The sequence below is a fragment of the Chenopodium album genome, chromosome 11 (genome assembly GCF_948465745.1).
Source record: "Chenopodium album chromosome 11, dcCheAlbu1.1, whole genome shotgun sequence".
Lineage (NCBI taxonomy): Eukaryota > Viridiplantae > Streptophyta > Magnoliopsida > Caryophyllales > Amaranthaceae > Chenopodium > Chenopodium album.
In genome coordinates, this window is record NC_137844.1 from 58,137,042 (window position 1) to 58,280,186 (window position 143,145).

General features: G+C 33.6%; 14 protein-coding genes and 1 pseudogene across 20 annotated transcripts; 6 read left to right on the forward strand and 9 right to left on the reverse strand.

Moving 5' to 3' along the window:
* Positions 1-22,725: 22,725 nt before the first annotated feature.
* Positions 22,726-26,940, reverse strand: LOC145567931 (phosphoethanolamine N-methyltransferase-like). Its single transcript, XM_081627355.1, has 11 exons — positions 26,599-26,940; positions 25,482-25,619; positions 25,253-25,390; positions 24,932-25,072; positions 24,456-24,539; positions 24,096-24,237; positions 23,643-23,923; positions 23,390-23,551; positions 23,242-23,295; positions 23,064-23,138; positions 22,726-22,975 (listed from the first exon to the last, which is right to left on the reverse strand). Exons 1-11 carry the CDS (start codon positions 26,623-26,625, stop codon positions 22,868-22,870), a joined length of 1,350 nt encoding a protein of 449 aa, XP_081483481.1. The 5' UTR covers positions 26,626-26,940; the 3' UTR covers positions 22,726-22,867.
* Positions 26,941-28,707: 1,767 nt separating this feature from the next.
* LOC145567932 (phosphoethanolamine N-methyltransferase-like) lies at positions 28,708-32,995 on the reverse strand (annotated as a pseudogene). The gene is made up of 11 exons (XR_014095753.1): positions 32,367-32,995; positions 31,271-31,408; positions 31,044-31,179; positions 30,721-30,861; positions 30,392-30,475; positions 30,048-30,189; positions 29,643-29,923; positions 29,408-29,569; positions 29,262-29,312; positions 29,082-29,155; positions 28,708-28,938 (listed from the first exon to the last, which is right to left on the reverse strand). The product of XR_014095753.1 is annotated as a phosphoethanolamine N-methyltransferase-like (transcript).
* A 917-nt stretch (positions 32,996-33,912) lies between these two features.
* LOC145567933 (syntaxin-22-like) lies at positions 33,913-40,830 on the reverse strand. Its single transcript, XM_081627356.1, has 7 exons — positions 40,387-40,830; positions 38,230-38,323; positions 37,973-38,112; positions 37,234-37,308; positions 36,332-36,489; positions 36,145-36,245; positions 33,913-34,661 (listed from the first exon to the last, which is right to left on the reverse strand). The coding sequence occupies exons 1-7, from the start codon at positions 40,575-40,577 to the stop codon at positions 34,596-34,598; spliced, it is 825 nt and encodes a 274-aa protein (XP_081483482.1). The 5' UTR covers positions 40,578-40,830; the 3' UTR covers positions 33,913-34,595.
* Positions 40,831-45,189: 4,359 nt separating this feature from the next.
* On the forward strand, positions 45,190-49,882 carry LOC145569413 (binding partner of ACD11 1-like). Its single transcript, XM_081628756.1, has 5 exons — positions 45,190-45,330; positions 46,984-47,087; positions 47,162-47,237; positions 48,862-48,945; positions 49,041-49,882. The coding sequence occupies exons 1-5, from the start codon at positions 45,325-45,327 to the stop codon at positions 49,644-49,646; spliced, it is 876 nt and encodes a 291-aa protein (XP_081484882.1). The 5' UTR covers positions 45,190-45,324; the 3' UTR covers positions 49,647-49,882.
* Positions 49,883-50,727: 845 nt separating this feature from the next.
* Positions 50,728-51,396, forward strand: LOC145566989 (uncharacterized). Its single transcript, XM_081626232.1, has one exon. It carries the CDS (start codon positions 50,728-50,730, stop codon positions 51,394-51,396), a length of 669 nt encoding a protein of 222 aa, XP_081482358.1.
* Positions 51,397-64,169: 12,773 nt separating this feature from the next.
* LOC145569414 (uncharacterized) lies at positions 64,170-67,538 on the forward strand. The gene is made up of 5 exons (XM_081628757.1): positions 64,170-64,586; positions 65,798-66,059; positions 66,378-66,574; positions 66,654-66,841; positions 67,057-67,538. Exons 1-5 carry the CDS (start codon positions 64,489-64,491, stop codon positions 67,341-67,343), a joined length of 1,032 nt encoding a protein of 343 aa, XP_081484883.1. The 5' UTR covers positions 64,170-64,488; the 3' UTR covers positions 67,344-67,538.
* A 120-nt stretch (positions 67,539-67,658) lies between these two features.
* Positions 67,659-68,520, reverse strand: LOC145569415 (rhodanese-like domain-containing protein 10). Its single transcript, XM_081628758.1, has 2 exons — positions 68,019-68,520; positions 67,659-67,882 (listed from the first exon to the last, which is right to left on the reverse strand). The coding sequence occupies exons 1-2, from the start codon at positions 68,459-68,461 to the stop codon at positions 67,684-67,686; spliced, it is 642 nt and encodes a 213-aa protein (XP_081484884.1). The 5' UTR covers positions 68,462-68,520; the 3' UTR covers positions 67,659-67,683.
* A 5,858-nt stretch (positions 68,521-74,378) lies between these two features.
* On the reverse strand, positions 74,379-75,638 carry LOC145569416 (uncharacterized). Its single transcript, XM_081628760.1, has 3 exons — positions 75,264-75,638; positions 75,127-75,171; positions 74,379-75,041 (listed from the first exon to the last, which is right to left on the reverse strand). The coding sequence occupies exons 1-3, from the start codon at positions 75,517-75,519 to the stop codon at positions 74,890-74,892; spliced, it is 453 nt and encodes a 150-aa protein (XP_081484886.1). The 5' UTR covers positions 75,520-75,638; the 3' UTR covers positions 74,379-74,889.
* A 2,798-nt stretch (positions 75,639-78,436) lies between these two features.
* LOC145569417 (uncharacterized) lies at positions 78,437-81,015 on the forward strand. The gene is made up of 2 exons (XM_081628761.1): positions 78,437-78,718; positions 80,407-81,015. Exons 1-2 carry the CDS (start codon positions 78,588-78,590, stop codon positions 80,876-80,878), a joined length of 603 nt encoding a protein of 200 aa, XP_081484887.1. The 5' UTR covers positions 78,437-78,587; the 3' UTR covers positions 80,879-81,015.
* A 1,212-nt stretch (positions 81,016-82,227) lies between these two features.
* On the forward strand, positions 82,228-83,822 carry LOC145567935 (dolichol-phosphate mannose synthase subunit 2-like). 6 transcript variants are annotated; one of them, XM_081627362.1, is made up of 4 exons: positions 82,228-82,330; positions 82,508-82,595; positions 83,119-83,241; positions 83,325-83,822. In XM_081627362.1, the coding sequence occupies exons 3-4, from the start codon at positions 83,152-83,154 to the stop codon at positions 83,475-83,477; spliced, it is 243 nt and encodes an 80-aa protein (XP_081483488.1). In that variant the 5' UTR covers positions 82,228-82,330; positions 82,508-82,595; positions 83,119-83,151; the 3' UTR covers positions 83,478-83,822. The 6 variants fall into 6 exon arrangements, with proteins under 6 accessions (XP_081483488.1, XP_081483490.1, XP_081483489.1 ...); XM_081627364.1 differs by having other exon boundaries at positions 82,261-82,366; positions 83,112-83,241; XM_081627363.1 differs by having other exon boundaries at positions 82,262-82,366.
* On the reverse strand, positions 83,657-88,216 carry LOC145567934 (plastid lipid-associated protein 3, chloroplastic-like). Its single transcript, XM_081627357.1, has 3 exons — positions 87,490-88,216; positions 86,171-86,366; positions 83,657-84,236 (listed from the first exon to the last, which is right to left on the reverse strand). Exons 1-3 carry the CDS (start codon positions 88,110-88,112, stop codon positions 83,928-83,930), a joined length of 1,128 nt encoding a protein of 375 aa, XP_081483483.1. The 5' UTR covers positions 88,113-88,216; the 3' UTR covers positions 83,657-83,927.
* Positions 88,217-94,721: 6,505 nt separating this feature from the next.
* Positions 94,722-101,537, forward strand: LOC145569418 (homeobox-leucine zipper protein HDG5-like). Its single transcript, XM_081628762.1, has 12 exons — positions 94,722-95,125; positions 95,629-95,914; positions 96,038-96,237; positions 96,438-96,555; positions 97,522-97,710; positions 98,186-98,734; positions 98,857-98,958; positions 99,136-99,357; positions 99,445-99,616; positions 99,710-99,978; positions 100,094-100,189; positions 100,502-101,537. The coding sequence occupies exons 2-12, from the start codon at positions 95,696-95,698 to the stop codon at positions 100,994-100,996; spliced, it is 2,631 nt and encodes an 876-aa protein (XP_081484888.1). The 5' UTR covers positions 94,722-95,125; positions 95,629-95,695; the 3' UTR covers positions 100,997-101,537.
* Positions 101,538-112,289: 10,752 nt separating this feature from the next.
* Positions 112,290-113,762, reverse strand: LOC145566990 (uncharacterized). Its single transcript, XM_081626233.1, has 3 exons — positions 113,450-113,762; positions 112,679-112,984; positions 112,290-112,579 (listed from the first exon to the last, which is right to left on the reverse strand). The coding sequence occupies exons 1-3, from the start codon at positions 113,760-113,762 to the stop codon at positions 112,290-112,292; spliced, it is 909 nt and encodes a 302-aa protein (XP_081482359.1).
* Positions 113,763-127,403: 13,641 nt separating this feature from the next.
* Positions 127,404-131,211, reverse strand: LOC145569419 (uncharacterized). The gene is made up of 4 exons (XM_081628763.1): positions 131,120-131,211; positions 130,304-130,664; positions 128,240-128,497; positions 127,404-127,876 (listed from the first exon to the last, which is right to left on the reverse strand). Exons 2-4 carry the CDS (start codon positions 130,653-130,655, stop codon positions 127,614-127,616), a joined length of 873 nt encoding a protein of 290 aa, XP_081484889.1. The 5' UTR covers positions 130,656-130,664; positions 131,120-131,211; the 3' UTR covers positions 127,404-127,613.
* Positions 131,212-139,874: 8,663 nt separating this feature from the next.
* Positions 139,875-141,521, reverse strand: LOC145566991 (uncharacterized). Its single transcript, XM_081626234.1, has 3 exons — positions 141,170-141,521; positions 140,572-140,829; positions 139,875-140,131 (listed from the first exon to the last, which is right to left on the reverse strand). The coding sequence occupies exons 1-3, from the start codon at positions 141,519-141,521 to the stop codon at positions 139,875-139,877; spliced, it is 867 nt and encodes a 288-aa protein (XP_081482360.1).
* Between the last annotated feature and the right edge of the window lie 1,624 nt (positions 141,522-143,145).

Sequence of the window (143,145 nt, forward strand, 5' to 3'; positions counted from 1 at the left end):
AATGAGAAGATGTTCTTTGCAAGGAATAAGCAGCAGTTCCTGAGGGGGAACAAGAAAAGAGAAGTTCCTTGACAGGGACAGAAGCATCGGAAGAAACATGAAGACAGAAAAATAGGAGTATATTTTTCTAGGAATCATGTAAGTATGTTGGACAAGATAAATTGTTTGGAACATGCCTATGGAACTAAATTGGAACTTTAATCTCGAAGGAACTGACACTCTGGAAGGAACTGGGTGTTGCTGACCAGCCAGTTCCTCACGGGTTAGTCTAAAATTCGTGTATAGGAGAAACACGAGTTTGCACAGCTCTAAAAGTCAGTTTTCAACGTTAATGGTCATTGCATTATCTTTGCCTACTTTTTAGGTAGTTAGTTTTGACTAAGTATTATTTATTTTAAATAGATTTTATTTTATAAAAGATAAGTTTTTAAAATAAAATCTGATTTTCTTGTTAGTCAAAAATATATTTTATTCTCCTTATCTTCTCCTATATTTTAGGGATTTACTATAGGTTGCTTCCTATCTAATCTCTAATTGGTTTAATATTTCAAATTAAATGGGTTAGTTGTTTTAGGATAAAATAGTTTTTTATAAATTTTTAATGAATAAAATCCAAATCAGTTTTTAATTGATAAAAATCTGATTCGGTTAGGATTTAAGTGTTTTATATTTTCTATTTTTATTTATTAAGTTTTTGGAAAAATAAAAATTCCTTTTCACGTTTAATTTGAAACAGCTTTTTACTGGAGAAAATAAGGAGATCATGGAGAACATGTTTTTAACTCCAATCCATGTCTTCCATTACTTCTTATGTTCATGGAGTTAATGGAGATAATGCCTAAAATTTAGGAAGCACTACTATTATGGTTGAAGATCATAGGGTGAATGGGTTTGTCTTTGAAGCACTATAAAAAGAGAAGTTTTCATTCATTCCAAACTGTCTGACTTCAGTGAGTCATTCCAAAATAGCGTATGTCTCAAGTGGAAGAGCAGTAGAAAAGAATTATATTTTCTCTCCACGTTTTTGAGTCAGTTCCTTCAGGTTCCAAGTTCCTTACATATCTCAAAGTGTCCAACATATTAGCTTTATACACTATATCTTTTATATGTATTTGAGAGTTGTTTAAGGGTTTGAGTGAACTCTTGTAATGGGGAATTTATAAGGGTTTGAGTGAACTCTTGTATTGGGGTGAGAACTTGAGTGAGTTCGTTGTATGTAGAGAAAGCTTTGAGTGAAGCTTGAGAGAAAGAGAAAGAGTAAGGCTTTGAGTGAAGTCTTGAGTGAGAAGAGAGGTCTTTGAGGGAAGATTTCGAGCAGCAACTATTAGAGGGAATAGTTGATATGAGTTCGTTGAGGAACTCGGTAGAGGCTCTAGTTCCTCATAGGTTGTAACAGAGTCGTTGGCCTATTTTAGTGGAATGTTTTGAGTCAAAATCCCTTGGGGTCGAGGTTTTTCACTTCCTATTTGGCCTAGGAAGTTTTCCTCGTAAAATCTCTCTTGCACTATTTCTCTATTGCGTTAAGTTTCTTTTAATTCCGCGAAAAGTGACTAGCAAGCTCTATACTACAATTCACCCCCCCTCTTGTAGTATTTCATCTAAATAACAGAAAGCTTTCTATGTCGGTCTTCATTTTTGACATCAATATCAACTTTTTCCAACGTATGGCAATTTTTGGCCATATACAAATTGATGGGAATTCTTCCTTCAAATTTGAAATAGACAAGCAGGGGTGATGAAACAACAACTCGATCTAAGACCGAATTCTGTCTCTCCAATTTCTTAAGCAGGGGAGACAAAATTGTCAGCGTTGAGTCACGTAAAATGCAGTCCCAAAAGCTCAGGAGCTCTAAAACAGGACAATTTGAAAAAAAATCAGGACAAAATATTGTTCGTCTGGCAGGATAACGCCGATTACCCAAACTACCATCATCCAGATTAAGAACCTCAGTTCTTTGAGTGCACGAAAACCCGTAGTGTTGGACAAAGTTAGCCAAGAAATATTTAGTTGGAGTTTCTCAAGTGTGTGGTTATCATAAAAGCACTGTGGCAGTTCCATAGGTTTAGAGGTGTCACAAAAATCTAATACAACTTCTTGTGCTTTTACACTCGTTACATAAGACCATATAGACTCCATAGCGCGAGGTTCGATTAGTGCATAAAGGAAACTTAGCTCGAACTTGATTAATTTAGTAGGTTCACGGCTATTTAAGACTTGTTGGATAAAACACAGGTAATTCGAAAGTGGCTAATTTGGGTCCATAGGTGTTTCCGTCTGGTAGATAGTATGGAGGTTCGAACTACTAGTTTGGTGTCCAAATTCGAGAGAATTCGATGTAGAAGACAGTCTATAAGATTGAACTTAGGACTCGTAATAATTGACTGTTGTAGTCCTCCAAAAATAAAAAATAAAAAAAACGACTGTTGTAAAGAATGAAGAAGGAAAAAAATTACAAAAACCCAATGGGGTGTTGTCTTATATTAACTACACCACAATAGTTGACATTCATAATTTTTCCATGTGGGAATTTATCTTGTCCTTTTCGATTAGAGTTTGCTCCCTGGTTTTAGCAAAGTATGAACATTCGCTTTACTTTAAATACTACCTCCGGATCGTATTATATGCAACTTTGGTGTATTATTTGTGAGATATAAAAAATTCTAAAGTTGCATATAATACGATCCGGAGGTAGTATGTTGAAGACAATTACTCCATTTAGTCAACACTGCCGTAATTTTTTCTAAAATAACTTTCCCAAACTATATAAAACACACCATAAAAAATACACCAGCTATTGAAGACTACTCTAACAGTCTAATATGCCATGATCAATGTGCTGTCAGCGAGGAGCAGCTGACTTATGACGGCACTCTAGAAACGCAACCATGGCAAAAACTATCCAACTAGTGAATCCAAATCCAATCATTATAATATAGAAATGGTCAAGACGACTATCATTAATTCGATCTCCAAACCAACCTCGGTGACCATATAGCTTGGTGGTGGAGTTCACACCAGCAAACAATGCAATGCTAAGTAGCTTTCCGACACCAGTTATACCATCGGCCAATATAGTCCCGTATGATATGCTTACTGAATCAGGCATTTCATGGTCAAAAAAATCCTCTATGCCACTAGTAGCCAGAGCATTCATGGCCCCCATCAAAATGAGCTGCGGAAGAAGCCAAAATGCTGTCAAATTTTTGTTATCTTTCAAGGCTTGCAGCCTCTTGGCCTCGACTGAACATGCTGCAATAAAGCAAAAACACGAAGCGAACATTCCTAGGCCTATCCGTACTGCACCGTGAAATCTTTGGTGTGGCTTTGTGCGCTTGCTGCGGCAGAATTGGTTTACTGTATATTCCCCCAAATTGGAGAAGCCTTTGAAGATCTGTACTGGCAAATTAAGTGACAGGAAGTGCCTATCCATATTATTTGCTTGCTCGACGAAGAATGTATTGCTAACTGCTTGTATTAGACCATATGTCAAGAATGTGAGCGACAACAACGATGCCCTCACGAAACACTTAGCATCCTCCACTTCCTTGACTGTACAAAGTCTACCATTCTCTACTTCGGCTTCAGGATTTTCACTGGATGGGTTATACAGTGCAGCCTTGTTGAAGAACCTGTAATTCTTAAACCTTGTTACCTATTGGATCATAATTAGGCATATTTTTAATTCATAACGCATTTTTAATAAAATCATACTATTGTCTAGACATAATTAGAGTGCACTCAGGTGGGTGTACAATGTAATACACCCACCAGAGTGCACTCTTGTTTATGATGACTATAATCAAGACTCCCACTCAAGATCAAAAAATGACACCATGGTTTGAATTGGATCTCTATCAGGAGAGGGAGAACATTAATCAAGCATACATTAGACATGTAAAAAGGTGAACAGAGGAAAATTTACCCAAATCTAGCAGTAAGATCGTCTGTTATATCAGATTTCTTTGGGTTGCCATGTACATCAGTACCACTGATCCCATTACTCCTGCTTTCAGAGTTAAGGGGACTGGAACACTCATGAGCAACTTCATTACTGACAGCCTGCATTGGCTCGTAATAAGCACCAATATTGTCCTGTGGCTCAGAGTCAGCATTGTTATTGCTGTTGTGATCATCGCCACTAATATCATTTCCAAAGTACTTAAGACTCCCACAAATGTCATAACGCCGTTTCTTGAATGCAACCATTATTACACGGAAAACCTCTAAGATCGGGCTTCCTCTGGGTCCTTCAAAAGGGTATAAAGACAACTTCCCTACAATAAATATGCAAGAACTGAACCCCAACATACACATTCGTATCAGAAGTTGGGTGTGCTTGCTTGCTCCGACATAAGGGAGCACAATTACTGCTATCAAAAACCCAGTTAGTTCATACCAATTTTTCTTCAGCTGGAACTGAATATTTTTAACTGAATTAGACCAATGAATGCGATTTAAAATTTTTCTATTAAATGCATCTGTCCTTTTTATTTTCCGTTGATGCTTCTCCCTCTCCAATTTCTCTAACTTCTCCTCCCATTTTAAAGATTTCTTGTAGTTTTTGTGACCACATTGCCCAATAATAGTTACTAGTAGTAGAGCTAAGTAGAACAAGATTCCAATGGGTTTTTCCTCACATATATCCCTTTCGCGGCATGCTTTTATCTCTTTGTCTGTTATAGATGGGTATGTGTTATACAGCATCATGAGGCCCTGAAAGACAGAACTATCCCATGATCACATACTCACAATTAACAAAAAAAAAAAAAATGCTCTATAACTTTATGCTTCATAACTTAACTATGGGTGCTTAATTATACATTTTAGAAGACATTTTATCGGAATTATTAAAAAGTTAACTTACTCCGCAGTATATAATAGCTGAGAACAACAATGTCTTGGAGTCTCCCAAGTAAGCATCAGCCAAAGAGGCAACAAATATCAGAAGAATTCCTTTGGCTCCATCTTGGACATTTGTAATTACAACTGCTTGAAACAATTTCAGCTGCCATTCGTCGGTTAAGAATGTAATTAGCACCATGAATATAAAATTTGCTACTACATAGCTGATGCGCAAGCCTGCAGGACAATATGGAGTTCAGTTGCACGGTTAAGCAAGAATGCATTACTCATATAGTCATATATATGCAACTAACTGTTCAAATTTCATAGTATACAAATTTCTATTTTGTTAAGTTTGATGTATATTCAAGTAAATCAACCACTCATAAAAACTGGACAAATAAACAAGCAAATATAGGGCTGTTATCAGAGGTGCCTGGATAATTAAGGACCTTGATGACTGAAGTTCGAGGCCTATTAGACCGAATATGGTTGTCGAAGTACTAACCTGCAATAAAGAGCACCTCTGATCCAGGAAAAGAGAAGAATCTTCTAATCTTGTTTATTAAGTAAACAAAACAAGATTGTGTTGTTCTCTGCTCCTCCTGTAAATGTGTCCCCTGTTCCATGACCTCCATTCGATTTCTCAATATTCTCCCTGTTTAAAGTTTATTTGTTCAAAGTCAGAAATTTTTGCATTGACAATGTAATTTGTGTATGTATTAGGAAAAATAAAGTAAGTGGGATCTTGTAAGATTCTTCTTAATCATCTTAAAATTCTTAACATCACCTTTTTATAACTTTGTATTAACAAACATGATGCTTAGAATTGTGAAAGATCAAATCTGTGACTTTAGCATTGAGATTACTTTACATGAAGAATGATGGAAAAATAGGAACTTTACTAGTTCCCACAAATTCTAGCATAATTCTAAGTCCTCAAAACCTCAACTAAAGCATCTAAAAAAAGCAAAATCAAGTGAATTACTTACAGAAAATGGCGGCTGATTCGAAATGACTGCTCTAATTACAGCTGCAGTGATGGATAATGGACTGTACTCGTGCCTTGTTAGCCACTTTTCAATCTAGGAAAGCCTGGAAATGTGAGGACTTAGATGGAGAGTGTGTTGCGTTAATGAGTTGACTTAGTAAGATGTAATTGTGCATTTGTATTGCTCCTTTCATCTCAATTTAAGTACAACTAACGTTTTCAATTTAAGTGTCACATTCCCTTATTTAAAGTATGAATCCATATATATGAACTTTTACTAGCTTATGCATCTCTAACACACCAAACTAACCTTAATTACTCCCTTCAATTCTTTTTTGTCTAAAACCGATTGGTCAACCGACCGGACAAGGTACTCTATAATAGTTAAATTTTGGGTGATCTGTTGTCCAATTGGCCTTGCATGCCATAAATTTATTTCTTGGCTATAACTTGCCTTAAACTTTACACACTATGTCGTTTATCTCCCATATTATAAATGTTTTGGATCAACAAAGTATAACTCTCATGTCAAATGCTCAATTTTAAGTTAAAAAATGATTCGGAATGTGTTTTATTTACTTGAATTGATTTTGCATATTTGAACTTATCAAATTTTATTAGGCCTCATCAATTTTAACTTTTTTTTTTTTTAACTTTATCGCATTAAATTTTTTTTCTAATATAATGGTCTCAAATGATATTGCAAGTCAACCATTGCATCAACTTGTATCTGCCACATCTCCCCCTGTGATATTTTTATTACAAGTAAACTCAGAGGACATTAATTAGGCGCGGTAAGTCTACCAGAGGCATGATATACCGGATCAAGTATGTATGTAGATCCATTTTTTTTGCGTATTAAAATAATTAAATAAAAAACTACATAATGAAATATAAAAAAAAAAAAAAGTTGACTATGCCTGACTTCCTAAACTGCAAGAGGAGATACAGGGGAAAAAGTCAAATCAAAATCATATGGAATACTCCTTTTTCTTTTTTTTTTTTTTTGGAAGAAAAGTACTAAGTCTCCTTGTATCTCCAATGCGAGTAATTCCCTTCATGTCATTGTTTTTCCTTTTATATATATACAGTGTTATTTTGAAGAATACATAATGTGTTTGATTTAATCTTAATGAAATTTAAATGTAATTGATACTTTGAAAAACAAACATTAAATGAATCCAACAAGATCAAGACATGAACTCTTGAAAACAAACTGCTAATACTAATAGGCTAATAGCTGTAGTAACTTTAAGGTCTCGATGAACTTCCAAAAGTTTATTATTAAAACCATCAATATATCTAGTCTTGAACTATACTAATCTAATTGCAGGATTCCAGATTTCAGAGTGTGTCCAAAGGCAAGGCAGCTGTTTAATAAAATGTCCTCAAGTTCTTCATTGTTAATCTGCATACATATGTATTGAAAACAGTGTTAAGGTAGTTTTTTGATAAATTTGACAGGATTATAAGAAGGTGTAGGAAATGAACAGGATGAGTTATTTACCTTGCAAATGCTGAAGGTACTTTAATAGATGTCTCAACATCTGATGGCGAATTTTTCAGCAGAAAGTTCCATCCGCCTTCAGACATTGTCCAATCGGTTTTTAGTTTTAATGACTTTAAACTAAGGAAGGGTGATGGCTCACTTTTAAGTCTACCATCCAATGAATCGAGCACCTTTGAGGTCACCATATAGAGTACATAACAAAAATAAATTAAAGCAGTTTAGTAATCAAGTGTATAATCCCTTGGTCCCTTAAGACTGGTTCACGTATACGATTATAGATTTGACATATGTGAAAGAATGTGTATTAAGATTGTGGAATCAATTACCTTGAGAGTGTCTAAGGACACGATAACAGATTTCCCGTTTGCTAGCTTCCTAAGCATCTTGAGAAGTTTACTTGCCTTGTCATTCTCTTCAGTTTCAGAGTAGTAGTTGTGTGTGACATTTATATCTACCTCCTCCAACAAACAACATTTATCACTCATAGACAGGTTTACCGGGTTACTGCCTTCAAATTTAAAATAAGATAGCAGGGGTGAGGAAAGGACAACCCGAGAAAAGGACGAGTTCAGTATCTCCTGTGTCTTAAGCATGGGAGCTGACACTCTCAAGACCAAAGAATGTAATCTGCAGTCCCGAAAACACAATTTTTCCAAAGCAGGACAAGATGAGAGAAATTCAGGACTAATAATGTCTGGATTTTCGGATGCTGTTAGACCGTTAAGCCTTAACTCTTTCAATGCAAGAAAACCATTATACAAAGTTACACAAGGAAAATCGAGTTGGAGTTTCTCAATCGATTTGCTTAGACATAAACATTCTGGCAATGTCACGGTACAGTTGTGATTTTCAGCATGGAATACAATCTCCTGTACGTTTGCTCGAACCAAATAACTCAAGATATAATTTATGCAGAATGAGGACAAACTAGCATTTGTCCAGAACGTAAACTTGTCAATTTTAGAAGATCCACGTCGTATTAAAACCTTAACAATAAACGTGATAAAGTTGTTAAGACTAGGATTGAAAAAAAATTGTGGAATGTAATCTATTGATTCATTGTAAAGAGAGCAAGAGGGAGAAAACAACCTCGAGGCCATGAGTGAATCCAGACCACCAGGTGAAGACGGAGAATAACCAGGTGAAAGAGGCTTTACAGGATAATTCTCTGCAGACCAGGCGAAGCCTGATAAATGTAATGTTGTGGAGATGTCGGATTATTACTAGGTGATGCAGGAGAATAATCAGGTGATACTGAATGATAACCAGGTGATATAGGAGAATAACCAGGTGATACCGGATCACCTGGATGATAATTAGGTGATGTAGGAGAATAACCAGGTAATGTAGGATTATAATCAGGGGATGGATAATAATCAAATGTAGGAGAATAAGGAGGAGAATTATGAGGAATATAAGCAGGTGAAGTAGGAGAATAATAACGAGGTGAAGCAGAGAAGCTTAAGTTAAGAAAAGGGATATCGGTCCAAATATGCTTCCATCTTGTAGAAAGTATGGAGGTTTGAATTACAAACTTAGTATCTAAGGTAGAAAGAATTTTATGAAGAAGACAGTCTGGCAAATCACTTAATCTACCACTATTTTTTCTTTCATTTCGCAAATTGGTATACTCTCTCATTAGATCCATATCAAGATTTAGGTTTGGAAAGGACCAGGTTCAGTTATCACTTATCAGAGATATTATAAGGTCTTTGATTTGATAATAAAAGTGAGAAGATATTACTAGCTTTTTATAGAACTTATTAACGGATCCTTCTTTTCAAACTTTCGATGTGGGATACTGTTCTTTTATTTTTAAATTATTGATTCGTTCACTTAATTCTAATACAGTAATACGGTTATATGCTTTAGTGCTTTACTGTCAATTGTTAATGAAATCAAAAGCATTAATCAAATGGTTTAAGCTCATCAAGAAATGATCAGGGACATAGAATCTCGAATATAATGACTGATTGATCAAAATTGGTATTGTACTCACAAAGTTCAACCCTTTCACAAAAATTAGAAGCCTTTATTTTGACTTTTTTGAGTTTATTTATGTTGGGAATGGAGCAATAGATAAACACAATATCAGGAAGAATAATAAAATACGGAACAACAAGAAAACAACACAAAGTCAAGGAATGCATTAACAAACACACCATTACATCAATAGTAGTACCAATTCGATCTGCTAGAGGTAATTAAACTATTCAGTCCCAACAGAAGTCGTTTTTGCAGAAGGGCGATGTCGCAATGATTCACTAGCCTGTAACGTTCTTTGCTTTTGAGAGGGCAAGTGGCGTATGATTTTCAGATCAGAAGGCTTCTCTTGTGATGGTTGTGGTTGAGTGAGGAAGTGCACAGATGCAACCAAGACATACAAAATGAAACTGAATAACGCAAATATGGCCATAACTGCATAGTATTTATGAAGATGACTTCCCTTTATATCTTTAGCAAACCATTTTGTAGCAAAGTACCACAAGCAAAACCACACTATACCGAGTAGCTTCCCCAAGCCAACAATACCTTCAGCGAGTATGCTACCGTGTGATTCACCAATCGATTTAGGCATTTCATGCTTAAAAAAGTCATCTATGCCATCAACAACAAGCCCATCCATGATTGCAACCAAAATCAGCTGGGGAGTGAGCCACAAAACCGAGGTTTTTCTATCCTCGACTACAGCTGCAATGACAAAACAAGGGATTGAAAGTAGCATCCCAAAGCCTACTCGTAGTGCACCGTGAAATCTTTTTTGTGGCGGTGCCTCTTCTTTTTTATTCAATATCCACTTACAAATACTGCTCACTATCTTTTTAATAGCCTCTGAAGTATATACGAATAGCTGGATGGGCACTTCAAAATCGCCAATTTGAGTATCCATCTTATCTGCTTGCTCAATGAAGAATGTATCCGCTACAGCAGTCATGACACCATATGTCAAGAACACCAATGACAAGCAAATACATCCTATGAATATTTTTGTGTCTTTCACTTGCTGGACCGTGCATAGTCTCTTCTTCTCAAATTCTACTTTAGGATTCTCTACAGATGTTGGATCATACATTGCTGCTCTGTTGAGGCACCTGCATTTAATTTATATGAATAAATCAAGTTACTCCGTACTTTATTCCAGATTAATTTTGCCAATTTCTACATAAACTCCTTCCATATTACACTCAATTGTATGCAGCAGGTCCGTCTTAAGCTTTTTGTAGACATGTTCTAATGTTACTTTAGGCCGTAATACTTTTTTTATTAAAAAAATGTTCAATCTTTGAGATTGAGTTGCTCAAGTTTTTTCACTCTTATTATTTTCATAAATTTAATTCAAAATTTTAAAACATGAATGGAAGGATTAGTTCTATACTTCTATATTAAAAAAAAAAAAAAAAAAAAAAAAAAAAAAAAAAAAAAGAAGTATAAAAAATATTCTAGCCAATGACATCCCAATGACAAAAGAAATACTTTACATTACCAATTAACATACATTAAATTTCAAATTAAAACCAATTGTTTTGCATAAAATCCAACATGACAAACATGTGATAGACGGATTATAAGAAATACATGAGATAGTAGTTCTTAAACAATGAAATGTAAAGAAAAGAGAGTAGAAAAATACCCAAATCGTTTTGTAGAAATCTGGTTGTCTTCATGGCCATTGGCACTAATCTCTTGATCATTTCCCTTGTATATTTCTGTCCCACTGTCATCCTGCCTTTTCTTGAATGCAACCCATAAGACCACAATAATTGCAGAAATTGGGCTTCCCGTTGGCTTCTTCCAAGGATATAAAAACAGCTTTCCCAGAAAAAATAAGATAGAAGTCACAAACATCATACTGATTAAGGTGATCATTTCTCCAATCTTTTTTGGAAATACAAACATTGCAATACCGAATCCTAATATTTGGATCCAATGGTTTTCGAGTAATATGACAAGTTTCTTCAATGCTTGTTTAGCTCTTTTGTAGATTGAGTTAAGTTGACCTTTTCCATCTTGGCTCGTAAATTGTTGTTCTTCGCCGTCTTCATCATGGTTGCTTTTTGCAACTTCCTCTACGTTATTGCCATTATCTTCTTCATTATTCGCCACCTCCAATTCAATCTTCTCAACAGCAATTTTTCCTTTGGTGTAATTGTCATAACCACATTGCCCTACTATTATCAAAAATAGTCCCACAATTAAGAAGCCCCAAAAGTATACACCGTGCTTGGGCATAATGAAAAACAGGGCAGAGTACCACATCGCCATCCCCTGTACATTTGAGTACTATTAAGGATTACTTTACAATCTGAAAAAATCTTAAGTTACACCTAGGACTACGAGTATAGATATCCTCTATTCCAATTACAAATATAATCTCTTGTTTCTTTTTATTTGTAATTTATAATTTATAATTATAGGGTACTATAAGGACCAAGGAGCAGCAACACACATAAAGTTTTATACACAGTACTGATAGATGTACTTACTTTTGCACAAACATTCCAAATAAATATTCCCTTTGTTCGGTAATAATAATTGCAGCTCCCTTTGTTTCAGAATAATTGCAGCACCTTGACGACACACATGTTAATGCACAATTTTAACCATGGAAATATACCTGAAGACTAATCCAAAGATCTTTTACATGGCAATATATGGGTATTTTATACATTGATAAAAAGTGTAGTTAAAGTATGTCTATGAATTGTGGAAAAGTCAAAGTGTTGCGATTATTACAAAACGAAGGGAGTACCAAATTTTTGTTACAATCATCATAAGGTGTTACTTGAATGTATACTAGCTGTTAAGTTTTAGGATAACTTAGACTCTGTTATTCCGTTTTTATTTTCCCTTTTGAGAAAAAATAAATTCAAATAAAGTCATATATAGAATAGTATGTTCAATAAATTAAGATAACCCGTTAAAAAAAGTGTTTCGACAAGGGTTAATAAAAAACTATCCATATTCAAATTACAACTAAATTTAGGTCATATTTTATTCATCACCTTATCTCCACTTATAAATAAGAAGACTATCACTATACTCTCAATTTTTTTTTTATTTGATAGTAAAATGAAAGTGATGATTCAAATCTTATACAGCACCAAATCACCAATGAATGAGTGCCACATAAGATTTTGACCAGTTGAGAGTTATCTTATTTTCAATTAATTTTTTTTAAATATAAAGATTAAATAAGTTGTAATAAAGTGTAAAAGCTATGTGAATAAAACATATCCAAAATTTTATTAAGTAAAAAAAATTAGCCGAATAAAATGCACCTGAGTTCTCATAAAGCGAAATAAGGAAATATAGGTGAACATGCACTTTAATGTACCTTAAATAAAACTTACAATAATGTACGTTATAGATGAAATTATCAGAGTCAAGCAGTCGCCAAGATAAGCGTCTGCAAGCCAAACAACAAGAATCACCAACGGTGGTTTTGCTCCTTCTTGGACATTTGTTATTAGGACCGCGTGAAACAAACTCATCTTCACATCACTAGTTAACGTCGAGATCAACCCCTTAAACTGGAAATCTGCTATATAATCGCTCAGATGTACACCTGCTTTAAGGGAAATAATAAAGGATAAAGCTAATTAATTAGTTCTTTTAAAAAAAACAAAAAAAAAATAAAATAAAAATAAAAATTGATAATTACCACATACTATTGTTGTAGTAATAACTAGGCCACCGACAGTTTTTTTTTTTTTTTTTAAAAAAAAAAAATAATAAAATTATTTCACCACCAACGTAACAATTCTGAAAACATCAAATTTCACCACATTTTTGCCCATTTCCCTCTATTGTCACGTGATGGTGGGCCCTACTAACTACCCCTTTCCCTCCTTTTCCCAATCTTCACTCGATTCTTACTCCTGTGTTTCTCTTTTCTTCAAAAGATGTCTAATTTTGGGAAAAAATTTCAATCAGTTAGAGCAACTCTAATGACAAGCTAATTATCAAATTAGCTTGCTATGCCACATAAGCTTTTAAGCTAATTGTCATTTTAGCTACTTTGAGTTCCAATGGTTAGCTATTAGCTTACTATTTAAATAAACCCCACCTCCTTAATTTACGTTTTTATATTACAAAATATTTATTCTAATTTGCTATATTTTGGCAAGTTCTTTTCCAAGCAAATTAGCTTGGCAAAGCTAATTTTCTTGGCCAAGCAAATTGCATTTTTTTGCTCCAATGGTGAAGCTAGTAGCTAGGGATTATTTAATATTGCAAGCAAGTCCCTAACTACAACCATTGGAGTTGCTCTTAGGCGTTAGTCAAATTAGGGTTTCCATTTGCCATTGTTCTTCCATCGAACCAACAATAATGCAACTCAGGAGAAAGATATGTGAAAATAGGGTTTATGAAATCAATTTGGGGGTTTTTGAATTGGAATCAATTTGGGAGTTTTTAAATTGGAATTAGGGCTTTTAAAATCAATTTGTGGGTTTGTGTTGAAATTAGGATATCCAACGCTTGTTTCCCCATCCAATGTTGTAGATGTGCTTCGCTGTTGGTCGCCCTCCCTTTCTGAGCTCTTTTTCAAACAACAATGATGAATTGAAATCAATTTTCCCATCCAATGTTGTAGTTGTGCTTTGCTATTGGGTCCCCCCCCCCCAAAGCTCTTTTTCACACTTAATGTTGAGAAGGAAAGAGGAGAGAGAGAACAATGAAGATCATCTGTCAATTCGGGGAATAAATTTGGTGGGTGGGCTTATTAACGAGGGTTAAAGAAGAGAGAAAGAAAAATAGAGACTTGAAGAATAGAAAAGTGAGAATCGAGAGAAGAGAGGGGAAAAAAGAGGGAAATTAAAGGGGGTGAAGTCACAATTGAGGGGCTGTGCAAATAGGTGATGAAATTTGATATTTTAAAGAATTGTTGGTGGTAAAATAAATTTTTTTAAAAAAATTTGATGGTTATTACTAATTAATTAGCTAGATGTGCGTAGAGTATACAAAGATTACAAGTCAACGAGTTATATTTTCAACTTTTAACCACAAAAAATCAAATATATGTGAAACATTCCGTTCTTAAAAAAAATAAACCAAAAAAAAAAAATCCAAAGAAAATCTATATAAATCTATACTCAAAGCGAAACCTTAAATGACACGTGTCATTCTAATTTTTTGTTTTCTAATTTTATTCTTTTATTTTAACTGTTACTAAATTTAAATGTATCTTAAATTACCATTTTTGTCGATGAACCTAATAATATCTTTTATTTTAGTAAATAAAAGATAACATGACACGTGTCTAATAAGGAACTCAATTATATATACTAAAACAAATCTAAAGTTATGGTAAAATAATTTCCAACAAATAAACATTTATAAAAAGTCTTAATCATTGAAACACCAGAGGTTTTTTAGTGCGGCAGGCCACATGGTGCAGCAGGGGTTACTTGTAGGGTGTTATTGGTTTTGTCAGGGTTTACTTGTATTTTGGGTTACTTGTATGAGTTACTTGTAGATGTTACTTGTATTTTGGGGTTACTTGTATGAGATACATGTATGTGTTACTTGTATTCTGAGTAACCCCTACAAGTAACCCCGGACCAAACCCCCATACCAAACAAGTAACACCCTACAAGTAAACCTTGATCAAAACCAATAACACCCTACAAGTAACCCCAGAATACAAGTAACACCTTGACCAAAACCAGTAACACCCTACAAGTAACCCCAGAATACAAGTAACACCCTATAAGTAACCTCTGCCGCACCATGTGGCCAGCCACATACAAAAATTTGTATTGAAGCACAAATATGTATAACCTAATCAAGTATCATTTTGGTAACTAAAATTTCTTATGTGTATAAAATTACTTATTCAATTAATCTTATTTTTTTCATGCACAAAATGTAAACATAATCATATGTCAATTGTTTTAGTGAGTAACATTTCTTGAATTAATTGTAAAAATAGATCTTAGTAATATCAATGCATGCACGGAATTTAAACTAGTAAAGGATAAATTCCAAGTTAATATCCTTGATAACTTAAAATACATTTATCAATTGGCAGTTTTGTACTGTAATAAAATACAAATCTTAACATGCGAAGTAATTTTACTTGATTAATGTTAGAGGACCACCTCAACCAAAAGCTTAATCTGATGGTTGAACCCCAAAAATATGTTCTATACTCTATCACACCTCCTCACACAAGAGCTTAATATCCCACTTGAAAGTGGGGGGGGTAGATGAGATTCGAACCCGTGATCTTTGTGTCACGCTAGCTCTAATACCATGTTAGAGGACCAACTCAACCGAAAGTTTAAGTTGATGGTTGAGGCCTAGAAATATGTTTTATACTCTATCAATTAACCCTTATCTTAACTTATTTTTCCTAAACTTATTAACCCTTATCTGAAATTATTAACCCTGAAATAAGTGGAAATAAGGTGAACACAGCAGGGCCTAAATATAGAGAGAGATTGAGGGGGGAGGCAATTTTTTTGTCTAGTTCGGTTCTTGTCCTAGTATAATGGGTCTAATATACATTTTCCAATCTAGTCCGGTCCCTTAATGAACTACTAAGGGTGCATTCTATTTACCTGATTTTTACTTATTTGAATCTATCTGATCTTATCTGAACTTATCTGATCTGATTTGAACTTATGAGCCCTTATTAGAACTTATTTTAGTTATAAATTAAACTTGGGTAGCCTTGATTTATCCTTATCACAACTTATCCGAACTTATCTGAACTTATTTTTCCTGAACTTATCTTATCTGAATTTATCTGAACTTATTAACCCTTATCTGAACTTATTAACCCTGAAACAAGTGGAAATAAGGTGAACAGAACAGGGCCTAAGTACTTGTATATTTCTTCTGTTTTTTTTTAATGCATTATGCAATGTTTTCAGAAGTGTTAATTTGCTTTAATGTGTTATATTCTGTATTATGCAAGAGAGAAAGTGAATGATTAATTTATTTGAATAAAAGTACAATGGTGACTATCAAAGAGATAGTTATATCTTATATGATAAAGAATAGTTTTTTAAATTATTTAAGTGGAACATGAAAATATCTTGAGTGGGGCTTTAAAAAAGAGAGAAAATAATAAAATATGATGTAAAGTTATCAAATACAGAGTATAGAGGTAAATAAAGGCGGGTAGGGGTCTAGCCCCTTTAGAATATGACCTAATAATTTTTTGTCTATCACATTGAAAGGAAGGCCCAATTTAAAATGTAGCCCATTACTGTCAAAATCTATCCAAACTCCAAACTAGGGTTGTCAAACGGGTCGTATCGTGTCAGATTTGTGTTCGTGTCGATATTAAACGGGTTGAAAAATCCTTGACCCAAACCTAACCCGTTTATTAAACGGGTTGAGAACCCTTGACCCAAACCTAACTTGCTTGTTAAACGGGTTATCCGTGTAACCTTTTACCCACATAGTATGTAATAAACTAATTAATATTCAATTAAAAAAAAATGATATCATTAGTTCATTAAAGAAACTACAACAGTTTTAAGTTAGTAATTTTAACAATATATACCACAAGGGTTTAAAGTTAGTAGTTTAAACTATATAACCATATATAAGAATTGTTTCAAATTAATCGCAAAATTAGATTTAATTTACAAAAGATGAAAATTATAATTTTTTCGCCAAATTAACCGCCAAAAAATTACCAAAATGTATAAATGGTTTCAAGGTAATTTACAAAATTACAAGTTTTGAATAAAAAATTTCAGTTTTTTTTACTGCTCAATTAATAGATTAAGCGTGTCGGGTTCGGGTTGACGAGTTGTCGTTCAACCCATTTATATAACCGGGTTATGCGTGTCGGTTTCGGGTTGAAAATTTCAACCCAAACCTAACCCGTTTACTTTCGTGTCGTGTCCGTGTCGACCTAATTATGTAAATGGGTTGAGAATTCTTGACCCAAACCCGCTTATTTCGTGTCGGGTTATCGTGTCGTGTCAGTTTTTGACAGCTCTACTCCAAACTGACTTGCGTGAGTTCTTGTTCATGTACTTTATTATTATTTTTTATTTGGCACAAATTTCAGTTTCTACTCGTTTTATTTTAACCGATGGTTTCACAATATGTCACGTCTTTGCATTAATGACAATTTCATTACCTAGTTCCCAATTTCTCTCTAGACTTGTTAATACTTGTAGTACGAAATACAATCATACAAGTATTTGTCATTAACTTTAATTGTTTATTTTTTCATAGTTCAAAGAAATTAATATGAAGTATGTATACTATGCAGGTATTGAATTTAAGCAATATGTCAAAGAAAAAAAAAATTGTAAAAAAATTTGGGACATCTAATAGTTCCTTTTTTTATAATTTTTTTTTTTTTTTTTTTTTTGACAACGGTTTAAATAAAATAAAGGTATTACAAACTAAGAGCACTATTAGCTCCTCTATTACAACGAGAATACATTAAATTAAAGTACTTCCACAATTGATCTTGTTGGTTTGAAAAATCTGCCATTATCCTTTGAGCATGCAATGAGGAACACACCTTTCTGAATATGTATTCCACATTCTCTTGAACTTGGAGGACGACGAACAAACAAATTCTAGCATACATATTAACGAGTTGAAAAGGACACCGAGTGCCTATATCAATAAGTAAATAGGGTAGGAAAACATAGCGATTAGGGCGTAACAACACACATTGAATCACCCTTACAAGTGATTCGATACCCTTAACTGTGGGTACCATTGATCCTTTCTCAAGGAAAGAGACCATTGACATACTATAAACCTCCAAAATAACCTTTCGGAGGCCCCCAAACATTTCATTTTGGGGAGCAGTGTTAAGATAGGCATTTTTCAAAGTAATAGATTGAAAATCCACTACTAAGCTGAAACAAAGGACATCAAGGGACAACCTTTTGAAACTCTTTCGACTGAGAAAATCGAAAGAGGAAACAACAAACAAACAACAAACCCTAACCAACCATATGAACCAAAACATACCATAGCAATGGCAAATTCCCCACAAAACCAAACCTCGCATAACCAAAATTCTAAACAGGAGGACACACCCCTTTAAACCCATAATTAAACTTGACAAACCCCAATTAGAACAAAGAGAACCGCATCTCATAGCATCAAACTCATAGCAAAGACCCATAGAAGCGAGGAAAACTAAAATTAAACCAAAAAAAGCCATTAAATAAGCAAGAAACCAACCAACAGTCACCAGCCTCCGATTACCGCCTTTACCGTGAAGGTCAAACTGGACTAACATCAACGGCGGCAAGACAACCATGAGACAAACCCGAAATGGTGACATAAACAGAAAATGGGCAGAGGAAATTAAAGGAACGAGAATAAAGCCCAACGCAAGAAAACGAACAAACCCTAACTCTAACTTTACCTTTACCAACTCGATCTTTTCGATCACACGAAGTCGGCGGCGTTAGAGCTAAAACTTTACCTTTACCAACTCGATCTTTTCGATCACACGTAGTCGGCGGCGTTAGAGCTAGCCTTCGAATCTTGTTTCGTCAAACGAAACTTTAAACCCAATTGAAAACGGCCTTCTTACCCTCGAGTACCCAAATCACAAAGCTACTAGAACTTTAAAACTGAAAACTGAGAAAACCAACTTGAGAATTTCCGGAGAGAAGAGGTTAAACACTAAGCGGAGTTTGAAGCCCGCTGGGAGCCTGGTTCCACTTCACCTTCAACGCTGGAACACGAGCAAAGAAAAGCTTAAAACATAGAAGAGGAACCCGCAGGAGAACCAGCCGCGGCGCCGGAACTCCGCTGAGTTCTAGGTTTCAGGAGGGTTTTCTTTTAAAGTGATAAAAGGAGTGAAAAACCCTTTTTTTTATAATTAAATACATCGCTTTAACTATTTATAATTTTTAATTAGTAAAGTTAGTAAGTTATTACTACTTGCTGCCTATCTCTACATAAAGTTTAATTAGATACGGAGTATTGAATTTCAATCTGATCCCTCATAAGAAAGTTTCAAAGATCCGCCAAGGTGATGCTAAAAAAAAAAAAAAACTTATATAAATCAAATAGAGGAAGTATATCACAAGTACATCATTATTGGGTTTCAAAAAAAAAAAAAAAAAAAAAAAGTACATTATTATCGTCACTCTTTCCTGTTTGCATTTGAAAAAAAAACAAGGAAAAAAAGTATGGTATAGATCGACATACAGTTGGTGATTAAGTAGCTTATATAGTTATATGATGAGAATAATCAATAATGTGATGCATGTATTCCTTAATTAAATCGAATAAACACGTTGTAAATTAGTTTAGGAAGAAATAGTAATGTACTAGCTAGTATGCATGTAGGGAGATTGAAAAGTAGTCTGACCTACAAGCAAGATGCTTTCTCCATCAATTTTTTTACCAAGTTTTACCCACACTGTCTGGTCTGTCTCTATACTTATGGTGTTCTGCTGCTGATCCTCCTCCTCTTCTGGGCTCGACTCCTCTTGATCTAATGCCTCCGTGGCCTTCTTTAAGCTTCGCTCCTCCTCCTTTATTGTAGCCATTGTTTTTTTGCACCATTTCCATTATTATTCCTAGTCAAGTTCAATTCAATTCAATTCGCTGCTGGGGGGTATTATTTTGCTGTACGTACAGCTTACTTTAAAACTAGAGTAAAAGAGTGTGCTTTGAGTTTGACGATGATTGTGTGGTTGGCATTTTTACCCTTCTTTTCTTCAATATCATAGCTAGTACTTTCTCCGATAAATAATTGAAGAAAGGTCTGAATCAGTGGATATTCACTATTCACTACTCCCTGTTTTTTTTGTTTTTTTTTTTTGGGTTGAGTCTTTTCCTAAGTTACTTTTTGAGGAGTACATCATTTTTTTTAAAAAAATTGGTCTTAATATTTTGAACTGTAGCTTAATTGCATCACCCTAAACTTTTACTAGTTGCTGGCACATCATCAACTTTTGATTAGAGTACAAATGTACAATACATGCCATTAATTACCATTAATTATCAGAATTGTCTCATTTTGAGTTCCTAAATATATATACCCATTTATGACATACATATGTTACACCCCAATCAATAGTGGTGGGCTGTGATGTGCCAATAAATAGTTAAAGTTCAGGGTGTTAGTGTGTTACTGTGCGCACCCAAAATATAGTTTGGTAATTATAATTATAATCTCTTCCTCTTTTCCTTTTTCCACTGTCTTATTTTTTTCTTTTTTTGTTTATACATTACAGAGTACTCTCTCCGTCTCATAATATAATTCTTGTTTTCCTATTTTGAAAATTCAAAATGTTATTCCTTTTTCTATTTTTAGATAGTATGTAAAGACTATAGTAGCCTCACTTTTTTTTAACTTTATTTATTATACTTCCAAATTTACCCTTGAATTTTGCACATACCATATACTTTTTCCACTTTATCTCTCTAACTTTTGTTTATGATTGTACTTTTTCACTTTTATTAATGCATTTCATCCACTATCTCCTACTATTTCTTAAATACCGTGAAAAAACACAAACAACAACTATATTATGGGACGGAGGAAGTATTAGTTTTAATGCAATATTGATTATTGAACTACTCCGTATATATGACCGTTGAAGTGTAACTTCTCTTGTTACATACGGGTATCAGAAAAAAAAAATTTAAAAAAAAGTCATGACGAATTTAACAATATCCCACATAACAATAATTTAAGGGTTCGTTTGGCATCATTGTGATTTTCTGTTTTTTGTTTTATTAAATCATATGATATATGTCATATAATGAATCAAAAATTAGTCAAACTTATAAAAATATGATGATTTTGAAAACTGACAGCAGAAAAGTGAAAACACTTTTTTCTTGTTTTTTGTTTCAGTTTTCAATTTTGAAAACTGAAACAAAAAAAGTGCTATTATATTTAGTTTATGATGCATTTGAATAATATATATTATCTTTCACATCCAACTATGATATTAATAAAATTTTGATACTTGGTTAGGTCTTGTGCATTGTTGCTTAAGGGCGTATTCATCAAAATGTAATTCTAGAGGTGGTTGTTAGCTATAGTAGTAGCAGTTAAATATGGGAATAACGATTAATTGTCAACAAGTTGTTAATTAATTCTAAGCATGTGAAGATAAATAATTAAGTATGAGTGTTTGGCAAAATAGTTGTTGACTAGCTATTACCTTATTATTAAGTATAGATAAAAAAAAAAAATTAAAAAAAAACAACAAATATCTCTACCTATAATATCTTTAGCTTATTATATTAGCTTTTGACAAAACCTACATACCATCACCATTAAACACTACATCAACCATTATGTCAAAAAAAAAAAAAAAAAAAAAAAACGTACATCAACCACTACATTGTCAACCACTCATGGTCAAACCACTAAAAGCTACTCAAGAGCTAATGACAAACGTGCCCTAACTCTCTATACTTTGTATGTCATTTACTACCTCTGATTTTTTTTAGTTGCAATTTTGGAATATTTTATATCTCACAAATAATACCCAAAAGTTGCAACTAAAAAAAATGAGAGGTAGTATAATTGTCTGTCGATAAGTTGTTTGTAGGTAACGAATTTACCAAAATTTATGGTCGTCAGTTTATATATTTTCATCCATGGCCTTGCTCATCAGAGAAAACTGTTTAAAAATTATTGGTCGTCAGTTAATTAACCGTCCCTTCCTCCTTAGATCCAAACTTAACCCCTAATTATATAAACTTGTAAACATTCCAACAACTCAACAAGTTTAAATAACTTAACCCCTAATTAATAGACTTTTAAACATTTTAATAAGTTCAATTATTACCCTAAGTAAGACCTACAAGGTGACAATCTATACACAATTAGAAATCAAATTAATGTGCATTACAGTAAGAGACCAAGACTCCGTTCACTTTACCTTATTTTTGCTGAAATGAAATTATTTTTACTGAAACATAATTATATTTGTTGGACTTAAATTATTTTTATTGAACTTAAATTAATTTTACTGAACTGAAATTATTTTTGCTGAACTGAAATTATTTTTACTGATTTTCTATTATAATTCTTCTTTATGAAAACTGAATTTTATTGAACTGGAATTATTTTTACTGAACTGAAATTATTTTTACTGAATTGAAATTAATTTTATTGAATTGAACTTATTTTTACTTAACTGAAATTAATTTTACTTAATATATATATTTTTTTTTAAGGTGAAGTGAACGGGACCTAAGAAACCAAAAGTCATGATCATATATACCTGATCTAGTAATCTGAAAACGCAAATCCAAACAGTCTAAAAGACGTCATAGAACAATTATGAATGATGACACCAGATTTTTATATCCTCAGATCCAGATCTCAAATTCTTTTCTGTAAAAACTTGTAAACGTTTCAAGGAGTAATTAATCAATTTAAAACATACAGGGTTGATCTGCTAGTATTAGGAATGTAGGAATATTATACCACATAATTTTAACAGTGTTCAAATTTATTTCATGACAGAAAAATAACAATTGCCAGATTACAAGAGATTCATTACTGAAAATACTAGTAACACCTGATCAGAGGTGGTGGCAGGGATCAGTTCTTCGCTGCTTTCTCGGCAATGAACAAACCCCATCGTTGCTCACCGGATGAACTCCTCACCAACTTGGCCTTCCAACCACCAACTATGTCATTGTAATCTCCCTGCAGATTTGATAAAAGCAGATCATTAGCAAAAAAATCAGTCCAAAATGCGGCGAACTATACTCAAGTGTATTCTCTGTAGACAGACCTCAGAGAAGTCTGCAATGAATTTTTCCTTTTCCTTCTCAACTGCATTTAGTTCCCTCTCTAGAACTTTAAGAAACTAAACCAGAAAACACAAAGCCATAAGAAAATAAAAGACAATAAAACTCCATAACTGGTGATTGAAGAAAATGAAGGTAAAAGAAAAGGGAGACTAATGAAACCTGATCGGTCCTATCCTCAGCAACAACTTCATCGAATCCAGCATCTCTAAGCATCTGGATCAAACAAAATAATCTTTCAGCATACATGCTAACAGAAAGTTCAGAAATTGCGGAAAGGGCAAAAAGAATAAAATCTTTATACACTTGCCTGGCCATACGCCTGCACATCATGGAGATCATATCCCCTCTGCTTGATGTATGCTGCAAATTCAGGTGATGGTGTACCAGCATTCCTGCAGTAATCACTGATTAACACTTTCCCGCCGGGTTTCAACCATTTGTAAAACGATCTGAATAATGCAGGTTTATCCTGAAAAACAAGACAAAGTAGCAAAGTTATAATGCTAAAAATTACTACTGGTCATGTAAACAAAAGACTGGTAAACACCAACACAAATCACCTGAATGTGGAGAATGGTGTCACGGCTGTAGATCACATCAAAAGCATTATCTGGGTAGGTTATTGTTGTACAATCAGCCACCTCAAACTCGACAGCACAATTGAGTCCAACAGCACGCTCAAGTGCTATAGAGATCATATTAATGGAGAGATCAATTCCAACAACCTCAACATTGAACTCCTCTGCCATGTAAAAATCACCTCCACCTATGCCACAACCCACATCCAGAACCTTCTGGCCAGGTTTCAGGCCAAGCTTCGACACAAATTCTTTTGTGGTTTCTGCCCAGAATAAATGGTTTCAAAGACAATTCAATACACATTAATCGGAAAAAAATTAAATTTTTTTTTTGAAAAAGAAAAAAGACTATGATAAACAGGAATTGATATGATTCTACAACTCTTAATAATAATATAGTATATCCAGAATTCCAGATAACAATAGAATGTGTACCTACTCCCCCAGTGCTCACATAACCAGGGCCAAAGACTCGCTCATAACGCAAAATGCCGTTAGCTTTGTACTGAACATTATCCAGAAATTGCTGAAACCCTTTGTCATTCTCTGAATCAACTTTCTGCAATGTCCAGCAAATCTAAAATAGACAAAGATAGTCAGTAATAGGTAAATGTTACTTCTCTTCCCACAAGAAAATTAAGTACTACCCACGTCCTGATGTAATTGACTAGTTGTCAAAGTATACCATCTACTATGGGATACATGATAATTAATTCTGGAAATAGGAAGTAAGGAAATAAAACTACCCAACAACAACAAAGAGAGAATACTAAAGAGGAGCAGGATATCTAAGACCTTGTTTGAGTTGCATTTGCCACCAACCACAGAGAGCTCATAAGAGTTCCCAGATTCATTTTGCACACGACATTCTTTGAATACCTGCAGCAACCAAAACAAGATTCAGAATTATTGGAAACATTCACCATAAAAACAACAAGGATTGGTTTTTTTTTGGCTGAGGAATAAGTAGTTAACCATTCCTCTTATAGCTAATATCTTTAAGGTGGAGTAGAAACTGAGAATTTCTTCTTTTTATTTGTGGTTCTAGATTTAATTCGATTTGAACAGTGAGTCTATTTCTTTGAAACTTTGCCTCAAAAACAGAATTGCTGCAGGATACATGAAATTATAATGACACTAAAGACTGCTGATCAGAGTTTATTAAAGGTTTTTATTTCCTTCCTCACAAATCTAACAAGTCTAGTAAGACTTCTGCACATACATATAACCAAACAGAGAAACAGAGAAGATGAGTATATGAATGGACAAACCTTCGAGTAGAACTTAGGATCGCGATAGTGAATTGAGTTGTTTTGGTTCTGGTTAGCACTGTCATTAGCACAAGTCTCTGTAAAGTAAATAAAGCCTCCTGGTTTCAACCATTTCACCATGCTTTGAACCCTTTTTCCAACCTACAGTTCCAAAAGTAAAATACACTCCAATTGTTAACACTGACAGTACTATCAGAAATAAATGTATACAGCTAAAAGTAACAGGAGACACCACTAGTCAAGTTCATTATAAGAATCTTATTCTCATTTTATGTATATTGATCAACATGTGAAAAGAGGAAAGCCAAGCACCAAGATTACCTCATCATCAGAAAGATGCACAAGAAACGAATTAGCAAATATCAGATCAAAGGATTCTGGCGAAATGTCTAGATTAGAACATGAAACATCAGCAGAAATCAACTTCACATTTGGGTATTGTGCAACAATGCTTTCACTCTGCGACCAAAACAAAGGATATTAGAATGGTCTACAAAAATAAATACGGTAAATTTGGCAAGTAAAATTGCTGATCACTGATCGATCTCACCTCAGCTTTCACACTCCCAGTGACATCAATAGCAACAACCTGGCCAGCCTTTTTGGCAAGTTCACCAGTAAGATGACCAATACCCTCGCCAATTTGCAGTACAGACTTTCCTTCATAAGGTGGAAGCGAAGGAAGTACCTAAATCCGTAGAGAAAAGCATGTACAAACTTCATCAGTACACAAAACAGTACTCTGTACATTCATGAACAAGCTTGGTTAAGGGCTCAAAGCTTGCCTGACAATAAACAAAGAATTGACTAACAACATATACATCAACTCATTCAGTTAACAAGCTTTATATGAATTACATGGTTTTCTTTTACTCATTCGCATTCACGAGCAAATCGATTATAGGGACTGTTATCGTATAGTAGTCCCTAAGTCCCCAATTAACAGTCACACACTACTTTGGTTAGATGTCAAGTTTACAATTCACTAGTCAACTCGCCTTTACAAACATAAAGTTTACCCTATAATATGATTGGTATTTCAATTTTCTTTCCATTATTTGTCCTTTCTTCTCTCTGTTTATTGCATCATTTCATCACAAAAGTTTATATATACATGTAATGTCAAAACAAATGGTACATTAAATTACACTTTGCTACTTCATTATTTAAAGAATGACATCACAGTTTGATACTTATGAAGGGACCTTGTAATTTGATCAATATCACGAAGACACGTATCAGTATTTATACAACAAAATACAGTATGAGATATCAAAATGTCACTTTCCTACTTACACGTGAATTCTTTACCAATAAATCAGTGTCGTTTTCAACTTTACATCCTCTTTTATAATTTTTTTTATAATTTTCAAGTAAGCTAGTTCCGAACCAAACCAGATCGATCTGATCTTAGTTGACGACTATGTTAGAATTCTAAAGCGGTTAACATAACTAATAACTCCTTCAAACAAGGAGATTTATTCATTAATCAACCTATGATTGATTAGGAATACATTAGAACTAATTAACTCTAGTATTAGTGTATTACATACGAAATTAACATGTTAGATATACTATGATCATATGAAAACACAGAGTGATTAAATAGCAAAATCATAGTATAATAAAACTATAAAACAGCTGAAGAAATGGAAGTTTGAACAAACCTCAAGATGAGCAATTTGAGGAGCCATATCTTTTGACAAGAGTAAGTGGAGGGGAGGGAAAGTTGGTTAAAAAGGAAGGAGGACTAAGAACCGTTGATGGCGAGGCGAGAACGAGAGAAAGACCTTGATCTACGGTTGAGAGCTCTTCCTCTCTGCTGCATTCAGCTGCAAAGCAAAGCAGGGTACAAAACAACACTATATAGGAAAAGGGAGCTCCTTAATAATATTTTGGAGAATGGAGATAGTGGAGATCCTCTATTATTTTTGCTTCTGCTTTTGTAGACTCGTCCTCATAGCTATTGGACATAAACCGTGGGCCCTCTTTTTTATTATGACACAAATTAATTAGTAGCGGACTTAAAAAAAAATTATAATGATCGAGGTATGGAAATTTAAGAATTTTATAAGCTATACGAGTAGCATGTGTAGGCATTTGATTGAACCTAAGATATTATATCGGTGTTCTCGTGAATTGTAAGATGTTTGGGCTATGAGGAAGCTCAAATATAGTTTTGAAACACTTCGATCAGAGTTCAATAATATTAAAACATTAAATTTTCTAAAAATGTTGTATGTTTTTTTCCATTTGGACCAAATAGTATCTATTCTGTCCAAAGTTTGTTTCCCTACATATTTAGGCTATTTTCTTGAAATTACTGGACAAGAGAAAAAGAGCTCACGATATGAAGAACGGGATGCCACATATCAAAAACAACCAACAACGAAACAAAAGAAAGTGACACTTTCTCTTAGCCTTCCATAAGACCAAAATAAAAGAACCACGTCAATTTTCCACCAACCACGTCAATTTGGAATATACGAAGTAATAAACCCAAATAAATAAAGTACAAATGAAATGAGCAATAAAATTAGAGTGGGTTAAATCACTTCAATTTTTTAAAATAACTTATGCTTCGTAATAATAATAATAAATAATTTCATTACAAATCAATTCAGAATAATGAATAATTTGATTCCTCAAGGATAAGTTGATAAGCAAAAGAATATTTTTTGAGAAAAAAGCCATAATCACGATAACTGTGTTTGATTGGGAAATCCAGAAAAGTTTATACAATTTGTGAATTAATATCGTATATAGAGTATGGAGATCGACGCCTATTGTTTTTTTACCCATTAAATCCAAGATCCAATGTCTATTCTCCTTCCTTAAATCAGCTAATATTTTTATCTATGCTTGGAATATTCTTATGACTTATCCCTGAGACTTGAGGTATACAGCAGGCTAGCGGCTCAACTACCTCAGTTTCTAAAATATTACGATCTCTCCGTATAAAATTAATAGTCGTGTATACTACTTTAAAATATATTTTCCACTTCGAATCTTAGTTTCTCCCAGAGACATCCCAAGAAGGGTGAAATTAACACATTTTTGCCCATGAGTGATAACACAGAATATTCCAACAATTTCCAAACATGTATGTATAGCGCTAGAATCATGCCTCTGAAGATATATGCAACACAGCTACTGCTTATTACAATCAATTCACACCATAGAATTGGTACGAAGGAGAAATACAAACATATCAAAGGCAACAAGGTATTTGATGATAATTTCATTATGTGTAAGATGAATAAGGAGACCTATGAGCCATAAATCTATGAATTCTTATACCTTTACAGCACTTACTTATGATACATTTATACAAGGTCAACAAGGTTATGCAACAAAAGAGATGCAACATAATGTTGATGATATATATAGTAACATCATTTGATACTCTTTTAACACTATGTTTGGATAAAGAGAAATGGAGGGAAAGAAACGGAAGAAAAATAGAGAATTGCATGTTTCACATCATTCTTTATTTAAATATCTAATGCAAGGAGAGAAAGGGAAGGAATTTGAAGGATTCATTTTCCTTCCCCTTTTAATAAGCTAGATCCCTCCATTGTTGGAGAGATTTAAAAGAAAAATGGAAGTTTATCTTTTCCCTCCCCTTCCATCCCTTTCCCGTCCCCTTCCTTCTCCCTTCACTATTGTAAAATTCTTTTGTTTTTGTATGTAAGAACTTGTAATTGTAGTAATCAATTTAAACATATAGGGTTGAATTGGTAGTAATAGGAATTTAGGAATGTTATACCACATAATTTGAATTGCATCAATTTTCCACTTTATTTCATGACAGAATAATACTACGTAATAATTACCAGAGTACACATGATTCATAACTGAAAACACTTGTAAAATCCGATTAGAGGGGCTGGCAAAGATCAGTTCTTCACTGCTTTCTCAGCAATAAATAAACCCCATCGTTGCTCACCGGATGAACTCCTGACCACCTTGGCCTTCCAGCCACCAACTATGTCATTGTAATCTCCCTGCACAGTATGCACATTTATTTTCTTTATTTTTTTGAGGCCATTAAGCACATTTAATTAAAAGACGGGTCATTAGCCAAGAAAAAAAAAAGGTCCAAAATGTAGTTAAACTATACTCTTAAGTCTTTTCTCTGAATACAAACCTCAGTGAAGTCTGCAATAAATCTTTCCTTTTCCTTCTCGACTGCATTAAGTTCCTCTCTGGAACTTTCAGAAACTAAACCAGAAACACAAAGCCATAAGAAACTAAAAGACAATAAATCTCCATAATTGGTAATCGAAGATAATGTAGGTAAAATAAAGAAAAGGGAGCCTAATGGAACCTGATCGGTCCTATCTTCAGCAACAACTTCAAATCCAGCACCTCTAAGCATCTGGATCGAATGAATGATATTTCAGCATACACGCTAATGGAAAAAAGTTCTGTAATTGCAGAGAGGGCAATAAGACTAAAATCATATACACTTGCCTGGCCATATGCCTGCACATCATGGAGATCATATCCCCTCTGCTTAATGTATGCTGCAAATTCAGGTGATGGTGTACCAGCATTCTTGCAGTAGTCAGTAATTAAAACTTTCCCGCCAGGTTTCAACCATTTGTAAAATGATCTGAATAATGCAGGTTTATCCTGAAAAATAAATAACAGTAGCAAAGTTATAATGCTAAAAGTTGCTACTAGGGATGTAAACACTATAAATCACCTGAATATGGAGAATGGTGTCACGGCTGTAGATCACATCAAAAGCATTGTCTGGGTAAGTTATTGTTGTACAATCAGCCACCTCAAACTCGACAGCACAATTGAGTCCAACAGAACGCTCAAGAGCTATAGAGATCATATTGATGGAGAGATCAATTCCAACAACCTCAACATTGAACTTCTCTGCCATGTAGAAGTCAACTCCACCTATGCCACAACCCACATCCAGAACCTTCTGGCCAGGTTTCAGGCCAAGCTTCGACACAAATTCTTTCGTGGTTACTGCCCAAAATTAAAGGTTTCATTAACGATTCAATAAGCATTAACTGATAAAAATAAACGAATTAATATGATTACCATAACTCTGAATAATAATATAGTATCCAGATAACAATAGATAGTGTACCTATTCCCCCAGGGCTCACATAACCAGGGCCAAAGACTCGCTCATATTGCAAAATGCTATTACTTTTGTACTGAACATTATCCAGAAGTTGCTGAAACCCTTTGTCATTGTCTGAATCAACTTTCTGCAATGTCCAGCAAATCTGAAATAGACAAAGATAGTAGTAGGTGAATAGTTCTTCTCTTCCCACGCAAAAATTAAGTACTACCCACATCCTGATGTAGTTGTCAAAGTATACTATCTACTATGGGGTACACGATAATTCTGGAAATAGGAAGTAAGGAAATAAAACTACCCAACAACAACAAAGAGAGAATACTAAAGAGCAGCTGGATATCTAAGACCTTGTTTGAATTGCATTTGCCACCAACCACAGAGAGCTCATAAGAGTTCCCAGATTCATTTTGCACGCGACATTCTTGGAATACCTGCAGCAATCAAAACAAATTTCTTGACTCAATGCGATTTAAACAGTGAGTCTATTTCTTTGAAGCTAACTTTGCCTCAAAATCAGAACTGCTGCAGGATACATGAAATTATAACTTTGACTCAAGTTTATGAGAGGTTTTGAATTGCCCTCCTCACAAATCTAAGAAGCGAAGTAAGATTTTTGTACATACATATATTGAACAGAGAAAACAAAGAAGAAGATGAAAAACATGAAAGGACAAACCTTTGAGTAGAACTTAGGATCGCGATAATGGATTGAGTTACTTTGGTTTTGATTAGCACTTTCGTTAGCACAAGTCTCTCTAAAGTAAATAATGCCTCCTGGTTTCAACCATTTCACCATGCTGTGAACCATTTTTCCAACCTACAGTTCCAAAAGTAAAATACACTCCAAGTGTAAACATTGACAGTACTATCAGAAACAAACGATACCTACACAGGTACAAGTTACTGGACACACCACTAGCCAAGTTCATTATAAGAATGTTATTCTCATTCATGTATATGGATCACAATATGAAGAGGGAAGCCAAGCACCAAGATTACCTCATCATCAGAAAGATGCACAAGAAACGAATTAGCGAATATCAGATCAAAGGATATTAGAATGGTCTAGATTAGGACATAAAACATCAACAGATATGAACTTCACATTTGGGTATTGTGAACTAAGGCTTTCACTCTGCAACCAAAACAAAGGATATTAGAATGGTCTACACAAATAAATACGGTAAATTTAGCTAGTAAAATTGCTGATCACTGATTGATCTCACCTCAGTTTTCACACTCCCAGTGACATCAACAGCTACAACCTGGCCAGCCTTCTTGGCTAGTTCACCAGTAAGATGACCAATACCCTCGCCAATTTGTAGTACAGACTTTCCTTCATAAAGTGGAAGTGAAGGAAGTACCTGTATCCATACAGGAGAGCATGTAAAACTGTATCAATACACAAAACAGTACTGCATACATCCATGATTTGTGAACAAGCCTGATTAAGGGCTCAAAGCTTGCCTAACAATAAATGAAGAAATGACTAGTTAACATGCTTTCTATGAATGACATAATTTTCTTTGACTCATTCACATTAATTAGCAAATCGATTGCATGGGGAGTATATTGTAAAATAGTCACACACCCTACTTTGGTTAGACGTCAAGTTTACAATTCATTGGTCAAAGCCTTTATAATCATAATAACTACCATGTAATATGATTGATATCTCAATTATTTATCCTTTTCATCTTTTTGTTTATTGAACCATTCCATTTTAAAAATAAATTCACTACAATTGGTACATTAAATTATACAAGTACTTTGATACTCCGTTATCTAAGAATGACATTACAGTTTGATGCTGATGAAGATATACTATAAATCAATATATATGCCCTGTAATTTGATTAATATTCCAAAAGACATACACTAGTACAAGTATAGAACAAAATACAGTATTGGATATCAAAATGCCAGTTTCCACTTACACGTGAATTCTTTACCGATAAATTAGTGTCGTTTTCAACTCTAAATCCTCTTTAATAATTTTTTGATGATTTCAAGTAAGCTAGTTCCGAACCAAACCTGATCAATCTGATCTCAGTTGACGACTTATGTCAGAAATTCTGATGCGGTTAACATAACTTAAAACCTCTTCAAACAAGGAGAGCATTCAATAATCAAGTTATGATTGATTAGGTGTATTAGAACTAATTAACTCTAGTATTACTATATTACATCTTTTTGTGTCTTATAACAAGTTATGTATACTATGATCATATGAAAACACACAGTGATTACATTACATAATCATATTATAATATTATAATAAAATTATAAAAACAGCAGAAGAAATGGAAGTTTTTAACATACCTCAAGTTGAGCACTTTGAGGAGCCATATCTTGTCACAAGAGTAAGTGGAGGAGAGAGAAAATTAAAAAGGAAGGAGGACTAAGAACCGTTGATGGCGATGCGAGAATGAGAGAAAGACCTTGATCTACGGTTGAGAGCTCTTCCTCTCTGCTGCATTCAGCTGCAAAGCAAGCAGGGTACAAACAACTCTATATGGGAAAAGGGAGCACCTTAATAATATTTTGGAGAATGGAGATAGTGGAGATCCTCTATTATTTTTGCTTCTGCTTTTGTAGACTCGACCTCATAGCTATAAGACATAAAATGCGGGTGCCTCTTTTTCTGATTATTTATGATGGCGCTAATTAATTAATTTATGGAAATTCAAAAATTTTGTAAAGTTAAAATGAGTATTCGAGTAGTATGTAGTTACGTACTTTATGTGGTCATTTGATTGAACTTAAAAAATTTCACCTCGATTTTTATGTAGCTATTAGAATTGTTGATGTATGTTTTTTCATTTATAGTATCTCTATCCAAAATTTGCTTCCCTAACTATTTAGGCTATTTTTCTTAAAATTAATGGAACAAGAGATATGCTCTGTTTTCTTCCAAAAAAAAATGGAACAAGAGAAAAAGAGCTCACGATATGAAGAACGAGAAACCACATATAAAAAACAACCTATAAAAGGAAAAGGGAAAGAAAAAAAGTGACAGTTTCTATTAGCCTTCCGAATTTAAAGAGCCACGTCGATTTTCCATCAACCACGTCAATTTGGCATATACGAAATAATATCCCAAATAAACAAAGTACAAATGAAAATGAACAAGAAAATTAAAGTGGGTTAAGTCACTTCATTTTTTAAAAAATATTTTTGGTGCCAATTCATATCATTGTACATCGTAATAATAATAATAATGAATAATTTCATTACAAATCTCATTGTAAAAAATGAATAATCTCATTAAAAATAAACTTCAAGAGAAGGTGGAATCTTTATTCCCCTTGATAAGCAAAAGAACATTTTTTGAGATAACTGTGTTTGATCGGGAAATTATACAATGTGTGAAATAATATCGTATATGGAGTATGGAGATCGACGCCTATTGAATTTTTTTATATCTTAAATCCAAGATCCAATGTCTATTCTGCTTCGTTAAATCAACTATTATATTTATTCTTATGACTACTTATCCCTGAGACTTAGGGAATATAGCAGCCTAGCACAACTCCCTCAATTTCTACAGTAAATGTTATGCTCCCTCCATCTAAAATTAATAGTCGAGTTCTTCGACTTTGAATCTTAACTTCTCCCATAGACATCCAAGAAGGGAAGATAACACATCTGCTTAACTAATAACACAAATTTTCAAACCATGTTAAAAAATGTATAGCACTAAAATTAAGAGCCTGAGAAGCTAAGATATATGCAAAAGGAATTGGCATAAAACTACGCTTATTACAAACAACTCGCACCATAAAATTGGTATGAAGGAGAAGTACAAACAGATCAAAGGCCACAAAGTATTTGATGATATTATGTGTAAGATGGTTAAGGAGACTAATGAGCGATAAATCTGCGACTTTTTATACCTTTACATTTGCTTATGATACATTTATACAATGTCAACAGGGTTATGCAACCAAAGAGATGCAACATAATGTTGATTATATAGTAACAAACTAACAAAGGTTCAGATATAAACTGACCAGCGATACTGCGATAAAAAGTTTCTCACTTCATGTGACACTCTTCAAGTAAAAAACAGAGAAATCATATGCATCCGCACAAGCCAATCCCAAAAAATAGACAATTTGACAAGAAATTTTCAGCCAAATAACACGGACCTTTTTCTTTTCTTTTCCTTTTTTTTTTTAAAAGGGAAAATAGCAAAAAAAGAATTTCAAATTAAACTGAAAGGATGATAAAACAGAGAGATGTAGTTGGACAGCGAGTCACAACTTACAGAATACATAGACAACCCAACCAAATTCAACTAGAAACAGCTCAAAATCTCCCCTGCATCCCGTTTACTCGCCAAGCGACCTGAAAGTGTTGCAACAATCACCTAAGCCTGCAATTGATAGCATAACACAGTCCCACAGCCTTTCTTGTGTCCCTGCTTCCAACAACCATACATACAAGGCAACATGGGAAGAAAAGGAAGAGAGAATGGAAACTTTGAATCTCTCCAGACAAGAAACCTTTTCAGCTCATGCAAAGAGGAAATGTTACACTCCTTCCTCCTTATGCTACAATGACTATAAGAACAATCAGGAGAACGATCGCAAAGATTACCAAGAGCAAGCAGGTCTGCATTCAATAAACAATTGTCATCAGAAAATGAGAAGACAAGAAAACAATTTAAAGACTTTATAAATGCACAAGAAATGTATATGTGACGATCCCCACTTGCTGATTGATAAGATGTATCCTAAAGGACAAGGTAAACTCATATTAGCTAAAGTGAAAAAGAAGAAAATGTTTAGTCTCACCACAACACTTCAATGCATTAGCCAGGCTTAGGGCTACTGGTTATATTGTTGAGGGTGAATTGTATTGTTGAGTGGTGCCTTAAACTGCTTAAGGGGTTACTTATATAACAATAGGGTGGTTTTTTCTATAATTGAGGAGCAATTAGTTACTGGTATGTTGTTAATGGGGATTTGTTATATAGTTTAGGGGTGACAGATACAAAATGCCAATAAGGGGTGAATCGTTGCACAATGCACACTTCATCCACTTAGTGTAAGACTTGTCTCACCCAATTCGCACATGCTATACCTAAACTATAAATTTGATACATTGTTTTCAACAAAGAATGTGTATCTCTAACATAATAATATTATTTAATTAATGAATTATTCCAATTTCCTCCAAATGATTACATATTTTAGTGCCTCCAATTATGTGACGGATTTGATAGTTTGATCATGTTTTATTAATTTTTTAATGTGATTTTAATCCATATACGTGTACACCTTCATAGCATCCAATTTGAGGCGCATCTTACGGTGTAGAGCCTAGGAACTAATCTAAATTAATCTACCAAACTCTTGATTGGGGGGCTTAAAATAAAGCCTTAACCAAAAAAATCAATATTAAAAAAAGGTGCAAAAAAAAAAGTTGATTTTTTATTTTAGAAAAATTGCTTTTTGGCTAACAAATAGCTACATATTTTACATCTACACGCTTTGCCATGGCATATGTACTTTGTGTATGTATATAATACACTTCTGTTTCTTTAAAACTTTTGGTAATTATAAATTTAAATTAATGTAGATTTGGATAACCCCAAGTGATTAAGTGTTTATTATATTACAAATACAATTCATTTGTTCTAAAATTGGAGCATCACGTGTTATATGAGATAATTATTCTACTAAATGTGTGCATTGTGGTGACAACACATATATTCTCAATCTTATTATATCTTAATTAATTAATTAATTGTTTCAAAAAAAAAAAATTAATTAATTACGTACTATAACGCAATTATGCTTTACTACCTTTTCAGTTTTTGGAAACAAAAATCTACTTAATTAATTGGTCTTTCGGTTGTACACTTGTACACCGGCGGAGCAAGCTTTTCCATATGCAAATTCAATACAAAAAATATGCACAGATAATCCTTCTCATTATAAGACCCTTCTCACTAATGGTGACTGACGTTCAAGCATGATCCATCAATTAACTATATATTTGTTCAAACATCTAGAAATTCATTCATAAGCAACAAGGAATATAGCCTGGACAGTCAAAACAAATGAACATCATTAGTGAAAACACAACGCACCAGTGATGAATTCGATCTCTGGGTTTTGGATGCCTTTCCAAGATGGGATCTCGCCTGTGCAGTGGCTGCATGAGCATTCTCAACATTGGACCCAATATCATCTGTGCAAAAGAATCATTATATTAATACTATAACACATTGCATCCCTATTCAATGGTAAGCAGTTGTAGACAACTTGTGAACTTACCAATCATAGCTCCTTGGTCGTGGACAAGCACTGCAAGATCTTTGAAGATCTCATTTACCTCACCAATTTGCTGCTGTATTTCCTGTATTCCTTGCTCTCTTTCCTCAATGACAGCTTCATTAAAAGATATCTCATTGTCCAACAGTAACACATCTTGTCTGCACGACACCAAGAAAGTTTAGGTCATTGGGAAACTAAGAGGCTGTTTTTTACTTTTTAGCAGTTAAAATCTGCAGACCAAACGCTATGACACATAGCAATTCATTAACATCAATTTAATGCTTCATCCACACAGCAACTATGTTAAGTCGTTTTTTTTTTTTTTTCTAAGTCTGTTATCATGATTCATGACAATTGACAATCCTATGTTATGTGGTAGCAAAGGCAGACTTGCAAAATCAGATGATGCTTGACAACATACCCAGAAGGAAATTTTTGGTGTACATGTTGCAACTTGCAAGGACTTCATCAGTGTACCCTCTCTTGAAAAACTCACATCTAACAACTCCTGCCAGAGAAATTGTTTTTCTCCTTTTAAAATTTTCAAGTCATTTTGAGGGTTATGCTGAAATATGTTAACACGAGGATACTGGCACGATGCTGTGTACAGACTTTGAAACTAGACAGACTATAGGCAATAACCCCAACCTGATGTCAGAGAACCTTATTGTTTTATACAATCCAATGACTAAACAATGACAACTGGCAACTTTTCAAGTAATCATTCAATAAATTACATCAAAACCCATGATAATTCTCATAACTATATAACCAAATGAAAGAAATATCACGGTACAAGAACCAGGTAATAGTACTACTTAAAATCCTAAAATAAGATTAAGGACAGCTGTAATAAAAGAATGAGCATTTAGCTTAAAACAAATTTAAAAGAAGATCTTCACCTTCTAGCTTCCACAAGAAGAGCTCGCTGCTCCGGCGTCTTATCTGAATTCACATCAACTTCACTAGCAGTGTAACTACAACAGAAGGCAAAGAACACTAGTTTAGTTATCAGTTCTATCTTTTATTACAAGCAACAAGTAGCTGAAACAAAAGGCAGTCAGTAAAATATAAGATGAGTGGACAGTAGAAAAAAATTTTGTCTTTGTTTACAGCAAACAAGAAAACATGAAACAAAAATGAAAAAAATGACAACAGCTACTTGTGAGTTACGGACAATAATGCTCCTCTATGTTTGACATAAACGAAATGCAAAGATGATCCTGAATAACAAACCTATTACTTAGGTGTAATATCTGAATGCCATGCAAGTAGTAAACTGCAAGGAATCAGTATTTGAGGGAGGGGCACATTAGTCATAGCCTATTAGTAGTGTCTTGAGGAATAAGTTAAGAGTTAGTTATGAGACTTTTTCTATAAATAGACCTCATTAGGAGGAGTAAGGATCATGTTGAATATTGTGAGGATTCTTATTGGGAGAGAGTGAGCCTCTCGAAAGCTCAAGTTAGGAGAGCATCCACCTCTCGAAAGTGGAATTATCGTTTGATTAGTGTAATTTATATATTATCAATATAATCAGCATTATTCTTCCCTAATTTCTGCCATTATTAAGCTGTAATCATGCCAGAAACCATGCTAATTCCTAGCATAAACATGCAAATTGACAAAAACATTAGGTACCTAGAAGGAAGAACAGCCTGAGGAACAAAAGGGGTATACGCTGTTTCCCGCTCTGCCGCAAGACGTTGAGCCTTCTGGAACTCCTTCAAAACTGCTTGGAAATCTTTTGCAAGTTTAGCATCAGCTATCTTCTTGTTTGCCTAAATGCATGATTACATGAAACGAAAGTGAAATCAAATTCTGGCTCGGGAAAGTGTAAATACCCAATTAAGGAAGGAACACACTCAAAGAACCTGAAGTGTAGAAAATAAACTTACACTGATATTACTGTCGTGATCAGTCTCACTTGCTTGCTTGAGTTTAGCTGAAGTGTCCTTTACTAATTGCCCAATATGTAACCTTGTTTTGTGGCTATTAACAGGATGAAACAAAGTTCAGAGAAGACTAATTCAAAATGAAAAGCACAGTCACATGTAAACAGTGAAGGAGGCCAAGTCATGCTATATATTGAGAAATAGCCCACATATTGTAGAAAAGTTTTCAAAAATAGGACTAGTCTCAACCTCCCATTAGTATCAAGAGATAGCGGAAAGTAAATTTTACATTCAACTGTTCAGAAAACTAGAACAGTACCAAAAGAAAATCAGTGCAAAGCCAAAGAAGCAGAGACAGTGTACATGACGATGGCATATAGAACAAATCTAGTAGTTTGACTAGTCTCTATGGTCCCCAGGCATAGTTACTTTGTCACTCCTCACATCCATTCAATGGAATTAACTCTAATCATCCCAATAACTGAGGATGGGAGGATTACCATTTTGATGATTTTTTTTTTTTAACATTACAGAAGAAAACAAGGAGGAGAAGCAGCACAATCCTACACCTGAATTGCTAATTAATGAAAATGTGCCTGCTTTTTTTTCCATACAGTTTCAGACAAAATCACACAAATATAAGACAATTTCAAACAAAATAGTTTTTTTCAGACAAAATCTAATAATTTCAAATATGTTCAAATAAATTAATTACAAAAAAAAAAAAAAAAAAAAAAAAAAAAAAGTTGAACCAAAATTAGCCTAAGGCCCTTAGCATCATCTTTTACAGAAATAAACAAGTAAATACTCCAAATGCATGAATCAAGGGTAAACCAATTCCATGCTTAATAAAGTTGAAATGAGCAGCATTTCTCCATTCATTTTGCCTAGTCTAGCAAATAAATTATCCAGTATGTGCTAATAAATTAATAGGGTCCTTATAAGTTTCTAGAACCAGCCTTGTAAACCATGTAAAGAATCTACAGATGCCACGAATTATTATCCTTGCAGGTTTTTAAGATTAATAAAAAGAGTTACAGTCGACAAGAAAAGCAAGCGCAGTGAACCTTGATGAGTATCCACTGGAGACAGGGAAAAAATCTGTTGCCTCAGCAGCCAAACATTGCAATTCAACCATCTGAATCCCACATGAATCACTACGAATGGAATCGTAGCTCTAGGAGTCTAGGTTTCCGTTATGTAAAACAAAAAATCTGAGTGGCAGCAATGTATCTTTCTTTAAACCAAACTTAAGCACTTAACAGTTAACACAACCTCAATCATGCTTCCCGAGCAACTAAAATTCTAGGTCAACGCCAAATATCATAACTTCTATAGAATTGCCTCTGCAAGAATAAATCAACTAACTTACACCCATTACTAGATCCATCACACAAGCCACAACATGTAACTGTAGAATCTCACTAATTTCAACCAACCCCTGAATTGGTACATGCAAAAGGAGCTCCTCAACTCATAACCATAATTAATTAACCTACGGATGAAACCAAAATCTCACCTACCGAAGTTCATCCAATCAAGTTACCTTGTACCCCCAAAGGTCCTAGAGTAACAAACTTGTTAGCCAGAGAACTGATTCTTATAACCACAATCATCACAAACCCTGCCATAGCTCAACTGACAAAACCCAACCATTTCACAACAATAACATCACACATTTCACATGTTTCAACCGATAGCATAGCAAACAACAATGGCACAATACACCATAACCAGATAAAGAGCTTAATCCACACAAATTACAACAAGAACCAGTAAAAGTGACAGCAGAATCGCTTGTTCATTGGCGAAATTCTTTCTTTTCCTCAGCAAATTAATAAACCATTACAAATATAACCAACCAAAATTCACGTTGAGCTGAACGCCTTAACCTAGCCAAATTACCACAAAACTCACAGAATTGCACAGCATAAACCTAACTGAAGTAATCAAACCTCAAAAAGAGCTAAACCCAGAAAAATTAACACAAAACCCATCATAATTCACACAAACCCCAACAATATTAACCACAAAATCACCCAATTTACAAAATCAAAACGACAATTCCACAAAATTTGACCATAATACATTAATCAAATCACAATCCAGCAAAATTACCACAAAATGAACCAAAATTGAGGGTAAAATGAGAAGACATACAGTTTTTCACGAAGTTGAAGGGTGTCTTTGGGGGTGCCAAGGGTATTAACAAGGCGTTGAAAAGAAGAAACAGCGGTATTAATCTGGAAGATTCCAGAAGCGACGGACTGAGTTGAGTCTTGCTTTGCATTTATCAAATCACGTCTCGACGCCAATGGCCGACGACCCGCTTCGAGATCTTGGAAGCTCATCTCGATTTTCTCTCTCCTCCCCAATTTCCCCGTTTTCCTCTTCAATCAATCCTCCCAAACAAGGAAAAAATTTGGGGGATTTGATTAAAAATAGAAAAAAAAAAAAAAAAAAAAAAAAAAAGGATCGGAAATTCTGGGAAAACTTTTTCAGAATTGCAGGAAAAAGTTGCGATAATTGAGGAAGTTGAAGAAGATGAAGAATGTGAAAAGGGGTTTTTTTTTTGTTTTTTTAAATTTGTTTTAATTTTTTAATTGTGGAAAATTGAGGGGTTCCCGCCGGCCAGGTGAAGCCAGGTCTTACGTGGACCCACGGTGTTACACGTGGCAGGAATGTGGGGAGTTTGTGAGTTTAGTAATCCAACTAGGTCATGACATCTGTCGTGTAGTGGTCAAGCTTGGGCTGTTTGTGAATTTTGTAGTTCAACTCTCAGCTGGTTACAAGTTGTTTGGTGTGTTTGTGTTTTAGGAGTATTTGAACTTCAAGTTGCATATTATGACAATGGAATGACAATACACAGTTGTATTTATAAGATTTGTTTGAGATATTGTGAGTGATTTGTTAATAACAAGTCCAGCTCAAGTTTGGAGTAGGTATTTAAATTCAGAAGTAGGAATTGAAACATTCAAATATAGTCTAATTCAGGTTATTATTGTTCAGGTTATTATTGTTCGGATTAGTTAGGTCATTATCAATATGCGTATCTAAATGTAATAGCTAGCACATTCAAGCTGAGTTGGTTCAAATTAAAATTATGTCAAAATTGGCTAGTCTAATTTCATTATAGGTTGCTTGGGTTTCAAGTAAAAAATTTTGGATCAAGTAATCGGACATGGGTCAATTTTGTCGGACTAAGCTAAGTTGAGTTTGTTGGGGGCAACATGAAACCATGTCAAATGAGCTATGTAAAAAATATAATAAAGGTAGATGTGCATGCATGGAATAGATTGGTGGGTTTAGTTTTAGGTCGAATGAATATGTAGTTTTGAGTCAATTCCTAGCGAGTTAGTATAGGATGTTTGTGATTACTTGACTTCGGTTTTGGGGTTTATTTAACGCGATACACAACATCTTTATTGTTCAAGTAAGTTCAATTGAATAATAGTGGAACTGAACAAATCTCAACCTAAAACTACCACAAAGTGCTCTGTATAAACCTTATAAGTTATACAAGTAACTTGTAACTATTATGGGTAGTGTACATATAAATGACCATACTAACAAAATAGAATATACGAAGTATTATGCGAAGTATATAATAGGCTCTTTTTTTTCTTTTTTTTTTTAAAATAAAAAGATATATTCTCAAACAATCAAACAAAAGCTTAATTTTAACATGCTTTAAATTAATAACATATATGAATGCCTTATAAGTCGTAACAACTATTTTAATTTGTATTGGTAATGAAATTAAGTTAAGATAAACCAACCATAGAATCCCTTAAAAAAAAAAAAAAAAAAAAAAAAAAAAACCATAGACTTAGGTCCTGTTTGGCAAAAGATGTGGTAGCGGGTAACTTTTAGCGGTCAAGTAGCGAGTAGCTGTTAAGGTAGCGAGTAGCTGTTAATTAGTAGTGGGTAGAGGTCAGCTGTCAAAGTAACGGTTGATAATATGAGTATTTGGCAAAAGTAGCGGTTACAATACTAAAATATATCAAATCCATCTAAATATAAATATTGTTTAAAAAGTAATAAAAATTTGCCAAAAGCTACCACTACTTCAAAACGCTGCTACTTTCAACATTTGAAAAAAAGTTACCAAAACGCTACTTTTATCGCTAACTGCTACTAAAACCGTTATCTTGCCAAACACTCTCAAATTTTTTATAGTAGTGTTTTGGCTGGAAAAAGCGCTAACCGCTACCTCAAACGATATCATCAAACAGGGCCTCAGAGTGATCCATAAGGTTGATTTTGTTCGCGAGTCGAGAAGAAGCCCAATTGCTTAATCAGCTAAATGCAAGTGGAGGCTTTGAGCTTGCATGTCAAGTTCAATGGGTGGTTCGTGCAGGCGGATGCACAATCCACATGGTGCATCCGCTCCAAAATTATAAAAAGGTGGAATGTACATGCAGTTGTATTCTAATGTACATGGGTATATAAAAGAACATAATGTACATGGACATATATACTTCATATAAAAGAAAATAATGTTCATTTATAATGTACACGAGATTTTTGTGCAACAATTTTGTATATTTATTTTTTAAGGAAATTTTTTATATAAGGAATAGATAAATAGTACTGTAATTATTTTTTTTACCATACATTAATTACAAATCATTTTTTTAAAACCAAAAGTTCACTTTCTCTCTCCAAACAAAACTTCAAACCCATTTAAATTCCTCAAACCTAAAGGTGGGCATCGTGTCGTACCGGGCCACCGCGGGTCGTGCTTGGGGGTGGCTCGTGCCGGGCCATGCCGTGCCTACTTTATGGCGGGTCGTGCCACCTTTTGGCACAGCCCAGCCCACGACACGACACGGCCCACGTGCTGGACAGTGGGCCGCCCCGGTTTTTTCATTTTTTTTTTTAAAAGAAAAATTTAAAAAGTCGATATATATATATATATATATATATATATATATATATATATATATATATATATATATATATATATATATATTTTGAACAACTTTAAAAATGAGTATATTTAAATAATTTTATTAATATATATTTATTTTTTTGTATTATTATACTACTCCGTATTATTTAGCAAAAAACATCTATGCATATGATTAAAAAATTTACGAGTGCGATAAGCCGATAACTCAAAAATTGATGAATAACTTATTTTATTATATGCCGGTACAATAAATCGATAATACAATAATTTATAATGATAATTAAAAATCGTACAATAATTGGTAAAAAACTTAATTTTATAGCTTATTTTATTATACGGAATACGGGGTTTGATAATACAAAAATTGTACAATAACTTTGCACGGGTCGTGCCCTGCCGGGCCGTGCCACGGGCCGAGTGATCGTGCCACCTGTTGGGTTCGTACCTGTTTTTCAAAAATTTGTTCACGGCACGGCCTACGGCCCACAATTGGGCCGCCGTGCCGGGCCGTGCCTCTGGCGAGCTCGTGCCGGTTTTGTGCCGGCCGCATGCCGGTACGACCCATGCCCACCTCTACTCAAACCTCAAGCAAAATTTCAAGAAATTCGAAATTTTGAGTCCAAAATTGTTCAAGATGACAGATAAAAACGAAAGGTAAGACCAGATTTGACATTCATACTTGTTTATTTTAAGTTTGAGTGTTTGTTTTTTATAAATTTGGTTGAAATTGTAATTTTTGGTTTTATTAGGAATTAATTTGTGATTTATGTGGTTTGTTGTTGCAATGAGAAATAAAATGAAATTCTTGAAAAAGATCGACCAATTAATACAATTTGGAAGAAGAAAGAAAGCAAATAGACAAATTCAGAATAATATGTAGATCCAAATAATACAATGTACATCAAAATACAATAAAATGTTCTTTTTCATATACTTGCATGATCCAAATAATACAATGTACATTAAACCCGTAAACAACATTATAACACATATGTTCATTAGAATATAATACAATGTATATTATAATACAGTAAAATGTTTTTTTTTTTCATATACTTACATGATCATTTATACCAAATGTACATTTACTATATGAATAATGTTCTTTAGATTTATATATATATATATATATATATATATATATATATATATATATAAACTGGATGTTCTTTATAAAATAACTATATGTTCTTTACAAAACAACTATATGTTCATTACAATACAACTATATGTGATGTTATTTATAAAATAGCTAGATGTTCTTTACAAAATAACTGTATGTTCTTTAATGAACAACTAAATGTTCATTCCGCCTTTAAAAAAAAAAAAAAAAAACGGATGCACGGAACATCGTGCATCCGCCTCCATGTAAAAATTTCATGTCAAGTTTATTGACCCATATCCATGAACTAACATCGATAAACAGTTACAAAAAAATAATACTCCATATAGTTTAATTAAGTTATACTTCGTATATGTATGTGGATCAGTGGATGACACAAAGTTATAAATTAAGAACTAACTACCAAAGGTGAGTAATTTGTGACATAAAAACAAATTTCATATTATCAGTCTCGTAAAAAACTCCTTTTTTTTTTTTTTTTTTTTTTTTTTTTTTTATTCATGTAATTGTACCATACAATTCAAGTGAAGAAGGTGATTTCCTCCCTAATTCCTCTTTAATTAAATTCAATAAAAATTAGCTGAAAATGCAATTAAAAGTCAGTAAAATAGAGGTGAAGACAAAAGATAAGTATTCAAACAAGACTGTAAAAAGAAAAAAAATGAAACGAAAGGTAGGTCCAATCCTACCCTTTTTCTAACCGCGTGTCGTAGATTTCATTCTGACGGTATTATTACGCATATTAAATTATTATTATTTTTTTTTTTGACAGAACGCATATTAAATTAATTACTCTTCCATAAATAACCGAAAACCGTTTATTAATTACATAATTAATAAAAATAAAATAAAAAAATTAGTCCGTATCGTTCGATCGTGCTTAAATGAAAAAGTGAACCCCCCACCCACAACTCACGTGCTTCACTCGCCGGCAAAACTAAACCTTTATTGAGCCTTGAATTCATATTCTTCTTCTTCAAAACTCCCCTCCTCTTTCTCTCTCCTCTTCCATTACATTTTCTCTCTCTAAAACCTCCTATTTCTTCCTTCTATTACAAAAATGTCGGTAAGTTTTCATTCATCCTATTTCTCTCTCTTCATTGTTTGTTGTTGTTAATCTTATTGTTTTCGTTTCGATTAATTTCGTCGTTTTTGTTTTGTTTGCGGTTTTTTTGAAATTTGTTTGTTCCTTATTGTTAGATCTGAAAATGTTTAGATTCGTTTTTTTGTTGTTTGTGTGAATGTGTGATTTCTTCTGGTTGATTTGTAGTTATGGAGAAATGTCATTGGTTTTGTTTGACTAGTTGTTTTTAACTTTTTATAAAATATCATGTAATGTTGGAAAATTTGCAATTAATCAATTTACCTACCTAATTAAAATATGGAATATAAATATCGTCACTTTTAATTGAATGATAATATATGCTTTTGGTCATTATTGATTGATTCAGTTTAGCTGATCAAAATCAATTGATTAATTTTATTGCCCATTTGAAAGTAGTCATGTTTACGTTTAGAAGATAAAAATGAGCTTGATATTATCAATTTTGACATGTATGGCGTATGGGCCTGAGCCTGCCCAAACTCGAACTTGGTTACGGTCACTAACTCGAACTTGGGACCTTAAGGTCATTAAATGGAGCTCCCGCCACTAGACCAAGCTATGCTTGTTTGATCATCCTTAGGCTTAATTATTACTTCACATTTGTAGGAAATTTATTATACTAGTAATCATATATTACAAAAATTTTTATTGTGATTTATGAAATGTGCACTCAAAAAAAGAAAAAATAAGAGAAGAAAAATGAATTATAAAATGTGATTGATTGAAGATGAGGTAAACAGAACAAAAATGGTTGTGTTATGCTTTCTTCACGCCAAGTTGTGCTCCTTTTCTATTGGTTGACCTTGTATAAAATATCAATAGAGGGAAATTTTGAGCTTAGAGATGCTAGTTAAGAACTGTATGTGTTTCCTTAAGACAATTGTTTTAGCAAATAAGCCTTCCCCTTCTATACGCAAACAGTTGTGCACACACACACTAAAAAACATCTACCGCCTTGTTTTAGCTGGAAATTCTTCGTATGCAGTCATATTGAACCATTGTCATTTTAATATTCTGACTAAATGAAGGCGTTGTGCAGTTTTGAAGTGTAGGTGACTGCTTAGCTTGAAACTTTACATGGTTTTCATGTGTCGTCTTTTGCCAATAAATGGCCATTAGGAAATAAGTTTGCTGTTTTCTTGATGGCATGGTGTCAAGGTGGTGTTTTAGTGGTTGAGCAATATTGCTTGTATTAGTGGTTATTGCATTACATGATTCTATGTGTGAGACGCCACTTGCCCAGCAGGGTATATTTACTTCTGTGTTAAATTTGTTTTTATCATTATATCCAACTGAATATTGGGGCTTCAGATTTGAGAAACTAACTTGTTTCCTTGAGAATGCGATGGTGTTAAAGCCTACAAGACATCTTTGATGCAATTGTGTTCCTAGTTGCAAGTTTAAATCTTTATTCACTTTAATTATGATATACAAGAAGAGATTAGTTTTGGTGTTAATTCTCTCATTTTTGTCTTTAGATAGAGTGTTGTAGACATGTGATACTCATGCATTTTTGGCATAAGTGTCATCCTGGAGTATAATCATTGAACATAACCTTTCTTCTGAAAAATATGAAAAAGATGTTGACTTGTACCATTATCTCTTTCATTTCAGGCTAGGACTGTTAAAGTCAGCAATGTTTCTCTCAAGGCATCTGAGCGAGAGCTCAAGGAGTTCTTTTCTTTTTCCGGTGATATCGTATATTTGGAGATGAAGAGGTAGATTTTCATTCACCTTTAACTTTTGGGTCGTGGTTAGCTTATGCTCAATATGAATTTGTGTACTTTTGCAGTGAAAATGAAGAATCCCAAACTGCCTATGTTACCTTCAATGACTCACAAGGAGCCGAAACTGCTGTTTTGCTTACGGTAATTTCCTTGATTATGATAGATTATCTAGACATTCTAGAAATATATTAGCAGAACATATAAAATCTCCTATCTCTGTTTTGGCTGTAATGTTGTGACAGTCTTGGAGTAAATAAATGCTGACAAACTGTGAGCTATATGTAACTGCTAGCGTATGATGGATCTCCAAGTTGAATATGCATAGTGTATACTCTGATGTTTGCATATGAGATAGAGTGTAAATTTTGATCCAAAGCTAACAGTTTCCAAGTGACTCTTGAGTTGGTTGTGCTTGGTGCATTAATTGCCATATAGCAAAAACCAAGTAAATTTGGTATCATTGTTAATATCCTTCTGTGATCTTTTTTAGAACAAGGAGCTTTGTACATTTGACTTTGTCTCTTTAATGGTGTAAACTTCTTGCTATATCTGCCTGGGATCCTGGGTGCTTTTGTCTTTTGCCTCATCCTCCTCTCTTTTTCCCAATGCATGTTAATGGTGTAAACTTCTTGCTACATGCTTTACCTATAGCATGCTACAATAACTATATAAGACCACAATTACACTGCTTCATGCCTCCACAGTTTTGATGCAGATCTATGTAGTTCATCCACCGAGAGCATGCTCTATATAAATCCTTTGTCCTTTAATTATTTTTGGTGTTAGTTTCATAGCAGCATTCCAAATCATTTATATACTCCATATCTGGTGAAAACCCCCAGCTGATTTCTTACCTCGATTTCCAAACCTCTTTACAAACTGATTGCTGTTGAGATCCTTATTGTACTTTATTTTTTTTGTTAGTTTTAATTTTTTAAAAATACTTTATACTCTGTATTATTTTATTATGATTAAGATTTGTTAGTGCTTAGTAGTCTATCAATTCTATTATCAAGAGTTATCTCGGTCGCCGAATTTATGTGCTTTAATTGTAAGCCCCTTGATAATACTAGCCTACTAGGATAGTAGCATGCTATAGGTAATTAGGTATCCTCCAGTTATCGTGTGCATGTATTTAGCGAATTTAATGACAACACACATGATTATCACCAATTTGTGAGCTCTTGTATGAATATTCTGTCGTTCTCACCATTGATGGAACCTTTAGGTACTCTTTTTTAGTTGGTATGATTTTAAAATTAACCTGGTAAGGCTGCAGTTGGTTATTTATTTGTCACATGATATACTTAGCTTTGTGCTGATGTTGTTCTGTATTTCCTTGGACAGTAGTAGTTTTCAATGAATGCGTATGAGAAATGATTTTTTCCTTCTGCTTTTGACTGTTTTTCGAGGGAATTTACGATTAGCATTATAAAATATGGCGTTAGATTACCATAATCAATCAACAAGGGTACTGGTTCACTTTATAAAGTACTAGTATACCCTTGAAATTGGTGAAGAAGAGGCCCCTTCACAATTGTGTCCTTCCCTAACTTTGGTTCCTCAATTTTTTTTTTATTTTTTTTAATTGGGGAGTTAGTTTATAGTTGGTATCATTATTTCACTGGATGCCCGTTTGACATTGTGACTACGAGGTCACTTGTAGGCATTGATGCTTTTTATGTCCGGCATTTTAATTTAGTCACTTGAAGCGGCCTGCTTGTGTTATTGACCTCTTCTTCTAACCAATTTGTACTTGTGCCAGGGAGCAACAATAGCTGAAAAGACAGTGACAATAACTTTGGATCCAGAGTACGAGTTGCCTCCCGCTGCTTTAGCACCGCCAGCTGTAAGAAAAAGCTCGTGATTTCAAAATTTCCTTTTGTCCCATCTGAATGGTTTGAGCTTTTCCCAATATTAACTTTTGGTTGGCAAAATTTACAGGATGCCCCTGGAGGTGCTCAAGGTGCTCTGCGAAAGGCAGAGGATGTCGTTACCAGCATGCTAGCCAAGGGTTTTATCTTAGGGAAAGATGCAGTTGGCAAGGCAAAATCCTTAGATGAGAAGCATCAGCTTACTTCAACAGCCTCTACCAAAATTGCATCTCTTGACCAGAAAATTGGTCTGACGGAGAAGATTAGCATGGGTACTTCTGCAGTGAACAACAAAGTGAAGGAGATGGATCAGAAATTCCAGGTTTCTGAGAAAACAAAATCAGCATTAGCTGTTGCTGAGGAAAAAGTCAGCACTGCAGGGTCTGCCATAATGAAGAACCGCTATGTGCTTACTGGTACCACCTGGGTAACTGGCGCTTTCAGCAGGGTGACAAAAGCAGCTGGTGAAGTTGGGCAGAAGACGATAGAGAAAGTTGGAATGGCGGAAGATGAGCAGAAGAGGAAAATGGTGGATGACTTTGCTCAAGTCCATCTATCAGAATCCGACTCTCCCAAGGCTCCATCATCCCCTAAGTCTTCATCATCACCCAAGGATTCTTCCCCGAGTGAGAAACAACCTACAAAGCCTGAGCCAGTGCAAGGTTTGATCCTTTAAGATGTGCCTCATTGTATATATTTTTGACCCAAGAATTGTTTACCTGTTATCATGGTTATTGCCTCTACTTTCGGTAGTAACCAGTGTAAACGAAACTCGCTTTATAAGTGGATATTCAACTATTTCTGGGTCTTTACCATCTTTTGTTTGCACGCTGATGGACTAAACATTTTGATGGTATTGGTCAGTCTTTTTGTTTTGGGGATAGTTATGTTTTACTTATATTTAAGTGTAAATCGAGCTTCTTTTTTTTTTTTTTTTTTTTTTTTTTGAAAGAAATCGAGCTGTCTTCTTTATAGACAAGTACTCAACTTTCTTTCTCCATTACAAGGGAAAATCTGTTTGAGAAAGAGAAACTTTTGAAACGTACTTACAGCCTTATAGGCCAGAATTCGGATGAATACTCTCTTTTGGACTAGTTTTTATTCAAGTGTTTGTCAGGGTTATCCAAAATTTGAGTTTAATCTCATTTATATCAAAACATTATTGCTCTTTAAAACTCTCTCAGCAACCAAAAAAAAAGTGAAAATAAAGGTCACCTACCTTTGAAATTTAAATACAGTAATTTATGGACTAAAAAAATACTTCTAGTCCAAAATTCATTATTTGAAATGTAAATAGAAATGTACTCACTATTCTCTCTTCTTTTTTAATTTTTTTTGACGGGCAAATGTACTTCTATCTTAAAACAGAATGTTTTTACACCTTCAAATAGAAAGATGTCATCATACAAAGGGTGAAGGTCGAAAAGATTTTTGGAGAATTACTATGCATAAGTGGGCGACTGGGCGAAGTCCTTTCTTTCGTTTATTTAATTTATGTTTAATGTGCTGTTTGCCTATTTGTCTAAATATCTATATTATTCGCACAAACTATTAAGAAATTGAGGAAATATAGCATTGCAATAACCGCATAACGGATCAAATTAGTTTGTGCATGCAAATCGGTATGTTCTGAAATTTTGTTGATGTTTTTGTATCTTATTGTAATATTGTGTATGTGAACAATTACATGGATTTAGTATCATAGTATACATATATAGATAATTTTTTCTTTGTGATCAAATTTTCAGTGCAAAGCAATGGCTACTAAACTTACCAATGAAGTGGAAGGAAACACTCGAATAGTGAAGAACCTAGATGGTTGGAAATTCCCTAAGATGTCTATTGATCAATTGTACAAGAGAAATATATTTAAGATATTTCCAACCTATGTTGTAAAAGATTTCGAGAAAACCATTTCATTGAAAGCCTCGAACCACGATGTATCAACTAAATTACTATCTAGGGATGTCCTAAAGGGTTTTATCAAGAGGCAACATAGGTTCATGCACTTGGGTTTGGTTCAAATAGCCTTCAAGCCTCTAATTAGAGATGGCTTAGGAGGTCCGATAGTTGTGTGTCTTAGAGACGCGAGGATCTCTAATTTTGAGAACTCTTTGCTAGCTCTTATGGAATCAAATTTGTCCCAGGGTCCATTCTATTTTAATTGCTTTCCTAGTTTTTTGGTATCTTTGAAGGATGCTTCTACGCTAGAAGCCCTTACTCTATGTGTCAAGACCGGAGGGGTACCTTTAGCATTGACATACAGGGTAGTGTGTAAGGCGATGGAGAATTTAAGCTCAGATGCATTGAAGGGGCCGATTTTGGGAGATACAACTTATTTTCAACTGGACACTGGAATTCAAACCACAATTAAGTGGGATGAAGTGCAAATCCCAGAGTCGTGGACTTGTACATCAGATCCTTGAGCAAATGATCTTTCAGATGGTCCTGTACTGTGATCATGTCATGTAGAGTTTTTCATCAGATTCTAATTATTCAACTACTTAGATGATGTTAAAGACATTATTGGATCTCATGCTATGAGCCTGTGAATAAATCTTAGTAATAGTTGGTATAACCGCATAAATGGTGTGTTTTCCATTTTTTTTGCTTATGTTTAAAGATATATACTTTTGGCTACTCCTTTTGTCCCTTAAAGATTGTCTTGTCTTATTGTGTTTTTAAGAGCCAAAATTTAAATATTTTGACCATGAATATTAAATTTTTACAGCATAAAATTGAAAAATTGTATTTTATATAATACATGTCTTGATGATTGTACAAAAATCAAATAGGACAAAGGAATAGGAATAGAGTGAGATTGCCAAGAAATAGAAAAGCAATTAAACAATGTTTAAGCACATTATATCTTGAGCATCTTTACATTAAAAAATTGTGATAGACAAAGAATAGTAGAATACCATGTATTAGGAGCCCCTTGTTTTACCAATAATTTGTGTTTCTTAGCATCTTAAAGTCATACACTATTGGGGCACCAATTCAGGGTTTAATGCTTTTGTTTTAAAAACAGTTTGAGTATTCTACCCTTGATCTCCCTTAATTTTTTGCAAAAAGAAGTAAATTACACTTTGTTTAGATTTGGTGGTGAATGGTGATTGCCAAGAAATTGGGATTTGCCACCCAAATTCGATATTGAGCTCAAAGCTGATTAGCTCTATTTTACCTGTAGAATTAACTTACTATATCTGAATTATCTGATGTATTAATCTTCTTTGTGTCATTATATACATTTCAGGAAAGATCAATGGCTACTGAGCTTGTCGATGATGCAGAGGAAGGCACCGAATTTCCTAAAATCCCGGTCAATCAAGTGTACGATTGGTGTATAGATAACAAGTACTTGGAGGATCAAACTGGTTATTCTTATTGGTCAAGATTTAAAGAATTATGTGGGATATTTCCTAGTTATGCTCTAAAAGATTTTGAACAATCTATCACATTGAAAGCCAATACTCAAAATATATGCATAAAACTACTAAAAGGTTTTATCAAGGAGCAAAAAAGGAGTTTACACTTGGGTTTGGTTCAAATAGCTATTAGGCCATTAATAAAAAATGGCTATTTAAGAGCTCCTATCAAAGTTTGTCTTAGAGATGCTAGATTTTCAAACTTCCAGGAATCCTTGTTAGCACTTGTAGATACAAATCTATCTCAAGGTTGTTTTTATTTTAACAGTTATCCGGATATATTCTTTTATTTGAGCGACGCCGAGTTATCTGTGGATGCCCTTACTTTACATGTGTTGATGGGTGATATAGATGTAGTATTGTCATACAGGGTAGTATGTGAGGTGATGGAACATCCACGGTACAAATTTTCTAGCCGGACTTCAGGAGAAACAGATTATTTTCAACCGATTACTGGTACTCAACACACGACTAAATGGAATCAGGTGCATATTCCGGATTGTTGGGTTTTTCCCACCGGAGGGTTAAGCTAGCAGAGGAATAAGAATTGAGTCGAGACGCTTGGAGGAGGCCGTGTGACGAGGCTTCCATCAAATAGAGAAAGTTTATATTCACTTTGTAACTTTCAGTACTGTTTTGAGTAGCCAAGCATGTTGTATTAGTCTTTTTTCAGATGTATAATAACAACATTATGCTAATAGAACAATAATAGTGTTTTTATCACACAGGACATTTTACATAAAAAAATAAATGTTTATTATTTTCTACTAGTTCATTTATAATTATCTGTCTATTACTCTATTTTGAAGTAGAACAGAACTTGGATCTTAAAATCGTTTAATTTCTTTCCTTTCAATTTGAATAAAATAAAATGAATTCATCACTATTCCTTTCTCCTCTTTATTTTATTTTGTCTTGGACCAAATTCAGAGAGTCCAAAACATCCCGAAGCTAATATTGGACTAAACTACGTATTAAGTATATACGATATGCTTATATCATACATTATACTGATCCCTTTTCTCCAATGTAAGTATGACCTCATTAGCATCCAGCAGAGTGACGTTCTCTGGAATTTCGCCGAGTGACGTACCGCAGAGGTCTACATCCTTGACCCTGGTTCATCCATCCACTTCAGAAAAAAAACTACCTCTCTCTTTTAGTAAGTGCTAATGTGCTATGTTAAAGAAAGGAGTAGACTTTAGGAAGACCTTATGACAAGGACATAAGAAATGCGAAGGTAACTACAATGGTAGGAAACAAGATAAGATTGAGCCTTTTTTGTCTAAAAGAAAACCACTAAAAGAATGCCAAGGACAATGATTAAAAGTTAAATTATTTTTTTATTAGTAATTGATTACCATGTAGTTGCTTGGAAATAAACATAGAAAATATGAAGTATAATTCTGTACTAGGAGGAAAAATCTAGAATGTAAAAGCCTCATGTTTTTCTACTATAAATATTTTTTAACATCACTAAGGCAAACATAGGAAGCAACAAGGTTTCTACAAAAGCTAAGTGTGTGATTTTTCTGCCTTTGATATCTCTGAAAATTTTGTCAAGCAGTGGGTGCAAATTGGTAAGTACTATTCTTCAGATTTGTTTATCATGATTCTAAATCAAATTACTCTATAAACGTGACAATAAATTTTAGACAGAGTGACAAAATTGTAAACAATCCGGTTTGTTTACTCTTGTTTTATATCTTATGTATTCACTAGTAAAATATAAGTTCTAAATTTTAATTATTTTCAGAGTAGGTCAATGGCTACTAAACATGCAAATGAAGAGGAAGGCTCCCAGATTAAGAAAAACCTTGATGGCTGGAAGTTTCCGAAAATCCCCATTGATCAAGTGTACAAGAAAAAAGTACTTAGGATTTTTCCAAGCTATGCTGTAAGAGATTATAAAAAAACAATCACACTGAAAGCTGCTAACCAAAATATATCAGCTAAATTACTTTCAAGAGATTTTCTAAAAAGGCTTCATAAAGAAGCAACATAGTTTTATGCACTTGGGTTTGGTCCAAATATCTATCAAGCCACTGATGAGAGACGGCTTAGAAGCTCCAATAACCGTGTGTCTTAGAGACGCGAGGCACTCTAGCTTTAAGAACTCTTTGTTAGCACTTGTGGAAGCAAATCTGTCTCAGGGTCCAATCTATTTTAATTGTTTCCCTAGCTTTTCGGTATCTTTGGCCGATGCTTCTTCATTGGATGTCCTTACCCTAAATGTCAAGTCTGGAGGGATACCTCTGGCATTGACATACAGGGTAGTGTGTAAGGCAATGACTGATTTAAGCTCTGAGGCACTTAAGCAGCCGGTTTTGGGAGAAACAACTTATTTTCTTCCGGGTTCTGAGACTGGAAGCACAACAAACTGGGATAAGGTTCTAGTCCCTGAGTCGTGGACTTGTGAACCAGAGCCTGAAGCACATAATGCACATGTATTCCAGACGACCCTTCCAGACGGCCGTGTGATGGTTAGGTTCCCGTCAACTAGAGAAGCAGATGAAGACGAGTAGTGATGAGAAGGATGGAAAAACTATTCATTACTGCCCTTAAGCTCCTTCAGTTCTGTATTGTTTTGAGTAGCCAGTCATTAGTAGTATTAGTTGGTAGTAGTTTGTTTTTATTACAAGTAATTGAGGCCTAGCATGTGTTTTAAGCCACATCATGTGTTAAGACATACCCCGTAGAAGTATAATAATTCTGTTATACATGTATCTATAATGTTCCTGACTTCCTGTTATTGTCAAAAAATTAGAGGCAATACATGTCAAGTTATTAGTTTGTACTACGTACACTGATAATTTCTTCACCGTCCCTTTAAGTTTGTCCCAATATTCTTTGAACTGCTTCTCTAGCTGATGGAAACCTCATTACACGGCCAGCTAGAATCGTCTTGACTGAATTCCCATTCTCTATGCCAAAGATGGATTTTAGATATAAGACATTACTCCTTAAATAAAATGTTTTCATTGAAAATCATTTTTTAGATATATATAATTATGTTTAACAAGGCCCTTTTTTTTAGCTGAGCTAAACTGAAGTTAATACCCCGTAGATTATTATGGTCTTAACGGATTAGTATCATAGTAAGTCCAAGAGAGGAGGGCCTAAGACCCATCCTTGGCTATTTCAATGCCAGCTTTTTTAAGTAATTCCAATGCATCCCGTCAAAAAGAAAAATTTCCAATGCAAGCTTAATGCTTTTAGGATGGAAATTTAGGAGGAAAATTGTGATTTTGTAGACTTTGGATACAAACCCAAGAGAAAGAGTGTTATTACGGATTATTTTCTAATGCAATTGCCACAATTCCAAAAAAAAAAAACTACTGAGTTTTAATATGGGCGGGATTTGAAGAGAGCTTGGGAGGAAGGAAAAAACATCAATTTATCATAAATCAAGTAAATACCATCACTCTTCTCATCCATTTGATGCACCACCCAAATCAACCAATCACCATTAAAGCTTACTTTGATTTCTTACTCCAATTTCATCTATAAATAGGACCAAGTTCAAGCCAATTTCATGCCAATCCAGTTGCAATCTTACCCATAAGATTTCAGCAATTAACACCCAAAGAAAACCCCCCACCCCACTCAAAGCCTACCAGGACCACAACCTCCCTGGCTGACCTCCCGTGAAACTGAATCAAATTACTCTATCAACGTGACAATATATTCTAAGCTGAGTTAGTAAATTAAAAAACTTCGGCTTTTGTATTCTTATTTCTATATCTTTGTGCATGTATATATTGATGTAGTATTATTTCTAATATGTTAATAAATTTCAGGGCACATCAATGGCTACTAAGCCTGCAAATGAACAAGAAGGTGGTTCCCAGATAAAAAAAAACCTTGATGGTTGGAAATTTCCGAAAATCCCCATTGATCAATTGTACAAGAAAAAAATGTTTAGGATTTTTCCAAGCTATGATGTAAAAGATCATGAAGAAACTATCACACTGAAAGCTGCTAACCAAAATGTATCACTTAAATTGATTTCTAGTGAATTCCTAGAAGGAATCATAAAGTCTAAACATAGGAATATGCACTTGGGTTGCTTCAGAAAGTCTCGACATAGGTATTTGCACTTGGGTTTGGTCCAAATATCTATCAAGCCATTAATGAGAGACGGCTTAGAAGCTCCAATAATCGTGTCTCTTAGAGACGCAAGGCACTCTAACTTCAACAACTCTTTGTTAGCCCTTGCGGAAGCAAATCTGTCTCAGGGTCCAATCTATTTTAATTGCTTCCCTAGCTTTTCAGTTTCTTTGGCCAATGCTGCTACATTCGAAGTCCTTACCTTAAATGTCATGACTGGAGGAATACCCGTTGCATTGACATACAGGGTAGTGTGCAAGGCAATGCTGGATTTAAGCTCTGAAGCACTATAAGAGCCGGTCTTAGGAGCAACAACTTATTTTCTTCCTGGTGCTGGGACTCAAAGCACCACTAAATGGGATGAAGTGCAAGTTCCAGAGTCGTGGACTCGTAAACCAGAGCCTAGAGCAAAGAATAATGCAAATATATTCCAGACCCTTCCAGACGGCTGTGTATTTAGGTTCCCATCAACTAGACAAGCAGATGAGGATGAGTAGTGATGGGAAGGAAGGAAGACCTATTCAACTTTGCCCTTATGCTCCTTCAGATTCTGTACAATTTAGAGTAGCAGGCATTAGTATAAGCTGGTTTTAGTTTGTTTTTGTTATATATGCAGTCCCTCACTCCCTTGTATTTGTTAATGTTGGGTATGGCCCAAATTTTATGCGTGCATTATTTTGGTGGAGTATTGTGCATATTCTAAAGGCTTCCGGAATCTCTAGAATAATATCCTACTTGAATATTCTAGAATATTATTGACATTGGAAGCTATTAGTTAGAATATAATACATGGTTCGTGAATTTTCTAGAACGTTATGGATACAAGAATGATGAGGAATTTCTGGAATATTCCGGCCATTTCTTCCGAACTCCATCTACACCTATAAATATAGGCCATGGGCATTCAATCATAGAAAAAAACACAACACAATAAGCCATACTACACACAAGCCTTCCTACATACTACACCTCCTTGTACTATTTACCATCTTTACAAATCCACTATTTCTACTTTGTAATACTCCTTAGAGAGTAGTATAGAGAGAGTCCTATCGTAATATAAACCCTTAAAGGGATACTTGTACTCTCCTATTTTCAAATAGTGGAATAAAAGTGCTCGTCATTACATAAAATCGTGTGTTCATTTATATTAATTATATTGCCAATTATCAATTCAATTTATATTTCTCAATCAAACATATCTTCACTTCCGCTGTACACTCACCAACCCTAACCGTTAACGCCTAGCATGTGTTTTAATAATAAGCCACAGGCCACAACATGTGTTTAGACCTGTAGTTAACTTCTAGTATGTATCAATATAATTTGCCTTTTGTTGTCAAAAGGTAAATAGACAATAATACAATGTATTTTATGCCATACACTACCTCTGTTTTTACTCCGTATTATTTACAGTAAAGGGGTATTATTTGTGAATAAGAAAAGGGGTAGTGTATAGTTTTGTGGAGAAAGTAAATGAAAAGACTGATTAAAAAAATGTCACATAGTAGGAAAGCGGTTTTTGAAATCTTCCCGGTATCTTTTAGTAGAGTGACATTTTTTTTTTTTAATCAAGAAAAGGATAATATATTACCACTAGATGTTTAAAACATCTAGGAAATCATAGTTTTGGAACAAAGGGCTGCCATGGTTGCATTGTATCAGAAAATTGCAAACCAATTAGCCAAAACCAACAAGTAGACAGAAAGTAAAGGAAAGCTGGAAATAAATATAAATATAAAAGCAGGAAAGCATAGTAGTAGTAGTTGATAGGGGAGCCCAACAGCAGGGCGTAGAATGACATTTTCAGTTCTAACATTAATTGAATAATTGAAGAAAAGTCAACAATTTTTACACTGTCACTAAAAAGTTTCTAATATCACGCTGAAAATAATACAAGGATACGAACATTAACTTTAAAAGGGTATATTATTTGTACTCCCTCCGTTTCATAATGTTAGTCCCGTATGCTATTTTGGCGTTTCAAAAAGATTTATCCATATTGAATATATTCCTTGTTTAAATTATGTAAAAAAACCTCTACCTTAAATTATGCAATTATAACTTATGCTTTCCCAAAAAAAAAAAAAAAAAAAGAGCAAACTAATTATGAATTATTTTGTACTTTAATGTTAGATTTCAAATATTCTTTTTTTCTTATTTTATGTGATTAATTCTATATGGGATTAACATTATGAAACGGAGGGAGTATATTACAAAGGCAATGAATTAAAGAAGGATAGCTCATGAGTCACCTTTTTAATTACTGAATAATCAATCTCAAGGACAATAATTGGGATCATCTTTACATTACAATATAGCATAGTTGGTGACAAATAATAAGAAAAACAAATCATGTTAAACTTCTATGATATTGTACCTACTACTCAAATAGCCAAATAGGTATAAACTTCAGTTTGTTTATTGCTGTTTTGTTTTTTTTTTTTTTTTACTATATTACAAAGTATCTTGTGTATAATAAATAGAGTATAATCTGTTCTGTCATAAAATTTCAGGGGTTATCAATGGCAAATAAGCTAGGGGAAGGTAGCTTCCGATCTAAAAAGAACCTAGACAATTGGAAATTTCCGACGATCCCTGTCTGTGAAGTGTACAAGTATAATTTATTTAGGATTTTTCCGAGCTGTGCTGCCAAAGATTTTGAAGAAACCATCACACTGAACGGCAATAATAACAGGAATGTATCCTTCGAATTACTCTCTTGCAACTTCCAAAAGGGGTTCATTAAGAAGCATCATGGGTCTCTGCACTTGGGTTTGGTCCAAATAGCTGTCAAGCCACTAATAAGAGATGGCTTAGGGACTCCAGTGGCAGTGTGTCTTAGAGATACTAGGCACCTTGACTCCAGAACTCTTTGTTAGCACTTGTAGAATCTGATCTATCTGAGGGTCCATTCTATTTTTAACTGTTTCCCGAGTTTTTCGTGTTCTTTGGCTGATGTTTCTTCATTTGAAATCATGATTTTGAAGAGTAGGACACCTTTGGCATTGACTTACAGGGTAGTATGTAAAGCGATGTTGGGCTTAAGCCCAGAGGCACTGAAGGAGCCAACTTTGGGTGAGACAGCTTATTTTCAACCGGCTACTGGAACAAGTGGCACAACAAAATGGGAAGACTATGAATTAAAACTCCATGAATCTTCTTCGACTGGTAAACAGGAGTCTACAGCACAAGATGGGATTTCACTCGAGACCCTTTCAGATGGCCCTGACCTTCAACAGGTAACTAAAGTTTGATTCAGCTAGGTCAAATAGGGATGCTAATAATGTCATATTTATGTGTAGGTAAATTAATATTGTGTTATGCTAATGAATTTCTTTTAGAAAAAAAAAAAAAGTTCTTAAATCTATAATTTATGTACTACGGACGTAGTACATTATACTCAGTATCCTGTTATGTCCTTAAATTTCAGGGCAGATCAATGGCTATTAAGCTTGTTAATGAAGGACGAGACAACTCACCAATAAAAATGAACTTAGATGATTGGAAATATCCTAAGATACCCATCAATGAAGTGTACAATCGTACTCATGATAGAATTGTATCCGTGTATGGTTATGATCCCTCGTTTTGGTCAAAATTAAAGCTAAAAAAAAAAATTGAGTATTTTTCCAAGCTCTGTAGTAAAAGATACGAGTATTGGAAAAACAATCACACTGAAAGCAAATGACCAGAATGTATCCTCAGATTACTAAAAGGTTTTAACAAGTTTCTTAACAATGGGTACGTGCATTTCGGTCTGGTCCAAATAGCTATCAAGCCACTGATGAGTGATGGGTTAGGAGATCCAGTAATAGTATGTCTTACAGATGCTAGGGTCCTCGAGTTTGAGCAATCTTTGTTATCAGTAGTGCAATCAGATTTATCTCATGGTCCTTTCTATTTTGATTGCTGCCCCGGTTATACAATTCCTTGGAAAGATCGTGAGATCCTTACCTTAAATGTTATGACCAGTGGAGTACCTTTGGCGTTAACATACAGGGTAGTGTGTAAGGCATCGATAGATATAACCTTAGATGTAAGGGGGTTGATTAGGAGAGAAACAACTTATTTTCAACCCATGTCTACTACGGGGACTGAAAGTACTACTAAATGGGATGAGGTGCAATTTCCAGAGTTGTGGACTAATGTGTAAACTAATTAGGAGAGAAACAACTTATTTTCAACCCATGTCTACTACTGGGACTGAAAGTACTACTAAATGGGATGAGGTGCAATTTCCAGGGTCGAGGACTAAAGGCTTAAGCAAAAGATGGGAGCATACATAAGACACTACCAAACGGCTGTGTCATATTGAGATTTACAGAAACTGATGATGATGAGGAGTATTGAGAAGATGGCAGATTCTTCACTGTTGGCCTTAAGCTCTAAGGTACATTGCATTAAAAGGGTGTTGGCTTAAGTTTGAATTACAATCTGTAAAATCTCTGTGTTTCTGTCTGATCCTGACTTCCCCAAGAATTCGGACCTGAGATCCTGATACTTCTATCGGCAAGCTGAGAACCTACACAATGAGAAGAAGTTAGCTAACCCCGGGGTGATCCGGGGATAACCACTCCGATGATAAAGTCAGAAAGTGTTTTAGAAGAGAAGATAAGTAAGAGAGAAGATAGAGAGAGAAAGAGTAAGAGAGTGTAGTTAATGCCCTCATTAATGAGATCTTACCTACTATTTATAATAGTTTACCTTGACAGGTGGCTCTCATCCATGCAGAGCCTTTTGTGCCAAGTGTCGAGCTTCTGTTGCCACGTGTTGAATTCCGGCAGGCCGACATGTCTTCTTTCTGTAACATATCAGCATCTTCTTATAATTATTGAAACCTGGTCATGTGCTTTCACAAGATATCGGTCATGCCTAGATATCATCCCATACAATTATAATGAGTTTTTTCGCTCCCAGGTATTTTATAATGAGTTGACCTTGTAAGCTATCGGCATACAAGGTCACTTGGGGAGGAAAACGGAGTTTTTTCGCTCCCAGGTATTTTATAATGAGTTGACCTTGTAAGCTATCGGCATACAAGGTCACTTGGGGAGGAAAACGGAGTTTTTTCGCTCCCAGGTATTTTATAATGAGTTGACCTTGTAAGCTATCGGCATACAAGGTCACTTGGGGAGGAAAACGGAGTTTTTTCGCTCCCAGGTATTTTATAATGAGTTGACCTTGTAAGCTATCGGCAGACAAGGTCACTTGGGGAGGACAAGAGTTAATAAAAGTAATGAAGAACACGGTGTTACGGCACAAAAATTGTCCTCTTACATAAATAATAATAATAAGTACTAAAAGTAGCAAACAAATATAAAACTTCTCAGCAAAAGAATATAGGACTTAAAAATATATAAATATATAGAAGCTAATTTGTCTGGATACAAGCCAAGCAAGTAAAATGAATTGTGACAACGACAAGGTCAGTAATAAAACTTTGTTAGTAAGCAGTGCTTGACAGAGCACAAGAAACGTTGCTACAATAAAATTTCCAACATAAGGAAAAGTCTGAAGAATGAGATGTGGAACCCAAAGTTTGTTTCGTTAGGTTCAGCTTATTACTCATGTTAACTGAGCACGATGATGAATGATCATACGTCCTCACTTGGGGGGCTAATTGTATGGGATGATATCTGGGCATGACCGATATCTTGTGAAAGCACATGACCAGGTTTCAATAATTATAAGAAGATGCTGATATGTTACAGAAAGAAGACATGTCGGCCTGCCGGAATTCAACACGTGGCAACAGAAGCTCGACACTTGGCACAAAAGGCTCTGCATGGATGAGAGCCACCTATCAAGGTAAACTATTATAAATAGTAGGTAAGACCTCATTAATGAGGGCATTAATTACACTCTCTTACTCTTTCTCTCTCTATCTTCTCTCTTACTTATCTTCTCTTCTAAAACACTTTCTGACTTTATCATCGGAGTGGTTATCCCCGGATCACCCCGGGGTTAGCTAACTTCTTCTCATTGTGTAGGTTCTCAGCTTGCCGATAGAAGTATCAGGATCTCAGGTCCGAATTCTTGGGGAAGTCAGGATCAGACAGAAACACTCTGAGTATTCTATAAAGTTTAATGCATAATCATTTTTTGTTTTTTAAGCATGTATTTCAAAGGATTGTTTTAGACTATATAAGTGTATAAATGAAATTATTTGCGTTTTCAGTTGATTAAAACTCACTGCGTCTCATAAGGAAATTTGTAATACAGAGATGCCACAATGGAAACAGAATAGGCAGCCAAATACAATCAGTATAACGATTGATCTTTCACGCCACGATTTCATTTTAAATAAGTTTGTTCTAAGCACGAACCAACTTATGTGTTGGAAAGTTTGAAGATTGATAGTATAATCAACAGTCTTGTAAGAAAAAAGACTTAATACAGTGATCGGATAATTCTTCTAGGCACGTCCCTTCAGTCTTCAGGGACATCTGATAATTCTTCTAGGCACGAGACACACAATTTCCAAAAGGTAGTACAATTGGTTTTAACAATACTACAATAAACCAGAATTTTGCACATAAAGTTACCTGGAGACTGCAAAGACAAATTGACCAGCTCATATTGGCATTTTATCGAACACCTGGTGTGCATCTAGTAATTTTGGGTGATAACTTCTTGAATTGGTAAGAATCTCCAGGAGGCACAGGTGAATTTCAATCCTAGTGCTGAACTACAATCTTCTTCAGTGTAATCAATCGCTAATTTGTGGGTTTTATATGTGTAATGTACAATAGTACCTAAAGAATGAAATTGTGGACAAAGTTCTCAAAATATGCACAGAACTACAAAAATTAGGATATAAATTTGATGGAAGAGAAAAAGAAATCAATAAAAAACCACTGGATTCAAAATTAGGATATTAAATTTTCAGGTCCTTGTTCATCATCATGTGCATGATGTTCTAGGGCAACGCAAGGATGACTAATTTAGCAATAGTCAAACTATAGATTAATGAAAGACTACTATTCCTGCTGGTACAATTTTTTTAACCACCTTTCAATTGACCTAAGCATGTAACAACAATCCGTTATTTGTTTTTGACGCGAATAATTACCCGTTATTTCACCTATAGTCCATACTCGACTACTTGGCACTCTAATGAAATAATTTTTAAATTGAGACACCTCAGCCCCTTAGATACAAGTTAGGTCTCGCATTTTAGGTTGAGATGTTAAACTAATTTGTTAACTTTAATATGATCAGAAAAAGGTTAACCAAGATTGAATTTGATTTATTAATTTTATGAAAACATACTTACATTTAAAGAGTTGGGTTATATAAGTGAGGCGGTTCACACAAAGTCAATTTATCTAGAAGATTTAACTTATTTTACCATTTACTAGCTTAACCAAGTTTGATATTAATTTATTAATTTTATGATAATCATATTTGCACTTAATGGGTTGAGTTATGTAAGTGGGACGGTTCACATTGTGCCAATTTATATGAAAACTCGACTCGGTTTCACCATTCACTAGCTTGATCGGTCCTAGCAAGGCTAGGCTAGGCTAACCCAACCCATTGACCACTTTTTAGGCTTTAGCAACACTTATGGTCTTATTGATATACACACATGTAACAATTTGACTCTTATTATTCTCTCTTTTTTTTTTTTTTTTTTTTTGACAAGAGCTTAAACAATATTCTCTCTTTATCAAAGTAGTAAAAGTCTAGGAGAGAATAAACACAAAGCATCCCACACAAAACGAAGCGCATGTTAAGACGGGCCATCTAGGAAGGTGCCATGCCATAGAATTGCACAAATAAAACTCACTGAGTCAAAAATAACAACAATTTCTTCACGTCTTTACTATTCTTTGTTACTCCACTTCTCCAACCTTTTCTTTTTCATAAACTTCTACAAGTATATATTAAATTTTCAGAAATATTTTTCAATTCAATTTTTGAACTTTGCAAAATCTTTGACATTTAAAATTTTCAATCTTGAAGGAATTGAAAATGGCTCTGTTTGATGGGTCAGTGTTCTTGTTTGCTTCTTTGCTGTTTCTGAGTAGAGGCATTCTTGCTATTTCTGGAGATTGTGATCCTATTTACAAGTATGTAAGTTGTTATAATTTAATCTTTTTTATAGTTGGTTGTGATCCTATATAACTAAATCGTTGTTTGTTGGAGTTTGATTATTATATTTATTATTTTGTGGGTTGTTTTAATTTTGTCAATTATGGTGGGATTTGATTGGATTGGAATTAGATTGTTTTTATTTGGTTGGTGTTTGCATGTTTCTTGTTTGGTTGGTTCCCATTAAACTAAATTAAAAGATAATTTTAAAAAAATATTTGAAAGAACAAAATGAAGGAGCTTAAAAAACTACAACTCTACAAGTATTTAATTATTTTGAATTAAAAAGTTTAAATCTTAAATAAAAAAAAAAAAAAAATTATTGTGAAATTTGGTAGGGATGGTCCACTTTGAATAAGGAATGTGACAATGTAACACTAAAACAGGACTAGTCAATAGATTGTGCTTTGAGAAAAAACAAATTTTCATTTAAATCTGGTTCATTTAATGATCTTCAATTCTTCATGTGTTGAAGGTGATTGTGATGAGCTATTGAAGTTAAGTTTGGATCAGTGTTTGATGTGCACCATCTTTTTCAATTCATTAACTCTTTGTTCCTTTTCATTTTATTTTTTTTTCATTTATTGTTTGGGTTGTTTGATTTATAATTTGGTTCTTGGCATCGTGTTTAATGTGTTAATTCACTTAATTGTAAAGGATATCCACGGAAATAATTTATTGCTTTGCATTGTTTTTGGAATTTGGTAAGCTTCCCTTAAGGTAGTTCACTATGATTTGCTTTTTGATTTGTGCTTTAAGATAATAACTAGTGACCTACACTAATTTTGTTTGTTTTTTGAATTGAGTGATTGGTTAGCTGATACTTAATGCAACTTCCGTATGATTCGAAATGCTTCTGGCTCTCTATGGCATTGGTGTATGTGTGTCAAATCAGTTAAAGATTAACCAATTTAGACATTATAGCTGTATATATACTAGGCTGATGTAACTACTTTAGCAATTTGTAGAATGCTTCAGGCAAGAATTGAGCTTGTTAAGCAGGTATTTTAAAATGTGTTGGGAGGTGATGCCGTAAGTAACACTATTACAGGAAGACGGGAGCAATACTTGCTTAGATTTTTACATTGGCTTGTTTAGACTTTTGTGACATAATTAGTCTTCTCATACTCTTCATGTCTTCCTTTGCTCTCTTATATGGAAATATGTAACTGTTTTGCTTCCCTGACAGAATTTGCGTAGAGCAATGTCAGAAGACTGGATGCATTCAGAATAAATGCTTCAACAACTGTGGAGTCTCCCCTGACAATAAACCTGCTAAAGGCCCATGGTATCTCCAAGAACCACTTTATCTCCGGTGGAAAGAGTGGGACTGTCGCAGTGATTGCAGGTACCATTGTATGCTTTCAAGGGAGGAAGAGAGAGCAAAACTTGGAGACAATCCCATCAAGTATCATAATAAGTGGCCATTTCACCGTGTTTTTGGCATTCAGGTTCTTCCTTCTCTAACCGTATCATTTAGTAATTTTCTTTTAGAATGAGAAATGTCACATAGATGTGTTCGTATCCCACATGGCTATGGTTGCATGTTTTTGGTAGTGGTTTGGATGGCTGTGGTGGTAATATAACTTATGGTACGTAAATACATATATTGGTTGGGTTGTGACACTGGTTGAGATGTGCATAATTTGGTACCTTCTGGGGCTTTGCTCTTCACTATTCCTGCCTAACTTATGCTATGAAAGGAAGGGTGTATAAACTCAAATCCTAGTCTTAGTTCAAGTATTAATAAATGTAATGTGTGAGTGCAGGAACCTGTTTCTGTCGCTCTCTCGCTGCTTAATCTTGGCCTGATATTTCATGGATGGGTGTCATTTTTTATCCTTCTCTACTACAAGTTGCCTTTGAAGCCAAATGGGAAGTGTTATTACGAGTACACTGGTTTATGGCTTGTATATGCGATGTTATCCATGAACTCTTGGTTTTGGAGTGCTGTTTTCCATGGCAGGTACAGTGATTCGATTTCTACTACTTCCATTCATAATCTATTTCTGTCATTGTTTTATTGAAGCTTCTGATATCTGCAGATACGTGGAATTAACAGAGAACTTGTACTATTCTTCAAGAGTGGCACTTCTTGGGTTTTCACTCATTATATCCATAATTCGATCTCTAGATGTTACAGTTGAGGCTGCCAGAGTGATGGTTGCTGCTCCACTTATTGGATTTGTGACTACTCACATACTCTTTCTCAACCTGGTAGAACTTGATTATGGTGAGTCTAAACAACACATGTCTGTGAGTCTAAACTACATTGTGGTTTTTCTTTTACACCTTGAAATTATATGGAATATAGTTCTGGAAAATAGAAGATCCAGAGAGGGTCAGTAATTAACCATTGCATCATAATATTGTTCTTGGCTATCTAATATGACAATTTCACAACTCCGTATTTGTGTACATCTTTAAAGTAAATATAAAATGTCGCAGGCCTAAACATGGTGGTGATGGTTGTATTAGCTACAGCACAGCTCCTTTTCTGGGCAATCTGTGCCATTCGTTCCCATCAGCCATCGCGCTGGAAGCTGTTGGTCGTGGTTGTCGGGGGAGGCATTTCGTTACTTCTGGAGATAATCGACTTTTCTCCATACAAGGGGTTTATCGATGCACATGCCTTCTGGAAAGCCATTTCTGTACCTCTCACTTACATCTTGTGGAGCTTCGTCTGTGATGATGCTGAGTTCACTACATCTACTCTGATCAAGAAAGCAAAATAGTATGTTTTCGCAGCAAAAACCCTTGTAAATTCATTAATTCTTTGCTCATTCTTTTGACATTCCTCATTTTATACTCGAGGGTAATACTGAAATACTACTGTCAAACTGAACTGCTCACTGCTGGCGTGCTGGCTATAAAAGCTAAATTAGCATAGCCTTCCGCTTCAGGCACTACATTTTGTGGATTTTGATTTTTGACTGAAGTTTGTCATGTTAGCAATTTTGATTGTACATTTCATTTTAGATCTTTTAAAACTATAGTTTGGATGTCAGTCACACAAGATCAGTATGCAGAGGTTGTAGCAGAGTAAATCAGGACAATATTGAACTCATAAATAACTCAATTAGAAGTGTCAGCTGCTTGTAATAGAGTAAGCAGTTTAAGAAAATAGTATGATACACCGCCTATGGTGGCGTATTGCAACTTCTCATCTCCTTCAACTAGAAAATCACCATCCTTAGCTCGAGTAAATCCTCCAGCCAACCATCCCAAGTTCTTGTATCCCACTGCATGCAGCTTTGAAACCGCCACTATAGACCTGTTAGTTCCACATTGTCGCAGTGAAACGAATTAGGCACACGCACTAGTCAGGCTAATTACCAAACAGACAACTAATAGAGGCAAAGCACTGCTTCGTAAAAATAACATTATGATCAAAGATTTGAACTCTTTACCTTAGCCCCTCACCACAGGCAACAAGGAGCATGGTGTCCTTGTCAGGAACAATCCGTTGAACTTGTGACACAAACTCCGAATTGATGGTAGTGAACTTCTGGCCAGTCCATAAGCCAATGTACCCCAAATGAACCCACTTCTTGAGTAAGGTAAGAAGGGAGTTGTCCGTGTCCTTGATAAAGAGTGGAACATGCAGGGAACCAGACACTCGCGCTTTCTCTCTTTCCCACTCAGGCCTCACATCCAAGAGCTTCAACCCATCAGATTTCAAGGCAATGGCTGCTTCTTTCGGAGGGATCGCTCTAACGATTCCTGACTCTATCAGTTGTTTTCCGGATTTTCCACCTCCTATGGATGCATTTATTCGTAAACTGAAGCTGTTAGTGTGTTTTTTGTCAAGTTTCAGGGCTAATGACTGGAAATTCAAGTTTAATGTTGCCATTTTCTAAAGCTTAAGCTCTATCCTACCCTCCTTATCTGAAACTAATGATAAGGTCAGTTTTGTACTACATTATTTGATGTTATGGGACCATGCATGGTCCATGATCAACTTATAACGACGTAGCTTTCCTGATCACCCTTATATCTTTTAAAAAAAATCTCTTACATAATAATTGATCCTTAACAATAGAAAAATCAATTATTCAATTGTGTAAAAGAGCAGTGGGTAAAAGTACATCAAGTCATCAACTATATCATTGATGTTTTAGAGAGTGAGGAATAGCTTAAATGATTAGAGCTCCTCTTCCGGTTCCAAGTGATCTTGAGATCGATTCTAATCATCTGCCTTGTGGCTCTCTAAACAACCGAAAAAAAATATTATTGATGTTTCACTCGTGAGGAAATGGGCCCACCATTTACAATAACAAGAGTTGAAGGACCAAAACCAATGTAGAGGACACCAACAATAACAACATCATGCCAATTATTTACCACAACGAATCAATTCCTGGCATTCATAGGCTGGCCTTTTTAGTTCTACTTAATTCATTTACTCCAATAATAGCAATTTTGTAAATGATTATGTAACTTTGGTAATTATATAATGAACATCAAAGTACGAATTTAAAACCAAGGGAACCCAAAATCAAAATTATGATTCATGTTTTCTTGTTGTTGTTGTGGTAGGATTTACTTACCTCCATCTCTATTACCATAAAAGAATGTCATATGTTTGACTTTTTATGTTTCAATTAGAGATTCATACAAGCAAAAAAGCACTAGTCATTCCTTAAATATTGCAATTTTGACACTTTTGATGATGTTCATATATTCTCGTTTACCATATATTGTGCTTCGCGTGTGTTGTCTTACTGAATTCATCTTGATATATATTTGTATAACATCGATTTTTTTTAAGTAAAGATATTTAAGATTTAAAAAGTGTTTTGGCCTAAGAAGCATAATTCATGTTGAAATATTAAGGTAATAAAGGAAGTTATAATCCGTGCTTTCGGATTATATTTTGTGAATTTTCCAAAATTGAAATGGATATAGAAAATGTTAGTGGTTTCATAAAAGTTGATTTAGAACTATAAAAAAAAAAACCTAATAATATGTCTACATAGTTTCGAGAACGAGTTTGATTTAATTTGTTAATATCAAATTCTTACCAATATTGGCAATATACGAGTATATATTAATATAGCTATAGAACCTATGGTTTGTCATCAGGACTCATCACGTCTAATTATAGATTATTTATGAATTTAAGAATGCAATTTGTACTTATTATATATCTTCGGCAATTTCTACTGTTAAATCGGTTGAAATCTTTGAATCGTTCCTTTCATATATACTTCTATATTCAACAAGAACTAAACGTTTGAAATTCTAGAAGAATAAGAATCATTCTTGCAAGTGATTAGATTCAGTCACTATAGTCTGCCTAATGAAATAAATTGGTTTATTGGTGTACAAGTATGATCCAACATCTTCTATTGCTCTTAAACATTAGTCTTTACATACATACGTACTCCTATTGATCACATATGAACTTCTTAAAACTCATTTTATAAGTCAAAACACTCAAATTGATAATTCTTCAATGCGAACAAATAAACCAAATAATTCGTATTACACATGTATACAAGTTGATACTCCCTCTATTCCTTATTATTACGTTTTAATTTTTAGCACCATTTAAGATAATCTTCTAAAATACTCCTAATATATAAGACACAATATAATCATGTGAAATCTTGTTTACTTCGTTCAACAAATACTTTATTAATATTAAATCGTTATATTTTTTTTATTATTATGCATTAAAATATATTTATAGTCAAAAAAATGCATTGATAAACATATAAAGTCAAAATGTACCCAATAAAAAAGAACATATGAAGTAGTACAGTATTAGCTTAGTGCAAATCCTTTCATGACATTTTTCATTATCTTGTGAAAATTTTTCCCGCCTTTTCGAGTCTCTCTCTCTTTTTTTTTTATAATATTTTTTTTTTGCAAAATTTTATTAAATATATTTTTGAATATCTTTTATATATTTTATATTTTGTAATATTATTGTCAAAAATGTTTAACAGTCGTGCTTTGTACGGGATTTTAACCTATTATTGAATATAAGCAAAAAAATGCTAGTATGTTTTATGCATTATTTGGTTAAATTTCGATCTCATTTAAGATCAGCACTCTCTATTATACTTCTTAACACTCACCTTCCTTCCTAATTTCACATGTTTATCTTCAGTAATTATGTCAATAAAACGGTGTTTTGCTAATCTAAAAACGGTGTGTTATTGCATTTTAAGTATGGAGTACTACTAGAATCTCAATCATGCTTAGATTAATCACTCCAGATTATAAACACTATTTCGTAACTCCATTGAATATTAATTATATGCAACTTTGAAATTTTTTATATCTACTCTATAGTAAATAATACCTTAAAGTTACACATAGTAATTAATGAAGGTAGGTTAAAGTACTCGTATTAATCAAATACATACAAATTACGGAGTACTACCTAGAAAAAGAAAAACACGTAGTATTTCCATGAAATCCATCAGTAAAGTCACCTCTTTTAATGGCAACTTACTATTTATAACTGCAAAGTAGGCAAGTAGCAGTAAAATTCGTCCTGTTGTCGTGGCCAACACAGGAATATAAAATTACTACTTCCACGAATTCAGTATAAATTTAATGATATAAAAAGTGCAAATAATTAAGCATTGTTTATAAACAAATTGACAATGTGTAATTAATAAATAATGATGGTGGAAGTAGTTTAATACAGAAGATTCCAAACACTATTGACATTGTCCCCGTACCGTGCTGAAAACGTTGATAGAGTAGTAGGGAGTTAGTAATTATAAATTTTACATTTGACACTTGCATTCTACTCCCATATTTCTAAGTGATAAATGTTGTATCAAGTATCAACCTTCACTTAGCTCAGTACTCCGTAGTTTGTAAGGTAATGGGTGATTACGAAATCAATATGCCTTTTATTCACTTTTCACTTATCCTAACTTATACGAGGTAAAAATTTACTCCTTAGTATGTAAATCGTAACATTGTAAATTGAAATTGAAATTACATGGTGTAGCTCTTTATATATATATATATATATATATATATATATATATATATATTGAAGCAACTCTTTTTATACGAATTTATTCTTCTTTTAGTTGTCTTAACTCAAAAAAAAAAAAAAAAAAAACTCTTAATACTACTAAAAAATTTATCAACTTTTTATATGAACTTTATTTTACTAAAATGAGTGTGATTGAATTTAGCATAACAGAATGTCAATCTGCTTACAGCTTTAATTAATCTCAACTCCTTATTAATTATGCTGAAAACTCAAAAAAATCAAGTTTAGATCTGGAACCAAATAAGTGGAGTTTTTGGTAAAAAGTTAAGCTCGATAAAAAAAAAAAAATTAAATAAAAAAGAACAATCAATAACAATGTTTTCATTTTAATTAACGGTAGGTAGTAGTATGGTAATGTAGTGCAGTGAGGTCAGTGAGTTAATAAGAATTGCGTAAGCGGCATGTCCAATGAGCCATGACTAATTACAGGCATGTATGAGTACCGTGTACATTGCAGTATTGCACCATGTATTTGTACATGATTCCGTGCTTATCTTTGTACAATATTAATTTAGAGTTCTTTTCCTCAAAAAAAAAAAAAAAAAAAAAAAAAAAAAAAAAAAAAAAAAAAAAATTAGAATTCTAATGTACATTTCTACCCTAAACAATAAAAATGACATCAATAAGACTGTCGGTTGGAATTTATAATAATCAAAACTCATAATTCCGTAGCCAAATCGTACAACATAAATATTTATACTACCATGCACATTGCACAATATAAAGGGTCCACTACTTGAAAAATATTGAGGGTTTATAATTCAAAGTGACATATATAGTATAGTTTGATGATGATTCAACAAGTGACATATGTAAGATTGATCGCTAGAGAGAAATATTTTCGACATTTTAATCGTTGAATAATTTTGTTCTCACAATGGGAGCATCAAAATCAGTTCCTAATCGATGAATAATATAACTATATACTCCGTGTCCTACTAGTTAAAGTGCAAGGTAGTTACTAGAATGAAGAAGACCTTTCTTTTTGAGAAGAAGACAGAAGAATACAAATTATTAAGCAAGAAGAATATAATCTAAAGATTGATGATACCTTAGATACTTGTATATAAAATTAAATTAAGTAATGAAGATAAGAGCAATTATGCAAAGAAAACAATGGGCAAGAACAACAAGACCAGTGAGACAAGAAAATGAAAGAAAAGTGTGAGTGAACAGTGAAAAGGGCCCCACAAAAGTATTCATCAAAATAATACACGTACTTCAAAGGGTTGAGCATTAAGACACTTGGGTGGCTTGTGACCTACTTAATCGCTAAGTTTTAATTATTAAATTTATCTTGATTGATAATTTCATCATCCATCTGTAATTTATCTAATTATTTATTTTTATATTTGGCAATGATCATTCCATCAATCTTTTGCTTCCATTCTTTTATCATTAATTGGATGTCACAAAGAGAAAAGATAAAGGAATCAATAAAAGTTGAATGCACAGTTTCACCCATTTTCACCCTGAGAAAATGATTGAAAGAATTTTACAAGTTCAATAGACTTGATTAATTCATTAGGCTCATACTACAAAAAAATCAATTACAGATGAATAGATCGTTAGGCTCATACTACTCGTATTATATACTTCGTATAACTTGATTAATTCGAGTTCAATGATATAGTTGATCATTATGAAATGAACGATTAGGATTACATAGAGGAAAGAAACAGGGGAACAAAAAAGGTGCAATTGAGATTAGGCCAAACAAGGAGAAACCGACACTACTTGATATATATAGGTGAATAAGGTGATTATGAATCATGTAATAATTTACAAAAGAACAAATTAATGGTAATATAGGGTAGTTAAGATCAAAATCAAAAGTTAAACCATCTTACCAGAACTAACACCAACAATTTATTTCCAAAATTTATCATTCACCTAATTTTAAATACAATACACCAATAAATGCCAATGTAATTTGGGATAGTTTATTAAGTGTAACATCTCCACCATGCAATATACTTCTTCCAACCCATATTTGTACAGATATCAGTGTAAATTAAGTGTTCACCTACTGTTAATTAAATCACATCACCTTCACTTTATTTGCTCTGCCCCTTTTTTTTATTTGTAAGGAGGACAACCAGAAACCCTACCACCTCTGTGAGCTATGTAACTTATGTTCCCTTTTCTGTTTCCTTAAAATTACTATACTAGTTTAACTTGTATACTTTGTAAATACACTTTTAATCATTGATATTCTTTGCTCACATAGTACTACTACTGTATTATGTTAAAAAAAATTAATACCAAGGGCCTATTTTGATTACTGAACTAAGTTGAATTGAACTGAACTGAACTGATTGAAGCTGAACCAAACTTAATATTTTATGAGAGAAGGAAATTAAGAACTAAACTGAACTGAAAATAAGCTGAAAATAACAAGTCCCAAGTACATAAAATTTGATCATGGAAATGGTCGTATAATATAAATTAAGACAATCCAACACCTTCAACAATAACACCATGTTTTTTACAATGGTAAATATATATGATCAAACTTAGAGGTGTCAAAACCTCCAACCGACCCAATTCAAAATCGACTCTAAAAATATCCAATTTAGATTTTGGCTTGCATAAACACAATAATTTAGCATGATTCATTTTTGAAATAAGGCTCGATCCGACTTCGTCGAACCCAAATTAGTTTGCCACCGCCTCTAATCAAAATTAGTATTAGTACATACGAATAATGCAAAAGTTAAACAACGAGAACACGAGTAAATTGGGTCGGAATTACAAGCACTACAAGGCTGGGCAAGCCCAATAGACACTGTAAAAAAAGAATTACTCCATACATAAAATCCGTAAAAAAGATAAATAACTTTCCAGGTTGGCAGACCCAAACTCCAACTCATTAAACCGCACTCCAAGGTCATCAGAGTAACGGCTCCATCCCCCCAGCTGGACTCCAACCACTCATCTCCGGCGCACCTTTATCTACATTGCGCCTCCTCTCTTGCACATTTTAGCTTTTTTTTTCCTTAATTTTTTTGTCGGTAGATTTAGATATTTATTGAAAGCAGAGGACGAATTTTATTTGTACAGAAATACTGTCTATATATCCAGTAGTATCAAATTACATTATGCTTCATTTTTTTTTACTTCTGGAATATATGAAAAAGGAACAAATAATTGAACATTAAATTAAAAAATTTAATTAAAATCAGCGAATTTTTCTACCGGGATGTGTATACGTGCGGAATATTGACGATGAGCTTCCTTCTTCACACGTGCGACTAAAAATCGCCGAGTTTCCGATGAGAACGTAATTTCGGAATGTCGTCATCTTCAACTTCCTCTTGCAAATTCCGTAAGCTTCGTGTCGCAAATACGCCGTTTCCTTTGAATTTATTTTCAGCTCTTCCAATGTCGTCAATGTCGGTCGAATCTACAAAGATTAATAATCAAATCAATTCATCTATATATTATAAGGAGCATAAAATTGATGTATTTGAAGTCATCAGCATTTTTACCTATGAGTTTCTCTGGTTGATTGAACAGATTAAACTGCGCCAACTCTGCAAAAGAATACCAAAAAGACGACGAAAATGTCAATTTGTATAGTTTAATCGGAAGAATAATTGAAGAATGAAGATGAAATTGAATTTACCTTTGGTAGAAGGATCGTGGGAGGAGAGATATAAGATGAAGAAGCAGAGAAGAATGAGGATAGGAATGAGATGAACAAACTTCTCCGGTTGAGAATGACATCGGAGAGGTTTTTCCGGCTTAATTTCGTCGTCATCATCGCCGGAAAGTGAGGACGGAATAGATTCGCGTCGTTTGAGGTCGTCGGAAATTGAAGCGGCGTCGTCTTTGGATAATGTTGCTCCTCTGCCAGGAGAGCCTAACGATTGCCGCTGCATGTTTAGAGGAGAGAGAAAGAGATGAGGGAAGAGAGAGAAAGAGAAAGAGAATAGCTGGAGAGAGAGAGAGTGTGAGAGATGATAATGGTCTGAGGGAGTCTCAGTCGAGGTTTTAGTTGGAGGAGCGCATTATTTAGAGCGGAAAATTTATTTCTTTTTGGTTTTTTCCCCTTTCCACTTCAGAATTTTATTATTTTTATTAAGTAATGTGAATTATTTGACCTAAATTAATTTAGCAATTTCATTATTGGAATTCTTTTATTGTATTTAACCACGGAGTATTATTTTCAAACAAATAAAGAAAGTTTTAGAGTCTTTGATCATCTAATTTGTACTTATCTAAGATATAAAAGGAATGTATTTTAGACAAAATAAATTCAAATAAGCTAAAAGTTGAATTGAAACTAATCTTATATTGATTTATTTCGATATATAAGTTCAAATAATGTATATTCACCTCAACGAAAATAAGCTCAAAAAATATGTTGGATAATGTATTTTATTCTCTAGATAGGACAATGATTCTAAATACTTGTTATGAGATTAATTTTGTGATAATTGATAAAAAATACATCAAGAAAAAATTATTATGACATACCAGGTAAAATCTATTTTTATTATGTAAAAAAAATATTATTTCATAAAAATATATTTTTATTCTGACATACGAGGTAAGTAGTATTTCTTAACCTAATAAAGTAAAGATTGTCATCTCTATAATACAATCCTTTACAAATATGAACAATGATTAAGATTTGGTAAGAATCAATTGAGTTGATTATGAGTTTATGACCTATGAATCTATGATTATCTAAAGTAATTTCAATTAACTTATGGTAAATAACAAGAGTAATTGGTAAAAAGTCAAAATTAAAGACAGTAGACGTAGAAATAGGGATTAGGGCATTTAACTGGCGGGCCCATAAGCTTGTCGTAGAAGGGAGGATATTAAAGCCTTTTTTTTTTATATCGTTTGTGATAATTGCAATTTGCATGTGACTTTAGGGTGTAAAATGGTAGGCCCAAGATAATACGTAGTATTTTCTCTGTTTTTTTTTACGGTATTTAAGAAAAAGTGGGTTACATGTGATTTAAAACATTTAAAATGAAAGAGAGAGATTATTAAGAGTATAATTTAGTGGGTTATGAGATTATAATAAGGGTTATAGTATAACTTTTGACATAAAATTCTTCTCAATTATATTGTGTTGTAAGTATTGTGACAATTCTATTTTAGGAAAGTGTTTTAACTATAAAAAACGGAGGAAGTATATGTTAAGTGGAGGTAAAGTAAGTTGGTTTATTTGTGGTCAGTTTATTTTTATCCAATCTGTCGGTGACCGTTGGCTTTTCGGTTTGTTTATTTTTGAGGATGAAGGTGACCGTTGGAAGTGTGTGATGAGAGTGTTTACTTTATGTAGTTATCAATGGTTATGAACGTTTTACACTTTTACGTTTCATTATATGAATGGATGGAGCTTGTGTACGTAGTATATGTAGGAGAGTGAAATGCAACGATAATATAGTACAAAGCTCAATTATTGATTTCATGATGTTGTTGATTAGGGATTATTACGGATTAGATTAAGCATTTTTAACGTTGGTTGGTAGATTTCAATTAAAAGTAGTTTAACGTATATGGTTTTGAGGATGATACATAAAATGTGATATTTAGTCTTATCTATGCATACTTTTTTATAGGCTAAACAGCTTACACTCTTATGGTAATGTAGAGTTGTATAAGTCATATAAAAAGCTTGAAATGATAGGTTAAATCTAATGAGTGCAGTCCAGTCATGACAAATTTCAGAGGGATGATATTAGATGAGAATTTTGAGGGAAAATTGTTTGAGTTATAGGAGAAAGTATTTAAACATATGTTTTGGCAAATTTTCTTAATATACTATTCAAAAATCAAAATATATTAAAAGGACTTCAAAAAGTATGAATTGTTTCGACAACTCAGTGTATGCTACGTTTTACATAAGATGCTAGCTTCCAATCTTCCATATAAAAATTGCCATCTTCCATATCAATGGGTTGCTATTTGCTAACCTTTTTCAACATTTCTCATAACTTTTAATTTTTGAATCGATTCATCACTTTGATTACAAAAGTTGGATAGATTGTGGATCACTAGTTTCTTTTATCATCATAACTTATTGAAGAAGAATAAACTTTTTTATTGTTATCTTTGTGGATAAGGAAGAACTTGTGGCAACTCACAAGAACAACATACTTAGAAATGATACTCGTATATAACCAATGTTTAGATTTTACAAAGTATTGAGTGAGTTCGTTTCACTATGAATCCACCCACCCAACACCTAAAATTTCAACATCTCATATGCCTATTAATTTATACTTAGAATTTGTTGGTTGGTTTTTGCACTTATTTTAATGATTAAAAAAAAAAAAAAATCATCAAAATGAGAATAAAATGCTCATGAGTGTATGGTTCACCCGGGTATATATAAGAATAGTGTATATAAGAATCTCTTATTTATACTCCCTCCGTTTTATTTGTTTAGAAGAATCCCTCATCTTTCTTCATAACTCTTTAGATGTTACTACAGTACTATGTCAGAACTTGGACAAGAACAAGAGGATCCGTGAATATGTAACTACATAACGAGTTTAGTTTAGGTGTGGAACTGTGGATCATCAAACAATGAGATATGATGTCAAAATGTAACCCAGGAAATGATGAACTATGGGTTTGATTCTTTAAAAAAAATTGATCCATGGAATAAATAAAGCCCAATGATACTGAATAGCCCAATCATTCAATACAGTTCCAGCCCAATTAGGCCCAACAAAATATAGTAATTTTATAATCCAAAATAACAAGACCAAGACCTCCATTTTTCTGAGTACAGACCATATAAACACCAACTACGCCTCCAATTTTTCTGAAAAAAAAAAAAAAACAAAACAAAAACAAAAATAGGAAGAAATTTCTGGCGGTACTTTTGACGATCTTTGTAACTTGCTATAATAGAAATCTCACTCTTCTTCTTCGATCAACCCAGAAAAACTTGAGAAGAAAGATAAACAAAAAACCAGAAATGGTGTTATGGGAGATAACATTAGCGACGGCCTATTTCTTGGGATTGAAACGAACTTATAGACTTGCTTTGAAGATTCAACGTCGTCTTATTTCGCATAAACACCTTAAGATTCGTAATTTTGCTCAAAGGTTTCTTTCTTTTTCTTCGTTTCTATACTTTCTTCTTATGCCTTTTGATTTTAATTGGCAAAATGTGATTATTTGTATGATCATAAGACATTATAATCTGTGAAATTAGTGATAATTTGCTATTATACTGTGTAATGTTGGATTGATTTTTTGTTTTTTGGGAATTGATGTTGAATGTTGATGATTTGGGGTTTTAGCAGAAGTTTTAGGGTTCATTGTAGTTCTTTCAGGAGATTAATTAGGCGGTGGTTGCAATTTGGGTTTGATTTAGAATATGCTCCAGGTTTCTTGTTAACGAGTGATGAATAAAAGAATATTCTCTAGTTTAATTTTAACTTTGTATTTGTTTTCTTCTAGTTTGTTTGTTTGGTATGCTTATTTGCTTAGCTATTTGGACCATTAATTGTGTGAAGAAGGTATACAGTAGGGATTAATAACTAATAAGGTTAAATAATGTATGAAGCCATAAACCTAGTGATGGATTTGCCGATTCATAAACGATTCTCGTGTACAAACTTTGCAACATTTGTTATAATGTTGGCTATTAATGCTCCAATTGGAAATAGATTAGCTCTAGATTAGGTATATATTAATATATAGTCCAAGTAGTGAAGTGATTTGTCAACTCAACTCGTGTGTTGGAGCTAATACATTTGTAAGTGTTAGGATCAATCCTTTGCATTTAATTTGAACCCTTCAGCAAAATGAAGTTTAGGGGTGCGGAGGACATGGTACTTGTAATCTTGTATCTCATGAGACGAAGAAAGTAAAAAAAAGCATTAGATGTATGAAGTTGGTTAGGTTAGGAAATTGGTTACTGACTAATCTATTTCTCTAGTTCTAGGAACGTTGGTCTTCTAAGGCTAAAGTGAAGGAGGCAAATTGGTAGACAAGTTTATGCAGTTTGCATTTTGGATGTACTGCACTTTTGGTCATCACTCATCAGCAGTATTGTAAATCATAAGACAATGAGTGATGGTCCTGATACCTTTGAAGTTGGTTTCACCCTCTATCTGAAGTAAACAATCAATAGTGGGATTCGCATAGAGGACTAGTGGGTAAGAAAATGTTTGAAATGCCAAAACTAGCTTACTTTGATGCTGGATTGCTGATATTTTGTCTTTAGTATCTAAGATAGCAAGACTTGGATTTTATATTGCACAGCCCTGGGTTTTGCACTTGATTTGCTGTCCACCAATTGCAATATGAGTGTATTTTGGTGCATGATTACATGCTGTTTGATATTCCATTGCTTGCTGCAAACTGCGGTAGAGCAGGCATAGCAAGAAATATCTCTGCTATGTAAAACCATACGTATCTATTTTCTAAGTCATTGGAGCCTTAGGAGATTTGTTACTTCTCTGTCAATGAATGATTACATTTATGACAACCACTCTGAGCAGCATCTCTGATGTCTTGAATCTAGATAAGCACGTCTATGAGCATGTCAGATAAATGGTTATTTTGCTGAATTTGAATGGTGTCTTCATGTTTTTCCAAAGTATTTAAGTGGGTTGTTGGTAAATGAAGAATTGGTGAGGATTACCCAGTAGAAGGTTTTGGGAGTGTCTTATGTTAGATTAAGTTTGAAAATTTTCCCCTGCCAGGCTACTTTTCAAATAGTATTAATAAAGTCTACGGTGATGTCACTTATGTGCTGCTAACTTAAATTATTGTATTTTATTCAGACGAACGAGAGCTGTATTTGATGTAGCACTAAGGGTTCATCGGAACATTCAAGATAGAGACATACAAGTAGGTCGAAATGTTGGGAACTGGATCCTCAGATGGCTCGACAAGATGAAACCATCAGCCAATATCCGTGGTGCACCCCACGAGTTGCCTCCAGGAAATCACAACCAAGGCACTACCATGACTAAGCAATCAGACTATCACCAGAAAAACGATGGCAACACCCAGAAATTCAGCACCAGGAGTTCTGAAAAGGGTTCTGATAGGCATCTGTTTTCTGCTACTAGACCTACATGGTCTACAGCTTTTCCCTCCATCACAATCATGGCACGGCATCCGAAGTCCGTTGGCTCCCAGTACAGGCAACTTTTCCTCATTGGCCCTCAATGGTTGGCCCCAAGCAGTGGAAGTTTGGGATATAGAAGGGTCATTAGAGAGGATATCAGGCTGTGGATGCAACAGCATTAGCCTCTTTGATCAGCCTTTATTCTTCCTCTTCTATGTTGTTAATTTACTGAAGTCTGTTGGACTTGGACATCTTGTGGCCAATGTCATAAAGTTAGAGATAGAAACTCTTCCCCCCCCCCCCCCCCCCCCCCTCTGTTTGTTAATTGTTTTTATCCCAGTGAATCGCTCTCAGAAAATTACTGTAATTAGGTGGTGTTAACATCGGATTCAATTTCATCGAGTCTGTGAACATGATGTCAATTTTGTGTACCTTTAAGGGCTTAAACCTTGCATGATTCCATTGTGAATACAAAAAGGATATGAAAGTATGAAACAAAGGCAAATTTAAACAATGAGAACATGCTTATTATCATAAAGAGTACAGCCTATTAAAATTGGAAAAAGATAAAAACAACCTAATAATGGCAGCACTAGTTGCCGGAAAATTCTCGACAGTCTACAGTGAACTTCAAAGGAGTAACATCGGCCACTCCCTTAAATTTCGTACTCACTCTTTTTTTATGAAAAAAAAAAATTTAAAAGAATATCAATAGCTAATTAAGCTATAGCAAGTGCATTATTATGTTGGTTATTGTCATTAACAACTTGGAGGAAAACAAAGCCAATCTTTCTTTCTTGTCCAAACCTAAACGACCATAATTGACCAACATCACCTTGTTTGAGATTAATTTTGTTTTTCACATCCCACCAACTACTTTGCAGCATCAGATTCTTTTTGTTATTATCAATCTCATTCTTTGCCCACATTGATAGATTTAGCTCCATCTCTTCTTTGTTTTGCAATATTAAAGTCACCCTAATATCGCCGCCTTCTTCCAATTCTCTCTTTTCTCCATCGGTTAAAATAAGTCCATTATGCTCCCGCATGTCCCTCTTGGGAATCAATAATCGATTTTGTCGTTCCCACACATCCGCAAAAGGAATGTATTTTTGCATTACAAGCTTAGGCACCTCACCGCTACCACCTCCCATACCCATTGCTTTCTCTACGAGTTCACTTGGAAGATTCGGGGGTTTAAATTTTGCCTTTTTCTTTTCCTCTTTGCTCAGCCCTGGATTTTTTTGCTTCTTTGGTATCTTAGATGACTTATTATGGCCTTGCTCCGAAGGACAACCTCTCTTTAGCACCCTTTTTTGATTTTTCTTGATGTATAACAAGAGAGTTATTATTAGTCATAACACTAGCATTACAACTATATGCTTCTTCAGGGATGATAGCCTTATTGACGTTGTCATTATTTTTTATTCGTGCATAAATCTTTTTACCAAAAAGTTTAATCGTAGTGATAGTATCATTACTATTACTACTACATGCTTCTTCAGGGTTGTTGACATTGTCATTACTATTTCCTTCTACAAAAATCTCTTTTCCAAAAAGCTTAATCAACATCACCATTATTGCAACTGATGATCTTAGAAACTAGTTGAAAATACTTTCTCAATTAAGAAAAGGTGCGTAAGATAGAAAATTATTGGTGTATGAAAATTGTAAGTGAGAAAACTCAAATATTTGGGTTAGTATATATAATACTATTAACCGCTTTATTATTTATGGAAATAAGTTTGGGATAATGCTATGCGAATGTAATCCTAATTCTAATTGAATAATTTTTTTATCCATCTAACAAGATTACACAACTACGATCTTAACGGCGTGTAGTCGACGGTCGGCGACTTCCTAGCGCGTTCATCTCCGTCGGATCACAGTTTTACCTTGGTATTTCTCTCTCCTCTAAACCCTAATTTTATCTTCAATAATCGATTGTATGCAATCCTTGACAATTCGATCTAATTTTGTAATTAAAGACTTGAAGTTTCCTAATTTCTTTTCCTAATTCTATGTTTTGCAATTTGTAATTGCAGGGGCTAACTCTGAATTTTTCCTCAATTTTCCCCAATTCGATCTAGTTCTATAATTAAAGACTTGAATGTGCTTTCGATTGATCTAAACTTGAGACTATAAATTTACATCGCAAATGAAAATTGGTGTTCAATTTGTGTGGGTGATTCAATTGCTTCTCCATATTCAATTTGATGTTGTTTTTTGCTATATGTTTTTTCAATTTGTGTGGGTGATTCAATTGCTTCTTCATATTCATTTTTTCACACTCGCATTACACAAATTCTCTTGTATATTTGGAAGTGGATGATTAGGATTGGATGAATTGGACGATATTAGTGTAATTAGCCTTTCTGCTTATTTTCCTTTGTGAAACAAGTTCTCACTACACAGAATATAGAACATAGTTGCTACGACTGAGGAGCGTACACTGATGGAGCTTGCAGACAGGGCTGTTGGTTTTCTGTTGTGTTGTATCAGCTTATCAGTTTTCACGTACTATACTTTCTGGGTTATTATTCTGGTAAGTTCAAATCTGATTAATTTTTCATATTTAGTCTGTATGAGCTTATGTTATCTAAAAAAATTCTTCATGGATCATTGCAGCCATTTGTAGACAGCGACCACTTCATCCACCAGTATTTCTTACCTCAGGAGTATGCGATCATCATCCCTGTTCTTGCTGGTGTTACACTTCTTTGTTTTTTGAGCGTCTTCATTGGATCTGTAATGTTGAAATCCAAAAAGAAGAAGGCTTAATCTCATTTATTCCATGACCATGATATTAGAGGGCGGTACCATCTCAGAAACAAAACTCTTGATGCAAGGCCTTGCTTCTTTGTTTAACTTGTATAAGAGTTAAGAGTACACTTGAAAACAATGTGGTGGATTGAGAAGAGTTTAATGAAAGAGGATAGTAAATCATTGCTTTAACGATATAAAGTCTGCAAATTACTCGCAATGCTTTATTGAAATAAGTGTATTTGTGGCAAGATAAACAATCATTAGCCTGTTACAAATTTCTTCAGGCACTTAGCAGTCTTGAGCCCAATATCTTACTTGTACTACTTATCTATGATAAAGCTAAAGAAAGGAATGTGCCTTCTTAAAGAAAAATCAATTACAAACAAGTAAGCTCTTTACAGAATGTATCAAACGCTGCACAGCAAGATATCTTTCCAATAACACCAAAAGGGCACATCTGCACTTCTAGTCAAGAAGCGGACTCCCTTCTCTGACAAGCACAAAGAGGCCACCATCTCCTCTTGAAATCCTAAAATCTTCATCGACATATGTGAATAGCAACCAAGATGAAGTGCGTTCACCTGGAATGGAAAACTTAAGAGGTGGCAGGCCATATAATGACTGTGAAATACTTGCTGCTGCCTCCTGAACAGGATTCAGGAGCTGCTGCACAGGAGAAAGGGTAATATTTTGTCCAAACACATTTATATTCTCTGGAAGATCAAATTGAGATTTAATCTTTGGAGGCTCAAAAGTGGCTTCTTTAAATTGAACCTGCATATCAGAAATCAGCTGATTAGCACATTTAATCTCCATTTAAACATCTTAACTGAAACAAAATAATCAAATTCTGAAATAAAATAATAATTCCTCCTCACTTAAATTTGCAACCTGTGGGGAATTACACTTTTCAACACACAACTTTAATCTATCTCAGACCCTGAAAAGAATTGAGTTGAGATACTTTCCATAAACCCCACGAGATCCCAAGAGGCCAAAGTGGTTGGAATCGTCCACTTCATAAAATATGCTTCCTATCACCGGACACTCGACACTCGGACATGGGAATGACACTTGGATACTTCATTTCATCTCATCTCATACTCGGACATGGGAATGACACTTTGGACACTTCACCTTTTTTTTTTTTTTTTTTTTTCCCCACAAAAAAGCCGAGTCGGACGCTTGGACACATACCCATGTCGGACATGTCCATGTGACATAGCCTATCACAGACACAAGATCACAAGATGTCTTTATGTAACCGACCAATGGGCGCATAAGGTTCCAAATAACCTTTAATGGCGCAGAAGTCTCTGACCTATTTGACAAACCTTCTACTTAACAAAGGATCGATTCTTTCTACTTGCTTTCCCAAACTGTCGAAGATTCTAAAGGTTTTGTGGCAATTAAACTAACAATGAGTCATTATTGAATGTTTATTGAGAAGGTTATAAGCTTTCATGGAGTCCCTTAAGCCTTAAAGGATGGTTATCCATTGAGTGGTTCGCATAAATTTAAGATAATTCTAGGTAGAGATGGAGGTGAGAGTGAGTATATTTGCAATGGCTGGGGTGGGGAATTGAGGATTATGAAGAGGTTGGGTAATTAGATGGAGGAGGAAAAAAAAAGGGGATGAATGTGGTTTGGATAGATAGTGAATAAGTGAATTTCCCTTTTTAGTTTTAGTGTATACAAGTATATAATCTAACAAAATTCCATGTGAGTATGTGATGATATATTTATTTGCATGTGTATATATGTGTAAAAGTAAACTGATGATATGCAAGAAAACATAAAGAGAGAGAAAACTAGTGAGAGAAGAGACCAAACAATCCAACAAATCAAGGAAAGAACCCAGAACCCATGCGAAAATCTAGATCGAAGCTACTACCACCCATTTCAATCCTACTCTACTCAATTCTCTTACTTAGAACCAAATAACTGCAATTCCAGCATATCTCTTGGTCAAGCCCCATCACTTAAAGGAAAACACAGTGTACACATGCCCAATTTCATCTAAAAAAATCAGCAATCCCCATATATAAAAATAGAATATTAAAACTGATTCCCTATCCGACACAATTACAATTGTGTAGCTTTTAATCTCCAAATCACAAGATCTAAACGTCATAGTCATGGAGCCTCAAAAAGCTTGATCTTTGATAAAATGCTTAACAGTAATTATTATAGCTGAATACAAATGGTGGGGCTACAAAAGGCAAAGAGAGCACTTGAATGGTCTGAGCCTAAGAGTCCGCACATTAATTGTGTAGATAAGGCTGCACCATCTACTACGTCCCTCCAAGGCTCCAACCAGCAAAACACTCACCCACACAACAATTTCATTGTAGGCAATTGCAGTTAGGACATGGCATCATTCTGATTTTACATTAGGATTTTCGTTGAATTCTATTGTCTTTAAGTACCGTGCCTACCCAGTACCGAGAAATACATGTGATTACATGAACACATTTTTTGGAATGAGATATTGAGCAATTTTGGAAGGGGCAAAGAAGATTCATTATGATGAAAAGAAAGCAATGCCATAACAGTAACATAAGATAAACAAGTAAAACAACTAAAAGTGGCACCACAACACAAGGTATTGATTTGAACGACAACGCTATTAACTTGATTCCATATATAGCCCAGACCATGTGCAAGCTACATTCATCACACCACAAAGCAAAGGTTTGTTCAATTACCTGTATCCTTGAAGGGCTACTAACATCAAATTTGGCTGTTGCACTAAATGAGAATGTTGCAAAAGGACTGGACAATGTGGTTGAATTCTCCACAGTTTGGCTGGTGGTGCTAATGGCTTGACATATTTGTTGAACTTTTAGCAACGGTGTAGATCCAAGAGCAAGAAGAGGCAACAACTCAGAAAAGGCTGTGTACCTGATAAAATACAGAGAAAATGATAGATGAGGCATGGTAAAGAAGATGAATAAAATTTCCTATTATAGCTCAGACAAAATCCCAGATGATGACCGTTAATATCAAAGGATGTTTATGATAATATGCATCAGATGTCAATATATTCTTCAACTTCATAGCATATTAGCATGTGAATATAAGATCTCTTATTTTCTGAAGTTTTATGTTGTGAATTTGCTATTAACTCTTTTAACATCTAAAGGTTCATTGAACACAAGAATATCAACACACACAAACACACACAAACACACTACAGGGTCAGTTATAACTTTTTACAAATTGACATTTAGTAACATACAATCGTGGCTGATTCAAGACAACATTTCCTTGTTAATGCACCAACTCTCTTCCACTGTTCTACCATAATTTTTCCTCAAAATATTTCAACAGAATAAAATTCTGAAGGAAAATGGCAACCAATCACAAGAAATGGCAATTAATACTCTATCTTATCTCCTAGTGCTTCTTTATGATGGGAATTTCCCATGTGTGAAGAAATAGTGCCCAACATCACAATATCATCAGGAATTAGGATGGTGACTAGCCAACATGATTAGAGGGTTACTTCATGGTTTAGTACGGAACCTCACTAGTGTGCGAGTCACTGATCATACTCCCTTGTTTCCATACATAATTGTCACATTATCCTAATTCATTTATAATTAAGGATATAACTTCATTCACTGCTACATGCCTACATCCTTTATATGGATACATCATTGCTTAATTCTCCCCATCACTCATTCTAAGTGAGGAGCACTTCGAAAAATCCAATTATGATCCACGCACTACTATCCTAACAAGCATGTCATCTTTTTTCCAAGCATCCCAAAAAAGGATACGTGACTAGTATAACAGTGACAAAACAACCCAAATGCAGGCACACAACAAATTCCCATTTTGCACTTATCACCCTAAAAAAGACTACAAGATGATCTTCCCTATAAATTAAAAACAACAATTCATTCAATACTTCATTATAAATCAATGTAAGCATAACATAGTAAGAATTGAAATCAAATTCACAATGTAGAAGAAACAGGGGATAAATTAAACCACAAGACAAGAACACAGAAAAGCTTACACCAAAACCCAATTGCCATCAAGCAAGCCCGGAACCTCTGTCGGGTTAGGATTCGGGTTCGCCGCCTCGAGTTGATTAACAAGCTCCGATACCTCAGCCCGAACCTCAGCCGAGGCCCGAAACCCGAGCTCCGACCCATAAAGAGAATCCAACAAACACCTCTTCAGCTCCCAATTCTTGTTCACCCAAGTACTACTACTACCATTAGTTTCTCTCTCCTTAATCTCTTCGCCATCAATTGCAAGACGGCCCCATTCATCTTCATCCTCGCGAATGGGCGGGTCGGAGTCGGCGAACCTGGACTCAGTCTTGGGCTCAGGCCCAGATTTCTCGCCCCATTCGTCGGAAACTGTGACAGAAACATTGAACTCAGGTGGGTTCACGGAGGCGGAAGGGTTGGGCTTGGGCTTTGGGTCTGGGCCCCATTCATCGTCTTCATCGGAGGAAGAAGCGGAAGAACGGGAGGATAAGAAGGTTCTGGAAGAAGGACGCGTGGAGGAGAGAGAAAGAAGTGGGGTTTGAGAAGGGAGGAGAGAGAAAGAAGAAAACTGGTTGTGGTTGTAATGGAGGATTGAGGATTTGGGGAAGAAGATGGAAGGTGGTGGAGTTGAGAGAATCGTCATTTTTGTTAATGGGAAGAAAAAATTGAGGGAGATTTGGTGGACATGGGTGTTTTTGTTAATATTTTCTGTTTGTGTATGTTGTTAACTTGGACCTATTGATCAAATTTTGTAAGGCTTCAAATATTTTGCACAATATTTGAGAGAATTAAGACTAGTGTTAACTGTAGAGTGAGGGATTGATTGGCCGACATACTCACTCCGTTCAAAAGTAGTGGTGTCAAAATCTGATCGGACCAATTTAATTTGAAATCAATGAAAAAATCAAATTATATTTGAATCAACACCTCTATTTAAAAGGTAGTCCCCCCGTCTCCAAAACTTCGACCTTTTTGGGTTGATTTTGCGGTTATTAAGAAACTTAAATAAAAAGAAAAAAAAAACATATTGGAAAGATAAATTTACATGAATTTTGTAAAAAAAGCAGAGAGATAAAGTATTAAAAATACATTAAAAAAAAACAAAATTTTATATGAGAAGCTAATTTTCACAAACATTGTTGTAAATTGGTGGGTATTTTAATACAAATGAGTCGATTATTTTGGGACTAAAATTAGGCTAAAAGGGTCGAAGTTTTGAGGATGGAGGGAGTATGTTTTTTTAGGATTTCAAAGTAGAAGTGCCATTAATTTATATGACAATGGTTTGCAATTGTATATGAAAATAATTTAAATCAGTAATGGGAAATAATAAAAATGAATACATTATGAATTGGTTTTTTTTAGTGATACATGGAATGTTTATTATGTCGATATCGGACATGATATCATATTACTCAAGATAAATTAAAGTAGATTTCATCTGTTTAATACACAAAACTTTGTACTCCTTATTATTAAACAAAGTGGAGTATATGTATTAATGTATATGTTAGTATTGGTCTTTCTTAACTCAATAGTAGAGGAGTCAACCTTAGAGACAACTAGAGACGATTTTCTTATCCCGATATCCATGCTAGCACTTTCAACCTGAGCATCATCAATGTCTTCACTATTGAAGCTTTAGCCTTGCACAAAGACATCTCCTTATAGCTCTCCAACAAGGTATATATTCAGACTATTCACAATACTTATATCTTAGTTATTAATTCATATTCAACCAAAGGTGGTACTTGGTCCCATCCATGGCAAATTGAGCATCTTAACTTAACCAATTTTGATACCTAAATCGAGTATTCATCATATTTATTGAGAGCCAAATAGAACAGCAAATTAGATCGCGAATGTTATTGAGTATATAACATGAACATTTACCCTTGTAATAACTCTAGTCTTGTTTTCGTTTTCTCTTCTAATGCATTAGAAATTCCCCTCGTGAAAAGTGTTTCCTAACAAAGTAACAATGTATCTTTTTTTCATAATTACCTTATAAAAAAAATTATTCTAAAATGCACGAAAAAAAATTTCTTGATGGCTAATGTACATAAAAGAGAGATTCTATTTAAAAAAAAAAAAAAATAGAGATTAAAAATGCATGATCAAGTTTAGAGAAGACCCTAGTGGTGGTGATTCATGCTAATGGAAAAAACTCAAACAAACCTAGTTAAGAAGAATGCATGCAACAAGTGTACATTGCACCAGGTCACCACGAGGATGGTTTGCCCTTAATACTGATGAAGTGGCAAAGGTTGCGCGACGCCAGCAGGAGGAGGGGGGATTATTCGAGATGAACACTGAACAGAGGAAGATGTAGATCGATTGCCTTTACATCAAACTTTGGTTCATGTACATCCTATGAAGGTTAAAAGCTGAACTAAAGGCTGTTGAGATAGGCATTTATTGATCTTGCCTTCAAATTTGGGGTCAAATACCTAATTATCAAATGGATAATCATTCATTTGGCAATTCGATCGAGCACTTCATTCATGCAAGAAAAGGAACCTTACAAAGGAGAATGAATGAGTCCATATTCTCCACAACAGTCAAAGATTAATTAAGGAGAATAGTTGGAAAGTTACATTATATTGGTAAAAAGGAGAAAGAGATTAACGTGACAAAGTGAAAATAGCATAAAGATGAATTAACCACCAAATAGAACATGCTTGGATTGGATTATGGGTAATATATCAATGGAGTAATAAAAGTCAAATTTGAAAAAACATACCCCCTCTGTTTCATATTATTCGAAAAGGACTCACTATTAGTTTATAATTTCTCTCTTCCACTAACTCCACTTTCACAAATATTTTATTATTTCTCTTTCTTACCAACCCACCCACACTACTTTTTCTTATTATTATTATTATTGTTGTTGTTGTTGTTGTTGTTGTTGTTGTTATTATTATTATTATTATTATTATTATTATTATTATTATTATTATTATTATTTCTATCTCTTACTAATAATACTTTATATTATAACCCTATAAACCTAGTCTATAATTTTCTTAAACTATGAGTCAAGCCTACTGTTGCAACTAATGCGAAACAGAGGGAGTAAATAATTAGAGGTGTTAAAGGAGACTAGTTAGAGGTGTTGTAGGAGACTAGGTTTTTGTAAATGAAATAAAGTAGTTGTGACATAAGGAAAAGAGAGAGGTAGAATCCTCACAATGAGGGTATTAGTTACCCAGTTTCCCACTAGTGTAACTTTAACCCCAAGACGAGGGTATTAGTTCATCTTTCTTCATCTCATAACACACCACTAGTACATAATTTTTCTTACAATCACACTATTACTATCTCCTCTTTCCTTATATTCACTTTCATTTTGCTTAGTTTGACTTTTATTACCGTAATAATACATCTACGCCCTCAATCCAAGCATGCCATTAGAGTATTTACAATGGGGCTTAGAGTTCAATAGAAGATTTTTGCGTATTTTTTTCCTATTTAACATATTTTTAATAAAGATCGAGCCCAAATTGGATGAAATAGAGAAAGTTGTTAGCACCATGTAACCACTACAAACATTGCTCGAGCCATAATGCTACCTAAGTAAGGGCATGTTTCTTCAGATTATTTTCACTTCACTTCAGTTCAGTTAAGCTCCAATAAGTCCAGTTTAGTTCTTATCTTAATTTCCTTCTCTCATAAAATATTCAGTTCAGTTCATCTCAGTTCAGTCAATCAGAACATGCCCTAAGTTGTATATACTTCCTCCGTTCTTTTTTTATTACACCATGAGTGATTTCACACTTGCCAATGTATTACTTTGCCTATTAATATCTTTAGTTACACTTTTGTAAAAATTATAAAAATTTGATATTTGAAAACTAGATCCCACATGATTATATTTTTTCCTTGTGGATAAATGTAAATGATGGTCAAAACACATTATGCGAATAGTGTAAAAGTCTTTATGGTGCAATAAAAGAAAAATGGAGGAATTATTTTTTTTCCTTCTTCTCAATACAATGACTCTTCAACTAGACATTATTATAAAACTTTCTACATTCTTAAGTAATTGCTCCCATTTTTAGTTTTTACACTATTCACCCACTAAATTTCTCTCTCTCTCTCTCTCTCTTTTTTTTTTTGAATAGCAAAAATATTTCATTAATTAAAAGTCATACGACATCTACAGTAGAGATTCGACGTTAACAAGTACATAAGATATTGAATCAAATAAAATTTTCCTTCATAAAAACTACGATCGTCGAGTAAATCTTGCATTGTGGAACATCTCTCGCTTAAATCATTGGAAAATACAGTCTTATTGGAGAGACAATCTGACAATCGATCCTTTGTAGCCGTGAAGATGTTTTCCTTCTGATTCATCCGTCTGTATTCGAAAATTTGATAACTTTTTCACCAACGAAATAATTTCACGAAAATCCATTAAATCTAATATCATGGATTCAAAACTTACAAGAAATTTCTCCCTCAAAAAGAGGAGATAAACCTTGTCTTTCAAAGGAGGTCGAAAAACCCTTGTCTTTCGAAGGGGATCGAAAACCCTTTCTTTAGAGGGAGAAAAGTTCATCTCAAAAGGAGGAAGCATTATTATAAATCTAAATTTTTATTAAAGAAACAAGGATTGGGGATTTGCATTAGTTAAAACTGATGGAAGCCCTTTCATAATTCAACAATGAAGGCTAGGGTTTTAAAGAGAGGAAGGAGGAGAGAGGAGAATTTTTTGGACTAAATTTCCTTTAATTTTTATTACTTATCTATTCATGAAAAATATAATTGTTTAGAGATTTTGTTTGTTTGCTTTCAATTTGTAATTTGGATATTTCTATTTTTTTTTAATCAGAAACTAATTAATGGTTCAAATTGTGTGTTGGAGAACGTAAAATCTTATACGGAGAATGAAGCAATTAAAATTGAGAAAGGGTGAAGTACTTAATTTCTATCCATTCACTTCAAAGTATTTTAATTATATTTCCCACCTACTTCTTAAGACTAGAGCAAGGACTAATTAATGTATTGTGTTGGCTTTGTAATTACAAGTTGATAAACCTATTTTGTCCAAAAAAAAAAAGGAAGATTGATAAACCTAATTCATGTACAGTACTTTGTTTAATTACTCATATACAGATATACTGTATAATATTCATGCATGTCTGACCCTTTTATAAACGTTTTGCACTCTTATTTACTTGTAAAGATCGACTAGTACAGTAGTACGACGATATACCTTGCCAATAAAAAAAATACAAGTATTCAAGTATGATATAAGTTGCGTTACATGTCATTTTTTAAGATAAGATATAGTTAATTGCTTAAAATTAAATGAGTTAAGATGAGTCGAATAAAATGAAACCTCAACACACATGAAGAATGAACAATTGAAATACGGCAAATACCTATAACATCATGCAATCCCCATATATATATTTGAAATACCTTGCTATATTGGTACCATCATCCTATTATTTTAGGTCAAAGATCATAAATTAATAAGCTTTTGATCTAGCTTAATTATTTAAAAATAGTTAGAATGTATTCAATTTATCTATTTTTCACTTGTCAGAACTTATTTTATATTATTTATCTGAACTAATATGAACTAATTAGACCTTATTAAAACTAAAATAATTTGAACTTGAGTAATCCTTATATATCAACCTCTAGAGCATTTCCAATGGTAAGCTAATTGTTAAATTAGCTTGTCATGCCACGTATGATTTTAAGCTAACTTTCTTTTCAGCTATTTTATACCCCAATGGTTAGCTATTAGCTTGCTAATTAAATAAGTTTGACTTTCTCAATTAACTTTATAAATTTAATTATTTAATATATTAATCTCCTATAATTTTGAAATTTTTTTTCTCAAGCTAATTGTATTTTTTAGCTCCAATGGTCAAACTAGTAGCTAGAGGATTTTAAAAATTACAAGCAAGTCCCTTGTTACAACCATTAGAGTTGCTCACTTTATTCTATCTTAAATCATTTGAACTTATGATATTTCAAACTAGTAAAAAAAAAAAAGGTTAACATAGCAAAACCTTTATAATATCCAATTGCTAAGATCAAATGTATTAATGTATTATACATATATCCCAACATTAAATAGTGTATTAAATGGTAACAATAGATAATGGTAAATTAAATTTGAAGATATCATATTAAATATAGAATCACCTATCCAATAATAATTTTAATAGTATGAACACAAAAATTTGATATGCATTTTATTCTAAAATCACCATCATTACTCTTACAATTATCCATGTTCTAACATATTTAACAAATTAAAATCATGGCAAATACTTAAATGTCCAACAAATATCCTCTTTATCAGTCCAACTTCTTAATAATGTGTTAGAAATAAGTTTATAAACATTAAATTTCAACTTTTATGAGCTCCCCAATTACATTATAGTGTGTATTAATTTATGTATCCATGTCTTCTTGCAAAATTATGTGGTTTAATATCTTACTAGCTACACAAACTTATATAGAAAAAGTTGGTAGGAGATGAGAAATCATCATGAACAATGTGGACAATACATTAATTATATACTTCATCTCCCTAAAAAAAAAAAAAACATAAAATACAAAATAGAAAATTAAAAACATTGATTATAATTAGGATCTTGCTAACGAACGCCCCCGGGGCGTTGGATAAACATTTAAAATATTGCTTAAAATAGTATTAATTTGGGAAAGTATGACAAAATCACGCGTCGATCAGTACAATTAATGTTCATTTTAATTTAATCTTTCTAATTTTAGTTAGTTTATCCAACGCTTCCGGAACATTCGTTAGTTTTTGCCTTATAATTAATAAAATTTTGTTGGTAGAAAATTAATACGGATTAGCCTTTTTTTTATTCATCATCATGGGAGCAAAATCCCTTTTTTTTTTTTTTCAATTTATATTTTTTTACACTTTTTAAGCCATAAAAAAAGCTTTGGTAGGACCTAGCATTGACAATACCTTATTTAAATCCCTCCTAACCCGTAGATTTTGTCCATTGTAACCTCCAAATCAACGGTCCATATTCGTTGACCTATTTGACCTTGACCTTATTACTCACTCTCTCCCCTCACGTAAAACGGAAAAACCCGAAAAATTTAAAACTTTCTTTTTACTATTTAATCGCGTGTATCAAACGTTACAATTCAACGGCTAAGATCTCGTTATGTGAATAACACGCGCTATTCAAGAAATTGGTTAATAAGAAGAAAAAGGAAAAGTTTTGACTTTGTGAGAGAGAGTAAAGAAGGCTACGTGAAACGGAAAAGCATAAACCAATTAAATATTGCCACGTGTTTCCAGAAACAGACGACTGAATAAGTGGCATTCATCGGTTTTTGTCAGAGAGAAATAAATTACGCTTCCGAGATTTATTTAATTTTTTTTTATAAATAAACTAAAAATAAAAATTAATTTATCAAAATTTTAAAATCAAAATATAGAAGGGCAACCCACTAAAAATAAAACTTGCTTCTTTTTTTTGCTCCTTCTCTCTCTACTCTTTTAACACTAAATAAGAGTGAGTATGAAGTGAGAGAAACTGAATTTTAAGAGAGAATTTTTTTTTTATTTTTTTTTTATTTTTTGTGTTTTTGCTAAGGTGGATCCAAACAAGTTTGAGAAAGATATAATCTAATACTCAAATATTGGTATATTCATTGAGCTCTTTTGTTTTATTATTTATGGTCCCGTTAATGTTACATTCATTTGAAAATATGATTTTAGGTTTGTGTTTTTTATAATCAAACAAAAATTTGGTATATTCGCTTTCAATTTTACTTTTTTTGTTTTGATTTTATTTATTCCGGTGTTTTGATGTTTCGTATTATATCACAAGGTAGGTGGTTGTAGCTAGGAACTCAAAAAAACCTTTTATGGAAGAAAATCATTTTGATTTTCCTCATTAATTTTGACTTTGTAATAATTAAAAAAAAATTAATTAATTTCAAAAAAGGTTGTTCGTTACATTTTTTTTAACAAATTATTTAAATATAATTATTACACTCACTTTTTATCCTATCCAGTCAATAATCCTTGCATTATTTTTGTTACCTAAGATGTTAGAATGGTAGACAAATAATATGATATCATAAAGGATTATGACAACCTAACCCTAAGTTGGTAATTCTTGATATTTTCATTTTTTTTGAAGATTTGGATATCAAAGGAGCAATTATTGGAGGAGAAAAGGAATTGAAGCAAGTATAATTAGCATAATAATGTATGGAGATTGTCAAGTAGCAGCAGCATTGCCTTCAACAATGGGAGAAAATGGGATGTCATCAACACCTGATTGTTCTTCTCTTTTCGCTTCGCCTCTTCGAAACCCTAATAATCACAGCCACAATCATAATCACAACCATAATCATCATGTTAATGCCTTTACTTTCATGGCTTCGCTTCCGCCCGCCTTCCATCCTTTCCCTACTATCCTCCCTGTAATGTTCCTCATTCCCTCTCTCCTCTTAAGCTCTCCTTATATTTTATTTTATGTTTTTAATTTGTTAGAATTATATTATTATTTTATTAATTTGATTTCTGTGTATTTTTGTAAGGTGAAGGAGGAGAGAGGGAAGGAGGAGATGGTGGAGAGCTTGTCAGGAAGCGAACTCAACATGGAAGGACAAGGTGGTCTTTCCGGGAACGAGCTCGATAGTCTTAGTGAAGATCCGCTCAACCCGAACCAATCGCAACCTTCTCAAAGTGGTAAGAAGAAGCGTTACCACCGCCACACTGCTCGTCAGATTCAAGAAATGGAAGCGTATGTATATGCTTCATTTTTTTTACTTTCGTCCAAATTTAGTTGTCATATAAAATACATTTTTTAAAAAATAAATCACATAAAATACAATTAATTGTTTATGAACTCTTTTTTTTATTTTATTTTAAGGATTGTTTATGAATGATAATTTAATTTTATTATTAGTCATTTTTTTTGTTGGTTTTTTTTTTTTTGGGCAGTCTTTTCAGAGAATGTCCGCACCCTGATGATAAGCAAAGGATGAAGCTTAGCCAAGATCTAGGGCTGAAGCCACGCCAAGTCAAGTTTTGGTTCCAAAATCGCCGTACCCAAATGAAGGTGTGAACCATATATTTCTCAAAATTGATTTAATTAATAACGTAATTAATTAGAAGAAAAGGTTTAATTTTTATTTTGAGTACTCGTAAAAATTTAAATATTTTCAATTCATCCCCTCGTAATTTTCCAACTTGATGGTCTAGTAATTAGAGAGAATCCTGTCTAGCTACACGAGCTATATCGGATCTACGATGGTAGTAGTATATACATAAGGAGTACATTATTTACGCGGTTAATTAATTGAAATCTTACATAGAATACCAAATGGGGCTAAAGGGTTGCACCATTGATGGCAGAAAGCCAGCTGTGAGTGAGTGAGTGAGGGTTAGAACTGTAACAGTGACAGCTTCGTAGTTCCCTAGGAAGACTAAAAATAAATAAATTAATTAAAAGGACGAAGGGTTTCATTTTTTTTTTTTTTTACTGTGGTTTTTGTTAAAAAAAAAAAAAAAAAAGAAAAGAAAAAAGATGATAATATTAGCTAGTACAGAAAATGAAAGCTTGATGATGAAAATGGAAGACTTTAAAGAAGAAGGAGAGGAAGAAGAAGAAGTATAATAAAGAGGATTAAATGAATTTACCTGTACCACAGTCATTCCCAAAGCTAAAAAATTTAATGGCTTAAATGTTCCCCACCCCCCAATGTTCATTGTCCCAGCTGTAGGCCTAATGCAGTCAGTAGTGTTAAATTTATTGTGCTTTTTTTCTTGAATTATTACAGTATAATACAATGAGATTATTAATTTCATACATTATGTTAATTTATGTGAATATGTGATTATTACATCTTCATTTCGTTTTAAGTTTTGTTAATCAGATCACCCCGATACTGAACGTGTCCTAGTGTCAAGCTCGGCTATTCAAAGTCGTGTTTGGGTGTACTTGTGGTATAGTTTTGGTAGATTGAAGGGTTTGATTTGAATAATGTGATGATATCATCTAATATGCATGTATGTGTTTGATTAGGCACAACAAGATAGGACTGATAATGTGATACTGAGGGCTGAGAATGATAACTTGAAGAACGAAAATTATCGCTTGCAAGCAGTCTTGAGGAGCCTTGTTTGTCCTGGATGTGGAGGTGGTTCCATTCTAGGAGAGGTCGAATATGATGAGCAGCAACTGCGACTTGAGAATGCCAGGCTTAAAGAAGAGGTGCGTTCTTATTTATATACGTTTATAAGCCACAAATTGCTAGGGTTCTTTGATTTTGGACTAGTGAAATTAATTTGTGTTATTTCATGTACAAAATTGTCATACTATGACTTCAGCTTTTCGTGTTGTTGACTTATTGATATATGTTTTGGATCCTGAACATCTTAGCTATGATTTCTGCCTCATAATTAGCTAAGATTATTCTTCTAATTAAAGTAATTGGTCCACAAATGATTTTTTTTATTATTTTTTATATACAGTATTCTAAAAGTGCAAGTAACAATTAGCTGATGTCTTAACATCAGTCACACATTATTGCATTAATAAACAGTTTGTTTAATGGTAGAATCATCACTAAATTCAAGTGTATTCTTGTGTAAGCTTGTATGCATAATTAAGAGGGCTATTAAGTGAAATCATTATCTCATTATTCAATATAAATCATAATAATTTGTACAACTTGTCTCTTTTACAGTATGATCGAGTATGTGCAGTTGCATCAAGGTACACTGGCCGATCACTCCAATCTCTTGGACCATCACCACCACCAGCAACTCTCCTACCACCCCCTTCGCTTGACCTAGACATGGGAATGTACTCGAGGCACTTCCAAGAGTCAATGCCTCCTTGCACCCAAATGCTTCCAATGCCATTGCTTCCCGAGCCTGCTACTGAATTCCCTGGTGCTGGAAGTGGTAGTGGCAGCGGAAGTGGGAGTGGGAGTGGGAGTGGTGGAGGTGGCATAATATTGGATGAAGAGAGGCCCCTTGCTATGGAACTGGCCATGTCTTCCATGGATGAGTTGCTTAAGATGTGTCATGTGAACGAGCCCCTTTGGTTTCGCAATAGTAGCAACTCCATGGAAGTGCTTAACATGGAAGAGTATTCAAGGATGTTCCCTTGGCCTCATCATCATGCTGATCCTCTCAAGCAACATTACAATGAGTTAAGGACCGAGGCTACTAGGGATAAGGCGCTTGTCATTATGAACAGCATCAATCTTGTAGATTCTTTCCTTGATGCCGTAAGCCCTCTATATTACATACATTATTAACCTAATATGCTTCTTCATTTGGCTATTGTCTTCTTTTTGTTTTTCATTTTCTGATCTGTCCGCAATTACCCCTCTTGTCAAATTAACAACAGAATAAATGGATGGAGTTGTTTCCTTCCATTGTCTCTCGTTCCAAGACTGTTCAGATTCTTGCTCCAGGAGCCTCCGGTCATGCAAGTGGCGCGCTTCATCTGGTTAGTTCATTCATGACACATTGATCTTTTTTAAAAGTAACTTAATTTCTTTTAATTAACATGTTTTCGGAAAAGAAAAAACATTTTCCTTGGGAGGACTTTCATGCAAAAGAACCCTGCATTGATTATGTTATACAACATGAAAAGGCCTTGATCATTGTTTATTCCTTCTTGCAGATGTACGCGGAGTTCCAAGTGCTTTCACCATTAGTACCTACCCGTGAGACTTATTTCCTCCGGTATTGCCACCACAATGCAGAGGAAGGCATGTGGGCAATTGTTGATTTCCCTGTGGATAACTTCCAAGGAATCCTTCAACTCTCTCAAAATAGTATTCCTAGATACAGGAAACGCACTTCAGGCTGCATCATTCAAGACATGCCTAATGGTTACTCAAAGGTAATTAAAAATAATACATTACATAAATGAACTAATCCCTACTACACTCTTTTGTAATGAACAATTGATACAATGACATTAATGTAGGTTATATGGGTTGAACATGCTGAGGTATTAGAAGAGAAGCCAATCCACCAAACTTTTGATCAATATGTTCATAGCGCGATGGCATTTGGGGCAAAACGTTGGTTGGCTATACTTCAAAGGCAATGTGAGAGGGTTGCTAGTCTCATGGCCAGAAATGTATCTGACCTTGGAGGTTGCAACAAACTTTAATACTGATTGCTTTGTTATAAGTTTCATTCTATCTAGATTTCAGCTGAACTAACCGGCAAAAGTGTTGTTCATGCAGTGATACAGTCGCCAGAAGCAAGGAAGAATTTCATGAAGTTGGCACAAAGGATGATAAGAACATTAAGTGTAAATATAAGCACTTCAGGGGGTCAGTCTTGGACTGCATTATCTGAATCTGCAGACGATACAGTAAGGATTACAACTAGGAAAATCATGGAACCAGGGCAGCCTAATGGATTGATCCTCTGCGCGGTGTCCACTACTTGGCTGCCTTATTCTCATGACCGGGTTTTTGATCTGTTGAAGAACGAATATCGAAGGTCTCAGGTAACTTGGCTCATGATCAGCCAATGCAATCAAATGTTATATTATTAGTAGGCTTTTTACTGAAGTAGTGGTTTTAGAAATACAATTAACTATGATTATGTTTTTTGTTTTCCAGCTTGAAGCTCTTTCTAATGGAAGTTCCTTACATGAGGTTGCTCATATCGCCAATGGATCTCATCCAGGAAACTGCATCTCTCTCTTTCGCATCAATGTGAGTTTCCTTTATCTTCATTGTTACAAAACCTATTATTATTACTTTTTTACAGTGGCTACTATCTTTTTTATGGTTATTGCATCAGTAAGATATGCACCATTGATAGTAAAAAGAAATCCGCTGACATCAAGGGTGTAACTTTATTTTTATTGTTTCAATAAGTACAAAAACTTGTAGTCATCTTGATAATATCACATTGTTTCTAGGTTTATGTTCACGAATCTCTTAATTGGTACTCGTAATCTTGTATTAATGAATGATCATATCATTTATGGTTGTGTTTAATGGCATTATTTAATGTTAATTTAGGTGGCAAGTAATTCATCACAGAATGTGGAGCTAATGCTGCAAGAGAGCTGCACAGACCCCTCAGGTAGCTTAGTCGTGTACGCCACAATGGAAGTTGACTACATCCAGCTAGTGATGAGTGGTGAGGACCCTTCTTGCATTCCTCTCCTCCCAACGGGGTTCTCCATAATACCCCTGGGACGAAACAATATTACACCCGATGCCACAAACAGCACAGATGGCCAGAGTTCCTCCAGCAACATGGGTGGCGGATGCCTCCTAACAGTCGGAATCCAAGTCCATGCCAGCGCAAGCCCTAATGCCAAGCTTAACCTTTCAAGCGTGAACGCCATCAACAACCACATCTGCAGCATGGTCCACCAAATCAACGCTGCCCTTGGCAACACCAACGGAAACAGCAACACAATCACTAACACCAACACCAATGACAACATCAATAACGCTAGTAATACTTGTGTTGCTTCAACCAGTAATAACAACGCTGTTGGCTCGTGAATTGAGGCCAACAGCGTTGTTAATTACTACCCTCCATGTTTTTAAGAGGTTATTTGTATTTTGGGAGGGCGTAAAGGAAACAATATAGATGAGAAAGAGTACAAGTGGAAGAAGTAGACTTGAATTTTATTTTTCTTTTACAAAAAATGGTTAGTAAATGGTAAATAAAAATCTACTACAACTACTAATGTACGAGTAGTTAGGTGTGTGAAAAAACATTGGGATTAATGAAGGAGTAAGAATTGGTGGTGGAAGTCAAGAGCGCACCAGATGTGATCCTTGGATATGGCTAAGCTAGTTGGTTGGTCGGCCGAGGCTAATTTCTTACCATTCATCAAGGGTGTTGGTTCGGGCATTGACTTCTGCTTTTACTCATTCAATTTATTGGGTCCTTTTTTTTTTTTTTTTCTTCTTACTTTTAAAAATTCTATTTTTATGGGACTTTTTGGTGGATTACTTTTTATTGATGTAATTGAAGAATTTAGTGTTCAATTTATGAGTTCATTTATGTTGGTGGTTGTGGTTAGTCTTTCTGATGTCTTGTTATTTTCTTCATCTGTTCTTTTTTTTACTAGTGGCTGGGTTGGATGAGTGAGTAATAATTTCTTCATGTTGGTATGATTTGTGGATTTTTATGGTTATGCTAAAATCATGAATATGCTCACATGGGACTATTAAAGCCGTCCGCAAAGGCTTAAAAATATATTCAATACTCAATACAGAAATAGAGAAGTACTTGTAATATGGAGAGGGTTTTGATGGTAGTACTTGTAAAGGTCATTATGTATAAGAAGGTAAAAGTAAGAACCTAAAATGGAGTTAACGAATAACTAAAGTTGATGTGTTAAATCAAGAAATACATGGCTAATGCTTTTTCCTGAGTTTTGTACTAAGTATCAGGAAATGAATTGAAAATATTTATGTCAATCTATTCTCCGAATCATTCATAGGAGTATGAAGTAGCAAGTCCATACTAGATCGATGAAGTAGCAAGTCCATACCAGCTTAGTTGATATTTAGCAAAAAATATAATGATGGGGGTAAACCCTAAAGAAATACAAAGTATCAATAATAAACTTAACTTAAATGTGATTATATAATCATTGAATAATTTTCAGGATCTTCTTAAAAGTTCGGAGTAAAAAGCCAAATTTATAACGGAGAAAGTATCATTTTTGTTGTTGTCACAAAGCATGTTTGTGCTCTTAACTATTTTCCAATTCTAAGTTTCATAAACAAGTATAAAGACCAACAAGCATAACAATGCAACATAAAAGTTCTGAACTTGTTTCAACATTTAAAGCAAACCCTACATTTTTGAAAGATCATATCAGAACCAAGTGCTTCTCCCAACAGATAAAATAAAGGCATGTATATATGTCAGTGGTTCAACCAGTAGTCATTAAAACGTCGTGGTATATGAGCTCGAAACTCATCTACATCATTATCCTTTGTAACCGTAGCTTTTATCAGCTAAGAGGAAGGAGAAAGTTAATTCTATAACAAACAATTCTTGTAAAGCCTTCTTATGCAGTTCACCATTAGATAAAATTCTCATAATAATATTTACCATCAGATCAATGTATTGTAGCAACATCAAAAGCTTGATTTTGTAATATATAGTACCAACAATATAATCTATCTAACCCAGTAATATAAGCAAATAGGGATAGTAGTTATTTTCAATGAAGATACGTACTTTCCATCCAACGATCAGAAGAAGTTAACCTCCAGTTTGAATTAAATGGTCTGAATTCATCGCCATCCTCAATTTCTTCCTCTGTCTTTTAAGCAGTAAGTGGATGCCAACAAGAGTAATGACACTTAAATTCAATGTTCACCATTTATCAGCCAAGGGCTCAGAACCTGAAAAGAAAATTGAGATTAAGCAATTTAACTAATATTCATAAGGTAAATAACTGCAATCAGACCCATTTTTGTTTGCCCTCTTACTCAGTTCCAACCCGAGTCATATAACTACTTGGAGAAACTCCTAGTTGATCTTGAGGATAACAATGGAAAGAATATAAAGATTAGTTGCTTAACTTTCATGTCATTTTATCTTTGCTTCCTCCTAAATCTCCCAGAGTTATTTATTTGGCATCAGAGAGTTTTCAAGCCCCAAAACCTAGCTTATTCTATTGCAAGTCATGAATCTTGGGTATATGCAGGATATAAACAAGAGAGCTATTATTACATTCACAGTATAAAATTGAGTTGAATGTAAAAGATCCAAATCTAAATAAGTGCAACATTATGTTTCTGAAACTAGATTAAATGAACGTAGTGTTGAACTTACTGCTTGCATTAAAATAAAAAAGAATCAATAAAGGCGTCATCCTCCGTATTTAAATTGTCTGCTGCATGATCCTGATTCGTTTTTAATCCAACATAATCAAAGCATCTAGAGCCTTATTCTTAAAATCCACCACCGGGGAAACAATGCTTAAGCTACAGTGTTGTTACGCGTCTAATCCTAATAAATGTGTCTCTTTCTTTGTGCATACGGATGCATAAATTAGTGCAGCGGACAGCTCCACGTCCCATAACCACCTTAAACGCAATAATTAAAGAGCGTAAATGATAAGATATCAAGGAATTAATGGAAGAGCGGAGAAGATATGGTTTATTGCAACTCAATGATGCAAGAACAATCATTAAAAATTCAACGGGTGTAGAAAAGATAACGATTAATAGTTCTTTTCTGTTCCATTAATAGCAAACGACAAGAGACTATAAAACAATCACAAAATTCGTAAAGATACTGCAGTTTCATTAGTATAAGCAAGCATTAACTAGAGGTCTATTTAGTTAGTCGTTCTGATTGGCTGGCTACTTTTTCATACATGATGGAGTCTAAGTAGAGGATACGTTATAGTATAATAATTAAAGAACTAGCTTTATCAACTATAATGACATAGAACTACAGAAGAAATATACTGTATTGTACTGAATCAAAGTCGATTATGGAAATAAATCTAATGTAATAGATTAAAGAAAAAGATTCAGTTAAATTTTAATTCCCCGTTATGTTGTGACCCCTAGAAGGATGTGAATCAAGCCCGCCTTAAAAGGAAAAAGGTAGCTCGCTGGTTTGAAATTTCTAGACTAAAAAAACAAAAAGTGGTAATCCAACTTTTGGCTGTTCTTGCTTTTTTACTACAGCTATTGACGTAGAAAAAAAAAAGGATGAAGCACGTGAATCAACTACAGGAACTAATTATAGCACTGCCAGTAATGAAAAGGAAATTAGTAAAACAAGGATGAGTATGGATTGCCTTAGAACAGATCGAAGGAAGAATAGAGGCATGTACTAGTCCATTCCTAAAGAGGAGCTTAAGAAAAACACAGGACTATATATCTAGTAAGTCTGGTCCGGACACAGGATTTCAATATGCTAGTGCTTACTTAAGATCTCATAGCTTTGAAATTTCTAGACTGAAGGAAGAAAGAGTCAAAGTGGGGGAATCACACTACTGTATGTTCTTGCTCTTTTAATACTGCTATTGATGTAGAAATAAAAAGAAGGATGAAGCACTTGAATAAGCTACAAGAACTAAAAGCACAGCCAGTCATGAAACAAGAATGAGGTTGAATATTGACGAGTATGGATTGCTTTAGAAAAGAAAGAAGAATATTGGCATGACTAGTCAATTCCTAAAGACGAGCTTAATAAAAGCAAAAGGGGGAGGGGTTAGAGGGAAAAAAGGACACAGGATTCAAACATGCTAGTGCTTACTTGAGATCATTGGATCAGACTTGTTAGACAGTCCAGTGTTCTATATAGCTGAAAGCACCGATAATATATTCCTTTCATAATGGAAAACAGCACTGTTTTCAGCAAAAATATGAAGCAGGACTCTTACTAATATAATCCCCTCCCCCCACTTATCCTCCCTCCTCTATCTACCACCACCACAGGCCAATTTGCCTAGATTACTTTGATTAAACCGAAAGGTTTCAGACAAATTACCTAGAAATAGGCCACTCTTCCTAGGATACTCCACAGTTCACGCATCTCTTTCTGCAAATTCACCAACAAGTGAAACTTTGAAAGACAACTACAATCTTGACTAAATCATAATGGGTTTCTTGCGACTAAGTTAGATTCACAGAATGTCCACCAAACTCGAGCTTGTTATGGAAATGGAATCATAATGCATTCCAGCTACATTATGACAATCGACAAGCACAAGGAAACCTATAATAGCTCCTTGTAGCAAGTAATTTTGGGAAAGGGTCACCAAATTAGGGTCAATTACACTCCACCAAAAACCCCCTTTGAAGTGAATTGCAACTCCCTAAACATTTCACCCAAATTAAATTCTAGGATAAGACGGGTGTATACAATAAGACGATCAAAGTCACCCCTTTGCGTAACGATTATCATAATTCACCTCACATCCTACAATTAGTCATTTTAGTATTCCATACATTTTATTTTTCATCACCCTAGAGCTGAAGTCACCAAGTCATACATTCTATATTTCTACAACACCTTCAAATGAAAGAAGTAAACCTACTTGCAATAAACATAGTCAATTATCTCTATACCTTTTGCACAGAATCAACAGAACAATTGATAAAAATGCTCATCATCACTGTTCAGACTTGCAATTAAAAAAGATTTAAACTTTGTTGAAGATTTAAACAATGATTTGACAACATACTCAAATAAAGCATTAGATTTTTCATGGGATATTCCAATTCTATAAATGATGGGCGAAATTAAAGAACCAATGAACCATAAATAAATAGATAAAGTGAAAACTAAGAAACAAACCTTGAATAAGAAAGGCAAAAATGGAATTTTGCAGTTTGCGAAATTGAATCGAAACCAACCACTTCCTCATATTTCTTCCCTTCACCTTTGGTGGGTAATTCATAGTTTCTCCTCTCTTTTCCTTCTCGTAAATGTCGCATTTGCTGAGGAATTTCTCTCAATTTAGGTCGTAGACTCGTAATAATGATGAAAAGAATCAATAGATGATACTAGTTAATACATGGGTTTGACGACTTTTTTTTTTTTGGTATTTTTTATTTCTGAATTAGTAGTAAATTATTTAAGTAAACTAGTTAATGGCAGAGCTATACTCGGGTTTCTCAATTAATACATGGGTTATTTTTATGCATAACATGAAAAATATAATTTGTATAATAATTTAGGGCCTATTCATATTTACTGAATTATATATTTTCTTATACAAAAATGACGCCAAAATAAAAAAAAAAAAAAAAGGAAATTCTACGTGGTGGCCTCCCGGTTTCAATTTTTCTACGTGGAAAACAAACTTTTTTCCAATTCTCTCAAGTGACACTCAAGTTTTGCAAAATTAAGTGTAGTGTCCTTTTTTTGGTTTATGGCTAACTTCTATAATTAAAATGATTAATTTAAGGTTTTTTTGGTTTAAAAATTAATTAAATTATATTTTAAAATAATAAAAAAAAAATTTAAAAAAAGGAAAAACCACCACCACCAATATCCTCTTCCCAACCACCACCATATCCGCTACCCAGCCACCACCATATTCGCTGGCGAACAGATCTTCGCACCGACCTCTATTTCTCCCTAACCCCGATCTTGCCCCAGCTCTCCTCTCCCCTCCCCTCCCCTCACCAGCAATCCCCAACAAATCGCCAAAACCCTAAAGAGGTGCGAGGGTTTAGGGGGCACCGGCGAAGGAAAAGGAGGGTTAGGGTATTGGTGGGGTCGCCGCTGGGAAAGGAGAGGAGCTGGCTGGTCGACGAGGGGATAGGAAGGCTTCATGGAGGTCAGAGTAAGAGAAGGGAAGGTGGGGCTGACTGGGTCATGCACGGTGGAGGAAAGGGAGGGGTTTCATTCTGATTAGGGGGAAAGGGAGGGGGGTCGAATCAGGAAAGGAAAAGGGTGGGATTGGGCTAGTCGGCTGGTCGGCGTGAGAGACAGCTAACCGGCGGTTGGGCTGTGAGGTTAGGGTTCGGCAAGGTGGTGGTGGCTGGGTTGGTGATTGGGTTTTTTTTATAAATTTTGTTGTTTATAAAATATTTTTTTAATAAAAAAATCTTAGATTAACCATTTTAATTATAAAGGTTAGCCATAAAACCATAAAATGGGCACTATACTTAATTAATCAAAAGTTGTGCCACTAAAGATAATTGGAAAAAAGTTTGTCTTTCACGTAGAAAAATTAAATCTTGGAGGCCACCATGTAGAATTCCCCTAAAAAAAAAAAATGGAGGGAAAACTTATAATATGGGGTTAACACGTGTAATCTAAGAATTATTTTAGGAATTACTTTAGTATATTAGTATAGAATTTTGAGTTTTGAATTCGAGGGAGGATTGTGAAAACTGAGAAGAGAGATTAAATAAAACTTAGCCAATTTTGTCTCTCTAATTCCTAGCTAATCACTAAAGTTGATGAGATAATGAGATAATGCAAATAACTTATGTGCCAGTTAATGTATAACACTTTAAAAACACAAAAGAATTCAAATTTATAGTGACATAGATCTTGGGTGGCACAACTTTTCTTCAGCATATTTTAGGCACAACCTACTAGAGCATGAGACCTACATGACCTTGTCCAAGCATAGCTCTAAGTTGACTCTTTAGACCTCCTGCCCATGTCTCACACTTCCAACAAAATAATTTAGCAGATAAGAAAATATACACAACCAAACGAGATAATAGCAAATCTAGCTAACCTTTAAACCAGCTAAACAACCAGATATCTTGTCAAAGAGGGGATAAATAAAAAAGGATATTTACAACGTGCAATCAGATTACGTAGTTCTTGATCAAGCAAACTTCAACACCCTTTAAGACAAAGTTGGGTTCTAATTTCATCACCATCCTTGAGCTGCTGCTCCTCTACTGTATTGGTCTCTGAAATCTGGCCACCAAGACGAATGCAAGAAAGCTGTAAGTTTTTACGGACCGACTGATTCGACTCTGGCACTTCAGGTGATAATTCATCAAACATCTGACTCAAACGAGTGTTTTGAGTGACTCTGAACTGCGCCACTCTGCCCGTAATACATTTCACTTTCAGCGTAAGATGTGAGGGTGTTATGCTCAAGGAAGAACCTGAAAGAAGAGGGGAGATTCAAGTAAACTAAAGAATCAAACACCAAACTTTTAAGAGTTGAGAACCTGGAATTAGAACCTTCTCAGAGTTAAAGTCTTAGAAGGTTCCAAGAGTTAAAATCAAACAATAAACTTCTAAGATTCAAGTAAAATAAAGTATCAAACAATCAACCAGTTAAAAACGGCTAACACAATCAGTTTCAGCTTTTGATGTTCACCAAATACAGCCATAATCTTCTGATTTATTAGCATTAGATAAAGTGCCCCAAATCCTATACTGAAGCATTACAAATAGAGAATAACATTTTACTTTAATAATTTTTGTCTAGCATCAGAAAACTCCAAAATGAGAGCTAATCCAGGATGTAGAAAGCTCTCTTTCAAAGAAAATCAAAAAGAATTTTACCTATTATGGTTTGCATTTAGGATCCTAATCTAAATGTAAAATAATAATTTTGAACTAGATTGAGTTAAACCAGAGTTGAACTTACTCATTGTTTTGAAATTAAAGCAATCAATGATGTCACCATCTTCCATCTTTAGTTCGTTAGCTGTATGATTCTGAGTCAACTTTAATTCACGGTAAACAAAGAATAGTGAGTCATGTTCTTGAGATCCACTGTTAGGAAAACACTGCATAAGCTGAGGCAGTATAGCTGTAGAGCGTTTCACTCTAAGAATCGTGTCTTTCTCTTTGTGCATGCGAATGATTAGAGTTACATAAGGCACAGCTTCAAACCCCGAACTACCTTAAACGCATTAATCAAAAGAAGGAAAATGTGAGTAAATCAAAAGATAAGATATGAAAGAGCTGTGGAGATTGAAGATACATTAACGACAATTCTACTGGAGAACATAGTTATAATATGTCATTTAAAATAGAATCATACATACCGATGTAATATTATCATCAGATTTTTATACCATACTATAATTACTAATTTCTTACCTGGTGCATAAACTTCAAACATGTATTACAGTATATAGAAATGGCAAGCTAGTTTTTTTTTTTTTTTCTTCTGCTGATTCGAACAACAACACAAAAGACAAGTATCACCAAATTTGTAAATATAGTACAAATCCACCAGCATCAAGTTATCAGCACTAAATTAAGAACTAAATACAGCAAATAAATATTTAGTGATATGTTCTGCTCTTCCCAGGGCAGCTGGGTGTAGGATAATTAATAACAGGGAAATAGAATATGGAATAAGTCTATCCAACCACTATGTTGATGTCAAAAATTATTGTACTAGTAATGCTTGATAAAAAGCATTTTGGGATCAACAAATTCACCATGGCGTAGTTAAAAATTGATGGTTTAAATAAAAACATATATGATCATGCTAGATTTGCTTACCCCTCATGTTAGTACTTACTCTGCTATCTAAACAGAAACAGCTGGAACACTTGGTGTGAGGTACTAAGTTAAAATGAACTTTAACTTCCCAAAGGTAGAAGAAGGTTAGAGTCTAAATTTTTCATCTGCCGTGTTCAATTGGGGAAACAGGAGAATAATCAAATAATTAGTCGACAACAGAATTTTTCTCTGGCTGCTAAGGAGCCGTATTTCCCAAATTTGGATTTCTTGGCCTAAAGAAAATGCTTTTTGAAACCATGTCACAGATGACTCTTGCTCTTTTACCTGGTGTTTTTACATAGCATAAGGCTGGAGCACTACAATAGCTACTAGCACTCGCAATAATAAAAAGTAAATAAGGAAGAATAGTGACAAGTAATGAATTGCTTAGTTTAAAACAGCAGCAGGATACTTATTTCATCAGTAAGTCATACTCCGTAAATGATTAATCAGAATTCATCCTCTATAAATTTCAGTAGAAACTTAACTTTTCTGTCTTTCAAAAGCATAATTAGGCACAGGATTGCAGCACAAATGATAAATAAGGTTGCATGTTTCCATTTTTCCTCCTAAACCCAAGTTGTAGGATTTACTTAATTGAAAGGAAAAGGAAAAATGTTCTTCAATTCCCTCAATCCACATTCAATATTTATACAAAGGAAAGTAGGTACCTCACTCTCCCTTTCCTTCTCGACCCCTAACCAAAATTCAAATACAGAAAACTAGGTACCTCACACCCCCTTCCTCCACCCTTCTCGAATCTTAAACCTCATATAGTATCCAAAAAAGGGAATTCGGTCACTCACTCTTCCATCCCTTCTCACCAAATTATTGTATCTAAAAACATTGTAGGCAGTATGATCACTTTCCCCATCTTTATTCTCCCCTCATCCTTAGAGATAACTTTTCAAAAAGGGTATTAATTTAATGACTATGATTGCAATGATCAACTACTCTACCCCTAGATTTTCCCTTTCAAATACCCCATATCTACAAACAACGTTTCAACCCCGAGAAGTAAACCACACAATCAAATCAATATAATCTGTCAGATATGAAACAATCAATAAAAGGTAAAATTTTCAAATTATATTATAACCAAAAAAAAAAAAATCAATTTCCAAGAGAGAGGAGCAAACCACGATTAGGGAAGGCAAAAATGACATCATCATGAAGCATTCCAAGTTGATGGGGAGTATCTGTTTCCCTTAACTTTTCACCATTCAACTCCAATCGGGTTGTTTGTTAATCCAAACCCAATTTCTGACAATAACCAATCATCAACCATCGAAATGGAATGCCAATCTCAATCTTAAAGATAACCCCTTCTTCTCTTTCACTTTCTGAATTCGACCATTTAACCACTTTCACTTTTACATTCTTAGTTTCATCTTTGGCTTCTGCTAAAACTTCCCCATTAACTTCATCCGAAGTAATGTCAATTGGTACATCTGGGTTGTATCTCCGTTTCATTGTTGCCATACCAATTTCCTATTAAATTATCCGGCAACTCTTAAACGACTAATTACACTTACTAATATATGCATATATATAATTCATAGTTTTCATAGTTTCATATTTATATTATAAGAGCTTGAACTCACAATCTCATTAATCAAGAAGTAATTAAACTAACACATGATCCAACTCTTAAATATAGATTATTAAAATAACATAAGAAGTACAAGGGTTAGTGGTTCATTTGCACAACAGTAAATCATAGAAAATCATTTAGCATGTGATTTTTTTGTGATTTTTTTTTTTGGATAAAAAAATGCCGGTTTCAAGAAAAAAAAAAAAAAAAAAAAAAAAAAAAAAACCTCCAAAATATTTTACCGGAATATTTCTTAATAAAAAAAAATATATATATATATGTCTCGTTCTACGTATTAAAAACCTAAACACATAAATTGAATTTTTTAATACGTACAACAAATAGCCCCCAAAAACTTTTAACGAAAGATTTCTAACATACCGTTTAATAAAAAATATTAATAAGTGAAAAATGGGGCACACTAATGGAATTTGTTAATGATGGTATAACGGCAATGTTGCGGTAAAGTCACGTAAAAAAAATATTATGGTAAAGGTTACACATACAATTGTTTGTATGTGGCCGCTACATACAACTTTTATTTGTCATGTTTTTATTGGCTAGAATATGGACCCAAGTTCCATAAAATTCAATTTATATTTGACTCCTAATTTTCTCCCCACTTTTGATGATGTGTAAAATTTTTAACAGTGTTATATATGTATATTATCAGCTCTCACAAGCTAAGGTTATTGTGTGAAACCTAAATATAACGTAAAAAAGTGAAATTAAGAGAGTTACCATATGGAAAAACCCAAGAATTTTTAACCATTACATTTGATGCATTCTCCAAATTCCACAAGTCCAAATCAATAAGAAAAGTTTAATATATCTAAGTGGTTACAAATAATTTAATTAGCAACCACGTCACTACTTTGTTGATAGTTTCATGAAGCAAAAGCAACAACACCCTAATAAATGAAACTCAAAACAAAACCTCATAAAAATGCAGCTAGAAAGTAAGTAAAATTACGTACATATATAAGATATAAAACTAATAAAAATCATTCACAATGTACCAATATACGAGTATTATTTTCAGAACCTGAAGAGCTATATCATTAAGAACGAACTATTAAAGATACGGAGTAACAATTACGAGTAGTCTTTAGCGAGTATTATTACCAAATAAAAAAAAAAAAGAAAAAAAATAGGGAAAGAAGGAGTACTAGTCTAGAACGAGTACCACATACTTTACATCAACGTCATAATATGCTCATAAACTAGTTCATTTGAGCAATACATGAGCAGAAACAGCTAGGTAATGTGACCTATTTCGGCGTCAACATTAATGGAAGGGCATAGATTATAGACTTATCCACCAATTTTTCTTCGTCCGGTGACTTTGAGCCGTCAAGTGTGCGGCCATGATAAAAGAAAAGAGCTCCTTTAAGCATTTCAAAACGTTGACAGTATGCGTCCATCAACTTTTTTAAACGAGTATTTCGTTTTAACCTGAAATATATTGTTTCGTGGTACTTAGAGGCCACTGATACTTCCAAGTATAGTTTTTCTGTTTCTTGTGAATGTTTTGATGCTTCAATTATGCTCAGCGAACAACCTGAATCAAGAACAAGAGGCAGTTAATTAAAGGCCTTGTTTGGAAATTAGCTGATTGTATTAACTGATTTGATTAACAAGCTAAGGTTGTAAGACTTACTGTGCTTGTCAAATATAAAGGCGTCAATAACATCACCATTCACAATGTCTAGTTCCTTTGCTGTATGCTCTTGTGTCAACCTCGTGCCCTCGTGAACAAAGCACATAGAGCCGCCTTCAACAACAAGTCCGGCATTTGAGAGGCCAAGTGTGAGCTGAGGTAATAACGGTGTAGCACGTATCACCCTAACTAATGTATCTTTCTTTTTGTGCATTCGAATGCATATTGTTGCCTGGTATAGACCACTACAACGCCCATCACCATTGTCTTGAACTCGACTATTTGAGTGGACTGAGCCATTTGAACCTGAATATCATATCCAATAATTTCAATACTAGCTATTGAGTGAGCAATTTCTAATTAATGTAACGATTAATTACAAAACCACAATAATACATGAAACAAGCTAAGGTCAACATTATTATGTATTAGATTTAACCATACTATAGCCCTTTGTCCAAATACGTAAAAAGTATACCAAAACAGTGTAATTTTATTTTTAATGCAATCACTTTTAATACGTTATACGTCGTCGATTTTGCTTTACACAAAATTTGTATTTACAAAGAATTTCATAAAGTGAGAGTGGGGGATAGCTTAATTTCTCGATTACGGGAGATCCTATGATCGATAAGCTTTCATGTTAATGTGAAACAAACAAAACCATAAGTTTCTACTTAACATCTAGTAATTAGGTAAGTATAGAAACCCTAAACCTAGTTTTAAAATAAAAATAATACTCCGTAATAAAAAGAAAAAAGAAAAACTTACATGGAGAAGAATAAGCGTAGATGACATCAAAGGAAAGCATATGAATATTTAGGGGAGTATCAAATCCTCTCAAGCGAGCGCCATTAAACTCAAAACGAGTGGTGTCGAAATTCAACTCAAATTTGTCGCAATAAAGAATCATTAGCCATCTTAGAGGAACATCACTCTCAATTCTGAAGTTAACATTATCCTTCTCATCTATATCATCATCATCTTTCATATCGTCGATGTTGCTGTTAATCCACTTTACTGTTACGGAAATCTTTTGGCCTTCCTCGTTTGCTTTTGCGGTTGAATACTCTGTCTTCTTCATTCTTTTTTATTCTGTTCACAATTTAATGGTATACTTTGTCAATAATCAAGATTTGCTAAAGCATAAATTAATTGGAGGATTTGTGGAGATTAAGAATCAAGATTTACTTTGTCAAAGAAATTCAACTTTTCGTCAAATAAAAAAAAAAATAATCTACTAACCTTGGGAACGAAAAGAAAAAATAAATAAATAACCGACCTCAGGAATTCTAACTAACAAAGAAGTTTTTAAGGACCTGGTTAATGGAATAGGTAACCTAATGGATAAAGGAAAGTAAAGTTAGAAGGCTTTAGTGGAAGATGTTTTAATTGAACAAAGGTTTAATACAAGGCCGAAGAAGCCCAATAATTTTATCAAAAAAATAATTACTCAATTGAAAAAGTGCAGGTTAGAAGGCTTTACTCGCAAATTATAAGGTGAACCATGGTGCACCTTATTCTGTGTGCACCACCAATAGTTCGCTGTCACGTAGCTTCTTCTTTTCCCAGATAAACTTTCTTATTTTGCAACTTTCTTCCCGCGTTTATTTCCTTTTTCAATTACTTCCGAATTTCTCAATGTTTCCTTTTCAATTATCATTCAAAAATCTTCTCTCGTCGATTTTCTCTCTCCTCTAGTTTTCTCTTTTCGATTTTCTCTTTCCTTTTACTTTCTCTCTTCGTTTTTTTAGTGTTCTTATCACCATTGTTGATTGCTCTGTTCTTCAGTGTTGTTCTTGGCCATGGATTTGATTTCTGTACCTGAAGTTCATGACAGTGGAGGTTAGATTTCTTATTTTAATTGATAATTTTCGTTAATTAGGTTTTTTTAATGTAATTTTTGAGTGATTGTTTATTATCGCTAATTATTTGAATTGATAACTATCGTTTATCATTGAACTCATTGTTTAATTAGGTTTTGATTTGTTTATTTGATTTCATTGTATAATTATTATGTTTGTTATTTGCTGAATTTGATTTTTGATTTTTGTGAAATTTGAGGTTTAATATGATTCTGAACATTGCATAATATTTAGGTTTAATTAGTTGTATTTTCTATTGATTAATGTTGAACTAATCAAACTATTGACTTATTTTTAATAATCTTCTGGAATTTTTGTAGAGATTTTGATCTTTTATTGTATTTTATTAATTTATGATGAATTTGATCATTTGTTGATTAAATTGTTCATGAATTCTTAATTCTGAACATTCGGCTCATATGATTTCTTGCTGAACAATTTATGTCAAGAATTTGAAAGATATACGTATAATTTAGTTGAAAGTGTTTTGTATTTTATTTCTGAAATTTGAAGTTTAATATGATTCTTAACATTGCATAATATTTAGGTTTAATTAGTTGTATTTATTTAATTGATGAACTAATCAAACTATTGATCTATTTTTAATAAGCTTCTGGAATTTTTGAAGAGATTTTGATTTCTTATTGTATTTTATTAATTTGTGATGAATTTGATCGTTTGTTGATGAATTTTATGAATATTATTTGTTTAAAATTCGTATAAGTCGTATTATTAGCAGTTTAACATTATTATGAACACTGTTATTATATTTATGAACCTTTTTGTTATTTTATTGAACCTTTGATCATGTATGTTTTTAAAAATAAAATTGTACAAGTAATTATGAACATCGATTTTATTTATTTGAACTTTCTTGTTTTATTTTTGAACTATAGTAATGTTTGTTATGCATTGTGTTTTTTTTATTGCAGGTTATAAGTATGAAGTTGTTTATAAGGAAAGTGAAGTGTCTGAATTGAAGTGGAAACAAGTCAAAAGTAATGCGGAGGCATATGAAATGTATAACGATTATGCATTTAGGCATGGACTTAGTATTAGGAAGGGGAAAATTCGATATGTTGGTAATTCAAGTGTTTGGAGAGGCAGAAACTACCTATGTTCAAATGCTGCTTTGAAGGATTCTTCTTCTAAGGTGCGTAGGAAGTTTTCTAAGTTGGATCACCGTACATGTTGTGAAGCTTACATTGATTTTGTAATTGATGAGAAAGGTGTTTGGACTGCTGTTAAACATAATATGGATCACAACCATGCTATGATACCTGTTGAGAAGAGACATCTTCTTAGGTCTCAAAGGAAAATTCAAGGTGACCATTTGAAGTTCATTAGTACTATGAAGGCTAGTGGGGTTAGGGTTACGGATTCTGTTCGTGCTTTGAGGAAAGAAGTTGGTGGATCTCCTAATCTATGCTACACTATTACTGATGTTTACAATGCTTTAGCTACTGAAAAAGCTGGCAGATTAGAAGGTGGTGATTGTAATGCTTTGATCAAGTCTTTTGCTGCAAGACAAGAGAAAAAGAGTGACTTTTATTATGAGTTTGAGGTTGATGGAAATCATGCTCTTTGTAGTGTATTTTGGAGGGATGGAAGAATGCGAAGGGATTATGAAGCCTTTGGTGATTTGATGGTCTTTGATACCACCTATAGAACCAACAAATATGGCATGATTTGTTCTCCTTTTGTTGGTATGAATCATCATTGCAATAATGTCATGTTTGGAATGGGTTTTGTTCTTGATGAAAAGACCAGCAGTTTTGTATGGTTGTTTGAGGCTTTTATGAGATCTATGGGAGGATGTCGAGATCCCATAACCTTAATGACTTATCAAGCCCCTTCAATTGCTGCAGCAATTCGACAAATTTTTCCAAGCACTCGACACCGTTTGTGCACTTGGCACCTTGGTGAGAATTCAAAGACCAATATAGGAGGACTCAGAATATTGAAAGGGTTTCCAGAAGTATTCGATTATTTGCTCAAGCATTGTGAAAGTCCTGCTGAATTTGAACATTACTGGCCAAGGTAAGCTTTCTTAAATTTGATTTGAACTATTGAGTTCATATTTTGAACTTTCTTTGTTTACAATCTGAACTATTACATTTACATATTTGCGGATTTCATTTTACTGAAATTAACATGATTTATTTATTTTTGAACTTTGTTGTTAGTTATTTGAATTTCATGCATTAAGATATGAACCTTTGTGTATATATGAACTAATAATTATTTAATTTCAACGTGCTTACTTTTTATGTTTACCAAGTGCATATGAACAGTATGTTATATGTTTTGAACTTTATTTGTTGTAATTGGAACAATCATGTTATCATTTTGTTTATTGGTCTGTTGTTTTTTGTTTTTAATAGAATGATGACAAAATACAAGTGTTCAAAAAATGATTGGTTAAATCGCCTGTATGATATCAAAGAAAAATGGTGTCCGGCTTATTCAAAGGATTATTTTTCGGGTGGATTTTTGTCATCCCAAAGGAGTGAAACAACTAATCATTCTGTTTCCAATAGATTGAATAAAACAGATGGTTTAAGTGACTTTTATAGTACTTTTCTTGATGTTATATCAAAGTAGAGGAGTAAAGAAAGTAAGCAAGATTTCCGTTTTTTGAGGGGTAACCGTCATCTTGCAGTAGCTAATGTCAGTTTGCTCATACATGCTAGGGAGATTTATACTATTTCTATGTATGTGGTTTTTGAGGATCAATTTGCAAAAGGTATTTCATGTTGTCAAGAGCGAAAGTATGAAGATGATGAGAATATTTGTTATTATGTTTGGAGGCCAAATAAGGACATTATAAGGCATGAAGTTACTTATGAAAAATTCACGTTCAACATCAATTGCACTTGTAAGTATTGGAGTGAAATGGGGTTGTTATGTGGACACTCTCTTCGTATATATAATATTCATTGTGTTCAAAGGATTCCAAAATAGTACATACTGAAGAGGTGGACTAAGAAGGCTATGTGTAGTCATGTTATTGATGAAGATACATGTTAAGAGGTTAAAGTTGTTCCTTCTGCTGTTTGGAGAGTTCAAATGCTTAGAAATTATGTTCAGTTAGTGACATCATGTTAAGATGATCTTTTAGTTAGAGCTGAAGTTGGGTATACTTTTCATATGTTACGTGAAAAGGTGGAAAGTCTTATGGGTCCAATTGATATTGAAGATGTTGAAGTTGGTGAAGAAGCTAATGAAGAAGGGTTTCCTATAAATAATCCAAAAATAGCTGGGAAAAAGAGTGAGAGAAACTACAGGCCAAAAAGTACTGTTGAGAAAGCATGTAATAAAGCTAAGGGTTGGAAAAAGAAAGTAGATAAATATAAAGATGAAGCCAGAGCTACTGTCGAAAAATTGGTTGTTGAGGTACTTTTGAACCCCTTGTCTAGTTTTCTGAACTTCTTTATTTTATAATTGAACAACTCAGAATTTTATTTTATTTTTCAAGTTTTAGATGATGATGGAGATCCTTTGATTTATTCACATCCAACAACACAAGGTTCAAATCTCTCTGTACTTTCAAAGAAAAAGAATGTTCAAAGTAAAAATAGTAAAGCTTCAACCAATGCTTCTCATTCATCATCAGCAAATGTAAGTATTTTATTGAATATTTTTATATATTTTTTTGAACACTTTATAATTATATATATGTTTAATTTCATGTTTATTTTTAGGTTTTTGGTGAGGGGGTTAGAAGTGGTTCCCAAGCTTCAAATGGAAAAGGATTCAAAAATAGTAATCCTTCAACTAAATCTACTCAGCAATCTTCATCTAATGTAATTATTCATCTAAGTTTTTTTTATTTGTTTTGTACTTTGTTTCTTAACTTTTGAACTTCATGTATTAACTTTTGATTATGTTAATTTTGTAGGTTTTTGAAGGTCAATCATTCAAGAATTTTCCAGGAACTAATTCTTCTCGGTCATCATCAAGAAGAGCTTCAAATACCTTTACAACAACTAATATAAATCAGCCACCTTTATCAAATGTAATTTTTTTACTGAAATTTTGTTTAGTTTTTTTTGAACTATTTTTATTTAGATTTTGAACTAACTTGTATTTTCTGTAGGTTTCTGGTCATCAAGCTTCAACTAATTCTTCTCAGCCATCCTTATCAAAAGCTTCAAATACCTTTCCAAAAACTAAGCCACCTTTATCCAATGTATTTATTTTATTGAACTTTTCAAAGTTTTTCTCGAATTTGTGTTTTTAAATTCTGAACTAACCTGAATTTTCAGCAGGTTTTTGGTCATCAAGCTTCAACTAACTTTCCAGCAACTGTTGCTCAGTCTTCTACCAGAAATGTAACTTTTTTACTGAACTTTCTCTAATTTATTTTGAACTACTTATGCTATAATCTGAACTTTTTATTTTTTTTCAGGTTTCAAGTGGTTCTCAGGATAAAAAAAGGAAATCATCTGAAGTGAATCATAATAGAGGTTTTCGATATGAGACTAGTAAATGGTTTCAAGTAAGTATGGACATTCTCTTTCTCTATTCTGAATGTTTGTGTTTTTGTTTTTGAATTTTTGGTTTTTTTTTTAATTATTGTTCTTTTAATTTTTGTGTTTTTAGTATTTTAATGTTGGTCGCAATGCAAGGAATGAAGGGTCTCCCGGTTCTGGATCTTCTAGTGTTTCAAATTATGATGAAATGTTATCAATGCTTGACAAGAAAGGTAATTCTTAGGTTTTCAATATATATGAATATTTTTTCATAGGTTTTCAATATGTAATAATATTCAAATTCTTATTAATTTTTAATATATACGAATATTTTTTCATTATTTTTAAATTCTTCGTTATTATTTTTTATGTTATATTAATCAAAAAAAAATATTGACAAACATATTTATAAAATGAACAACTACACTTTAATATTTGAACATAAGCTTAATGTCAACATTTACTACAAATATTACATATTTATGTCAATCTCAATTCGAACTAAAAATTCAAACAACATTTGTCTTTCAAACTAAAAATTCAAACAAATTAAATAAAATCACAGTTTCTTGAAATGTCATTAAATCTAAATATTAATTCTCCTCAATTCTTCTTCTTGCTGCCATTTTCACTCTGTACCCTTCTCTATTGGTGGGGCTTAAAATTATTTATGAACAATATTGCACCCTAAGCTTTCTGATTTGATCAACCTGAACATGTAAAGAAAACATATAATTATGAACAAAATATAAAATATTTTGAACATATAAAGAAAACATATGAACACTATTGTTGAAACTCACATCATTTGCTTTTAAATCACAATTTCATTCTACCAAAGGCTCTGTTGTGTATGTTTCCATATGTTTCATGACGTAAACACCACAATTTTTATGATCCAAATTGCTTCTCCATTTCATCTTGATCAAGTCAGTCTTGAAACTTAAGACTCTAGCAACTTCACTTGGCGTATAATCTTTTGTACGCATGAAAAATGCAAAAGCTTCTAGCTGTAAAACAAAATGAAATATTATTTGAACACCTGAACTCAATTTATTGAACACAACCCAAGAACAAATTGAATAAAAAAAAATTAGTACTTTAGCATCTTTTGTGGATTATCTTCATACTTGGTAGATGCTTTGACATTCATTGGAAGCTTTCTGTTATCAATCAAATCAATTGTGCCATTGTACATGTTGATACACATCAAGTAGAAGTGGTTAAATGCAGCCACTGGAAACAAGAATTCCCTAAATTTTTTTATGTTTTGAATGCCACTATTTCTCATTTCATAGTGCAATCTTTGTGCAAATTTCTCATGTCTTAGTTCTTAGGTAGTGTTTACACTTGCACCTTTGTCTGTGCATACAATCAACTGCAATTAACAATTCAAAATAATGAACAGTCGTAATAGACATAATGAACATTGAACAAAATATACTGAACAAGTTATAGAAAATTATTAAACATGTTTATTTGAGAATATTTAATATTTATTTTCTTACGTATGGCATTGTAGAGAAGTATATGTTATGTTTTTTGCCCTTGATGTTCAGGATATGAGCCCAAGCATCGATAACTACTGTGTCGACCTCTTCATCTGTTCCAAGTGTCTTCATTTCTTCCCTGTTGACACTATTTTCTCCATCATGGTACAGCACTTCACTGCCAATACAAGCAAAAAAATTAAAAAAATAAAATTAAGATTTATTTTTTTTATTTGAACTATATAAATAATAATCTGAACAAATTTAATGAATATATGAACAATAGAATTAAATTAGAAAAGTTACTCATTAGGGCCATCACTGAATGCATAATCAGACAAAGTTGCATTCATTGCACCAACATTTTTGAACAAATCTACGTATTTGATCATGAATGGGGATTTTAGACAGGCTGGCAATTTTGTAACTTCTCTTCGTGGTCTTTTGTTTGCATCAACATCCTGTTCTTTTGTTGGTCTAATATAACAACATAAAAGTATGGTTAGTTTTTCTGAACAAAACATTTATGTAACTGAACAAAATATCAAATTTTATTGAACTTTATCATATATATCATTCAATACTTAATAAATACATATATATTTTTACTTGTTCTGATTTCATTCAAAATATTTACGCTGACTTTTTCAGCTTCTACCCTAGTTGTCCAAAAATTACAGATTTATTACATTACTTCCAAAATATTTACATATCTTCTTCTTTTTCCTTTCTACCCTATTGCCCAAAAAACTACATATATTAGTGATGTTCAGATAGAATGACATTACCCTTTGTGATACTGAAAATCCTTTGAAAGTGGGTTGTTCAAAATATCATCAAGTGTTGCATCACTGGTTTCAAATATTCTGGAAAACTCATTCTGTTCAAATATGTCTTCAAAAGGCACATCCGACGACTTTCCAGCTCCACTTTCGGCCATTTCAAAAGGCACTTCCATTGGCTTTCCAGTTGCACCACCTTCTGCCACTTCTTTTTCAGCACCTTGCAATTCACCTTTCTCTCCTCTACCTATGGTAAGTGTTAGGTCAAGGGTACTTTTCCGAACATTAACACCTTCTTCCCTTTGATATCCACTTGCAGCACTTACCATAGGACCAGCAGTTGCTCCAATTTGAGCATCTTTTGGTGTTAGAGGGTCCTCAATTTCCAAGGACCAAGCCCTTTCTAGGTTAAAATCCTCCCCTAACTTCTCTTTTCCCCTTGCTGTTCTTTTCTCTTTTTCTCTTCTTTCAGTTTCTCTTTTCTCAGCTTCTCTTTTTTCAGCTTCTTTTTTCTCAGCTTGCTTCTTCTCCAAGTACTCTCTTTCAATCTAATCAATAGCTTTCAAGAAAGACTTTGTTCCAAAGAAATCTTCATCTTCACTTAAAATGGAAGCATCATTCATTTTTTTTCCAATAAGGCTTTCAACACTTTTGATAATCATGTTGTTTGGGAACAGGTTTTTTCCTAGCTTCAACTTCTCAGTCATTTTTGACACACAGCTTCCCAAAGTCTTGACCATATCCATCAATTCATCCAAAAATTCCTCCTAATTTCAATATCAAATAATGGACATAAGCTTACAGTAATTTGAACATGCATTAAAAGTTCATGAACAACAAAAATTTATATAATGAAGATTTAACTAATTTGATAGTGCAATAATAAAGTATTATTTATTATTTGAACTTGAGACAAAAACATTTGAACATATTACATAAAACTCTGAACAAATAGAAATAAATTTTGAACAGAAATGTAAATGAACCTTGGCTGGCTGATTCTCATTTATTGGCAAAGCATCACTGTGTTGTTGTTGAACAATTGCTTGTTGTTGTCCAGGTATTTCTATTCTTGGCAACACATTTCCCAATCCAAATTGCGAATTTCCCTCCAATTTCATTCTCTCGTGAACAATATCTTTATTCTAAGCCGAAATGATTGGGTATGTCCTTGGTTGCTCAATACCTCTTTTTTGCACTCGATCACAATACAACAACTGTGCCATTAAAAAAGCAAACCAAAACATTATTCTATTATGAACTTTTAACATAATGAAACAAACATAAGGCATTAAAATTTTGAACAAAATTACCAAAACTTTTGAACATTTGAATATAAGTCATAATTCATATGAATATAAGGCATTAAAATTTTGAACATATGGCATTAAAATTTTGAACAAACATAAGCAAAATCCTTGAAACAAACAAAAGAACATAAGGCATTAAAATTTTGAACAATCATAACAAAACCCTTGAACATATGAATACAGGTCATAAGTCGAATGAGCATAAGGCAAAAAAAAATTGAACATATGGCATTACCATTTTGAACAAACAGGAATAACATACGAACATAATGCATTAAAATATGAATAAATAATAAAAAATAAGAACAAAAGCATACCAACAAAAAAGGCAGTGGACCCTTGAAAAAACCCTTGGTGTTTATTTTCCACTCAGATACTGTGGAAATCAAACTTTGAAGCACATACTTGCACCAATTCAATTCCTTAATCTCAACACAATCTTGAATTGAGTGAAGGAATTTGTAGTGGCAGTGAAGGTTTTGGCTTGTTTTCATCATTGAATTCACAGCTAGCACAAGGAAATCTATCTTGAACATTTCAGTTGCTTCTCCTGTGTTCTTCTCCTTTGATTCAATGTCCGTTATGACATATTTCCTTTTATGCAATGCTTGCTGATCTCTCTTGTTCTTCTTTTCTTCTTCAGTTTCATACTTTTCAAATATCCATTGGGTTCTAGGGCTACCAGTTTTACAACCCCAATTTTCCCTCCACCTCATTAAAGGCGTCACAATCTCAAAATCTTTATCTTCCTCCTCTGCCTTCTTTGGCTCTTTTTTCAGAAATAACATTTTTTCCTCTAGGCACTCCATATACAATCTGAACATCCTGTTCATTGATCTCCACTGATTTATTGTATGGCAAGTATAGAGTGCTGCTGTTTTCTTCAAAATGCCTCAACAGCCAAGCACAAAATACTGCATCATTTTGTGGCAGGTTAACCGAAAGCATTGCCCCAAATCCCATTTCTTCCACTGCTTGTTTTTGTTGTGGTGTTAAGTTACTCACAAACTTCATGAACTTAACATGTCCCACCCTAACACAAAGTTTCTCTTCTTCATCCTTCAAAACTTGATCATCATCATCAGTTAAATTAACAACATCCTCATCAATCAATTCATCATCATTAACTTTTCTCTTTCTTTTTTTCTCAACCTTTTGAACTTTTTTTCCTTTCTCCATTTTCTGAACTTCTTTCTCCTTTTTCTGAACTCCCTTAGTTGATTTTTGAACCTTCTTTTTAGGAGATTTTCCTCCTTCCTTTACACCAGTACTTTCTTTGATCTGAACCCCCTTCTGTTTTTTTTGAACCTCCTTTCTTGTTTTCTGTACTCTTTCAAATTCATCAGGTGGAACTTCCTGTGCTTCTTCAACCTGAGGTTCCTTTTGTTTTTGGGAGCTTTTGCTGCGCAACACTCTTGTTGTTGCTGTAGGAGTTGTGTTTCTCCTATTTTTTGTTGCAACATGCTTTCTTTTTTTCTGAGATGGTTGGTTTGGCTCAGAAGTTTGATCAAGTGGTTCATAAACTTCTGGAGGTTGTTCACAAGTTCTTGGAGGTGAATCAGAATCCTCTGGCCTTGATTCAGAAATTGTTTCAACTGTTACAGAAGTTTGTGGAGGAAGTTTAGAAGTTTTATCAGGTTGTTCAGAAACTTCTGGTGGCTTCTGTGTTTCAGTGTTCTCTTTTTCAGTGGCCATCTTAGATGCTGAAGTTTGTGAAGGTTGTTCAGAAGATTTTGAAGATGGTTCAGTGTTTTCTGGTTGTTTTTCTGTTACAGGGGGTTCATTTTTATTTGGTGGAATCTCCTTTTCAGAAGTTTTGGGAAGTTGTTCAAAATTTTTAGAAGAGGGTTCAGTGTTTTCTGGTTCAAAAGTTTTTGGTGGTTCTGTAGTTTCTGGGTGTTCAGTGGGTTGGTAAGGTTGATCAGGTGTTTTAGGGAGCTGTTCAGATAACAGTGGGGACATTCCAGTAGTTGGACTGTTAATAAAAAAAATAACAAGAGAATTAATATTTTTAACTAATATTTGAATGTAAAGCAAATTGAATTTCATATAAACATACCCCAATAAAGCAAACTGAACTTGAAGATGTTCAGTGATTATATTTTGTTGTTCAAAAGTTTTTTGAGGTTGTTCAAACAAATATCCACACATAATCATAATTAATGAACATGCAAACAAATATACAAACATAAATATGAAATTGTGGGCTGTTCAGTTGTATTTCTTTATTGTTCAAAAGTTTCTAAAGGGTTTTTAGCACATTATGTAATAATTAAATATCAAACATAATATATATGAATATAAACTAAAGTGGAAGATGTTCAGTGGTTATTTGTTGTTGTTCAAAATATTTTTATTGTTCAAAAATATATGCAATCATAATTAAAATTAAAGAACATGCAAGCAAATATACAAAACTAAATACACAATTGTGGGTTAATATTCCAATATAAACTGAAATGAAAAATGTTCGGTGGTTTATTCATAGTTGTTCGAAAATAACTTCATAAAAACAATATATATGCACATCAAACAGGAGATATAAGAATTAAAATATACCTTTTTGATGGATTTCTGAAATTTGTTTTTTTAATTCTTCCAATATTTTTTGATCAACAATTGGACTTGCTTTTATATCTTCTAATTTCTTCTTTTTTGGTGTTTTGACATTGAACATTTGACTTAATGTCCTGTTCAAAACATTTTGGGTTTTAATTAATTTTTAATTTTAAAAATTAGGGTTTCAATTAAACATTTTGTTGCGAATTACAACAATAAATCACTTACATATCTTCATCTTCTTCAGTAGGCGTAGATTCTTTCGATTTTCTACCAAAAAAAAAAAATCATATCGATAATTATATACTAGAAAAATATCAAACGACAATAATTTTAACAAATTTTAACAAAATCAAAGTAATTGAAGTGATGTTCACCTTTTTGAAGGTGTTTTCGGTTGTTCTTTGTCGTTCGCCATGGAAGAGTAGTAGCAATTTTTAGAGAGAGAAAATTGAGAGATGAGTGAGAAAATTGAAAAGAGGAGAGAAAAATGCAAATGAATTAATTAAAGGAATTTTATAATTTATGAGAGGAGAGAGATTTTCTGTAAAATGATTAAAAAAAATAAAAATGGCGGTTTACATTTTAGAACGGTTATTTTTTTTTAAAAAAAAAAAAAAAACTAAATCACGTTTGTTTGTTGGGTGTGGGTTTCTTTAGTTTGTCGTGGGCTTTATGTCTGGGCTCCGTTTGTTGGGCGCGTATTGGGCCTGGTGCACCTATTTCTAGGTGCACCATGGTGTGTAATACCAATTGGGATTTACTGGTACATGGTATTGACTTATGACCTGCTTTGACCTAATTGATTTTGACCCTTTACAAGCCAACCTGGTACATGCTACAAATATTATTTTTACTCCTTATTGATTGAATGAGCAAATGACCTCGTGTGTACGGTACACCCGCATGTATATAACAAATTGATATGTAGCTTTAAGGGTTATGTATATCATTTTTCATTTTATTTTTGTGCTTTAACTTAATCTACATGGGAGTATTAATTTATGACCTACTTTAATACAATTGAGGGTCTGTTCACATTTACTTAATTTCAGTTCAGTTCAGCTCTAATCAGTTCAATTCAGTTCAGTTCAGCTCCAATCAGTTCAATTCAGTTCAGTTCAGTTCAGCTCTTAATTTTCCTCTCTCATAAAATATCCATTTCAGCTCAATTCAATTCAGTTCAGTTCAGTTCAGCTCCAATAAGTTCAGTTCAGCTCCAATCAGTTCAGTTTAGTTCAGCTCAGCTCAGTTCAGTAAATGTGAACAGGCCCTGACTTTGAGTTTTTTAACCTTTATTACAAGTCAACCTATTTATGACTGATCTTGACCTAATCTATCTAATTGTTAAGCCCTCTATTCAAAATAGATCTACTTTTCTGGCTTGTGCAATGCATGGATTGTTAAATAAAAATCGAATTAACGCATCCAAAGTATTTCACATTAGATCAAAATAAACTAGCTTTCGGATTCGTGCTTTCTGACTCGTGCAAGGTACTCCCCCCGTTTTTAATTATCGGCCTATTTCCTTAGTTGGAAAGTTTTTACAATTTTTAATTCGTTTCTCTTAACTAGTGGGACCCAATAACATTATACTTTGTATTTTATTACCTTTAGATTCTCCCTCCTCCAATTTTCCTTTCACTAACCCCACTATCTCCATATTTTATTACAATCTCCAATTTCTTCTAAAACTCCGCGAATGGAGAAATAAAACAAATATTTAAAAACGAAGAGAGTATATAATGAATGTTTTTGTTTTTATAATATGTTTTCTGTTATAAAACGAATGTACATAAAGGAGAAGAAAGGATAAAAATTGAATATACTTGTACAACATACTAAGTTGGGGGAAATTGAATTAAACAACACTAATACTACCTCCGTTACATATTATATGCATGCAACTTTTGGGTATTTTTTAATGAGATATAAAAAATTCACAAGTTACACCTAATATGCAACGGAGGTAGTATATGAATTGATTTAAAGGTTTTTTTTTATTTTTACTTTTATTTTTATAATTTGTATAAATGCTTAAAAAGGGATTTTTTTTTTTAAAAAAAAAAAATAATAAATAAATAAATAAAAAGTTAAGTGAGATACCATGTGGCATTATTGATAAGAGAAAGTGACATTATGGTTTATGTTTTAGTATAAACTACAAGGCCAATATACAAAACATGGATCATGCCCAACATAGGCCTAACAGCCAAAATATAAAATTCCAACATGGGCCTAACAGCACCCACTGGCCCGTGGGCTGAATGAACCCCGTTAAATCTCACAATAAGTTGATACACACGCCAATTCCAACTAGCCTTTAAACAAAATTAACAACTAAGGCAAAAAAATCAGAGATATGACAGCATTATACTGCGACTGCTACAAATCTTACCGAGGAAAATAAAATGGAACTTAAAAAGCAGAATCATAGTAACCGAACAAAAAGATTTAGCATCCTCTCATACAAAGAATGCTAGTAATAGTATCACCATCCATGAGCAGTGCCTCCGCTACTGTTGTTGTAGGTAAGAGACTACGCCCATCAAAAATAAATTTAAGATGTTTACTCCCCGCCCCTGCATCCTCTGGTATTAATTTATCCATAATCTGACCCACACGAGTCTTTGGACTGACTCTGAACTGCGTTTCATTGCCCACATGACATATCACTTTAAGAGTAACGCGTTGGCCAACTATGCTCAAGGAAGAATCTGAACAGGAGGGGAGATTCAAGTTAGAACCTAGACTAGAAAACCTGAAATTAGAACCTTTTTGCTCTCTAGCAGTTCATACTTCATATCTTAGTTGCACAATCAAATAATATTGACATTAGTCCGTAATGTTATGAACTTCAAATTTCCTGTAAAACGCTAAAACTTTTTGTCTAGCATCAGAAAATTTTCCTTTTCAAGCTCTGAACTGATAGCTTCTTAACAAGTCACAAATATAGAATGTAGAGCGTTTTCTTCAAAGGAAGTAAATAGGAACATATTATGGGGTATATAATAAGGATCCTAATCTGAGTGTATAATAATAAAAGTTTAGAACTAGATTGAATCCAGAGTAGCACTTACTCATAAAGTTGAAATTAAAGCCATCAATTATGTCACCATCTTCCATATTTAGTTCGTTAGCTGTATGATTCTGAGTCAACTTTAATCCACCATAAACAAAGCATAGAGTAAGATGTTCTCGAGATCCACTGTTAGGAAAACATCGCATAAGCTGAGGCAGTAGAGCGGTAGAGCGTTTCACTCTATGAAACATGTCTCTCCCCTTATGCATGCGGATGCATAGAGTTACATAATGCACAGCTCCATACCCCGAGCCACCTTAAACACAGTGAAAAAAAAAAGGGCAAATGAGAGAAAAACAAGGAGATAGACTGAAAGAGCTATGGAGATGTCCAGATGAAGATACATACCAGGTGCTCAAAGTAGTTACTATATGTCATTTAAAAATACCCATGCCTTATTATTTGTTAATTATAGACTGAAGAATGTTACCATCAGTTTTATATGCCATACAATAATTACTAACTTCTTACTCTGTGCACATAAACTTAAAACTGTATGTACATGACAATGACATAATAATTTTTCTTATCTACTGTTTCCACTTTCCAGGGATACAATTATTGAAAACGGGAAAGAAGACGGAATAAGCCTGTCTAACCACTATTGCTTAATAAAAGCATGTCGAGATCCACAATTTCACCATTAATTATGACGTAGTTAAAACTGATGGTGTTGATAGAAAAAAAATAAGATCAGGCTAAATTTTGATTTCCCTCATGTTTGTACTTACTCTGCAGTCAAGACAGGAACACTTTGTGTGAGGTACAGTACTATGTTTAATGGACATTACATTCCCAAAGATGGTAAAAAGTTGGTGTCTAAAATTTACACCAACCGATTTCAGCTGGGGAAAGAGCAGAATAATTAAAAAAATTAGCTTGACAAATTCAGCCCTGTCTATTAAGGAGCCTTGTTTCCCAAGTTTGGAGTTCTTGGCCTGAAGAGAGAGCTTTCTAAATCATGTCGCAGACAAATCTTGCTCATTTGCTAGTGTTTTAACATAGAAGAAAAGAAGGGTGGAAGTCAGGAATGCTACAATAGCTACTAGCACTCTCAATAATGAATACTAAATATGGAGCAATAGTGACAAGAAATGAATTGATCAGGAAACAGCAGCAGCAGAAAACTTGAAGGAAGAGGAGGGGGGGGGGGGGGGGGGGGGGCAAAAAAAACACATATTTGTGCTTACATTAGATCTTCAAAATGGGTTCTATAGGCAGTTTAGCATGTGTGATGCTAAAAGACGTTTTAATAGTTTAATACATGATTACTAACAAATCAACTCATTAGTAAACCATAAATGAGAAATCAATATTCAACCTCTGTATCTACTTCACTAAAAACTTAACCCTTTCTGTCTTGCAACAGCTTGATTAAGCAAGCAAAGGATAGGATAGCAGCCCAATCGATAAGTAAAGTTGCATGTTTCTATTTTTCCTTCCAAATCATTAGTGGAAAGATTTGGTTACTTGAGAGAAAAAGGAAAATTGAACCTCTCCAATCCCATCAATCCCCATTCAATATTCATTTAAGGAAAGATAGGTAACTCACTCTTCCTTCTCATCTCGATCTCCAACCCATATGCAAATATATAAAGATAGGTATCTCACTCCTCCTTCCCTCTCCCCTTCTCAAATCTCAGTCCCACCCGATATCCAAAAAAGGGAAAATTGTGTACATTACTCTCCTTGCCCTTTCTCGAATCTAGATCCCCATTCTACGTCCACAATAGGAAAATATGCCGCTCATTCTTCCTTCCCTTCCCACCAAATTTTTAATCAAACGCACAATTGGTAAAACAATCATCTCCCCCTATTTAACATGCCAACATCCTTCCAAATAATTTTGGAAAAGAGAAATGATTCTGATGACCTACACAAAACCTTCTTTGAAGCAAACTACTAATCTTCCAATTTTAAATACTCACAAAATTAAAACCCAAGAAGTAAACCAAACAATCAAATCAAATAACACTTCTAAGTATGAAACAATTAATAAAAAGATTAAAACAAAAACCAAAATCCTAAAAACACGAAATCAATTTTGAAGGGAGGAGCAAACCATGATTTGGGAAGGCAAAAATGACATCATTTTGAACCATGCCAAGTTGCTGGGGAGTATCCAAATCCCTTAACTTAGCAGCATTGAACTCGAATCGGGTGGTTTGAAAATCCAAACCCAATTTCTGACAATAACAAATCATCACCCATCGAAGTGGAATGTCAATTTCAATCTTCAAGGTAACCCCTTCTTCGGCTTCTTCGCTGTTCGAATCCGACCATTTCACCACCTTCACTTGTATTTTCTTGATTTGATCTTTCTTGATCAATGAACTTTCCCCATTTTCTTCTTCCACATCCGAGCTAATTTCAACCGGTACATTCGGGTCGTAACGCCGTTTCCTTGTTGCCATACCGATTTCCTTTCAATTAATTGGCAATTCTTAAACATATATTACATTATATTGATTTATGCAAATAATTCATAACTAATCAACTATAGATTACAAGAACTTGAACAAATATATGCAGATTCAACTCCTTACTAGATTAATCAAACATAAACAAACATTCAGCATGTAAAGACATTCAGCATGTAGAAATGTATTGATTTTAATAATAATCCAACAAAACATGAAAATCAACCATAATTAACATTAAACAAACATTCAGCATGTAGAAATGTATTGATTTTAATAATAATTCAAACATAACGTGTGAATTTAACACTTTTTTACATAATAGTAGAACTTAAACTAGTAAATTTGTCAACTAAACATGAAAAAACCATTCAAAATGCAAAGCTAACATGTAATTACAGATCATACATGTAGAAAGTCTAGAAACACAATTTAAGGGAGAGGAAAACGGAAATTACCGGAAGAATATTACTTTCACCGTTGAGAAATTCCCCCAATTACGATAATTTGGGAACGGAGAAGAGGGAGAAATGTGAAGACTGAATAGGTAGTTAGGGTTTACGAAATACTTGAAGGAATTTATTTTAATGATGGCACTTTTGTAAATACTTTTTAATACTTGTACTTCATCCCATCATTATTCAATTTGTGATTAAATTTTTTGTTTAACAACCCTAATTAGGGTCTGTTTCGATTTCCTGAAAATAATTGAAGAAGGAAATTGGGAATTGAATTGAACTGATTAGACCTGAACAGAATTGAAATTAAACTGAACAAACCCTTATTTATCTCTTAGCTTAGATAAACTTTCATTTTCTATTTTTGGAGTTTAAAAATAACACTTAATTAAGTTCAAAGCATACATGCTTCTAAAAAATAAAAAAAATTTCAAACCATACGTCATTTGAAGTTCAACTTCTAATAAAATAATACGGTATAAGAAAAGTTAAAAATATACTTCATATATATTAAATTTGCTAGACACCTACTTTTGATTTGTCGCATTTGCAAATTGTAAGAATTGTGAATTTATAACCATCAAAATTACAAAAAATTATAAAGCATAGCAAAAGATAGGGTACAATATGTATAATGTATGTACCTTGAATCAAAATGGTTCCGATTCACACTTTTCACAAACCTGTTGAGAAGGTTTCAATTCTTATATTTTCGGAACATGTTACGTACGAATTTCTGAACCTTAGAATTTTAACTAAGTTTTACCCCTAGCTGCAATGCTGGAATTAAGGATCCTAATATGAGTGTACAATAATATTTTTGAACTAGATTGGATGTAACCCAAGTTAATTGAACTTACTCATGGTGTTGAAATTTAAGGCATCGATGATAATGTACAATACCAAAACCACCAACCATAGAATAACGATAGAATCTATGGAATAGCAAATAAATAAGTACTCCGATAAATACACAACCAAAAGAGTGGAAAATCTAGTTAGCATTTAAACCAGCTAAACAAACCATAAATAAGCACTCCGATACTGTTACTGACTGCTAAGACATTGTAATTATTGATTAAACAAACTTTAGCACACATACATACAACGTAGGCTATCAATTACATCACCATCTTCAAGATGGGCCTCCTTAACTATTTCTGTATCTTCAAGTCGGCGACCACTGAAAACAAAATGAATATCTCTACGACCCGATTTTGAATCATACAGCCTCAATCTATCCATCATCTGACCCAAACGAGTGTTTTCAGTGACAGTGAACCGCGTTTCATTGCCCGACACACATTTCACTATAAGAGTAAGACTTGGGCCAATTGTGCTCAAGGAAGATTTTTTTTTTTTTTTTTTTGCTCTTTCACAATTCAAATCTGAGTTTGCACAATTCAAGTACAACAAACAATAAAAACACTGTAAATCTATTTGTAAAGCATCACAAAATTTTACTTTTCTATCATTGAACTGAAAGCTCTTGACAAGTCGCAAATATATAGGAACATAATACAGAGTATTTTAAGGGTCCTAAATCTGAATGTAAAACAATATTTTACAACCAGATGAATGAAACCAAAATTGAACTTACTCATCGTGTTGAAATTAAAGCCATTGATGATGTCACCATCTACCATATTTAGTTCATCAGCTATATGATCTTGAGCCAACTTTAATCCACGGTAAACAAAGCATAGAGAGCCTTGTTCTACAGATTCATTGTCAGAGAAACATCGCGTAAGCTGAGGCAGTATAGCTGTAGAGCATGTTACTCTAACAAATGTGTCCCTCTCCTTGTGCAAGCAGATGCATAGAGTTACATAATGCCTAGCAATATGCTCAGAACCACCTTAAACACAACGATAAAAATTGATGTAAAAGCAAAATTAATAAGTGAAGTCGAATAGCATGATTAAACACCAGATAAGCGAAGTTGCAAAATTGATTAGTAAAATCAAATGTGTAATGCAAGGGTGAAATTTGCATCCGCGATTTGGCTAAGACATAATTTTAACTATTCTTTCACAAAGCATGACAAGCTTATCAAGCAATGTGCACCAAGACCTCTCCAAAATCTTAGATGACACGATCAAAATTGAAACACTTAATTTGCCAATACCATACTAAACACAATGTAGTAATTAAAATGACCACATTCTTTGATTCAAACTCAATTCTTCCTTAGAAATAACTTTAGAAAAAATGCATTAGTTTATTTAGGGATGATTAATTATGCTTTGTCTCTACAACTTTATTTTGAGCCACTCAAACTCAAGAAATCACCAAATAATCAAATCAAATTACTCTTCCATATTTGAATAAAACAATTAATAAAAGTACCCCAATTATAAGGACCAATGATGAAATCAAATGAAAAAAAAGGGGTTGGATTAAAAAAAGAAGCAAACCTAGATTATCAATAGGGAAGGCAAAAATAACATCATTATGAGCCATGTCAAGTTGAGCGGGGGTATCCATTTACCTTAACATTGCACCATTGAACTCGAACCGGGTTTTTTGTAAATCCAAACCCGATTTCTGACAATACCAAATCATCACCCATCGAAGTGGAATGTCAATTTCAACCTTCAAGTTAATAATCCCTTCTTTTACTTCTTTACTTTTCAAATTCAAACTTTTCACTACCTTCAACCCTATTTTCTTGGTTTCTTCTTTGTCCTTTGCTGAACATTCACCCTTTTCATCTTCCATGGTAAGATCAATCGGAACATCTGGCCTGTAACGCCGTTTCATAGTTTCCTGGCAAGTCTAAAAACAAGTAAACAAGCAATTACATGTGCATAAACTCTCTCCATTTTGTAAAAATGTTACAATTATCTCTTACACATTTGCCAATACAAAAATTGAGAGTCAATATCTCTAGTATTTATAAAAATGTTAACACACTACTGTTCCAAAAATAAATATTGAGAAAAATTGAGCAAGGTTCTATATGACTATATTATTTTCAATTACATATGAATCACAAATGATTGTCAAATAAAAATTGTAAACATTCGAAGTCTAAACATAATTACAAAACTTGTTTGCATTGGATCGGATTGGAGGGAGTAATTCATACTCCATAACTGTTGATTATAAGAAATTAAATATGTATATGTAGATCCAACTCATATAAATTTATAATCAGGAAATATCTAAACTAAAACATGTACATTCATTCACCATGTAGAGCTAATAGAACACGTAATTACAAACCATATACGACATGCAGAATGCAGATATACAATAGGAGAGAGAGAGAGAACGGAAGTTACCTCAATAACACAAAATTAACTGAGGATGAGAAAGGAAAACTGAAGGGAGGAGAAAGTGGAGAACGGGAGAAGTAGTTAGGGTTTTCAAAATATTTTTAATTTTTAGAGCATCTCCAATGGTTCAATTATAAGGACTTGCTTGCAATTTAAATAAAGTTCCTAGCTACATGCTTACCATTGGAGAATAAAAAATTGAGCAACATGCTAGCAATTGTAGCCCAACCAAGCTACATGCTTGATTGAAAAAGAGATAAATAATCTCCATTCATATTGGAACATGTGTATAATTATCTTTTTTTTTAAAAAACTTTATATTTTTGCAAACTACAATATGTTATGGCTTACCATTGAAACAAGTTGTTGCTTAAAAAGTGTTGTAGCTTAGAAATTTATGTGGAAAAGCAAGCTACAAAGCATTGTTGCTTGCCATTGGAGATGCTCTTAGGGGGCAAAAAATATACTCCGTATTTATCTCTATTGTATGTACTAGTGGTGAATTTCATATTTGGAAACTGTTGCACATAAATACTGAAAAAAAAAAAAAAAAAAAAATGTAGGTCAAAAAAATTAAATTAACACGATATAAAAGGCACATCTAATGGGCAATGGCTATGCTAATATGCTATGCATGAAGAAAATTTTCAAATTTTGGCACATGATCGACAAATCAACAGACTAGGCTATTATTAGTACGGACTACGGAGTATTATTTTTAACTACGTGTAAATGGAAACTAAAGTTCTTGTGAGTGATGTTAGCAGAAGTGCACAACACACAAGTAGACTCCACATGAAGATTGTGTGCATAAAGGGCACCTCTTTTCTTTTGCTTGTTTCAAGCGCCAATATGTGGGCATTGTTGATCAAAAATTTAAATGTGAAGGAAAGATAAGTATAATTCTTAAATATGAAGTAAGGATAACATCGCCATCAACGACGTCGCCATCTTCCATATTTAGTGCATCAGCTACCTGATTTCCATCCAACTTCAATCCACCGAAAAAAAAAAAAGTATAGAGAGCCTTGTTCTCGAATATATTATTAATGTCTTTTTCTAGGGACTCTTCATATTAATCAAAACCTCGTTTCTCCAATATATTGTAATCTGTTACAGTCATACCGATTTTATCAAGGAGTGAAATAAAAAGGGTATTTACTCACATAAGTTTACTACACAGAAATATAATATAATACTGTATGTAGTACTTGAGTATTAAATTGACCAACTAACAACATACTTAACACCCTCTGAGACAAAGAACGCTATCAATTATATCACCATCCACAAGCTGCTCCTCCTCCACTGTTTTTTCGGGTGAAAGCATGCGACCAGCGAACATAAATCGAATTCCACGGCCTGTCTCTGCATCCGAGGGTGTTAATTTATCCATCATCTTACCTATACGACTCTTCTGAGAGACTCTGAACCGCGTTTCATTGCCCGATACACATTTCACTCTAAGAATTATATGTGGCCCAATTACACTCAAGGAAGAATCTGAACAAAGACGGAAGATCAATCAATGTAAAAAATATACATATATACTAAATTACCAAAATTTCTAGATTACATGCCTTAAAGAAGTTCTCTTTCAAAGGAAGCTAGTAGACAGGAATAATGCTACATATATAATACATGAAACTGTAATTGAACTTACTCATTGTGATGAAATTGAAGCCGTCAATGATGTCACCATCTTCCATGTTTAGTGCATCAGCTACATGATTCCCATCCAACTTCAATCCACCGTAAACAAAGTGTAGAGAGCCTTGTTCTTGAGGTCCGATGTTAGGAAAACATCGCATCAGCTGAGGCAGTATAGCTGTATAGCGCCTCACTCTAACAAATATGTCTCTCTCCTTGTGCATGCGGATGCATAGAGTTACATTATGCACATCACGGTAACCTAAACCACCTTAAATGCACGATAAAATATAGTCAAACGAGAGAAAATCAAGGACACAACTTATGAAGTTAAGAGCAGTGTTGTGAAGATGAAGATACAACAATGATAAATTTAACAAGAACTCAACGTATATAGTGACATACGGCAGTTTTTACTTCCTCCGTCACTTTTTAATCTTTATAGTTTATACTACGTATTTGGAACATTTTTGTAGTAGAAAAATGATCAAAGCGTAAAGATGAAAAAGTGACAGAAGGAGTATTATATCGATTATGTCATTGATAGCACCCATGTCGTATTATTAGTCAATAAAAAGTCTTGATGTATTATTAATTTAATATTTACATTTTTTAATACCATAGAAGAAAAGCAGTATGTAGCTTAGCTTCCTTCTTCCTACCATGACCATATTAAATATACATAGATACAACAACTTTCCATATTTTAAACATTAATCCATGGATGCTCTACGGACATGCTCGCGCACACACATGACACACACTTGCGACATATTTTTGTAATTTATTTATACGCGTAGAAAATAATTTCCCAAAAAACACCAATATTTCCCAATAGTTCATATTACAATTGCAATTTTACCCAAAATTTTAAGGAAAATTTGTAAATAATTATCCTTCAAAACATCTAAAATTGATTTTATCATTTTTTTTTTTAAATAATCACCCCTTTTAAAGTAAAAAATTTAGAAATTATCACTTCTTTAATTTAGTTCCATTTTTTCATATAAAAACATTGATTTTCATACCAATACTTGATCTATTAAGGTTTTGTAAGAATTGAATAAAGAAAATAGATAGTTCAAATGATGTACTCTAATAAAATTGAGTGGTACATGGAATGGAACACAAGAGCGGGATAGAGGATTCAAACCCCTTGGACCTTTGGGTTCAATTTAATTTGAGGTTAGAATTGAAAAAAAAAAATTATTGAAAATGACTCGTTTTATAGATTGAAAATTACCTCGATTAGCGTTAAACCTTCTAAATGTAGCATTTTTGATACATTTTTTTTGGTGTTATGACCTCAAATCATTTCCAAAGGTCCAAATTGACCCCAAAATCTTAATAGACCGGGTTTTGGTAAGAAAATCAAAACTTTTTATTAAGAGATGGTGATTTCTATTTTTTTATTTTTTATTTTTTTACTTTAATGTTGGTTATTTAAAATAAACAAAAAAAACGGTGGTAAAATCAATTTTAGGTGATTTGAGGGGTAGTTTTTTTACTATTTTTCCAAATTTTAAATTACAAAAAATGCTATTGCCATATGAACTTATCACATACACGGATACACCGTATTTTTATACAATCCGTCTTGATAACAATTAAATCAAATTTCTCTTTTTAACTCAAAATTGTTAATTAACAAATTTATCAATTGATGATGAAATCAAATCAAAACATATAGAAGGGTGAAAAGAATGAAGCAAACCTAGAACAGGATATGCTACAATAACATCATCATGAACCATGCCAAGTTGTTGGGGAGTATCCATTTCCCTTAACTTTACAGCATTGAACTCAAACCGAGTGGTTTGAAAATCCATGTCCAATCCAAGACAGTACCTAAGCATTAACCACCGAAGCGGAACATCAGTCTCAATCTTGAAGGTAACCCCTGCTTCTTCTTCCACCCCGTCTATCGAATTCAACTTTTTGACCACCTTTACCATAATTTTATTAGTTTCTTGGGGCCCTGTATTGCGTTCTTCCTCTTTGATCAGATCAATCGGAATCGTAGGGTTATATCTCCGTTTCATGGTTCTCCCTTGAAAAAAAAAAAAAAAAAAACAGATAGGAAGGTATTGAGATAGGAATGTATTGTTTTATGATATTACGAGAATAATATCATATGAGATATTATTGTAAAAAGATATATGTCATACATTATGATAGATTTAGGAAGTTAAAGATAATTAGGAATATTAGGGTTAGATATTCATATTGTTTATATATATTGTAATGTGATCGAATATGAAAGAGGGAAAAATACAAAGAACTATTTTTCCCATATTTTAACATTAAAAATCCATTTAACTTAGGTGATACAATTTGATTGCTAATTTGTAACTTTGATCATAATATGTCTATTCTCTAATAACTTCGTATAAAATACATACTAAAGGCTTTTTTTTCAACAAAAGTATTTTTATTGAAATTATTTTATTGTTATTGAAATAATTAAATTATTGGTAATAAACTTAAATTAATGTTATCTACTTGTTCTAAAACAGACACTAAGTTTCTAGTGTTTTAAGTTATTATAATTAAACTTATTTTACGGCAAAAATAAAAGTGTTTGAACTAATCTGATACCCTTCTATTCCTTTTCATTTGTTACATTTTGATTTTAACAAAATTAGTTAAACTATTGAAGTATAAATTACTCAAACAAAAAATGATCATACTCGTTTACAAATTAATTGAACTTAAACATGTAGATTTTGGTAGAAAAAACGCGAAAAAAGATTTAAAATTTGTACTGTACTTGAAAATACTACTGTATTAAACATGCTAATTCTAACACATAATTGCAGATTAATCATTTAGATAACAATTTATAAATTATAAGGCTAGAGAGAAGATCGAATTTTACCTAATAAATATTAAATTCGCCAATGAGAGAATCCTCTTAAAATCGAAATTTGCAACTTTTTAGAGAGAGAAAGAGGGAGAAAAAGTTGAGAAAGGAAGCAATGACTCAATGAGGCCAACCACACAGCCTTTTCTATACCAATTTGGTTGAATTTTTTATACCAAAGTGGTTATGGCTTCAATTTTTTTTATACCAAGCCATTACTTTACCACAGCCCTTCAAATTTTGTAAACTAATTTATTTTTATACCAATTTGCAACTATTATATACTTGTATTTTTGTATACCAAATTGTTTATGCCTTCTATTTTTGTAAAGCCAATTTGGGTCAAGTCGTCTGATTGCTATCCAACCTATACCTTTGTACGGGGTATCACAATAAAAGAAGTACATTTTATCTTTTTTTTCTCTATTAAAACACAAATTTGACCATTCTTTTTGCAAATCCATCATTAAATTATAAATGTAAAAATTATATTTTAATTCTTATACAAAAGAAAATGTACTCAAAGTTATTAAATAAATTTCCCTAAAAAAAAAAAAATTAAATAGTGTAAAAAAATCAAAACAGTTGTAAAGGTGAGATTTGAGCCTAGATTTATTTAGGGAACTTCTGCAATTTCTTGAAACATTCCCAAGTAGCATGTTACGATTTTTGTGAAAACTTCAATTTGAAGTCATGTTTTATTTTACAGAGATTAAATTTATCTATTTCAAGAGTACATAAAATACCTAATTTATAACTTAAAAACTAATTATGTAATAATTTAAAAACCATATTAGCAAAATCAAATATCGATGTCAAAGTAGATGTTAAACTCACTCCATTGCAAATTAACAGTTATGGATGTTAAGCTCACTCCATTACAAAATCAACCGTTGTGGATATAAGCTCATTCCATTGCAAAATCAATGGTTGTAGATGTAAAGCTCACTCCATTGCAAAATCAACCTATAATAATATAGGCATAGATTTCGTCACCATCATCCAGTCGTTCTTCCGCCACTGTCTTTGAGCCTGTAAGTCTGCGGCCCTCGCGGAAGAAAGCAACATTATCCAATTGCAGTCCTTCAAATTTACAGTATCTATCCATCAGCCGATTCAGACGAACACTCCGATTGAGAGCGAACTGAACTTCCTTGTTAGTCGCATTATTTATCACAGTAAGAGTAAGCCGTGATGAAACTATGCATAGTGAAGAACCTGAACAGGAAAAACAATAACATTACTGCAAACTTTATTTAACTAATTATATCTCTATATATAACTTAAATCTTCAGGAAATGGTAAGAAATACACTCCCATCATATATGCGTTTAATTCACCTAGTAAATAAAATAGATATCACAGAATAGTTTTGTATACTTGTACAACATTACAACCGTCAACTATGTATTATGCTACATGTTTAGCGATAGAGGATTTTAGTGATGTATAGAATTATTTCGAAAACTTTTTTATACCAATTTTATAATAATATTAATGTACATCGAAAAGTTAATATATAGACAAGTATTACTCCATATAAGTAATACGAAGTAATTAAATAGAGTAGAAATCGAAATCCCAACTAGCTTTGTGCCAAAAATTAGACAAGCAAATTACTCCATATATAGAGAATAATAGTTAAGCAAGATACTTACTGCTGTCATCAAAATCAAAGGCATCAATGACGTCGCCATCCTCAATATCTAGTTCATCAGCAGTCACTTTCTGATTTAACCTCGATCCATCAAAAACAAAGCTCAAAGACGACCCTTGTTTTTGAGGTCCGACATCTAAGAAGCCGCGAATAAGCTGAGGCAGTAATGGTGAAGCACGTCTCACTCTAACAAATTTATCTTGCTCTTTGTACATGCGGATGCATACCGTTGCATAATTGACAGAGCTACGACCACCATCTTAAACCCAGCAATAAAATAAAATAAAAACACACAACATGAAAAAATCATTATGTGACCCAATAAATATTAATATATGGTACGCACTCCAATTTGAGGAGTTTAAACATATGGAAGAACATTGAACATTATAATACAGTACAAACCCGAAATTTAGGTATAAAAAAATCAAATTTTGCTTTTGGTTTGATTCATCTAAGAAACCCTAAAACCCTATGATAACAAAATTAAGAAAAAAAAAAAAAAAATCCCAATTCTAATCATAGAACAAACGCCAAAAATACACCAAATATAAAACAAAATTTAAAAAAAAAAAAAAAAAAAAAAAAAAAAAACTTACATATAAAATGATAAGCTTGAATGAGATCACAAGGAAGCATGGAAAGTAAAAGAGGGGTATCAGTTTCTCTAAGACGAGCACCCTTAAATTCGAAACGAGTGGTGCAATACTTAACTCCAATTTTATCACAATACTTAATCATAAGCCATCTTAAAGGCATATCATTGTTAATATTCAAGTATACTTGTTCCACTTCCAATTCCCTTTCCTTTTCCTTTTGATGTTCTCCATCTTCTTCTTCGCCATCGCTATCGCTGCCATTAACCCACTTCACTCTTAAGGTTATTTTCTGAGTTTCTTCTTTTTCTTCTTCTACATTCCGTAAAATTTCTCCTGATTCCGCACTCCCCATTTTCGATTAAAGCTGCTGATTTTCTGTTTCTTTGACGTTCACCTCGCTAAATTTTATAGTTATAGCCCTGGCCCAATTTGCCCTTTTGAATAAATCATCGCATGTTAGGAAACAATAACCTATTAACCTAGTCAAACTCAATTATTAGGAAACAACCCTGACACCTTACTTACGGCTATCCATAACTTAATATGTACCCGAGTTATATTTCTACTTTAATACTAATATTTTTACACCCTTACCCTCGTATTTACCTACTTTTAATATAACAAGAACAAGAATTTTCCTATTATTAATAATATATTATTATTCATAAAATAGACAGAGGAGTATTTTCCTAATATCAATATAATAAAAACATATCATATTTTTAAAAAAATATGAAAATATATCATACAGAGTAATAATGTATTTATGAGGTTGAGAGATAGCTCAAGTGGTTAGAGCTTCCCTTCCTATTTCAAAAAACCTTAGATTTGCGGGGCTCAGTTACAATCCGATAGCCTTTTTCAAAGGATCAGCCTAGAGGTGATCATAGGGTCGGTTGAGCTCAATATTGCAGGCTATTTTATTCAAATGACTATTTGGTTGGGCCTTCACGCTATGTGGACCGATTTCAATTGGGCTTATTATTATCTGTTCTTCGTTAGCCCATGGCATGACACGCTCAATTAATCGTGTTGTGGTGCAAAAGCCCTTAATATCATCCTAAAACAAATACTTGTATTCAATACAAAGCTATAATAAGATATTACTCGTATTGGCTAAATTTTCGTTGATTTATCAAATGCGATGATTGGCATTGGCTAAATTATATAATGGGACTTACATCCTATATATTTTATAATAATGAAGTTTTCGTTGTATTCTTCCTTATCAAAGATAGATATGAAACAATTACATTGTGGAGGTTATAAGTTAACTTTTTGATTGCCAAGAAAACTTAGGGCTTGTGTTCAACGGATAAATAACTTGCACAAAGAGTCAAAGATACACTAGCCTGCGAAATTGTTATATACACCGGGGTTCATCTTACACCCATGACTCCATGAGTATTTTATTCCCATTTTAATAATTGTTTTTCATTTATAATCATCAAATGAGAGCAAAAACTAATTTTAGGTGTACGGTGCACCCGAGTGTAAATAACAAATTCTACACTAGTCTCGGAGTTATCTAAATAAAACCCTTCCGACGATGTATAAGCTAGCTTGATGGACAGAAATAATGAAGCCTTTCTAAATAATATTGGTGTATAAAGGTGGATTAGCGGGATCTCTATATGGTTACGAGAACTGCTTATGGCCTTAGCGAATGGACTTTGACTAATTGGGTCAATTTTTCAATTGTGAAATTAACAGTAGATATATCTTCCTTGAGTACAAGTAGCTGTCTAGTTGATACACCCAATTGATTATTTAGGTCTGATGTTAGCTGACAAACCTATGTGAGTACTTGTAATTAAGGCAATTATTGTTTATAAAAATAGTCTTACAACAACTCCGAGTAGGAGCATGTTCTAGAATTAGTAGATGCCTTCCTGAAGTTCAGGTTGTACCTTTTATATTTATAAAAATTTGACATGAAAGGGTTGTACTTTACATTACTTGAATTAAACAAAGAA

What these genes read in the sequence shown, in the direction of transcription:
- LOC145567931 (XM_081627355.1), bottom strand. Translation starts at nt 26,625, where the DNA reads ATGGCTCCTCAAATTGCTCATCTTGAG. An exon ending in TGCATCTTTCTGATGATGAG is followed by an intron (nt 25,073 to 25,252) that starts GTAATCTTGGTG and finishes TTGGAACTGTAG; the next exon opens with GTTGGAAAAAGGGTTCAAAG. An exon ending in ATCCTAAGTTCTACTCGAAG is followed by an intron (nt 24,540 to 24,931) that starts GTTTGTCCATTC and finishes TGGTTGCTGCAG; the next exon opens with GTATTCAAAGAATGTCGTGT.
- LOC145567933 (XM_081627356.1), bottom strand. Translation starts at nt 40,577, where the DNA reads ATGAGCTTCCAAGATCTCGAAGCGGGTCGTCGGCCATTGGCGTCGAGA. An exon ending in CTTCTTGTGGAAGCTAGAAG is followed by an intron (nt 36,490 to 37,233) that starts GTGAAGATCTTC and finishes GGTGTCGTGCAG; the next exon opens with ACAAGATGTGTTACTGTTGG. An exon ending in CGACCAAGGAGCTATGATTG is followed by an intron (nt 36,246 to 36,331) that starts GTAAGTTCACAA and finishes TCTTTTGCACAG; the next exon opens with ATGATATTGGGTCCAATGTT.
- LOC145569413 (XM_081628756.1), top strand. An exon ending in GTATATTTGGAGATGAAGAG is followed by an intron (nt 47,088 to 47,161) that starts GTAGATTTTCAT and finishes GTACTTTTGCAG; the next exon opens with TGAAAATGAAGAATCCCAAA. An exon ending in CTGCTTTAGCACCGCCAGCT is followed by an intron (nt 48,946 to 49,040) that starts GTAAGAAAAAGC and finishes CAAAATTTACAG; the next exon opens with GATGCCCCTGGAGGTGCTCA.
- LOC145566989 (XM_081626232.1), top strand. Translation starts at nt 50,728, where the DNA reads ATGGCTACTAAACTTACCAATGAAGTGGAAGGAAACACTCGAATAGTG.
- LOC145569414 (XM_081628757.1), top strand. Translation starts at nt 64,489, where the DNA reads ATGGCTCTGTTTGATGGGTCAGTGTTCTTGTTTGCTTCTTTGCTGTTT. An exon ending in GATTGTGATCCTATTTACAA is followed by an intron (nt 64,587 to 65,797) that starts GTATGTAAGTTG and finishes CTTCCCTGACAG; the next exon opens with AATTTGCGTAGAGCAATGTC. An exon ending in CCTGGTAGAACTTGATTATG is followed by an intron (nt 66,842 to 67,056) that starts GTGAGTCTAAAC and finishes AAAATGTCGCAG; the next exon opens with GCCTAAACATGGTGGTGATG.
- LOC145569415 (XM_081628758.1), bottom strand. Translation starts at nt 68,461, where the DNA reads ATGGCAACATTAAACTTGAATTTCCAGTCATTAGCCCTGAAACTTGAC. An exon ending in GCCTGTGGTGAGGGGCTAAG is followed by an intron (nt 67,883 to 68,018) that starts GTAAAGAGTTCA and finishes TGGAACTAACAG; the next exon opens with GTCTATAGTGGCGGTTTCAA.
- LOC145569416 (XM_081628760.1), bottom strand. Translation starts at nt 75,519, where the DNA reads ATGCAGCGGCAATCGTTAGGCTCTCCTGGCAGAGGAGCAACATTATCC. An exon ending in CCACGATCCTTCTACCAAAG is followed by an intron (nt 75,172 to 75,263) that starts GTAAATTCAATT and finishes ATTCTTTTGCAG; the next exon opens with AGTTGGCGCAGTTTAATCTG. An exon ending in TCAACCAGAGAAACTCATAG is followed by an intron (nt 75,042 to 75,126) that starts GTAAAAATGCTG and finishes TAATCTTTGTAG; the next exon opens with ATTCGACCGACATTGACGAC.
- LOC145569417 (XM_081628761.1), top strand. Translation starts at nt 78,588, where the DNA reads ATGGTGTTATGGGAGATAACATTAGCGACGGCCTATTTCTTGGGATTG. An exon ending in ATTCGTAATTTTGCTCAAAG is followed by an intron (nt 78,719 to 80,406) that starts GTTTCTTTCTTT and finishes TATTTTATTCAG; the next exon opens with ACGAACGAGAGCTGTATTTG.
- LOC145567935 (XM_081627362.1), top strand. Translation starts at nt 83,152, where the DNA reads ATGGAGCTTGCAGACAGGGCTGTTGGTTTTCTGTTGTGTTGTATCAGC. An exon ending in CTTTCTGGGTTATTATTCTG is followed by an intron (nt 83,242 to 83,324) that starts GTAAGTTCAAAT and finishes GGATCATTGCAG; the next exon opens with CCATTTGTAGACAGCGACCA.
- LOC145567934 (XM_081627357.1), bottom strand. Translation starts at nt 88,112, where the DNA reads ATGACGATTCTCTCAACTCCACCACCTTCCATCTTCTTCCCCAAATCC. An exon ending in GATGGCAATTGGGTTTTGGT is followed by an intron (nt 86,367 to 87,489) that starts GTAAGCTTTTCT and finishes GTATTTTATCAG; the next exon opens with GTACACAGCCTTTTCTGAGT. An exon ending in GTAGCCCTTCAAGGATACAG is followed by an intron (nt 84,237 to 86,170) that starts GTAATTGAACAA and finishes TCTGATATGCAG; the next exon opens with GTTCAATTTAAAGAAGCCAC.
- LOC145569418 (XM_081628762.1), top strand. Translation starts at nt 95,696, where the DNA reads ATGTATGGAGATTGTCAAGTAGCAGCAGCATTGCCTTCAACAATGGGA. An exon ending in CAGATTCAAGAAATGGAAGC is followed by an intron (nt 96,238 to 96,437) that starts GTATGTATATGC and finishes TTTTTTGGGCAG; the next exon opens with TCTTTTCAGAGAATGTCCGC. An exon ending in TGCCTAATGGTTACTCAAAG is followed by an intron (nt 99,358 to 99,444) that starts GTAATTAAAAAT and finishes ACATTAATGTAG; the next exon opens with GTTATATGGGTTGAACATGC.
- LOC145566990 (XM_081626233.1), bottom strand. Translation starts at nt 113,762, where the DNA reads ATGAAGAAGACAGAGTATTCAACCGCAAAAGCAAACGAGGAAGGCCAA. An exon ending in CTACGCTTATTCTTCTCCAT is followed by an intron (nt 112,985 to 113,449) that starts GTAAGTTTTTCT and finishes TATGATATTCAG; the next exon opens with GTTCAAATGGCTCAGTCCAC. An exon ending in CTTTATATTTGACAAGCACA is followed by an intron (nt 112,580 to 112,678) that starts GTAAGTCTTACA and finishes TTCTTGATTCAG; the next exon opens with GTTGTTCGCTGAGCATAATT.
- LOC145569419 (XM_081628763.1), bottom strand. Translation starts at nt 130,655, where the DNA reads ATGGCAACAAGGAAACGGCGTTACGACCCGAATGTACCGGTTGAAATT. An exon ending in TTTTGCCTTCCCAAATCATG is followed by an intron (nt 128,498 to 130,303) that starts GTTTGCTCCTCC and finishes ACTGTGTTTAAG; the next exon opens with GTGGCTCGGGGTATGGAGCT. An exon ending in CTTTAATTTCAACTTTATGA is followed by an intron (nt 127,877 to 128,239) that starts GTAAGTGCTACT and finishes CCTCCTGTTCAG; the next exon opens with ATTCTTCCTTGAGCATAGTT.
- LOC145566991 (XM_081626234.1), bottom strand. Translation starts at nt 141,521, where the DNA reads ATGGGGAGTGCGGAATCAGGAGAAATTTTACGGAATGTAGAAGAAGAA. An exon ending in TCAAGCTTATCATTTTATAT is followed by an intron (nt 140,830 to 141,169) that starts GTAAGTTTTTTT and finishes GCTGGGTTTAAG; the next exon opens with ATGGTGGTCGTAGCTCTGTC. An exon ending in CTTTGATTTTGATGACAGCA is followed by an intron (nt 140,132 to 140,571) that starts GTAAGTATCTTG and finishes TTTCCTGTTCAG; the next exon opens with GTTCTTCACTATGCATAGTT.